This window comes from Mauremys reevesii, linkage group 5, assembly GCF_016161935.1.
Source record: "Mauremys reevesii isolate NIE-2019 linkage group 5, ASM1616193v1, whole genome shotgun sequence".
Taxonomy (NCBI): Eukaryota; Metazoa; Chordata; order Testudines; family Geoemydidae; genus Mauremys; species Mauremys reevesii.
The window spans coordinates 49,962,243-50,106,421 of NC_052627.1; the positions used below are offsets into that span (position 1 = coordinate 49,962,243).

The window sequence follows — 144,179 nt, forward strand, 5'->3', positions numbered from 1 at the left end:
TATTAAACTTAAGCCTTACTGAAAATTCTGTGAACCAACTGAAGAAAAATAGGGACTATTATTTATTGTTTGTATTACAGTAGTGCTTAGAGGGCTTGATCAAATTGAGGTCCCATTGTGTTAGACACTGTAAAAAAATAGCAAGGGGCAGTCTCTTTAAACAAAGGAGTCAGGATAAGGAGCTACATAGACAAAGCACTCGTTTGGTGGTTACCTGTGTGAGTCCCAGTGAATAGAAGCCATGTGGGTAAAATCCTTTGTAAAGCTCTGAAAATGTGTAGCCAGGTTTTAAAATGTGCAAAAGAAAAAAGGGGGAGGCTCAAACAACCCAGCAAGGCAATGTGCAACTAATATTTTATATATTTTTTTAAAATAAGAAACTTACACTATTTGCATTTCAGATGATTAACAATTTTTATTGATCCATTTCTGCCACCTTTGAGCATACCAACAATGCCTTTTTTTTGTGTGTGGGGGGGAGTCGGATAAGACCGTGCGCGCGCGCGCGCACACACACACACACACACACACACACACACACACACAAAAGTTTTGGGTTTTTTTAAAGCTACTTATCACACAAAAAGTCAGTTTGAAGGAGTGCTAAGCTGGTCAAGAACACATTCTTGCTTCCTGTGCCTTACAAATAATTAATCCAAATGATAAAAACAAGATGTTTCAAGTGAAGGCATTTCAAGTTGATGCTATTTTGTAAATATTTGCAGACTATGACTAGGGGAATGATGAGAAACGAACACTAGTTGAAATACTGTTAATTATGTTTGCCTGCATTTGAAGAATTATAGAATTTGTATTGCAACTACATACTGACATATTAAAAAAAAATGAAGCTCCTCTGACAAAATGTGATTGACATGCACATATTGAACATTTTCAGCCAAATAAATTTTGAAACACATACCATCTGTTTTCAGTTATTCTTTTAAGGTTTAAAAAAACCTAGTAATTTAGTGATTTTACATGGAGGTACAGTAACTTCTCTATGCTATTTTGTGTAGCAAGGATATGAGTTTGACACTTCACCATTATGTTGTTTATGGATTATTTTCTAGCAATATAAAAACTCATAGCAGTTCAGGAAGAGTAAATAAAAGTGATTAAACACACACAGCTGTATCTTCAGCTGGTGTAAAGTGATGTAGCTCCACTGAGTTCAACTGAGCTGAGCAAATTCATACCAGATGAGGAACTACACCTCTACCTCGATATAATGCTGTCCATGGAAGTCAGAAAAATTTTACTGCATTATAGGTGAAACCGGGTTATATCGAACTTGCTTTGATCCACCAGAGTGTGCACCCCCTGCCCCCGGAGCGCTGCTTTACCGCGTTATATCTGAATTCATGTTATATTGGGTAATGTTATATTGGGGTAGCGGTGTATATGCTATATGCAATTTAGGTTTAATAATGTTCCTCTAAATTTGTGGAAGTCAACGAATGGCTACGCAGGTGGTGTCGGAGAGAAGGCTTTGGATTCTTTGACCATGGGGTGGCGTTCCAAGAAGGAGTGCTAGGCAGAGACGGGCTCGACATAATGAAATGAGGGAAGAGCATCTTCACAAGCAGGCTGGCTAACCTAGTGAGGAGGGCTTTAAACTAGGTTCACCAGGGGAAGGAGACCAAAGCCCTGAGGTAAGTGGGGAAATGGGATACCAGGAGGAAGCACGAGCAGGAGAGTGCAAGAGGGGAGGACTCCTGTCTCAGACTGAGAAAGCAGGACAATCAGCGAGTTATCTTAAATGCCTATACAGAAATGCAAGAAGCCTGGGAAACAAGGAGGGAGAAGTATCAGAGGGGTAGCCGTGTTAGTCTGGTTCTGTAGAAGCAGCAAAGAATCCTGTGGCACCTTATAGACTAACAGATGTTTTGTAGCATGAGCTTTCGTGGGTGAACACCCACTTCTTCGGATGCAAGCAGTGGAAATTTCCAGGGGCAGGTGTGTATATATAAGCAAGCAAGAAGCAAGCTAGAGATAACGAGGTTAGATCAATCAGGGAGGATGGGGCCCTGTTCCAGCAGCTGAGGTGTGAGGAGGGAGAACTGGAAGTCCTGACACAGTCAAGGAACTATGATGTGATTGGAATAACAGACTTGGTGGGATAACTCACATGACTGGAGTACTGTCATAGATGGATATAAACTGTTCAGGAAGGATAGGCAGGGCAGAAAATGTGGGGGAGTTGCATTGTAAGTAAGAGGAGTATGACACACCAGAGCTCTGGTATGAAACTGCAGAAAAACCTGAGAGTCTCTGGATTAAGTTTAGAAGCGTGAGCAACAATGGTGATGTTGTGATGGGAGTCTTATATAGACCATCAGACCAGGGGGATGAGGTGGAGGAGGCTTTCTTCTGGCAAGAAGCAGAAGTTACTAGATCACAGACCCTGGTTCTCATGGGAGATTTTAATCACCCTGATATCTCCTTAGAGAGCAATATAACGGTGCACAGACAATCCAGGAAGTTTTTGGAAAGTGTAGGGGACAATTTCCTGGTGCAAGTGCTGGAGAAACCAACTAGGGGCAGAGCTCTTCTAGACCTGCTGCTCACAAAATGGAAAGAATTAGTAGGGGATGCAAAAGTGGATGGGAACCTGGGAGGCAGTGACTATGAGATGGTTGAGTTCAGGATCCTGACACAAGGAAGAAAGGAGAGCAGCAGAATATGGACTTCAGAAAAGCAGACTTTGACTCCCTCAGGGAACTTATGGGCAGGATCCCCTGAGAGAACAACATGAGGGGGAAAATGAGTCCAGGAGACCTGGCTGTATTTTAAAGAATCTTTATTGAGGTTGCAGGAAAAAAACATCCCGATGTGTAGAAATAGTAAATATGGCAGGCAACCAGCTTGGCTTAACAGTGAAATCCTTGCTGGTCTTAAATGCAAAAAAGAAGGTTACAAGAAGTGGAAGCTTAGACAAATGACCAGGGACAACTATAAAAATATTGCTCAGGCATGCTGGAGTGAAATCAGGAAGGCTAAATCACACTTGGAGTTGCAGCTAGCAAGAGATGTTAAGAGTAACAAGAAAGGTTTCTACGGGTATGTTAGCAACAAGAAGAAAGTCAAGAAAAATGTGGACCCCTTACTGATTGAGGGAGGCAACCTAGTGACAGAGGATGTGGAAAAAGCTAATGTACTCAATGCTTTTTTTGAATCTGGGAGCTGACCTTGTTTCTGAAGGCAGACTGCTGCACTGGGCAGCACAGTATGGGGAGGAGGTGACCAGCCCTCTGTGGAGAAAGAAGTAGTTCAGGACTATTTAGAAAAACTGGACGAGCACAAGTCCATGGGGCCCAGATGCACTGCATCCAAGGGTGCTAAAGGAGTTGGCGGATGTGATGGCGATCGGGGGAGGTCCCAAATGACTGGAAAAAGGCTAATGTAGTGCCCATCTTTAAAAAAAAGGAAAGGAGGATGATCTGGGGAACTACAGGCCAGTCAGTGTCACCTCAGTCCCTGGAAAAATCATGGAGCAGGTCCTCAAGGAATCAATTCTGAAGTGCTTAGAGGAGAGGAAAGTGATCAGGAACAGTCAGCATGGATTCACCAAGGGCAAGTCATGCCTGACTAACCTAATTGCCTTCTATGAGGAGATAACTGGCTCTGTGGATGAGGGGAAAGCAGTGGATGTGTTATTCCTTGACTTTAGCAAACCTTTTGATAAAGTCTCCCACAGTATTCTTGCCAGCAAGTTAAAGAAGTATGGGCTGGATGAATGGACAGTAAGGTGGATAGAAAACCGGCTAGATGGTCGGGTCAATGGGTAGTGATCAATGGCTCCATGTCTAGTTGCCAGCCGGTTTCAAGCGGAGTGCCTCAAGGGTTGGTTCTGGGGCCGTTTTTGTTCAATATCTTAATTAATGATCTGGAGGATGGCGTGGACTGCACTCTCAGCAAGTTTGCAGATGACAGTAAACTGGGAGGAGTGGTAGCTATGCTGGAGGGTAGGGATAGGATACAGAGAGACCTAGACAAGTTAGAGGATTGGGCCAAAAGAAACCTGATGAGGTTCAACAAGGACAAGTGCAGAGTCCAGCATTTAGGACGGAAGAATCCTATTCACTGTTACAGACTAGGGACCGAATGGCTAGGAAGCAGTTTTGCAGAAAATGACCTAGGGGTTACAGTGGATGAGAAGCTGGATATCAGTCAACAGTGTGCCCTTGTTGCCAAGAAGTCTAATGGCATTTTGGGCTGTATAAGTAGGGGTATTGCCAGCAGGTCAACGGATGTGATCATTCCCCTCTATTCGACATTGGTGAGGCCTCATCTGGAGTACTGTGTCCAGTTTTGGGCCCCACACTACAAGAAGGATGTGGAAAAATTGGAAAGAGTCCAGCAGAGGGCAACAAAAATGATTAGGTGGCTAGAGCACATCACTTATGAGGAGAGGCTGAGGGAACTGGGATTGTTTAGTCTGCAGAAGAGAAGAATGAGGGGGGATTTGATAGCTGCTTTCAACTACCTGAAAGGGGGTTCCAAAGAGGATGGATCTAGACTGTTCTCAGTGGTAGAAGATGACAGAACAAGGAGTAATGGTCTCAAGTTGCCGTGGGGGAGGTTTAGGTTGGATATTAGGAAAAACTTTCACTATGAGGGTGGTGAAGCACCGGAATGGGTTACCTAGGGAGGTGGTGGAATCTCCTTCCGTAGAGGTTTTTATGGTCAGGCTTGAAAAAAGCCCTGGCTGGGATGATTTATTTGGTCCTACTTTGAGCAGGGGCTTGGATTAGATGACCTCCTGAGGTCCCTTCCAATCCTGATATTCTATGATATGAAATTTAGATTTAATAATGTTAATACAAACTCTTTGGAAGAAGTGTCATAAAATAAGTCCTGACATTTAGAGTTTGTAATGCTATTTATAAGTTCTTGAATTACATTAATTTATATTCTGGAAAGGACAAAACAGTGACATCATACAGCCAAGCTGTTTCTTCTTCTAGAGACCTCTAATCAGGAAGATGACTGTAATACAAATAGTTATATTAGCCCAGCCACTTGAGAGGAAACAAAGGGACGTTCAGAATTCTCAACTACTCCAACCCTGAGAAAGTTTGGACAAAGTGAAGACAAAGCCTGAACTAAGCCCACATATTTGTGTCTACATTCACAGTGAAGATCCTCCTTTTGGAATGGGATCAGCACTCCTCTAGGTCCATCTGCATGAGTCATTATGGGGGCTGAGGTTTGGGCAAAATTCATGACATTCAAATTTGTGGTTCCACATAACTGAAATTCAGACCCCAGCTACAGATATTCAAATCTGAAAAATCCCTTCCTATAAACAAGCCAGCTGCCCACTCTGTTTCCCTTTATATTCCTGGCAGGAGACTTGATAGTTATCTTAGCTGACCCAAAGTGTTCAAAAAGGATGAGTTGGGCTTCAAAAACCCAGAAGTTTGCTTAAAGAGAGGGAGAGTTTTTGTTTTAAGAGAAAGTGTATCTTTAGCCTTTCAGGGCTGAAGTTTTCTCCACAACCATGGAAGATTTTTTTGTAAATGAAAAATGAGATTCTCTCATAATTACAGCATGTAAACATGCAGGGGCTAGATGAGGACTGGCAGTAGCCCAGACTGAGGCAAGGTGGGGATAGTGTGGGGGGACACCCTGAGACTGAGGGGTGTATGGCTAGGGGGCTGCACCCTAGATAACGGGGCACCGGGTCCGGGAGGGACATGAGGGGGCCAAGCGGCAACAGGACACCAGCCTGCAGAGAGCGCTCCAAGGCTGGGAACTAGCTAATTCCTGGAGACGACCAGCAAGAGGCGCCACAGGGGTGAGGCCCGTACCATAACAAGTGGTGGAGAATGTGGGCACGAGCGGTCCATCCCCGATACAAGGGGCAGAACAAGGGACTAATCAGACTGTGCTGCATCGAGAGAGACTGATGGTGTAGAAGAGGACCTGTTATTGGAGGGCCTGGGTGGTCCAGCTTGCCAAGCAGCAGAGGGGGTTGCTCTGGCTGCTGCAGGAGTGGGCACCCAGACCCTATAAGGGGCTAGGCACCAAGGGCTGGAGACTGGTGCCGAAGCCTAAAAACTGTTTCACCTGTGGGCAAGTGGGACAGTTGAAAAAGGAGTGCCCCTACCGGACTGGAGCAGGGAGGCTCTACCCAGGACACTATGGAACTGCAAGCACGCCCCCTGTGAAGTTAACAGGGGGGCTCCAAACTTGTTGGGCCTTTGGGGAACTGGGGCACTGGAAGAGGGAGTGCCCTTGGGGGACTCACAGGGCCCAGGTTAGCCCTGAGGTGGTCAGGGGTCAGCACTGGCTGTGCCTCCTCTGCCACAAGGGGCACCAGGGAAAGCGGCCTAGTCCCCAGAGAAAGAGGGGGAAGCTGGAGGACCAGGCCAGGTCTGAGACTGCCTTGAAGGAGGGGGTGGTGACGACGAGGGCCCAAAGAGGGGATTGTGCGGGGCACAGAGGCCCCAGACAACCTGGGAACCCACATGAGAGCCAATGTGGGAACCAAAACTGAAGGGGGAACCCACGTAGGACCAGAGCGGTCTATGTTGGGAACTCAGATCCTAGAGATGGGAAGCGGGTGGCTCCAGAAGATGGAGAGCCTGTGAGAAGAGAGGAATTCCCTGTGGGTCCAGCTGAGGGGAAAGCTAGGCTGGTAGGGCGACACCCCCCCCCCGGTGGAGGGGATCTTGAGGGGGGGTGTAGTAGGGTGGTCCCCCGCTCCTGCCCAGAAGGGCTTAAAACAGCCCTGGCAGAGGGCTGGGGCAGGGTAAAAGCTAGGCTGATTGGGGAAGTAAGCACAGCTGGGAGCCACGCCCCAAACAGACCACAGCCGGCCCCTATAAAAAGGCTTTGAACAAGGAGCACAGAGACTCCCTCTAGCTTCTGAGAAGGAGGGACCTGAGCAGAGTACCTGAGTGGAGCAGGGCTGGGGAAAGGCAGAGGAGCTGGAGTGGCTCCAGCCTGGAAAGCTCCAGGCTGCATCCTAGCATGAGGCCAACAGGTACAGGGGGGTGGTTGCAGAGGGCAGCCCAGGAGTAGGCAAAGGCAGCAGGTTCAAACCCAAACTTGCCTATGATGAGTGGCTTTTACACTGCAGTCTGCCCCAGGGAGCAGGGGCTAGATGAGGATGGGCAGTAGCCCAGACTGAGACAAGGTGGGAATAGTGGGTGGGGGTTCGCCAGGAAGGGGACACCCTGAGACTGAGGGGTGTATGGCTAGGGGGCCGCACCCCAGATAACGGGCCATTGGGTCTGGGAGGGACATGGGGGCCAAGCAGCAGCGGGACACCAGCCTGCAGAGGGTGCTCCAAGGCTGGAAATGAGCTAATTCCTGGAGATGACCAGCAGGAGGTGCCACAGGGGTGAGTCCCACACTGTAACAGAACTCTAGGAGTTAGGGCTTTAAGAAAAATGTTATTGCAAGACTTGAAATAAAAAGCTTTTTTGATAACTTCTTCCTGCCCCAATCTTCGTAAGATCTTAAGTGGCAACCCCTAATGAGGTCAGGGGCAGAGAGCTGGCCAAATGGCCACACCCAAAGACAGAGGAAACTAAAGTGCTAGTAGGCTTCCTCATAGAAAAAAGACAAAGTGCAGGAGCTTTGGGCCCATTTGAAAGAAGGGGAGGGAACCCTCTACTGAGGAAAAAGAAACCTAGTCTACACTCCTCTTCCTTCAGAGAAGGAAAGCCACTGTATATTCACCTCTCCCTCCCTCCAGTAATAGCTCAACATCTGCCTGCTAGCTGGACCAGAAAGGAAAGATCTCGGAACATTGATCAACACTTTTGTAGATGTATGGCTGAGTGTGCAAATACTATCCAAGAGCACTTGTGGTATTAATAAATTAATTTGATTTACCAGTTCCTATTACAGACTATATGAAACATGGGAAATTTATCCTCTTGGTCATTATAATCTGTCCTCCAACTCCTGCAATACTCAGCTCCACAGATCTATAATATAACAATTTATGAATGCAAAACTACAGCTTCAAAGATATTTCTTCCAATCTGTTGTATATGCTTAGAGCATACCTCAAAAGACAGACCTAAGGAAAACAAATCTGATTTAAGATATTTTTATATTTCAGTATATAGTTTCCTAGATAGGTTAATTATAAAACTTAATGCAATAAAATTTAGTTTGAGTTAGTAAGTAGGTTATAAAAAAGTACATAAAATGCATTTTAAGCTGACAGTAAATTACTAATTATTATAACAAAATGGAGGAACAAAAAATTAAATCCCTCCATAAGTTAAGCATTTTTTTCAGCTATGTTCTGTTCAGTATAAAAAACTGCTTAAGTAAACAAGGGCAATTCAAGCAGACATTGACCTTGACAACAGTGGGTAGGCTTTTCACAAGGATGACCTATTCTTAAACAATGTTTATACTCTATAGTCTCACTTGCAATTTCATTTACTCTTTGCAGTTGTTTCTCTAGCCAAGCATGACGCTTATGACTCATTTAGAAGGTAGATGTTTTAGTTCAAAGACTGATCTATCTTAATATAGGGGTTTAGCTTAAATATAATGGCTCAGATTAGCCCTAGCACCATGAAGTAATTGCACTTCCCTGTGCCAGGAGTTCTGCTTCGCTCTATGGTAAATTCACCTCCATTAAAAAAGGGCAAGTCATGGACTGTGGCAGAAAGGCTTGCATTATGACCCCAGGAATTAGTCTAGCAGGAGCATAATTCTTGCTAGGGTCACCCATGCCAACAGATTGCAGGGAAGAAGCCAGACTAAAAGCAGTCCACCAGTCATCCTTTAGCAGATTGAGGTGGGCTAACAACCTGCTCCTTTTTTTTTTCTTCCTTAAAAAGTTGTTGCAGAAACCTGCAGTATTGTTCAGTTCAACAAACTCAACTCAAGTATACCTAGAAGAAAGAGGACGCAAAGTGGTCAAACCTGCATGGAAACTACTCCATTAATTTGCTCTCTTAATTCCTAACTAGAATTGGTACGTGGAATGTGTGAACACTGAGTCCAGTAAAAATGGGCCTCAACAGGAAGAGGCAGGGCCTTTAAATCCCCAGGCCTGGCCCGGGACTCCGGCTGCTGGGAGCCCCGGGGCTAGGGGGTGACTTAAAGGGCCCGAGGCTCCAGCTGCCAGTACCAAAGCCGAGCCCACGGCACTTTAAACTGCTGACGGAGCCCCAGGGGCTCCCGGCTGCTGCCGCTACCCTGGGCTACAGACTCTGGTGGAGATTTAAAGGGCCCGGGGCTCCACTGCAGTAGCCGGGAACCCCTAGCCCTTTAAATTACCCCAGGGCTCGGGCAGCGATTTAAAGGGCCCGGGGCTCTGGCTGATGCCAGGAGCCCCAGTCCCTTTAAATCGTCAGCCTGGGGAAGCAGGTCCGATCTGGCATGGCGTACTGGCTCTTGGCGGTATGCCGGACCGTATGGGCTTACTTTCACCTCTGGTCACTGGATCACAAAACAGGGAACCAAACTGATCACATTACAATTCAGCACAAAAGAAGAACTTCAGAAAGTTTCAACAGCAGGAATGGGGCAGATGTGGGAGCACACCATGACCTAGCAGTAGCTAACTAGCTGTTTTGGGGGCAAAAAATGGAAAGAGGATAGGTGATAGGGAGAAGAAAAGTGTGAAAAAAGAGGAAAAGCTTAAAATCTGGAAAACATCTGATGTTTCAGACAAATGAAATGGTGTTTCTTTTTGAATCTCATGAAATGAAAATAATTTAAATTGCCATTATGTAGTTAACAATTGTCACACCTCACAGGAAGACCTATTCAGGCATGCAAGGCTACATCTACACTACACACCACTTTTGGCTGCATGTAGTGTGTATGTGGCTACATGCCACAGTGAAAAGCATGCTGTCCACACTGTGCTGCATAGTACATGTCAGTGAAAGGTTCTAGCAGTGGCCTCCTCTGCCAGAGACTTTCCCTCCTGTGGGGGTTGGGAGGGAGAAAAAGGTCTCCAGCAGCAGGAAGCCAGCAGAGTCTTTCCCTGATGCCTCCCCCTGCCAGAGCCTTTTCCCCTTGCCAGAATTTTTTCCTAAGGAAAGGCTCCAGCGGCAGGACACCACGCTGCTAAAAACAACAATGGAGATCGGGATGCACAGCTGTATTGAATAAAGCAGTGTAGGGTAGGTACACGAAACATACCCATGCCCTTCAGGTGTGTTTTTACTTTACTTGCCTAAGCCATGTCTCACCATCTACACTGCTGTGAATACCCATGCTAAGGGTGGGGGCAGGGGAAGGGCTACATGGGTATGCACACTATATGCACTCTAATGGAAGATTTGCAAAGACAGAAATGGCAGTTAAGTGGCTAGATGAGACTGGCTGGAGGAAAAAAAGAAATAGATTTCACAAAAAAAATTTTTTTTAAAGTGTTTGCTTTGCATTGGTAGGAAACAGACTTATCTAAATTTTTCATAGAACACCACACAAGATTTCACTCCTGAATAGCTAATTGGTGAGTGGTTAGGGTACTCAGCTGGGAGAGAGGCTCGAATTCCTGCTCTGCTTGATTCAGAGTAGGAACTTGAACCTACATTGCCCACAACCCAGATGAGTGCTATTCTGAGATCTCTCTTGATTAAGAACAATGTTTCCATCCTGCACCCGAGAAGCCTACACAGTGAAATTGTGTCACAATGGACAAATTTCCATGAAAAATAAATCAGTTTTGATGAGTCAACATTTTCTAGCAAGAAAAGTTTAGAGAAGTTTGCAACCAGCTCTACACCTAACTGCCATTTCTGCCTTTTGCAGGGAAGACCCCACCATCCACTTACCCTATGGTAATACAGGCTTGTTTCCTACAAAGGATGGATTTTCTTTCCAGTTTTAAATTATTCAGGTGATAGGGCTTCTACTCATCAAGCTATGCGCACATAAGAACTTTGAGAGACTATTCCACAAGCTAATTGATGTCACCGTTAAAAATTTCCCTTGTATTTATTCAATTTTTTTTTATTTTGCTACATTTTAATCCAGTTAATTGTAGTTTTACCCCTTGGCTCATATGAACAACTTCTGTGGTTGGAGAGGTAAAAGGAGACGACAGTATATTTCTCACCAACTTTGATGGAGAGGAAGCAAGTCCATTTCCAGCCCCCAACGTGCTACTGTGTATGGAATTCACAGTCCTGTCCTCTACTACCTCTTTGGGTCCATTTCGCAGTGGACCAGTGAAGGCTGAGCTCAACAGCTGAAAGTCAGACACAAGTGTCAGCCAGCAGGGGGATGTAGAAATCTCACTCAGAAGAAGGGAACAGTCCCCTCCCCAATAGCTCTCTGGTGCTCATAGAATCTCAGGGTTGGAAGGGACCTCAGGAGGTCATCTAGTCCAAGCCCCTGCTCAAAGCAGGACCAAACCCAACTAAATCATCCCAGCCAGGGCTTTGTCAAGCCTGACCTTAAAAACCTCTAAGGAAGGAGATTCCACTACCTCCCTACGTAACCCATTCCAGTTCTTCACCACCCTACTAGTGAAAAAGTTTTTCCTAATGTCCAACCTAAACCTCCCCTTCTGCAACTTGAGACCATTATTCCTTGTTCTGTCATCTTCTACCACTGAGAACAGTCTAGATCCATCCTCTTTGGAACCCCCTTTCAGGTAGTTGAAAGCAGCTATCAAATCCCCCCTCATTCTTCTCTTCTGCAGACTAAGGAATCCCAGTTCCCTCAGCCTCTCCTCATAAGTCATATGCTCCAGCCCCCTAATCATTTTTGTTGCCCTCCGCTGGACTCTCTCCAATTTGTCCACATCCTTCTTGTAGTGTGGGGCCCAAAACTGGAAACAGTACTCCAAATGAGGCCTCACCAGTGCTAAATAGAGGGGAATGATCACGTCCCTCGATCTGCTGGAAATGCCCCTACTTATACAACCCAAAATGCCATTAGACTTCTTGGCAACAAGGGCACACTTGACTCATATTCAGCTTTTCGTCCACCGTAACCCCTAGGTCCTTTTCGGCAGAACTGCTGCCCAGCCATTCGGTCCCTAGTCTGTAGCAGTGCATGGGATTCTTCCGTCCTAAGTGCAGGACTCTGCACTTGTCCTTGTTGAACCTCATCAGGTTTCTTTTGGCCCAATCCTCTAATTTGTCTAGGTCCCTCTGTATCCTATCCCTACCCTCCAGCGTATCAACCACTCCTCCCAGTTTAGTGTCATCTGCAAACTTGCTAAGGGTGCAGTCCACACCATCCTCTAGATCGTTAATGAAGATATTGAATAAAACCGGCCCCAGAACCGACCCTTGGGGCACTCCACTTGATACCGGCTGCCAACTAGACATGGAACCATTGATCACTACCCATTGAGCCCGACCATCTAGCCAGTTTTCTATCCACCTTACCGTCCATTCATCCAGCCCAGACTTCTTTAACTTGCTGGCAAGAATACTGTGGGAGACTGTATCAAAAGCTTTGCTAAAGTCCAGAAATAGCACATCCACTGCTTTCCCCTCATCCACAGAGCCGGTTATCTCATCATAGAAGGCAATTAGGTTAGTCAGGCATGACTTGCCCTTGGTGAATCCATGCTGACTGTTCCTGATCACTTTCCCCTCCTTTAAGTGGTTCAGGATTGATTCCTTGAGGACCTGTTCCATGACTTTTCCAGGGACTGAGGTGAGACTGGCCTGTAGTTCCCTGGATCTTCCTTCTTCCCTTTTTAAAGATGGGCACTACATTAGCCTTTTTCCAGTCATCCAGGACCTCCCCCGATCGCCATGATTTTTCAAAGATAATGGCCAATGGCTCTGCAATCTCATCGGCCAACTCCTTTAGCACCCTCGGATGCAGCGCATTCGGCCCCATGGACTTGTGCTCGTCCAGCTTTCCTAAATAGCCCCGAACTACTTCTTTCTCCACAGAGAGCTGGTCACCTCCTCCCCATACTGTGCTGCAGAGTGCAGCTGTCTGGGAGCTGACCTTGTCTGTGAAGACAGAGGCAAAAAAAGCATTGAGTACACTAGCTTTCTCCACATCCTCTGTCACTAGGTTCCCTCCCTCATTCAGCAAGGGACCCACACTTTCCTTGACTTTCTTCCTGTTGCTAACATACCTAAAGAAACCCTTCTTGTTACTCCTAACATCTCCGGCTAGCTGCAACTCCAAGTGTGATTTGGCCTTCCTAATTTCACACCTGCATGCCTGAGCAATACTTTTATACTCCTCCCTGGTTATTTGTCCAATCTTCCACTTCTTGTAAGCTGTTTTTTTGTGTTTAAGATGAGCAAGGATTTCACTGTTAAGCCAAGCTGGTCGCCTGCCATATTTACTTTTCTTCCTACACATCAGGATGGTTTGTTCCTGCAACCTCAATAAGGTTTCTTTAAAATACAGCCAGTTCTCCTGGACTCCTTTCCCCGTCATGTTATTCTCCCAGGGGACCTTGCCCATCAGTTCCCTGAGGGAGTCAAAGTCTGCTTTTCTGAAGTCCAGGGTCTCTGTTCTACTGCTTTCCTTTTTTCCTTGTGTCAGGATCCTGAACTCGACCATCTCATGGTCACTGCCTCCCAGGTTCCCATCCACTATTGCTTCCTCTACTATTTCTTCCCTGTTTGTGAGCAGCAGGTCAAGAAGAGCTTTTCCCCTAGTTGGTTCCTCCAGCACTTGCACCAGGAAATTGTCCCCTACACTTTCCAGAAACTTCCTAGATTGTCTTTGCACTGCTGTATTGCTCTCCCAGGAATAGGAAGTGGCCAAATGCACCCGAGATACTTGCTTTCTGATGCAGGGAAGGAAGTTCCTGAGGGGAGACAGAGCACACATCCCCAGAGGGAAAACTGGACCCAAAGGTGCAGGCAAAACACAGAAAATGGAGGATACAAGAATACAGAATACAGGGTTACTGGGGAATGACATAGTACCAGCACACGCTCACATGGCATAAACGTAGGACATGATATAAGGGAGTAGGGCTGGTTGAAAAATGTTCTTTCAAAACTATTTGGATGGAAAAATTAGGTTTTCAACTTACATTTTTAGCAAAAAGTATCTGCTTTCTACAGAAAATTTCAATTTTTCTATCAAACAAAGCAAATGTTTGGAAACATTTTGATTTGGATATGCTACCATGGTAATTGCAGTTCAGTCAAGCATGACTTGCATTATGGGAGTCCCTCACCATGGTACACATCTCTGGGCCAGGCAACCCAGGATGTGTGTAGTAATGCAACTACCTGTCCTCACTGTGAGGTGAGATTGTTGTGCATCATTAGATACATAGCCTGACAGTCTCTTCTATAGATTGGACTCTAAGTACCACAATTAAAACCTCTATGCGGCATCACATCATCATTTGATTTTGATATTTTGCCCAAAAACTTTTTTTCTGGGATTGAGAGGAGTCCACTCTTGCCTATCAACATGATGAACTAATAACTTAATCATAAGAGCCCTGTTTGCAACTTACAGCTTTCAAGCACTAGGAATGGCTATTCAATTACCCTCTTGCTATTAATGCAAGCTATATGTACTTAGTGATGTGGTTTTCCAATAATTCACGGCTATTTAAGTTATATATAGAAACATCTTAAAATGGTAGGAGCTCTTTAAACTTAAGTTCTTTAAAGAATACTTTTCATCATGTTGGAGCACAGAAAAAAATAAATGGCTTTTAATTATGATTAAATGTCTAAGTTAAGCAAAAGTTTTTCATAATTTTGAAAGCCTTCTATTGTAAGTACACTCATCACCAGGAACTATTATGCACAGATGTCAATGACATTGTTTCCTTCCTCTTTTGATTTTAAGGTCTGACTGACTGAAATACTCTGCTATTTAGGGATGGGACATGAGAGTTCACCAAGAGTTCCCTCTGCAGTGGGAGTATATATCAGCCCTGATTTGGAGGTACTACTTCTTTTATGGGACTTTATGCACTGACAGCAAATATTTTAAGGAAGTAGTTTGTATGTAAAATGAATCATAGAAAATCAGGGTTGGAAGGGACCTCAGGAGGTCATCTAGTCCAACCCCCTGCTCAAAGCGGGACCAATTCCCAACTAAATCATCCCAGCCAGGGCTTTGTCAAGCCTGACCTTAAAAACCTCTAAGGAAGGAGATACCACCTCCCTAGGTAACCCATTCCAGTGCTTCACCCCCTCCTAGTGAAAAAGTTTTTCCTAATATCCAGCCTAGACCTCCCCCATTGCAACTTGAGACCACTACTCCTTGTTCTATCATCTGCTACCACTGAACAGTCTAGAGCAATCCTCTTTGGCACCCCCTTTCAGGTAGTTGAAAGCAGCTATCAAGTCCCCCCCTCATTCTTCCTTCTGCAGACTAAGGAATCCCAGTTCCCTCAGCCTCTCCTCATAAGTCATGTGCTCCAGCCCCCTAATCATTTTTGTTGCCCTCTGCTGGACTCTTTCCACATCTGGTGGGAAACAGCCGCTCAGCCTCCTAACATACACCATATCTAGCTTCTTCTGATCCTTCCTTGGCCTGTCCTGCCAATTCCTCTCCCTGTATTGTTCCAAAGGGATTTTAAAGAAATCAGGTAGGGTCTGGTCACACAGGGAAAAGCCTGAGGAATGGACAGCCCTCAGTTGGAAAGGCCAGGATGGAGGGGAAGGCATATCCACTCCTAATCTTGCAGAAGTTACTGAGAAAAAAATTTAATGCAGCCCCAGGCTGCAGTCATTCCCGATGCTGAAGAACTCCCTCCCCATTGACATAGGGTTTTGGGAGCAGACACAGACAGGTTGTGGAACTTCAATAAAAACACATTAGCATTATCAGCAAGAATGGAGAAGAATATCTACATAGGTAGAGGTGAGGCATATAGACTCCAGGAAGATGGCACTTGCCTCTCTTATTTCCTCTGTTCTCAGTGTAGAATGTGACTTATTGTTCCAATAGAAAACCCCCCATCCACCTCACCAGAAATGCTGCAAAATGATTATTCACCACTGGGGTTGTGAGGGAGATTCCCAAAGGTGACAAATCTGAGGAACTGTCCCAGATTGAGGTGTCATTAGTGGTAGTTTTGGAACAAATTGATCAACTAAACAGTAATAAGTCACCAGGACCAGATGGTATTTACCCAACAGTTCTGAAGGAACTCAAATGTGAAACACCAGAACTACTAACTGTGGTATGTAACCACATTTAAATCAGCTTCTGTACCAGATGACTGGAAGCTAGCTAATGTGACACCAATTTTTTAAAAAAGGCTCCAGAAGTGATCCTAGCAGTTACAGGTCAGTAAACCTAACTTCAGTACCGGGCAAACTGGTTAAAACTATAGTAAAAACAGAATTATCAGGCACATAGATGAACATAATTTGTTGGGGGGGGGGGGAAAGAAGAGAGTCAATGTGGTTTTTATAAAGGGAAACCATGCCTCACCTATCTACTAGAATTCTTTGAGGGAGTCAACAAGCATGGGTGATCCAGGATTTTCAGAACGCCTAGATTTTCAGAACTCCTTTGACAAGGTCCCTCACCAAAGGCTCTTAAGCAAAGCGAGCTGTCATGGGATAAGAGGGGAAGTCTTATGGATCAGTAACTGATTAAAAGATAGAAAACAAAGGATAGGAATAAATGGTAAGTTTTCAGAATGGAGAGGAGTAAATACTCATGTCCTGCAGGGATCTGTAGTGGGACCAGTACTGTTCAATATATTCATAAATGATTGGGAAAACGGGTAAACAATGAGGTGGCAAAGTTTGCAGAAGATACAAAGCTATCAAGATAGTTAAGTCCAAAGCAGACTACAAAAAGTTACAAAGGGATCTCACAAAACTGAGTGACTAGGCAAGAAAATGGCAGATGAAATTCAAGGTTGATAAATGCAAAGTACTGCACATTGGAGAACATAATCCCAATGATACATATAAAATGATCTAAACTAGCTGTTACCACTCAAGAAAGATCTTGGATTCATTGTGGATCATTTTCTGAAAACATCTACTCAATGTGTAGCAGCAGTCAAAAAAGCTATCAGAATGTTGGGAATTATTAGGAAAGGGATAGATAATCAGACAGAATACATCATATTGCCTCTACATAAATCCATGGTACACCCACATCTTGAATACTGCATGCAGATGTGGTCGCCCCATCTCAAATATATAAGAATTGGAAAAGTAAAGAAAAGGGCAACAAAAATTAGGGGTATGGAAAAGCTTCCATATGAGGAGAGATGAATCAGACTGGGACTTTTCAGCTTGGAAAAGAGACAACAACGGGGGGGAATATCATAGAGGTCTATAAAATCATGACTGGTGTGGAGAAAGTAAATAAGGAAGTATTATTTACTCCTTCTAGGGAACACCAAATGAAAATAGGCAGCAGGTTTAAAACAAACCAAAGGAACTATTTCTTCACACAACACAATCAACATGAGGAACTCTTTTCCAGAGGATGTTGTGAAGCCAAGACTACAACTGAGTTAAAAAAAACAACAAAAAACTAGATAATTCATGGAGGATAGGTCATAAATGGCTATTAGCCAGGATGGACAAGGATGGTATCCCTAGCCACTCTTCCCCAGAAGCTGGGAATGGGTGGTGGGGATGATTACCTGTTCTATTCATTCCTTGTGGAGCACCTGGCATTGGCCAGTGTTAGAAGACAGGGCACTGGGCTAGATGGACCTTTGGTCTGACCCGCTATGGCCATTCTTATGTTCTAATGGGACCCTTATCCCAATATTTCTGTAGATGCTCTGGGCCTCCATTAGCATGGTTTTTATTGCGGGAGTCTCATCAAAAACTATTTGTATAAGAGAGTTCATAGATTCTAACAAGATTAAATGCTGAAGACGATGACATGAAGAAGTCTGTGTGAACTCAAACGCTTGCCTCTCACCAACAGAAATTGGTCCAAGAAGAGATATTGTACCCATCTTGGCTCTCTAATATCTTGGGACCAACATGGCTACAAAAGACACTGAATAGATTAAAATATTTTTTCCTCACGAAAACTATTTTTTTATTTCTCTCTGCATAAAAGAAAAAAATTGCAACTTTAAGTTGATTGTAAAAAGTAAGGGGGGGTGGAGGGGAAGACTCATGAAAGAAGGAATTCCAAAAGCTCAAATGCTATATTTGTGGTAACTTGAATTATATCTACTGATTGAATTTCATGAGTGGTCTTGTTAAGTATGAGGTCCAAATTTGCCAGTAATATTTTGTTGAGATTCTAATTCACTGCATCCTTTGGGGCCACCAGCCCCCAGATCAATGCTGAACAAGATCTATCACATGTGTTATAAAAACATATCTAGCAGACAATATATCAGTCTAATTAAAAAAAGCAAGGACTTGTATACACTTCACTTCTGCATGTTTCACAGTTTTTGGCTTATCAGGGATCACAAGCTTCTATATATAAATGGTATTAAATATTAACTTTTTGCCAAGAAAGATTGCTTTTGTTAAGATTAAAAAGAGAGCAGTATGGGTTTATTCATGCTCCATCTGTTGTTCTATTTTCTCCAATGGCAACTTCAAAGCACTTTAGCATTATTGAGTGTTTGCTAAGGAATGCCAACACAATAGTCCTCCCTCAGAGAAGAAATCAGAAGAGTTCAAGAGTGAAAGGAATTCTCAGTCGGCTGTTTAATCCAATATTTAATTGTATGTGTATTTATTTCTATTGATTTTTTTTTAAAGCTGATGGAGAGAAAATAACTTGCAGCCTTCTTAACACATGAAGAATTACAGCAGGAGCTGGTATCCTTTACTGAATGAACAATGCTATTCATAAATGAAGAAAATTTCAAAGGTTTGTTTCCTGCTGCTAATTTTGCTAGTGTATTGAATTATTGTGGGACTGCTGGGAACAGCAGGAGATCTTTATGATACATGTGCAGGAAGGAACAGATCTGATGAGTAGTGTTAATCATTGAAGCCTCAGTTACTGTAGGTGTCAAAAAAGATCTGAAGTACAATCCTCCCCCTTTAATGTTTTAGCTCAAGGTAACTTTTAAAAAAATATTGGTTTAAAATGTGGCCTTGCACGTTGATGAGATGGTCCTTCTAGAATCGTGTTACTCAGGGATCTCAGACAGAAGTACATATGGAAAATGGATTTTTGCCTTCCCCCGCCCTGCCATCATCACCCTTGCAGTTAAGTCATCGCAGCCATCTCTTTTTCAGTTTCTTGAGCCTGTCTGATTATAAGAATTAATAAATAAATCTGCAGATTTCAGTCTACAGTAGGAGAATGTTTAATCTTGCTTGGCAGTTTAAACATGCTCTCATCCAGAAGCTGTTAAGGCGCTTAACTCAGAACTCTGTTTCATAGCTCTTCTGAATGATTTTTAAGTGATGCCATTTTCCACCTTATAATATTGCTGTCTTCCTTGATGTACAGATTACTTTCTTTGGCATGTGTGTTTTATCTCTATGAATGGTATTTCTAAGGCACCTATCACCAGGGAATCTTACTTGAATTTCTCTATCAGACTATGATTTTACTTCTGTTCACTACAGACTAATCATTTGCCATGGTAATGGGGACATAGGAATTATTTTAAGCAGAACTGTTAATTATTTCCATGCAACAGAAGTTAAATTTTAGCAGATGTGGGTTTCTCTATCCTTCCCCATACCCGACCTCCCCCCAGGCAGGAAAGAAAGGAAAACTAAGAGGTTTACAATGTCATTCTTAAGACAGGTGAACTTCCCATCAGTAGTGAGAATACTTGCCAAAGGCAATTGAGTTAGCAGACATCACTGTTGAGCTCAAGAGGAAACAGGGTTCTGGCTTGACCAGCACATGAACTCACACCAAAGCAGTCACAAGCAGAGGTGTAAACAGACTGTTCAGTTATTAAGCCATCTGAGGTCTCCATTATCATAGTTTCATTGCAATCCTAACCGGAGTATTGCAATGCAAGGTGTCTTTTCCCCTTGCATGGGGAAAATGTCAATATAAAAATGACTAGTTCTTTCAATCATCAGTAACCATACTGGACATATCATGTCTACAAATCCATTCTTCACAATGGCCATGTAACCTGGAATTAACAATTGTCTTAACGGAAATTGTGGCCAAGATTGCTTCAGTAACAGATGTTTTCAGCTGTGAAAAGTCTGCCTAGTCTTCCTTCAAACTGAGTTAGCCTAAAGGATGCAGACATCACTTATTGTATTTCAGCTGGTTAGGGACTGACAAGCAAGTCTGACTGCTGACCTGCTCCTATATTCTTCTAATTACTTCTGACAAGAAAATCATGATGCAATCACATTATTTTGTAACCCATTTTTTCCTCCAAGCTGTAAAACCTTATAATCTACTCAATATATTGCCACAAACAGCTGTGGATTCTGTGTGTTATCAGTTTTAGGCTGTGGCATTTTAATGCACTACACTGAGAGCAGTTAGAATCCTTGTGTGTGGAGCAGGAGATGTCATGCTACTTATAACTCAAGTCTTAATAGACCTTTTCAGGAACTGGATGATACAACCTGAATACTCCCATCATGCTTATAGCATCCCTGATGAGCTCCCTTCCTCCAGCCCCAATACAAGTAGAATTAAACTGAGATAATGGCAACAGCAGAGGACTATTCAGTAATCTATTAATTATTTTATTGTAACAAACAAGGGGAGTACTTTAAGATCAGATTGTTCCACTAAGGCACAGGCCTGTAAACAGAGAGTGACATTGAGATGCATTTATTATTTCTAGTGCAGTTAAGTCCCTAGAAATCCAACGGATGATCAAATCCCATCATGCCAGGCACACGATAATAGCAGGTACTATGCACATATAATGAAGAAATGGTCACCACCCCCATGTACCAACCCAGGGAAGAACTTTTGAATCCCCCTGGTGAGGAGATGGATCATGTCTCCTCTACAACCACTTAGAGGAATTCAGGTGGTTGACAGCCTTTGTGGCTCTCAAGTTCTGCGGACATAGGATTTTGCAGTGGTGAGGTAGACTAGATGGATCAGTATTCAAGTAACATTATTAAATGCAGAGAACCTGTGTATAATGTATTTTTTACAAAAGGCACTGCATTGCACAATTTAATGTTGGTCTTACAATTATATTTATTGTTGCCTTAGTTGAATCTTGAGTCAAAGAAACCCTACCCTTTTCTTACTTCTTTGTGAAAAAAAAACAGGAGTACTTGTGGCACCTTAAAGACTAACAAATTTATTTAAGCATGAGCTTTCGTGAGCTACAGCTCACTTCTTCAGATGCAGCTCACGAAAGCTCATGCTTAAATAAATTTGTTAGTCTTTAAGGTGCCACAAGTACTCCTGTTTTTTTTTTTTGCGGATACAGACTAACACGGCTGCTACTCTGAAACCTGTCATTACTTCTTTGTGGTCACTACTGGTCCTTATGTGGAATGATGCCTGAAGTTCAGGCATCTGTTTTTTTTCTGGGTATTAGTGACTCCTTCTGCCACTCTGTAAAATGAGTAGTGAAGGTCAGATGTCCTATTAAGTCATTTCAGAGGCACATAAATAGACTTTCTAGGTCTCTGCAAATCTCACAGGTTTCTGTTCTCATGCCCCTTGGGAGAAGAGGACATTTTCTCCCACCAGTCTCTGCCTATAAAAGATGAACCCTCTCTACTAGAAGAGTGCACCAGTTTAACTGTTAAATTTAAAGTTTAGCTGAAGCCAAATTGGTACAACTAATGTTTAAACTGATTTAAGTGTGCACATTGGGGTTCAGCTAAAGAGAGTTTAAAATTGATTTAAACTGGTGCAATTTTCAGTATAGACAAGGTTTTTAATGAAGTTGGTGTTTCAGTTGCCTTCCAGGCATCCATGGCAAGAACTCCCATCCATTACAGAAGGACAAAGATTTCACAAAGGCCACCTATCTGCAGCACACTCACTACAGGATTGGTTTGCATTTGATTAACATTTGGAGCTCTTTTCTTTTCAACCATGAGTGCTAGAAAGCTTTTTAAAATAGTTTCTGCAGATGTTGATTAACCTAATGGAAAGAGGAGGATTGCCCCTCCACCCAGACATGACATTGTGTGCAAAAGGGTATAGGGCTGTGAACTCACATCCTTCACCCCAGGGCACTCATAGGAAGTGAATTTGTGCCTTGTCCTGTGTTGGTGGCACCAGGCATGGCCCAGTGTTAACAGAGGGGTGGAAAATGACAGTGCCAATGAAGGCTCCCTGTATCAGGCCTCTGCTTGTCCGAACTGCTTCCATGTTTAGACTTTAATTAACCCCGCAGGCCAGATGGAAAGAATGGAATGTGTGGCAACTAGTTATCAGTACCAGGAGGCAATTATACAGCCTGCTTGCACCTGGCTGAAGGGAGTGAAACAGAATGACCGGTCAAGAAAAGTTACTAACGAGATGATGTATTTTCTGCCAAGTATGATCTAACCTGTTTAGAGTAATTGCTACTTTATAGTGTATTTGCTGCATGGGAATGAAAGGTGGGGGGAGAGGAGGAGTGTGGGGGTGATGGGAATGCTTAGCTGAAGTTATGTATAAAGAGAGGGAAACCGCTTGTATCGGTGTGCAGGATTTGAGATTGCTGTCTCCCTTGCACCTTATCTGGGCTCAAATAAACCTGGTTTTTGCTTCTCCACCTTGGTGTGTTTATTGGAAGCGAAGCACACCGGGCAACGAACCACTGTTGCTGTCGCCTCGGGCCTCTGTGCCGGCAACACCTGCATAAGGAAAAGGTGAATCAAGAGTTAATAAGACTCCTTGTACCTTCCCCTGTACCCACACAGGAGCCAGGAACAATTTGGTTCTTTATTATGGAAACCTGTGGTTCCTGAATAGAGCTTTTAAATAAAGTGATCAGCAATAAACAATACATCCTTTCAGTTATTTTTAGCTTCATATTAATGTGCACATTGCCCCATTTTTATACTTAAAATAATTACTGCCTTGCTTTCAGAATTGTTTATTCTTCCTGTCTCAGGTTTTGATGTATTTTTCCCCCCATTAATGCTTTTTATAAGCATATTACAAAGTACTCTGAAGGAAAATATATAAAATCAAAATGATATAATTGCATTATAAGATTAGATCACAATCAATTTAGGGATTCTCGTATTACTGCAGAACACCAGTGAGGTTACAGTTTAGTAGCTTTAGATACATTTGCATATTGCTGGCTTTTCATCTAACAATATTATTTATCAATGCTTACAAAATCCCATTAATTTTAGGGGATCTAATAAAGTAAATGTGTAGTATGGGGATAAACTAATCTTCTGAAATATTAGGGACTGTAAAAATGTGTATTCCACTATTTGTGCATTTTTGTATGATTATTTGTTCATATAGTATTCCATCTATCATGATAAAACTGTTACAATTTATAGTTACAGTATTTTATAGGTCAACATCTAAATCAATAAATATTTATTTTCTTTTGAATTGAATCTACATGGTAAGTCTTTGTTTCTAAGCTACTGATATTAGAATTTTCCTATTTTCTTTTTAAAGTATCATTGCGAGTTTTGCCTAAGGACTTCAAAATTTGGCAAAATAAAGAGAATAGTGTTGTATATATAAACAAAATCTTGCAGCTCTATGGCAACATCAGTGAATCCTTTTTCTGTGGGCGTTAACAATGGATAAATAGAGATCAGGGAGAACAAAGGCTAGAGGGCAGAACAATAGTCAAGGATAACAGGAAAGTAGTTTTTTATTTTTATGCTAACTGTTCGCAAAAATCTTAATCTGTTTTTAAGGTGCTGTTCTTGAAAACTACATGTTAAGGTTAAAGCTTGAGACCTTATGAGCTGCAAAAGAGGAAAGCTTGTGGTAATAAGTATAAGAAAGAATTACCTACTAGTATGTGGTGTGGGTATTAGTTCAATGAATAAATTAGAACTCAAATAATCTTGGCACAAAGGTTTTGGAGCTACAGGCCAGAAAGTTACTGGACAAAACACTTTGGCCTTTCACATTCAAGTAAGGGTTGAAGCTATCACTTGACACAGGAACAAGAAGGCAACAAATCTCTTATTCTATAACAAATAGCTTAAGGAGGGATTATAGCAATGGTTAATATCTAAGGTGTTATAGAAGGGGCACCCCTTGGTACTGAACATGGCTGTGCTATGGCCTGCCTCACTTCTCCCCCCCTCCCCCCATGAGGTAACAACAAGGCCACTATAACAGCCCAGTCAAACAGCTACTTTGCAGTAGTCTGTTCCCTTAATAAAGCCTTCTCAAAGGAGCATTTTTACAACAGTTTAAAGTGTCTTACCTCATAGAGCAGATAAAAGTCTCCAGATTTAGCCCCAGCTTCTTCTGCTATAAGGCCCCAGGTTTCTTCCCCACCACATGGGAAAGTCTGCAGTCCTTCTTCCATGGGGGGCTTTTACCTAATTCAGACTCCCCTCCTCTAGAGCTTCCTAAATAGAGCTCTTCTAAGCCTTTTCTTAGGCCCAGTGCCCTTAATTAACTGCCTTCCTGCTACTTAGGCAGTTAAATATCCCCAGGTGGACCTGAGTTGGCTCATTCCCTTCAGCTGAGCCTGGGCATTTGACTCCCCTTAAAAGACCAGCCCTGTGACAGGCTGCCTTTCTATTTCAGTACTGATGTTGGGTTTAACTAGTTATAAGAAACAAGAGATGTTGTTGGAGTAGATCTAGTTTAATTTAAATTCAGTAATTTAAAGAGAGCATTTTGACCTAATATACCTAGAATCCTAAAGATGCTATATGAAACCAAATTCTAATTTAATTCCAGCTATGTATTTTATTCTCTCATTAAATACTTTTTATTAAGGAATACAGAGGAATCTTTTTAGTGAAGGATTTATTTATTTAATTTTGGAGAATAACTTCCGTCTGGACTCAGTCCTGTAAAATCTGAGGAATGTGTTGGTTCCTGCTGACAGGCTATTCTGTATTGTGTAGTTATGCTGCTGCTTTCTTTTTATTGGCATAAAGTGTATTTTGTATGGGTGGCAGGGTGCTTAGAACCTGGGACAAGTTCTTTTTCTTAATATGAAATCAAAGTAAATACACATTAGTCTTACTGGTATTGCTGTTAATTGTGTGGACTGACAAAACTTAAGGCCCTAATCCAGCAAGATGCTACACACAGGCAGACCCCAGGGTAGCTATACATTGCTGCCTGGGTCTGCTCACAAAGAGCAATTTGCAAGACCGGGGCTATATCATCAAAATAAACCTACAGGAAATGACACTAATGCTAAAAATATAAATCCCAGAAAACTGAGCTCCTGATCTTTCCCCCTAAGAGCTCCCTGCTTCCTTCTTTCTTTATCACATGGCCAACACAACTATTTTCCTGTCACTCTAGACCATAATCCTGGCTTTATCTTTGAATCAGCACTCTCTTTTGACCCACAGACCCAGGACATCTCTAAATATTGCTGCTTCTACCTTTAAAAGTTCTCTAATAGACAAGTTTTCCTCTCTGCCACACTTTCAAAACCCTTGTCCAAGTCTCGATCATCTCACCCCATGATGACTGCAGTCTCCCCCTCACTGGCCTTGATGTTTCAACCTCACATCAACAGTTAAATAAAATAATAATTTAAGCTGTGTGTACACTCCTTATTCTGGTTATATTTCACATACTGTGTCACACACTTAAACTTTTGCAGATATTGTAGGAGCCTAACTTTGATTACACTATTAAAGTTAAGGCCCCATTGAGACATTACCTGGGGACAATCTAGACTGCTGAACAGCTGAGTCCCCTCAATTCTCCAATGTGGAGTGCCTTTTACACTGCTCAGTTGTGAGAGCAACCATTTCTGGTCTGCTCACACAGCTTCCAGCATGTAAATTACTCCCAAATTACTATGCAGTGTGAGTTCTGTGGCCAGACACCTTTGAATTACACTGCAAAGCAACACCAGCAAATTCCCAGTCTCAGACTTTTCCCAGAAATGTATGTCCCAGCCCTCTCCTGGAAAACACAAGCTCATAATAAAGTCAGTCATTTTATTCATAGAAAATGATATGCACAAATCCTGATAGAGTATCCCCAAACACTTCAATCCAAGCACACTGGTTTTAATTAAAACATGAAATTGGTTTATTAACTACATAAATATAGATTTTTAAGTGATTACAAGTAATAAGGCATAAAAGTCACAATTGGTTACAAAGAAATAAAAGGTAAAACACAACTAATGCCTAACTTAACAAACTAAGTGAATTCAAAGCAAAAAGTCTCCCTCACCATATACTTCAGCAGTCTTACTTGCTGAATTCTTTACTGGATCTCTTCCTCAGTCCAAAGCTGTTTCTTTGTTCCTGGTGTTGCGGCTGCTGTGGATAGACAGAAAGTGAGGAATGAACCGGGTCCTTTGTTTTTCCTTCTTATATTTTTCCTCTTCTTTGAGAATCATCTCCCTGAGGTTCAGGAGACAGAGGTATGGGTGGGAACCCTCAGCTGTTTCGTCATGAAAATGTAAATCTTCGCCAATATCCTTTTTCTGACAAAGAATGAATGGCCACTTAGTCAGGTGATAGTCCATTTGATTGTGTAGACACCTGGATGAAGCATCAGTATACCTTTTGTTTTTGAGGAACTGGTTTGTGGCTGCTTCCCCAGATTTGAAATGTGTCTTAGTAACATCTTACATTAGAATCTTATAACTTTACATACAATGTTGCCACACATACTTTACCAGGACAATGATGATCAGCAAATCATGAGTTTCCAGAAACCACCTTACAAGGCTTAGTTTGTACAAAATTTATCATAGGCCATATCTACATGTACAGTGCTGAAGTGGCACAGCTGTATTGATGCAGAGTATCTGGTAAAGATGATCTATGCTGACAGGAGAGAGCTCTCTCGTCAGCAAAATAAAACCACCTCTGAGAACCACAGAAGCTATGATGGTGGGAGAGCTTCTCCCACCGACATGGCTGTGCACAGGGATGCTTATGTCAGTGTAACTTATATCTCTAGGGGAGAGGATGGGTATTCACACCCCTCAGTGACATAAGTTTTGCCGACATAAGCTGTAGTGCAGACATAGCCATAGTCTTCAAAAAGGCATGGACATAGGGATACAGACTGTCACACCTATCATTAAATGTCACTCAATTACCCATGTGGCCTTAAAGTGGATAGTATTGCAGACTATTGTTCTCCTTGAAAAATAACACCTCATCAACAAGCATGTGTCATATTTTCTGCCTCTCATCATGAATGACCCATTAAAAGACACACTTAATTCTTATCAATCTGACACGTAAAAGCAAACAAATGTATTTACAAGTGATGATGGGTTATTTAGAATGATAGACATTAAATGTAAAAAAACTGAATACATGAGGAAGTAGCCATCTATTAATTGTTCAGCTTTATAGCCTTTTTCCTTGAAATTTTAGTAAAAGCTAATGCTCTTTCTGTATGTATTGCATAAAAGAAGATTTTTAAAAAAAATAGTGATTCTCCTTCCGAAGTATTATTCTTCTGAAAAAATAATTTTAAACAGTAAGGCTTCTCTAAAGATCCTTTGAGATCTCCTTAATGATTTTACCTAGAACCAGCCACTTTAACAAAGCATCATTATTTCCAGGCAGAGAGTAATCTCCATGCATAACAGTAAAGAAACTAGTGCCTAGCAGGATTTTGTTTTTTTTGCTTGTTTTTAATACATGCACATAAATATATATGTTTGTAGTATGTGGAAAACAAACAAGTCCCCTGACGCTCATACACTAAGAAGAAACTCAACAAGTGAAAAAGGTATCTGTCAGGTATTAATCTTCTGTATTTTGCCATCTGGCAGTCATGAACCTTAAAAACAATATATAAATAAGATCCTTTTCACTGGAAGGGCTTTTTTGTTTGTTTTTGTTTACATTTTTTAATTTTGTGCACAAAGATTTTACCTTTTTCTCCATCCTATCTTATCTCTCTTTCCTCTATACATGTCTTCTTGCATCAAAATTGGAAGAACTGGTGCTTCATGCTCTTTGGTTGCATTAGAATTTGAAATATAGAAAGTTCCCACTTTACATATGATGACTGTTCTTAATATAGAATAATGTAAAGAAATATGACGTATTCAGAATACTTGAAAATATTCATGTCATGTTTGTTTCTTTCTTTTAAGCCTTCCTAACCACTGACTAATTATTATTCAACTCAGTATACACTAATTTTGACCACAGTTCACTGGTTTATTACTGATTACAAAAGGTAATGCAGCTAGATTTCTTAAAAATTGGTATTTTCTTTTATTAGCAATGTATCATAACCTCTCTCTTCACCAACGAACACTATTGGGGTCATAAGCCAAAGGGGTTTTTACTTCTGCAAAACCATGACTCACTATGGATCTCCAGTCCAAATACCAGTAAGCTTTGTGGTGCTTACATTCACTAGCTAGTGTAAAAAGCCTAAATACTCATCAGTCCTGCTTTGTGAGAAGAATTTGGAAACACAGTACCTATCAACACAAATGTTATCAAAGGTTTTCCCCAAAGTCTTTAAGAGTCAGAAATTGGGATAATGAGGAGCTTCAGTTCTGCAGTGGTATTTGACAAATAGGGCAATCTCCTGGATAAACCTTACTGAATTGAATTAATACCTTTGGTGTCCATTGTATTGAAATTGCAATGGTTTGTGTGTTATTGTAGGATTGTATGTATCTTCTCCAGGAGATATGAGTAATGTAAACCTTGAGATATTAGGAACTTCAAGGGACTTTTTGAAATAATGTGAACTTTTAAAATACTTATATGGGTTTCCCAGGAAATCTCTAGAAGGAGGAGATATGCTACTGTAGCTCTTCTGGTTACGTAAAAAAAACAACTAACCTGTTCAAACCTTTGCCTTAGGGAGGGGGCTTATTGTCTGGCTATTTGTTCACTGTCTCTCCAAGGACCTCAAACTGGTTAAAGAACTCCCTGAATTCATGGTAGTTCTTGCTCTGAGCAAAGGGTGTTATGAACTTGAAAGCACAGGAAATTTCTGTCCGGGGTTTGAAGGACCACTCACCTGCCAGACTCCATGCTGGAGTTGGGGTGATTTCTGGTAAGCTTATTAGCACGCATGAAGTTTCTTTTATTGTTTTAATATGTTTTTCTGTAATGCTGTTACCTTAAGAATAAAGTGTGCTTGTTTAGGAAGAGCTGTGTGGTAACTGAACTGTGGCAATTACACTTTGATTGTCTCTGAAGTGAAGGCAAAACAGGTTCTCTTAGGCAGCCTGTCTTTTGCTGGGGATATCACAGTGTAGGCAAGTAGCTGTGCAGGCTGGAATTTCTCCAGTCAGGAAGGAGAGAGACACAGGTCTCCACCCAAGAGAGATGATGTCCGAGGAGCCTGCAGCTTAGCATGGGTACCCATGCTGGATCAAAGAGGGAGAATATAAGTGCAGTTGCCCAGAACTGTGACACAAATTTTGAAGTTGAGCTCCTGCAGAGTTTAGGAGTTTCACGGGACTAAAGCTTGGAATCTGAGAGTACCACATGAACTGAGTGTCAGTGCAATCTCAGGGGACATAATCTAGCTGTGTAAAAATATAGGGATAAATATGAACTGTAATGAGCAGGGTATACAGAAGGGTAGCAGCCAAAGAAGATTTATAAATGCCATAATAGCCAATGTCACAAGGAAAGGAATGGCCCTGCAGTATTGACTGCACCACAACTAATGGTGGGGCAGGATTTGTGTGGGCTTACCCAAAGAAGGACAGCTCTGCTTTGTGGGTGGCGGGTGGGGGCGTAGGGAGAGCGGAAGAAGGTCAGAAACTGCTGCAAAAGGTGCTCGGTGGTCAACTTTGCAGCAAAGACTCAGCCGCCCTCCCCAGGAACGTGCATAAAGGTACGAAACCTGGGTGGGGCAAGTTTCTATGTGAAAGCAGCAAGGAAGCAAGCAGAACAGGAACAGGCTGGGGCTCTAAGGCTTGCTGCAGGACCACGTAGAAGCAGCATGGCCCCAAGAAAGCATGGCTCCAGAAAAGCAGCAAACAGCATTGGAAACAACATGGTTCCAGGGGCATGGAGAAGGGTAAGCTTGGGAAAACAAGGGGGGTGTTACCCCCCTCCCCTGGCCCCAGAGACAGGGAAGGTCAGGCACAGGCAAATTACACAGAAGGGGACAATGCAAAGAAGGGGAACTAGCATCCCCTGCCCCAGGTTCTTTCACCTGCCAGGCAGACTGCAACCAGGGAGAGTGAATTTGCAAGTGAGGTGAAGCAAGCAGCATTTGCCAAGCAAGGAATTCAACCTGAATCATAGAATATCACAGTTGGAAGAGACCTCAGGAGGTCATCTAGTCCAACCCGCTGCTCAAAGCAGGACCAATTCCCAGACAGATTTTTGCCCTAGATCCCTAAATAGCCCCCTCAAGGATTGAGCTCACAACCCCAGGTTTAGGAGGCTAATGCTCAAACCACTGAGCTCTCCTTATTCTTTGGTAAGCAGGCTGAAAGCTGCAATCAGGGAAGGGGACTTGGCAAGGACACAAAATATGCAAGTACAACATAACAAGGAAAGCTCATAGTCACCAACCGTTTTCTGGCTGGCCGGGAAAAAAGCAGTCAGCGTGGTGGATGACTCACCACCTAGGAATGAGAAGTTATAAACATCAGCATGGGTTTGGCTAAGATGTGCAGCAAACGGTCAGTAACATTGTTTCTGAGGTTTTCTCCACAGCATTACAACACTTCCAAAGAAGTGCAGCTTTTCAGAAATTTAGTACAATGTTGCGCTGGGCAGCGGTGTAGTCAGTGGGACTAAACCAAATAGTGCATTATTTGCACAATTTTTGTTTGCAGGGCAAGCTGTGTCAAATGAGTGTTTTCACCTGTTGGACACATTTCAGGCCCTGGTTAAATAGTTGGGGAAACCCCTAGCAAAAGACAAAACAGAAGCCCGCTTTCACAACATTAACCCACCTGAGCTTTGAGCTGAACTTTGCTTTCAGGGTTGTTGCCCCCAGGTGGGCTTTTTGTGCCTGGCTGGCAGTGGCATCGGCTGACATAGCCAGACCACACAATTACATACAGTCACTACACAGATGTAGTAAGACTTGTGGGTGTGGAAAAGTTTTCTAAGTCAATTTAAGGGGGTATCATTGTGGAGGTAAAAATTTTTATTAATTTGGGTCTAACATACAGGTGTGCCGTTGGTGCGACAATATGACAGCAGTACAGGTTATCAATCGCCAAACTTCCAGATTGCACAGGATTGGAAAGTTGGCAAGGGCATTTGTTCTCCAATGCTTAACCTTCAACATCTGTTTTTTCTTCTAAGCACGTGCCGGACATGGATAATGGCATAGCAGATGCCTTGTCTCATTTCCAGTTTGCTGCGGGCTCTCTGGAACCTCAGAATGTCATGTGGTTGGTGAAATGCAAATTTTTTGGCTCCAGCTTATAATTTGTTTATTTTGTTTTCTTTTAAGGGGTTTTGTCAATAGAAGGATCCAGAGAATGGGTCGCCTATGTGTCCCTCCGTTAAGGGCGGCTGCTGCAGTACCAGGTCAAGGACAATGCAGCTGCTGGTGTCCCTTGACAATCACACAAGGAACAATGGTTTTTTTCTCCCCAGTAGGGTTGCTAGCCAAGAGGCCATTTGCAGATGTCTGGGAACCTGATGGGGTTGTGGGGGAGGCAGCCAAACAAATGGCTAGCGCCTCCTTGTGGTGGATGTCCAGTGCAGGTGCTCCATAGGGAGGGCAGCCAATGACCAGATAAATGGCCTGGTAAAGGACTTAAAAGGAGGTACTAGATAAAGAAACAGAACGAGGGAGGGGGTTCGGAGACTCCCATGACTGGTATGGCAGGGAGCCAACCCCCCCCCACATTCTCATAGCCCTCCTTAAGCCTCTTGCGAGGCTGGTGAATAGTAAGGTCCAAGCCATGGGTCGGCTTGGCAACCTGGATGGAAATAAAGTGGGGCTGATGGAAGTCCCAGAGAACTGATGTGAATAAGCATGGATTAAACAAAGGGGGGCGGGCTGGTGAAATCACCGGATAATTTATTAGAATAAGCATGGATTTGCCTGTACTGTACACTTTATCTGCTGGGTAATCCTAGACATCTATATAATAAAGTTGCGGCCTGATTAAAACCCATAACAAGTCTCCTGTCTTTCTTGCGATGTACCCAGACAATCCACTACTGTCATAACCACAGGTGAACATTCCTTTCCCTACTGAAGGTAAATGCACATTCTGCAGAAAGTAGGGGAACTGCAGCACATTACCTCAGTGAAGCTCCAATTCTGCAAAGATTTAAACACCTGCTTATCTTTTAAATATGCAAGTTTATTCACATGTTTAAAGTTGTGTGTGCTCAAATACTTTACTGAATCCTGACCTAGCTATTATCATTCAGCCTAGTTATCCAGGTAATGTATATACTTTGACTTCCATAGACCATTTGGGGAATCAGGAAAAGATGCATCTGCTCATCTGAATCACCAGCTATATAACACAATATTTGTTTAAATAATACAGTAAATTGGAATGAGAATTCTGCTCTACTCATTGGCTTACCCTGGCCAAATCAGATAATGTAACGTCTCTCTGCTTCACTTTCCATATCTGTGAAATAGGGATAATGATACTTTTCATATTTGCAAATCCCTTTCTGACTTCAGACAAAATAACTATATAGAGTAGAAAGCATTATTATTAATCTGGTACAGCATGCTAGTCTTTCAATCTATCAGGATTAAATATACAGAAATTATGAGCATGTGCTAATGGCTAGAAGATGTCTCTTTGATCAGTCACAACTCACTATTCCAATATAGAATATCTGTCAGAGTGTGCTCTTCCTCTCTCTCTCCAATTTTTACTAGTCTTGTGCTGATTCTTAAAGTCAAATTTCTGTGTGCAGAACCACGTGCACAGAAATCAGTCAGTCAAGACACTGATTTCAAAAAGCCAAATAAAAACTACAAAATGAAACGAACAGCCATTTCTCAATTCCCTTTGACTATACACTGTAGTCTCCAAAAATACTGTTAGGATACAAGAGTTGTATTGACTTACAGTATAATACTTAACCAGAAAGTGGGGAGCTTTTAAATCTGCCCACTTATCTCTCTAGTTTTGCTTCTGAAGCATTATGTAGCATTATTTTGAAGCCTCGGTCCCAAGATGATCTTTGTCATTAAATACAATCTAATCCAAACCATTTGTGGCTTCTTTACACATACTCTATTATTATTTCCTCTGTCTGATAATCCATGCGAACTGAAGTTTTTGTTGCTTTTGACGTATTTGTTAACTCTGCTTTAAAGAAGAAAGGGAGCATGGGCAATGAAGGCTTATGGAGAAATTACCTACTCTTGCCAATAAACTACTAAGAAAAAGCTGGTTTACAAGTTAAGAAGATCATGATGCCAGCACACAATTTAAAACTAATGGTTTTATAGGCCAAAGCCACTAGTGGGCCATCCTTATCCAGCAGCGTGAATAGGATTATCCTTGCAAACATTCTTGTAACATAGAATTAAACTGTCAAGTTTGCTTGCCTGCTGCATGGACATATGCTCAAGATGAACGCAAGTTCAGGTCAAGTGCAATATTGCTCCATCTGTTACAATATTGCACATTATTCATATAAACATAAAAACTAAAAGAAAATAGTCGTCACAAATTGAATCACTGCTTATTTCCGGATATTACCTGCATCAGCCCTAATCAGAATTATTAATTCAAACTGAAGACACACTGACAATTATTACATAGAAGGTGCTTTTTTATTTAAATTTTTGAAAAGAACTGTATATTTTGGATTTTTAAGCTTCTGAAAAGTTCCCTAATTTCAAGTAACATTTACCTACCCTCCAAACCAATTTGGTGTCTCCTCCATTTTATTGCTGAAAGTTATTAATATTAGAAATAAAGAAACATGAAACTGAGGTATAGGATGAGTTATTTATGCTGAAGTAATGAATATAACATGGCAGTGTAAGTTTTTCACATGAATAATTTTGTGTCCCTCACTTTGGGTCTTTGTCCCATTCTTAGCCCCAAAAGCAGGAACACAAGTGTTTCTATTCCATTCTGTGAGGGTAAATTAGTACCATTTGTATGTTTGAGATGGAAGATCTCTTTGTAGCTGCAAGACTGGGAGCTTCCAGTGAAATCCAGCTCCTTAAAAAGATATCAGCGGAGGGTGTCACCTGGTCCCAGAAGACCAGGATGAGTCAGGCACCTTTGATGTTTTGGCAGAGGGGTGAAAAGAGAGAGGAAGGATGATTTCAGAGTTGCTAAAACTCAAAACACAGCCTAAGTCTGATAATCAGAGTAGAGCATTTGGTTTCTAATGAGAACTGTGACAAACCAAGTGTATTCCACATGAAAGGATTCCTGCAGCATTCATCCAGCCTTCCTAAAGACATGCTACTGGCTCCATAGTGAAGATTATCACTGGATTTTCCATTTGACAGGCATTTTTCACTTCTCTAGTCCAACGCATTTACTTGCTTAGGAAACAAAATAGAAATCATTCCTCACAGAGTCCATGGAATATGAGGCTATTTTCGGCTGGTGGCATCTGACTCAGATGATGAAAATGAACATGCATCAGTCTGCTCTGCTTTGGATCATTATCGAGCAGAACACATCATCAGCATGGACGCATGTCTTCTGGAATGGTGGTTGAAGCATGAAGGGACATATTAATCTTTAGCGCATCTGGCACATATATATCTTGCAATGCCGGCAACAACAATGTCATTCGAATGCCTGTTCTCACTTTCAGGTGACATTGTAAACAAGATGCAGGCAGCATTATCTCCTGCAAATTGTAACCAAACCTCTCTGTCTGAGAATTGGATGAAATAGGACTGAGTGGACTTGTAGGTTCTAAAGTTTTACATTGTTTTATTTTTGAATGCAGTCATTTTTTGTACATAATTCTACATTTGTAAATTCAACTTTCATGATAAAGAGATTGCACTACAGTACTTGTATTAGAAGAATTGAAATATACTATTTATTTTGTTTTTTACAGTGCAAATATTTGTAATCAAAATAAATATAAAGTGAGCACTGTATACTTTGTATTTGGTGTTGTAATTGAAATCAATATATTTTTGAAGTGTAGAAAACATCCATGCCACTCATTAACTACCACTCTAGTGTTGGCCTGGTATACTATTGCCCTGGGACTTCAACCTCCCTGGCCACACAATAGCAGATCTTAAGGTGGCCATCCTGCTGCAAAAAAACTTCAGGACCAGACTTCAAAGAGAAACTGCTGAGCTTCAGTTCATCTGCAAATTTGACACCATCATCTTAGGATTAAACAAAGACTGTGAATGGCTTGCCAACTGCAAAACCAGTTACTCCTCCCTTAGTTTTCACACCTCAGCTGCTTGAAGAGGGCCTCATCCTCCCTGATTGAACTAACTTCGTTATCTCTAGCCTGCTTCTTGCTTCCATATATATACCTGCCCCTGGAAATTTCCACTACATGCATCCGACGAAGTGGGTATTCAGCCACAAAAGCTCATGCTTCAAAACGTCTGTTAGTCTATAAGGTGCCACAGGACTCTGCTGCTTTTACAGATCCAAACTAACATGGCTACCCCTCTGATACTTGACAACACATAATGCCACTTGATGTAATTATGCAGCACCACAATGCCAACAAATCACTTTGAACAACATACATCTTTGATAAGTCCATTCACTTAGATAGTCTTACATGTGGAGTGTATTGGCCCAGTGATACATGGCTAGTAAAGCCCCATGGGATGCCTGGTTTGTAACTTCTACTTATAGCAGATCCTTTTGTATACTCTGGTCAATTTCTCCTCCCTATGTAGCCCAAATATAAACTCTCCAAGCCTGAACTGGAAGATCTGGTAGAAAATAAAATAATTCTTGTTGTGTCTCCATGTGGTTAACCATAAGTGCTTTGTATTCAACAAACAAGAATCTGAATATCTTAATAAAATAATTTGCTAATGATATGTAAATAGATCCAGGCATCTGTAATTTGTAATTCCTTTCCCATTCTTGCATATTAAATCATCAACTTCTTTTTCATTCAAATCCCTCCAAAAAGCATACTTGTTCCAAACTTTTCAGTGTTAATTGCAACAAAAAAACATATTTTAAAAATAAAATCTGTAATGCTCAACACATTATGGAAGACACTTAAACTCTACGGTGATGAGTGCAGTAGAGGAACCTATATAGCACAGAATATTTTGTTGATCTTGACTTACATTATGAGTTACCCAGTTGTTTTTGTGTGTCCAGTTTAGGCCTTGTTCCTACAAACATTTGAATATATACATAACTTTTCTTGCATGAGTTGTACCATTTATGCCAATGGAACTATTCAAAGTTACATAAGTGTTACATTTGTTTGTGGGTCAATGCCTTAAATTATTCACTGATAGACAATCATCATAAAAAGTAATACTATTTTAAATGTTTGTTATACTTGCAAAAAATTTAGAGTTACATCTTTTACCGAATATGATACCAGTTATTCACTGTTCTCAATGTGTCTTGTACAGTTAAATTTATACAAAACCATTTTCTCCCATTTGAAGAATTCTTTAGTTTCTTCTTTACAGATTACCAGTGTGTTCCAGTACATTTTATCTCTTCAAAGGAAAATAAGGAACAGTGAATTTACATAATCATCATCAAAGCCATTTTAAGCATTACTGAATGCCATTAAGAACAGTTTGGTAGCTTAGAAGTTAAGTTGCAATACATCATATTTCACAAATATGTTCACAATGAAAACCTTCCAAAGAGCAGAAGTGCATGAATGTGACCTATAATATGACCTCTTAGCAAAACAATAATGCAAAGAAAAGAAAATGGGGAAGATTAGGTTCCTTAGATAGCATATAAAGGAACAGAGTAAAGAAAAAAAGACACCTCCCACGGTTTAATTCCATAGCAATTTGATTGACTATGGAATTAGTCTACAATCTCAGAAACGGAAATTATACCAAGGATGAATTTGGCTTATGTTGCTTCATTAGTTTGCGTTATAAGAGTGTGCTGTGAAATCACATATGTTCATCTCATTGGTCACAATGCACTGGTAACCTTACAGGTAGAGCTCTGCGCGGATACAAAATTTGTATCTGCATCTGAACCGCAAAAATGGTATAAAGTGGATTTCCATAGACTTGCAGGGTTCTACTTACAGGCCACATTTAATGAAACAACATATAAACATACAATTTTACAAAAAAACAGTATACTTTCTAAACAGGATGAAAAGTAGACAGTTTGTATGAACATAATTGTTTTAGTAATGAGATTACTAAAATGCAAATTGATCAGCAGCAGATGTGTGAAAATGGCTAACTATTATCCATGTGAGCTTAAAGGTGTAGCAGTTTGGAAATTAATCTTCACTATATATAATGGTTCTAATTCTTTTCCAGTCAAAAATCAATGGTGCTTTTGTCATTGACATCAGCATGACCTAGTAACAGATATCCCTTTTTTTCCATCAATATACGGCATATTTTTAGTTATGACTTTCAGACACATATGATTATGACTATGTCAGGTTGTAATAGTCATGCCATAACCATGATGTTTCTATATTACATTCATATATGTTGGCACCCTAAAGCACATCCCCCAGTATCTTTTACACTTTATTGTGAACAATCCCTTGCATATTAGCTGGTTACAGTAGTGTAAGCAATGATGTAAAGGCTGGGTGACTGGCCTTAAACTTGTACAGCATGTTAATGAATGCTGTTAGGAAGATTTTCCAGCTTGGACGTTGTCCAAGGACAAATGAGCCAAAAACAAACAAGCCAGCCATTAGTTTCAATGTATGCTTCTGGTCAGTTTGCATTTAGTACCGCTTATAAGATAGTTAAAAGGTCACTGTCTTCTTAATTTTTTAAAAATTGACTATTAAAAATAATCGAATGCACCAACCTTTAAAATAGTGTGGCATGGAATTGGAAAAAATTCTTTGAAATTTGTTATATGTTTTTTCTGCCCCCTTGCTGATATTCAATAAATAATAATATGTACTGCAGTAGAGCTAGAAGCCCCATTCAAAGATCAGAACTAGAATTAGACATTCAATACACAAAATAAAAGCTTTTGATCAAGGCACAAATGGGCTGGGAGAATTAGTGGTTCTCACTATAACACAAAGTGCTGTCAAATGCACTAAGAAAGAAAAAAAATGGAGAAAAAATGTTTTCCACTAACTTATTTCAGATATACTCATCTTCAGTGTTATTTGTAAATACAGTAGATATAACATACTCAGACAGAAGTGTCATTTTCAAGTTGACCCTTTATTAAAAGATGGGTTACTTTTTCTTTTTAGATATAATGCTGTTTGTTGAGATAAAAGAAGTGCTGTCTCTAAAATGAAAGGCTCAAAAATGAAAGGATTTATAGATCCAAAATAATAAGCATAATTAATCCCTTATTTAACTGGAGCTCCACCAGGGATAAATTTGCCCAATTAACTTCAGGCCAAATGTTTGTTCATGTTTATTACAAAACATAATGACTAATTGATTTATTAAAAGGTTATATACTGTGCCCAGTGCATCCTGAATCTCCTTTTTAGACGAGTTGAACGTCATTTTGATCCTTTAGCACAAAGGCTTCTTTTGGTGATGGGTAAAATGTAAGTGGCACCTGGTAACATTATTTGCTAAAAGTTCTACGCTATGAGCCTTCAGTTTAAATCAGATTTCACAGCACAAAAGGGATTCACAATAGTATTAAGAAATCCATTTTTAAAACCGCCAGTGATTCAGAAAAGGCAGTCAATAACATGGTGCCTGAGAACAGATGCATTATTTTATTTTAATGGAATGTAAAGCCAAAATTGAGGAATTTATAAAACAAAAACCTCCTAAAAAGATGTCTTTGAGGCATGTTATTAGAACCCTTCTGAGCAACAACTTTAAATTGATAAGATCAATAATATGCTTAAAATATTACTTTAATTTTCAGAAGAAATAAGCTGGTATTTTCAAAAAGCTCAATTTCTGGCTGCAGAATAAGTTAAGCAAAACATTTTTTTTAAGATGAGACAAAATGAACAAGAAAATAGTGCATATAATAGAACAGGAAGGAGAAAGAAGAGGGAGGAAATAAGGAAAGAAAATGTGGAGAAAGCCAGAGAAAAGAAGCAAAGAACTATTGTTGTGAAAGGAAAAATGAAAGGGAAAGGGAAGAAAGCAGAACAGAGAAATATGAACATAAACAACCATAAATGGATAGTATGCGAAGAGAAGGGGGGGGAAGCAAGAAGTAATTGAAAAAAAAACACTTTCAGATATACTCAAAACATATCACTTTGATGGGGATATTCTTTGTAATAAAAGTCTTAACCAGTATTTAATAAGTCTAATTGATTATAAATAATTTTGTATGCAATACCTCCTATAACTCACCTTACAACAATTCCAAATATATACTCCAGATATGACTCTTAGTAGTAAAGCTACCTCTTTTCTAAATGTTGTAATTAAAACACAAATTGGCAAGAGCATTTAATTTGTGCCATTTTTGTTGTTGGCATTTCTAACATGCTCTAATTTGGCATTTCTAATGTGCTCGCGCATCAGCCCCAATAGTGACAGGCTGTACCTTGCAGTTACAGCACCTAGCACCCAAAGTATTTATTTATTCATTTTCATAACTGAAGACTTCATAATGTATACAGTGGTAATATGTAACTTCTGTATTAACTTTGTGATATTGTGACATGTCACATTATATTTTATTCAGTGGACTTACTGCATAACTGTTTATGATAGGTTGCAACATGAGATAACTCGTATCATAAATTTGGTACTGGAGTAACGCTGAAACCCCCTAAATTCATGAGTGAGACTGATATTTCACATGAGATTTTTAGGAACAACACTTTCGTGTTTCAGTGTATAAAATGCACCTAACTGCAAAATTTCAGGGACAAAGTACAGAAATGAAAACAACAAATGACTTTTAAAAACAACCCAACTTGGAAACAAGTTCTCTCACCTAACCTTCTAGCAAAAACCTTTCACCATGTACCAAACCTCATGAAGTTCACTCTTTGCTGGATCAGATGGGGAGGTGAAATCCAGAGGTCCTCCACTGACAATGCCCTGCCTTCATCCCCTCAACACTGTGAACTTCAGCATGTCAGCTGATCCTCTAACTGCTATGGTAGGAAGCTAACTAACAGACTGACAGGACTAGCAGTACAGGGCTTTATAGATCTAAATCAACACCTTCAGCCGCACCCAGAAATGACCAGGAGATTAACAGTTGTAGAAAATTGGTGAAAGAAGATTCCAATCAAATAGGCAACCAGCTGATGCACTAGCCGAAGCTTTAGAGTAGTCTTCAAGGGTAGCATAGCTAATACCATGGAGTGTACATTGTAATAATACAAGGTGTGGATAAGCATGGCAAGAGCAAGCTCAGAAGGAAATGGTCTTATATAGTATTTTTATTTTTCCTTGTAAAAATAAAAAAGCAGTGGCTCTGTAATTTCTGTGATGTGAAAATAAACCTCAGAGAAATTTCTCAACAATCATTTAAAAAAACAAAAGAATGCAGATAATACTCAAAGTAACTTCTCTTTCTAATACACGTGAGCAGCACGTATGAAGCTATTCTTACTTGCATTGGGAGGATATGTTGCCATTTGAACTTGACATTTTTAACAATTCCCCTCCCCCTCCATATCTTGTGCAAAATCAGTTCAAGCATTATGCAACTGCAAGGACTTTATCATTTCAAACATTTTTTCATATTATGAAATTTCTAACAAACCATATTTTCTCAAGGGCCGTCATTACCCATCCCTATCGGTATGTTCCGGGCCTCATATCACTATGTTCTCTGATTTAATACTGTTTTCTCCTGTAGCAGCAACCAAAGGTATGCAGGATAACTACATGAGGAAAGAACTTTCTAAGTGTGTGTGCAGACATAAATCAGAGTTGTGTGATGAAATGACTGCCTCAATTAAGCAGAGCCTAATGTAACATAAATGCAGTTTAGAGGAGTTCATCAAAATTGTCTGAAAATTGAGCAGGCTATAACTCATATTCCCTTTTTGCAAGTGCAGAAGTATTAAAAACATCATTTATAAGGGTCAATGTTACAATCCTATCCCTCTCTCTTTTCTTCTGGGACAATTAGTCACTATATGGAGGTTCAGAGCAGAAATATAATTTTTGAACTATACTGTAATTTTACGATTACTTTCATTTAAGATCCTCACAGAGCCTTGGGATGTTGCTGATTTTTCACTGTGCCTGGTCACTTAGACTGCAATCGTTGCTAGGAGAACTTTCTACCCTCTTCACCTAACCAGGAAACAGTGCTGTTTCTTCTCAGACAAGGATCTTGTCATTCTGATCTTTGCTCATCTTCTGTTTAGACCACTGCAACTCATTCTATGTGGAGATGAACATGACTATCACCATAAAGTTAAAGTCCACATATCACATTACTATCTAAAAATCACACCGTACCTACACTTCTCTAGCTACACTTGCTACCAAGACTGAATTTAAGAACCTAGTACTGGTCTCAAAGGCATTTCTGGGTCCAAGTTACTTCTCATTTATGATCCTCCAAGACAATTATCCTCTGCCGAGATGCTTCAACAAATGCTCAAGGGCCTGGGCACTTTCTGAAGCCCAAGTAAAGAACTCAGTGAAAACCCATCTCTTTTAATAAAGCCTCAACCCAATAATAGCACATTCTCAAGACCAACCCATGTTTGTGGAGATGGGTGGGGAGGACATAGAAGGCAAAATAGAAAAAAGAAAAGTGAAAGGCAATTAAAACCTATCCGAACAAAAGGAGCAAGAATGGCTGTAAATATTAACATTTACAGCACAATGACATGTGCTTTACATTAAATATAAAGAACTAATTCATGCAGATATGTACCTTGAGAGGTCATCTAGTCCAGTCCCCTGCACTCATGGCAGGACTAATATTATCTAGACCATTCCTGACAGGTGTTTATCCAACTTGCTCTTAAAAATCTCCAATGATGGAGATTTCAAAACCTCTGTATCCAATTTATTCCAGTGCTTAAACACCCTGACAGTTAGGAAGTTTTTCCTAAAGTCTGACCTAACTCTCCCTTGCTGCAATTTAAGCCCATTGCTTCTTTTCCTATGCTCAGAGGTTAAGAAAAACATTTTTCTTCCTCCTCCTTGTAACAACTTTTACATACCTGAAAACTGTTATGTCTCCTCTCAGTCTTCTCTTCTCCAGACTAAACAAACCCAATTTTTTCAATCTTCCCTCATAGATCATGTTTTCTAGACCTTTAATCATTTGTGTCACCTTTCTCTGGACTCTCTCCAATTTGTCCATATCCTTCCTGAAATGTAGCACCCAGAACTGGACACAATACTCCAGTTGAGGCCTAATTAGCATGGAGTAGAGTGAAGAACTACTTCTCATGTCTTGCTTACAACACTCCTGCTAATACATCCCAGAAGGATGTTCACTTTTTTTGCAACAACATTACACTGTTGACTCATATTTAGCTTGTGGTCCACTATGACCCCCAGGGTCTTCCAACCCTGATGTAAAAGGCAACCCTAATTTGACGACAAATTTACTTTTACTTGGGATGATTTGTATTCTGCTCCAATTACTGAGTGGTAGGATAGTACTTCTTGTATGGAAAGAGAGCAGTTTTGCATTTGCACAGTTGTTTGCACACTCACAGTCAGCTCCACTGGCATGGCAGTATCACACCAAATATTCCCTATTCCGTTTTGCAGCTCATTTAGAACCAGATTCTGCCACTGTCTTACATGTTGAGTGGCACCTAACTCTGCAAGTAGGCCAAAAGTATCAATAACAGTGACAAAATCTGGTACTAAATAAAAGATGGGCTACCTAGGCTCACAGAATTTTCTACATCCTGACCACTGATTCTCCTTAAAGCACAGTTTGAGAATCACAGGTATAAATAATCAGGACTCTAAATCATCTACCACCACCATCACAGCATTTAAGCAACAGATTTTGTTTCCCACCATGGCATGGTGACCAGTTTATAAGACATTCACACAAGATAGGATGTTTTTTAGTTAAAAGTAATCCAAATACACTGTCTATAATCCAGAAAGTGGTTGAAATTATTGCTCTTCATCTAGAGCTTTAATGAATATTTCATTTTTTAGATATTGGCTTCAAATGGCTCTGAGACATACTCATGCATGCAGACTTTAAAACTCACACGCACACACACATTGCTATGCCTTAGATAATACAAGCAGAGGGAAAGGTTTTATCAATGTACCAAAAATCCAGAATAAGCATTTGGAAAATTGTGTGTTAGTTTTTCTCTAACACCAAGTTGCAAGACAGGGAACAGAAAGTTACTTCTAGCCCTGACATCATTACTTACATTATCATCTCTGTCCTCACTAGGAGTAAGCAGAGGTACTGTCTGCAATGAGTTAAAAAGGAAAAAAATGATTTGCCCCAAGTATGAGAAACACAGCTGAGCACATTCAAACAAGCTCAAGTGCCTGGTTCATGTTTGGATTGCCTCTCAGAGTTTCTCATGGACAATAGTAGCAATTTAGCAAAAGCACTCAGGGATCCCAGTGTTGCTTCCATCTAGTGCTTTGCTCAATTTCTAATTTGATCTGCTTGGCTTTCTTAACAATGACTGAAGTGATCACCATTGTAGGTATAGTACACAATAATAACCACTGATGAATGGTCAGACTCTGCCAGAATTAAAAACAATAAAAAAATCTTCCACTTCAACAGTAATCAAGAGATATAATTATATAATAATAGAATTCTAATGCATTGTTCATCATTCTGAAGCAATCACTGAATACACTGAACCCAGCAACACTGAAGAGCACACTATAAATGACAAGGAGGGAGAATAATTGTTTAGAGTGGCCTAGAGGTGTAGCTAGAATTAATGGGATGAGACCAAGCATAGGCAAATTTAGACTGAATATCACCAAACATTTTTTGTAATGAAGAGTTCTATTACATGGTGGAACAGCCGCTGAAAGGAAACAATTCTTTTATTTGTGTGTCAGCACACAAGAATATATAGTAGGAAACAATTCTGTACCAGTCAGATAGAAAAGGTGACCTGAGGATGGTCTTGTAGTTATGGCCCTGGATTGGGAATCAGGGGTAATGCTGGCTGGAAAACAAAAATTCCATTTCAGGAACAATTTTTGAGGTTCAAAGCTTATTTTCAATCTGCATTAGAATGAATATGAGACCCTTCTGGTTTTTTTGGCTGACATGAGAGAGAGATATCCCCACCCCTGTGGTGAGGGCACTTGCCTGGGGTATGGGAGACCTAAGTTCAAGTGGTTGCTCTGTCTGATTCAAAGCTTGGGCATAACCACTGGGCTATAGAGTCTGTCTCTTTCTTTCTCTCACACATACACACACAGGAAATTCCATCAGGGGATGTGAGAAACCTTCCCAGTGACAGTTTAATCAAAACCAATAAATTTCTGAGAAATGTTTCCATTTTGACAAATCAGCATTTTCCAGTGAAAAAACGTCAAAAAATTACCAACCAACTCAGCTCAGAAGATCTGGCTTTAAATTTTCAATTCTGCCACAAACTTCTTGTGTGACTCTAGACAAGTCATTTAGCTCCCTGTATGCAAAGTTCTACATCTGCAAAATTGGGATAAAATCAGGGCCGGTGCAAGGATGTTTCGCGCCGTAGGTGAAACTTCCACCTTGGGCCTTCCCCCGTCCTCGAACTGCTGCCCTGAGGCGCCCCCACCCATGGCAGCTCCCCCCTCCGCCCTGAGGCGCCCCCTGCAGCAGTTCCCCACCCCCCACCCTCCGCCCTAAGGCACCTCCCCTGCCCCAGTTCACCCCTGCTCTGCCTCCACCCTGAGCACGCCATCGCTGCTTCACTTCTCCCACCTCCCCTTACTTGCTGCAGGCGGCCCTCTCCAGCTCCCTCCACCTAAATGCCGGCGGCGACCGGGGCAGCCCAAGATCCGGCCGCCACGGTTGCTGCTGAAGCAAATGCTGCCCCCCAAATCCTAGTGCCCTCGGCGACCACCTAGGTCACCTAAATGGTTGCACCAGCCCTGGATAAAATACTTACTACTTGTCTGTTTCCTCTGTTTAGACTGTAAACTCTTCAGGGTGGGGTCTTCTACTATATGATTATACAGCAACTAGTACAAGGGTCATAGTCTTGGTTGGGGTTGTAGGTGCTATTGTAAGAGAAAATAAATAGAGATTATCTACTAGACTGAAATGAACCACACAACAGGCTGTGCTTTTGTTTATATGAGAAGTGCACCATTGGTCTACTAAACATTTTTCTATAGCTTATTGTTCTTGGAGTATGATACAATTTTAAAAGTTTATAAAAGAAAACATACTTATTAATTCTAGTTTTGTATGATGGTTTTCTTTTTTGGGAGGTGTGAGGTAAGGTATACAAACTATCCTTCTGCTATGAAAAATACTTCTTAGGGATAGGATAAGAAGGTGCACAAATGCCACAGTGTTTGGTGGGTAAATAGATCAGACATATTTAAAAATGCAGAAAATATTACAGACAAATATTTTAATACTATTTGTATGTATTTATCATTGATTTAGGTTCCCCTTCCTCCTTCATCCATTCTCACATGTGCTAGGCTGCCCTTTCCATACCAGGTTACGGTCCAATAGCTACCCTTAATTCATTCTTTATTATAAAGCCTGAGTGGGCATGCCACCTGGAGGAGAAGTAACCACATTGCTTCATAGGAAAATTCCACTACCAAAGAACTAACACCATTTGGCAATACTGAAAAAAACTGCTGGGCTTTATTTAAATTAACTTTTACTGGTGAAACTGAAAGCCCAGTTGATACCCATTGATCTGTGCCCAGAGGGGAATTTTCTAATTCTGATTTCTGACTGCAGCTCAGACAGATGGTGAGACTACCATAATATACAGAATCATGGTCTGTCTTAAACATGCAGCATTAAAAGAAAACAGCTACAATTACAGACACAAGCAAATATGCTTCCATGCAACTCATATTTAATTTCTGACTCCTTTGTTTATCGGGTATCACACCTTATTCACTACAGAGAGATGTAGTGGTTGAAAAATACACTGCAAGTCAACCTCACTGCAGAAGGGGAAGGACTACCAACATTATAGCAGTGTTTTGCCTGGACTCAATGGTAAAGATGTGCAAATAATGGATTTTTAGTTTACTGAAAGTTTGGGGGTTGAGGGTAGGAATCCAGAAAAAAAAATCCTAATAAACTGAAAATAGAATTTGTCTAAAATTTAATTTCAGGATTATTATTTTTTTACCTGAAATCATAGATGATGGAACTAGGGATACTGGGGGTGCTGCCGCATCCCCTGGTTTGAAAAAACCCAGATACATGGTTTACATCTTCAGCACCCCCACTACAAAAATTGTTCCAGCACCACTGCCTGAAACAAAATTTTATTTTTACTTTTATATTTTAATAAAAATGTTTAGAAATTTCCTTCAAATTCAAAGTTATTTTGAACCAAAAAATTAAACTTTTCATTAATACCCTCTGCCCCAGAACATACTACCACTCACACAATTTGGAGAGACTGACATGTATTCACAAAATGTTTTGGTATTGCCAAGTCTGCATTTTTCCCTGAAATGCTGGGCTATTTGTGGTTCCAGTGAACCTTATGAGCAGTGGGCAGTCAGGGAAGGAGTGGGTAGATAAGGGTAGATAAGGACCAGGGGACATTAAAATATTACATTGGAAAATATAATTCAGGCTGGTCTGAATTACATTTCCATGCTCTCTCTCCTGCACTCTTTATAAAGGGATTCTTGGAGACAGACACTAGAAGGAGAAAGTCTCAGAGCCCAGCTTCATTGACGTCATGCTGTGAGGGAGTAGTAAACAGGCCTGGAGAGGAGGCCCTCAGACCCCAGGGGAAGCTTAACAATACCTGTGAATTCCCTAGGTGGGTAGGTGAAGAGGACAACTCTGCCTCCCTCACAAGGAGAACTGTACTGAGATCCCCTCCACAGCAGCTATTTGCATGGGGTTTCCTGCAAGAGGGGATGATTGAGTCCTGATTTAAGAATTGCTACAGGCATCCCAATTTTGTTTTAAAAGGATGGGAAAAGAGAGATGGATGATGGCAAATTGGATGAAAAAAAAAGAAGATAGAAATTAGATCTGGAAATGGGTCAAAAAAGAACAAGAGTGGAAATTAGCAAAGAGAAAAGTGGTCATCTTTAATTTGAAGGGGGAGAAACTAATGGAGTAGAGAGGATGAATACTGGTATTTTGTGGGGGTGGGTTGTTTTGGGGAGGGTTTTGAAGAAGCAGTCCCAGATGTGCATGGCTGGCAGTTGGCACATAGCTGTGGCTTCACTTTCAAAAAGGAGAAATGAATATTCACACACTGAACTTTGGACAATTAGGATGTGATTTTCAAAACTAGCCATATAGATGTTGGCATGGATGAGTGACACCTACAATTACCGCAACTGCACTAGGTGGGTTATTTTGTTTGCAGATTCACCAGGTCTTGGCTATTGATCAATTACTGTCTATCAGTTCATGCAGTTTACCCAAATTGTGCAAGCAGATGTGATTATATTTTATAAATAAATGCATCACTTAATTTTCAAAAGGTGCTAAGCATCCACAATTCCCATTTGGTATTTCCAAGAATCAGGCCACATAGATCTTGTCACAAATTGTTTATAAATTTAAATAAGACAAGACAAATGACAATATATGACATTTAGTAATTACATGTCAAAACTCTGACAATCAGGCTAAAGGAACGTGAGCTTTCACCAAAATTTAAAAATATTTAATATTAGGTGCTATTTGTATAAGTTACTTTTAGACTTATATCATCCTTCATTTCAAAGCACTTAAATTTTATAGTGGAATTTGTTTTCCTTTACCCACTGTTGAAATACAACCACATCTACAGTAGAGTGGAGCAGCTGCCTAACAGCCCACAGTGCTTAGAGAAGGTAATGAAGAAAATACTCTACCCTACATAGATAGGCAGGATGCAACTACTCAAATTGACATTTGGTCAGAAAAACTGGGCTAATGCCCTTAACTCCTGCAAAAAGTGTCCAAGACCAAGTGTCATGACCTCAACTACAGTCATCATCGGAAATGTAGAACATCTAACTGCACAACATCCCCTTAACATATTGCTGCAATAGGCACTGCCAGTGTCCGTGAACCAGCACTTCCTCCTCCAGCTCCTCCTTCTCAGGTGCTGCTGAATGGAGGATCTAAACCCCTCCCCCAGTGACAGATGGGAGGCTGCAGGACTGCAGGCACAACACTTAGCACTGGCACCTGAAACCCCTCCTAGGGGGAGCCCTGAAGCTGTGCACCGGAGGAACAGTGAGCCCCAGACTCAGACAGCATGTGTCCTGCCCTCAAACCCCACTCAGGAGATGTCCATGTTTGTGCCCCCCCACCATTTTCTGTAGCTGCCCCCCTTTTCTGGGGGAAGAGGAGATCATAGTCAAGGAGCCAGGTTGTAAACATTACAGTTTTAATGTTCTTTGGGGTGTCTGATCCAGTCTGCTTTCTTTCACATTTCCTTTTTAAAAAGAACATGTTCAGAGTTCTTCTACATTTACTAGTTTCAGTAAGCATCCTTTTTGTTTACTTGTGAGTGACCCCTTCATTTTTACTGTGATGAAACAGTAAAAAAAGGTGTCCTCCCCCCCTTCAGTCAGTACCTTGAGTTGCATAACTCTTTGGGGCAGAAAATGGCAAGGTCCTCTCTATCGCTCCTAATCCACCCACCCCTCTATCCAAGCCTCCCTGTCCAGGTATATGTGAATATACCATAGTAAGCTGGAGACATGTGGAAAGTGCAATGTGCATGGAAATAAGGTAACTTTAACTGGGGAAGAGAAAGAAAAGGACTGGTAAAATTCCCTATAGGTCTGACAATACAAAACAAGAAAAGCACAGTAACTGTGACACCACATACTGAACAGCACTAAAACATTCCTTCCTCAATCCCCCAGCCCCTAAAACCGCAACTCCTTTGAATGATGGGTTACTCACAGACTGTAAATTTCCTTATCCACATACACAATCACAGCCTCCAGAAACCAGTTGTAAAAGGCCCTTCCTCCCCATTCAAATACAGGCTCAATCTTATTAGCACCCTGGCATCATTATTTTTTCATTTTTTCCCCTGACATTAGTGTTCATAAACCTGCCTTTGTGATCAAAAAAGCTTTGAAGAAAAATGAATAGTAGCCTTTTTAATTGATATACTCACGTGCTCTTTTCAGTGGGCAAAATATAGGGATGTGGGTACCATCAAGGGCTTCCACACAGTCCCGAAACCACATTCTCTGGAACCCATTGTCAGGATCCTGGGTGAAGATAGGCAGGACTAGTGGCAGAAGTTTGGGAGCAAGGAACCAAAGAGCTCCTTTCAGAGTCAAGCTGAGGGTCAAAGCCAGAGTTCAAATCAGGAGTCAAGCTGAGGATCTCAGCTGGAGACAGCTTCAGGAATCAGGCTGATGGTCAATACCAGGTATCAAGTCAATGACTGGGTGTTGGGGGTAAATCAGGAGTCAGTATGTAAGTCAGAACTGCGGTTAATACCAAAAAGGAGAAGGCAACAAAGCAGGACAGTACTCACAGCTAACTAGGGATCCACACTGCTGCTTGGACATTTCCTGGTGTGCCCTATTGGCTTATATAGGATCAAGGTTCCAATCAGGGATCTCTAAGACAATTGTCAGTTGGTTCACTTGAGGCGGAACGTCCCATGGTGAGCAGCCTCTGTGAACTATGGGTTGCAGGAATCAGCCAGCTTACAGATATTGCCAGATAGCAGTGTGAGAATGTTTATTGCCTAGTAGCCCTGCAGGCCCTGGGTTTAAGTCCTGTTGATTCTTATACACAGCTATGATTTTTCAAAACTTTGGTGATGGCAACCACCCATGGGTAGATTAGAGCGTTGATCACTTTGCAAACTTGCACCACCATGAGACTGACTGTGGATTTCTGCACCCCAAAATGGTTTGTGACTGAACAGTAGCTTTCTACCATTGACAGCTTCCAGAGGGAAATAGCCACATCCTTCAGCACTGGTATGGTTCTTTGCACCTCAGTGGGAGAGGGCATACGTCTATACTGTCTTATTGAGATTCTGAATGAGGTGTTAAGCTCCAGGAAGTCCTTGTACTCCAGCGCCTCTCTCCCTTGACACTGTAAGATTGTCTGGTTTTGGGCACTCTACCCAAATACAGTGATGTTTTAAGAAGACTAAGACTTATTAAAACTAGAGAGAAAATGGTACAAAATAAACGGTTTCTGTAACTTACCTACGCTAAATACTTTGTAAAATCCAGTGAGATAGGCCTCCCTGAGCTTACAGAGAGAAGAAAATGTTACATTTCCAGAAGTCCCTCTGATCATCCCCTAATCATTGCTAACACAATTTCCCACCGTTATGCCCAGTGGGAAAGAAAATGTCTCTTTTTCGTTTCACTTGGTCTGCTTAGCAAGTCCTGCGTGTTAGAGTCCATTAGCATCTGAGTTTACATTAATATTTCCCCAAATAAATGTTTAATCAGGAGTACCAACTGAAGGAAATGTACAAGTCTTTGTCCCCCAATAAAATGACTATTGTCTACTCCTCACATTTAAGAAGCTCCCTTACCTCTATGTCAGCAAGTGCAGCGTTTCAAAGGTGGTTGAGCTCCACAAGCAAGTAGCCATTCCGGCAAACAGCATGATAGACAGGGATAGCGAAGCCTTGTTTGTGCCCTCAGTGATGTCTGTCAGTGCAGGAAGGATTCAGGCCCAGAAACAATACCCCTGGTTCTGAATATATAGAGTTTTAAATAGTCCTGGATTCTACTGTGGAAATCTTCAAGTACGGAAAACAGCCACTATGCAACTTGTACATAGTGTGAAACATTTTATTGCAACTGTACACTCAGAAACACACACACATTCTTTCTAATCTTAACCTAAACTCCTGCAGGACTATTTTTACTGTTGAACTTTGTGGATTCAATCCATTTCTGTATTGTATTCATGGTTTTAGCACTGAACCAAGAGTAAACATCCTATAGATAGGTTAACAGATTTATTTGGGCATAAACTTTCATGGGTAAAAAACCTACTTCTTCAGTTGCATGGAGTGAAAATTACAGATGCAGGCATAAATATACTGATACATGTGTCAGTATATTTATATCTGCATCTGTAATTTTCACTCCATGCATCTGAAGAAGTGGGTTTTTTACCCATGAAAGCTTATGCCCAAATAAATCTGTTAGTCTTTAAGGTGCCACCGAACTCCTCGTTGTTTTTGTGCATACAGACTAACACGGCTACCCCTCTGATACTATAGATAGGTTGATACTGAAAAAAAATCTGTTCAATAATTTTAAAAGACCAGCTCATTTTTAAATATGGTGAAGTTCGTGAAGGTTCTGTTTATACTAATTTTTGTAGCACCATATTATTATAACAAACACCAGGGAAGCTGTTATTCTTCCACGTGTGAATGTGGTATGATAAAGAAATGTAAGTAGCACACAGAGTAGATTAGACATTAATCAGTGATGTAGTCTTCATGGTACTAAAGTACAAGGACTTGTCATTAAAACAACCAAAGAGCTATGCTGCCACCTACTGGAGAAACTAAAAAACATCTACACTTCTTTGTGAAGTAATAAAATGTGAAATTACACATGAAGAGCAAAAAGAAATATAGATCGTACATTAAAAAGACAGCTGGACTATTGAAAAACATATTCTGGATGTGCAGTATTTAATGGGACAAATAATTATTTTGATATGCCAATGTCATTTTACAGTGAGTACAGAGAGTTCTATATTTGCCAGTGATGTCAGTTATTTTGTACACAGTCATCTGGGAATCTAGAAAGAGATTCTTTAGGATTCTGAGACCACAAGCTTCCTGATTTGAGAGTTCAAGTGATTCATAATATCACCAAAATGAAGGTCTAACACATCAACATCTATAGCAATGTACTTTTTTTTAAAAATGAACATTACTTTACACAGTGACTAGATACATAGTTAGTCAGTTGTTCATTCATGTACATACTGATCATTCTGTCCTTTTACAGACATATATCCTAAAAGCAGGCCAATACAAAGTAGTTAAATAAATAAGCATCAGCACCTAAATATCCTACAGAGATGCCAAGAAGTTAACTGTTCTTGCCTCTTATTATACTTGCCTTTTATAGTCCTTAAAGAAGAAAAACAGCAGCTGAAAGAGGGAGTTTGTATACATACTATCTTGGCCATGAATGCTATTGAGACATTTGTGTATTGTAATCATTTTTCTCCTCTATTTGTGATAATACAATTCTGACAGTGTACTTGTTCTGCTGAAATCTGCCAAAGGCAAGACAAATACTTCAGGCTTAACAAATAGGAACATTTATTTTCAATCAGCCAGTTGAAAAGAACAAACCAAGATGAGAATAGTGCAACATGCATTTACAATTCTTTAAGCTACAGTGAACTTTTGTTCTCTTTGCTTTACAAAGAGCATATACTTTTCTTCCAGTTATGTGATACAAATAGCTTGACATATAGTAACATGGCAGCTATGTGTGCCTATTTGATTCCATCTGGGGACAACATTTCTCTATTTTCTAGTAAAATAACAGTGTCTTGGCCCTGATTTTTTGAAGTTTCTTATAAACACAAAGAAATTGTGTGATAAAATTGGTCCAAGACTCTCACTGGCATCAGTGGGAGTTATTCATACATATTAATGGGAAAGTAGAACCATCAATGTGTAGATAGATAGGCTGAGTTGAAATATTCATATCCAAATTTCTAACACCTCAATTTGTCCAGTTCTGCCCATTACAGAATTTGAGGTCTTTGTTCAGATTCTGAATGCCGTCCAAAATTTTGAGGGTGTTTTTATTCACAAACACATAAAAGTATTTAGCTCAGGATGTGTTACAACCGAATGGTTTATTGGCCTTCAGGAATAAAACTGCCAAAAGCAATTTGTGGAATGTTATGCTGAGATTGCAGACATACACTTTGTCTCAATTTTTTTTAAAGATATCCATGTCTTAGAGGAAAACAACTCAGAAAGCTGGTTAAATAAGTTGATGGTGCTATCTTTGCCACATGCTTACCTTTCTCCTATGTCCATATTGGGGGGAAAAAGACAAATTAGAACATCAAAGATATATTTAGTTAATATAATTGATACATTGCATCGTAGAGGACTTCCCCTAGAAAACAGTCTTATAAGTAGGAAAATGAATTGAAATATATTTGTTTTAATATTATGTCTTTTAGCATTTGTATTATTTATTAAATAATATATCTTTCTAGTTTTCTATATCTTTATCCATATTACTCTTTCTCCTTTCAGTTTTTTTTTCATTTACATTCCATTTCCTTTTTCCTTTTTCTATCTTCTATCTTTGTCTCCCTTCCATTACTTTCTGTTCTTTTCTTCTATTTCTCTCATTTTCCCTGAGACACCTATTTTCTGTTCACCACCTTGAATCTTATCTTCTCTATTTATTTCCCTCAGTCTGAGTTTTCTTCCTTATCCCTAACCCACTCCTTCCCTGGATCTCTCTCTCCTTTCCCCATCTCAACCACACTCTCTTTCATTCTCAAATGTACCAAGGCCTATTGGCTTCAACCCTGAATCTCCAGTTATGGACTCCCAGAAGGACATTATCACATTCTGGGCTAGGCAGGCCCACTCTTCAGCACTGCACCCATGGGAATAGGCCCCTAGGAGGAAACCAGAAACTCTAGGGCCAACAGACCCCTGCTACTGTTTGACACATCACATAATCTAAGGACACACATTTAAGTATTACATTCTAGAGAGATCCAGATTGAATGAGAATCTGTCTGGAGAAGAATTATATTCAGGTGCACAGGAGGCAAAAATGTGCAGTAGGTATTTACCAGGACAAGACAAGTTGCTGCTTAATACTTAAAGTACAAGCAAACCAACGTAGTAATGCAGCTGCAGAGTACTTCCAAGGGACTTTATAAAAGCCTCTGAAATATGGCACCCTAGGCAATTACCTATCAAGCTTATAATCAAAGTGCTGTGAAATTCAGTGAAACGAGTGGGCATGAGTGGGAGGAGGGGTGGCTCTTACCTAAAGGTTTTTAAATTCTAAAGTAAGGTTTAGGTTTGGTTCAAAGTGTGAACAATGATTCAAACTCATTTTATCCAAACTCTTCCAACTAGACAATGGCTTTATGCATTTAACTAAGGTTAAATAGGGAAAACTGCATTTGGCATGCTAACTCCTTTGATCTGGACTGGGGGAAACAGGGTTATAAGATCTCATTGGAACCTCAGCACTTTCTCTGAACAAAGCTAGAATTTGTTTTTATTTATTTCATATTTAGTCTCATTCAGATAAAGAGAACCCCAAAGTAATACCAATCATTTTTTGGCTCCTGTTACTTACCATATATAAGACAAAAAGAAGTCCCCAGGCATATGATTTACTCCATTTCACAATTACCCTGGATGGCCATTTAAGTGAAAATGATGCTTGGACTATCTCTCACTTGAGTTAACAGGCAATGGGTATGTTTTCAAGGGCTGAACAGAGCTACTTGCCTAAGATTGCTAAGACACTAGGTGGCACAGTGGGTGGATACATTAGTCCTTCACATCTGCAAGATTTGTTTTAAACATTTTGTTTAGAAAAAAAATTGCAAAAGTTTGAATAACCCAACACTTATCTGAAATAGCTGGATATGTGGGTGCCTTCCCCCAACACTTTAGTTCCACCACAAGCTTAGCTCACTCCCTCTCCCCAGTAATCCCTAGTTCCAAAGTATGTGCTCAGTGGTCCCTTTGTCAGTTGGGGGAGAAAGATGGCCACACTGCCTTCCATATCTGACAGCAGGTCTTATTTTCATTCACAAATTGGTCATCCATTTGACTTTGTTTCCACTAAACTAGTAAAATACTGGGTTATACTACAGAATCCATAACCCATTACACTGAACTAGAAATGAAATGAAGCTTTAGCCCCTCGATACCTACTTTAAAACTGTTGGTAGGGCAGTTGATCATTCCCAGATTTGAATATAAAATCTTAGTAATTTAGGGAGTGGAGGAGAGGAGGGAAGAGTGAGGAGGGGAATTAATAGAGAAATTATTGGTAGTTACGGCTCACTGGGTATGAAGGCATAGGTATATGGAACAGTAAAGATACCCATGTTGAGGCATATCCTAAGGCTACCAGACTGCATAAGGAAATTGTCTGAGGTAGGGGGCAATCTAGATTGGCTATGAATGTGTTTAACCACCAGTGTTTAGAGATGGACTTCAGCCACAATTCAAAGTTGGGAGCTGGTCCCTAGGATATCAAGGTCCTATGAATATGAACAGTTCCAGGGACACTGAACTGGCATTCTCTTCCACAGCAACCCAGAATTCTTCCAGAGTGGAGCAACTATTGAATAAGCAAGTGGAGTTGGAGTCCCTTAAAGCACATTCTCCTTCCATCCTGTCTGTTAAGGAAATTTAGCACTAGAACACAATTCCAGAGGAGATCAGACTAATTCAGAGTCTAAACACTTTCAGGGCACAATGCAAAACCTTCCTACCTGACAAAATTTTCCACCAGAACTGGAATGATGATAATTATATGTCTGTTAAATAATCCCCAAGGAGAAGTAGAGTGTCTTTATCCCAGTGTTTCTCAAACTGGGGTCGCCGCTTGTGTAGGGAAACCCCGTGGCAGGCCAGGCCAATTTGTTTACCTGCCACGTCCGCGGGTCCGGCCGATCACGGCTCCCACTGGCCGTGGTTCGCTGCTCCAGGCCAATGGAAGCTGCTGGAAGCGGTGCAGGCTGAGGGACTTACTGGCTGCCGATTCCAGCAGCGCCCATTGGCCTGCAGCGGCAAACCGCAGCCAGTAGGAGCCACGATTGGCTGCACCTGTGGATGGGGCAGGTAAACAAACCAGCCCGGCCCAGCCCGCCAGGGGCTTTCCCTACACAAGCGGTGACCCCAGTTTGAGAAACACTGCTTGATCCATAGATAGAAGAGAAAATAACTTCTTGAAGTACACCAGAGACTTCACCTCCCAAATTTCATTTATCTGGAGAGCACTTAAGATTCCCATGTAATTGATAGAAAGTCCTGTAAAACACTGTAGATAAAAATTCTGAAAGATGAGCAGACCCAGCAAAGAACAATATCAAGAGGGAGCATGTCTGAGTGGAGGAGGAAATCCTCCTAGTTTAATTGATTCCTAGGCTAGCAGGAACCATTATGATCATCCAGTCTGATGTCCTATATAACAGAAGCCATAGAACATCTCCAAAATAACTTCTAGAGGATATCTTTTAGAAAAACATTCAACCTTGATTTTAAAATTTCCACTGATAGAGAATCCACCACAATCCTTGTTAAGTTGTTCCAATGATCAATTATCCTCATTGTTAAAAATGTGCCCCTTATTTGAGTCTGAATTTCCCTTGCTTTAAATTTCCAGTCTTTGGATTATGTTATACCTTTATCTGCTTGACTGAAGACCCCGTTGTTAAATATTTGTTCCCCATGTAAACACTTACAGGGTAATCAAATTCCCCTATTTTTCTCTCTTTTTAAGTTAAATAGACTGAGATCCTTAAGTCTATCACTATGCCTTAGTGGATTTTCTATTTCTTTAATCATTCTTGTGGCTCTTCTCTGAACTCTCTCCAATTTATCAACATCCTTCTTGAATTGTGGGCTGCAGAACTGGACAAAGTATTTGAGCAGTGGTCATATGAATGCGAAATATACAGGTAAAATAAGCTCTCTACAAGATTCCCCTGTTTATGCATCCAAGGATTCCATTAGCCCTTTTGACCATAGCATTGCATTGAGAGGTTGTGTTCAGCTAATTGTCCACCCCCAGATCTTTAGCGGAGTCATTGCTTCCCAGGATAGAGTTTCCCAACCCTGTAAATAAGGCCTCAGTTCTTTGTTCCTAGATGTATACATTTACATTTAGCCATATTAATTGGTGTACTGTTTTCTTGCATCCAAAAACGATTGCTGCAGAACCCCACTACTATAAGCACTCCCATTCAATGATCATTACCTACTTACAATTGCATTTTGAGACCTATCAGTTAGCTAGCTTTTAATCCATTTAATGTGTGGCTGTTAATTTTATATCTTTCTAATTCTCTAATCAAAATGTCATGTGGTACAAAGTCAAATACCATGCAGATGTCTAAGTATGCTATACCAACTCTATTATTTTTGTCAACCAAATTTGTAATCTCAAAAAAAAAAGTTAGTTTGACAGGGTCTATCCTAGAAGTTACACATCAAGCATTAGATAAAAATATTGCTCATTCATGGAAAATAATTCATGTATATAGGAGTAGCAAAGCAAGAAGCTCTGCTAGTTATTATTGTTATTATTTATTACTTTTATTACAGTAGTGCCTACAGGTTCCAACCCAGACCAAGGCCTTATGGTGCTAGGCATTGCACATGCATATAGTAAGAGAGTCTCTGCCCCAAAGATCTTACAGTCTCATCAGACAAAGTATTATCCTCATTTCACAGAGCCAGGAAAGAACCTAGGTCACAGTGTCTTAATAATAAAATCATCATTCTGATTTGAATTCTTTTTTTAAAAAAAGGCAATTCCCAGATGGTAGGAAGATATCTTAAAAGAAAAAGAAATCAAACCCCAATTGTAGAAAACAGGCACATTCCCTGAGATCTAAGTATAAGAGAATTATGCCACCACAATTTCTGCATGTATAGCATGGTATACATAATTGTGATTATTACACAGATTACTGTACATTGTTCAGTACACTTTTTTCATACAAGATACCATTAATGACTCTTAAACAGCTGCTCCTTAATGTAGCATGTATTGCGGCTCCACAGTTTTCTTTCACATAATATTCTAGGTAAGCCAAAAACATGTGTCAGAGCAGAAAGGGCAGAGATAAACCTTGGGGAATCTGAAGAGTGACATCTGGCTGGAATTCAATTTGCCAAAGAGATGTAAAATTGCTATGTAATACAGCTTGAACCTTGGTTTAGAGCCCAGTGATTTAGTGGCCTGAGTTTCAAATTAACTCTAAGTAACTTTAGTGTCAGTGTTCAGATCCAGACAAATCTAATTCTGAAATATTTAAACTCAGTGCAAATCATATTTTGAATCAAGACAATGAATATGTTTAATTAAACTGGCACTGAAAATGTAAATATTTCAGCCAATAACACATTTACACTAAAACCATGGGAATTAAATTGTACATTTCTAATCTTTCATAATGATGAAATTCAAAATGTAATTGTGTTTTTAAAGGATTTCCTTTGGTAGGCAGCATATTCATTATGAGACAATGACTGCACATCTAATTCCACAGCAGGGAATGTGTTCAAAGATACAATATTGCATGCAGTAATAATAATAGGTTTACAGAAAAAAATCCAATAAAATGAAATAGAATGCTGACTCCAAAAACATGAAAAAAATCACTACACATTGGTATTTATAATTATGACTATATTGCATTTCAACTTATATTACATACTAATTGTTTTGATAATTAAAGTAATTTTTGGTGCACTAATTCACCATGCTGCTAGCATCATGAAGGAACCCTTGCAAGAGTAATTTACTTTGGACTTGATCCACTGACGTGCCGATTGCCCAAACTCTCATTGTCTTAAGGCTTTAAACGTTACTGTGCAAATAATTCCAAAATATATCTTCAGCTGACATATTTAATTAGAGCCTTTTTAATTTCCATTTCTTCATGGGCTCTTCACAGACCAAACTGAGGGGAAAATAGGCTAAATACATTTTCTAGAACGCCTACGTTATTATTTGTATTATCATAGCACCTAGGAGTCCCGGTCACGGACCAGGACCGCATTGTGCTAGATGCTATACAAACACAGAACAAGACAACAGTCCCTGCCCCAAAGAGCTTCCAATCTAAGGAAAAGACAAGAAAAAAGAGACAACCGATGAATACAGACTGACAGGGAAGTGCAAGGAAACAATGAGACAACATAGGTGAATAAACTGTTCCTTCTTTTTAAAAAATACACCTACCAATGGGAAAAATTATTCATTTTACTGCTGAATTACAAACTAAGGACTCAATTGTGTTTTATCCACTGGCCCCAAGTAAGAGGCAGTATGTAGCATGATCCCCCAGCAGCAGAGCAGAAGCCTATGTGGAATCCTGACTTTACTGACATCAGTGGGAGTTTTGCAATTGACTTCAGTGGAGCTAGGATGTTACCCATGATTGTGAAACTTGAGTAACAGTCTGGTTCGTAATCTCCTCTATCTTGAGGGACAGGGACTAGTCTCATGTCATCCTTATAAGCAGGTGCAGATTACTCCCTGCTCTCCATGGCTCAGAACTGCTGGTTGAACTGCTAGAGGAACGTGGGGAAACAAAATTCACCCACTTCCCATCCTGCCTGCATGTTCCTCTTCCATATTATTTGAGTAGTAGTGACCCTTCAGATGTTTCTGTCCATGTAATGTGCATAGCCTACCCAAGAGAGTAAGGGGGTCCTTAGGCCTCCTTGCTCTCTTGTGCATATGTGGAAGATGGCTCACATTTGAACCATAAGGACGCAAGCCCGCAAATTATTGAGTGCTCGGAAACCCCATTGAAGCAAGTGTAAAAGAGCTGAGATTTTGAATAATATTACACACTTGTATAGCATTCAAAAAAATTCAAAATTCAAAAAATCTTAATGCTCAAGTTTGTGTATTAATCCTCCTACCCCCTTCCACTCAAGTGAGGCAGCTATATAACTATTACGGCCATTTTACATGTGAGGAAATGGAGACACAAAGGATATAGTATAGACTTGCTCAAGGCCAGGCAGTGAATCTGTAGCACTTGTGGGATCTCAGCTGCTTCTCCACTTGATTTGTATCTGATTGACAAAAGGCCCAGGAACTAAAAGTCAACATTTCTGAAATATGTTGGTATATTTGTCATTTCCAATTTTGTGATGGCTTCTCTTTCTATTGTAAGGTTCTGTACAGTTCCCACCATTGTAGTACCAGTGCACGTAGAGGACCAGCCCGCTAACCTTCCATGAGCAGCCACAGTCTCAGCAGGGAGGTGGAAGCAGGGGATGTGACATAACTTTGCCCCCACCCCCTGCAGAATTTTTCTGAAATGATGTTCCTGTACCAGGGATGCATCCAGCTAGCAAGCAAGATCAGTCTCTGGGCTGCTTCTCTGCCATCACAAGAAACAGGGCTCTGTGCTCCTCCCTGGCCAACCCTGAACTGAGCTAAGGCTTCCCATTTTACCTCTCATCTCCATGTCTGACACTTGCTGCATATGTAACTGGGTTGGACCAATTGGGTCCTTTACCTTCTCATTGCCAGTGTGGGGCCTACCTCAAAAGGCCTTTTATATTTCCGAGGCAGCAATGTTTTTCTCCATGAGTTCCTCCTAACACAGTTAAAACAAACATGACTTCTTTTTCGTTTGTGCACCAGTTATGCACTAGTATCATCTCTCTGCAATGTTTTTACATCAGCCTAACTCCATTGACTTTAGTACTGTTACTCCTCATTTACATGAGAGTAAATGAGAAAAATCAGATCCAATATCTAGAGGAGAGAACACTGAGAAAAGACGACTGCTAGTGAGATGAGTGCTGCTACTGAACCAGTGGAAGGTTTTTACTGGGATACAGGAAAAATAAAATAAGATGATGCAGTGATATTTTTTCTTACTAGTAAGATTACTGGCATTTGGTGCAATATTATTATACTAAAAAAATCATGTATTTGGTAAAGTGTTGGTAGAACTCGATGACTCCACAAGTACCTGATGTAAAGTGTGATATAACACACATTGATGCACAAAGGTATTTGGCCAGCATTATACTCTGTTGGGTATGTAGGAGTCACTTATTCAGTATATTAGAGATTTTGATACTTCTAGATATAACACAGTGTAATTTTAATTATAGACCTTATTGTTTGTCTGCTTTGTGAGTAGTATAAGTAGCTCTTCGACTAAAGACCAGTGCTGCTTAAATTGATCTTGGAATGGCCTAATTAAGGCTGTGATCTTTCCGTAACTTGTACTTTGTTTAATCACATTGTAATTTTAGGATTTTCCCTTATAGTAGTGATGCATATCCTAGATGTTACCATTTTCCCTTTGTTGTTTTGTAGATTTGGAGGAGTGTCTCTAGAACATAACAGGCTTTTTTAATCAAAGGGTTGAAAACAAATTTGCAAAGACTCAGAAAAGTAGACTACAGGACAAATTAGACAAACTACCATTTTCTATTCAGCTTTTAACAACGTTGAACTAGATAAACCACATTAAACAATTCAATGTAAAACAGAATTTCTTTATGCCATAAAATGATTCAAAATATATGCGTCACCCTCAACATGGACAGTGTTGCAATGGAAAGTAACCTGCATATTTCTATACCTAAATAATCCCCAAAACAATTAATTCAAACAGTCCCAAACTTTAATGACGATCATTTAGGAAAATAGGACAGTGAACACATTTTCAGGGAATGTCCCTGAATCCAAAAATTTTGTTTATACATAAGAGTTTACTAAAACCTTTAAACACATTAACTGAAAAAAAACAACATATTTTTGTATATGTTCCCTGAAAATAATCACTATTCTTTAATTTTGCCCTGTACACTTCATGACACAGGGCATGGCATATAAAATAGATATTGCTGACTTAAAGGGCATTTCCCAATAGATTACAATAATTCTAAATTAGGTTAAATATATTTTTCTATTTTCCCCACATTCAGATTGTTTATACTAAATGCACATTGTGCATAATGGATACATTTAATGGACTACAGGTACTTTTGAAGCTACAAATCCTTTTTTCCTGAGCATAGTTAAGAAACTTTCAAAACCAGAAACATCAGTGTTAGGACATAGACAAGTATGTCGAGCTGAGATCTCTACTTTCCAGATGGTTTCAACACTCTGTCTTGTGGCTAGTGACCTAGCCAAAATGTTATATTTTTTCCAGGATGATACATGCTGTTTTATTTTAGTCCCCAATTCATAGCACTGAAGCACTTTACTTTAAGCATGAGATTAGTTCCATTAAAGTAAATGGGATATTCAGTCTTTTAATGTTGAGCATGTACTTCAGTGGAATATTGAACCCAGACATTAATGATTACACTGAAAGGAACAATTAAATATTTTAGGTCCTGATCCCACTCCATTTAGGGTGCCATCCTGATTTAAGTTAGTAGCTCAACTCAATGGGAGTTTTGCCTTTGACATCAGTGGAGTAAGGATTTCAACCCAGGCCTTTACACTAAAATTTTCAAAGCTGCCTAATGTGTTCAAATCTCTTAAGCAGCTTTGAAAAACTCAGCATTACTGTGTGAAAAAGACTACACAGAATTACAATAAAAAATTACAAGGTGCAGATATCCTATAAAAGTTCATAAAAATTCATCTACTCATTAGCCTTTAAACAAAAAACAGGTAATTTAATATAGTTATTTCTAAAAAAATTATAATTATATTGACATTTGGAGGTATTAAAGCACAACAGAATTTTGAATGTTGAATTAGGGATTTCTGTTGAATCATATCATGCTTTTAGGCACAGTAGTAGATTACATCATGTTATATCTCACAACAGAAGAATAGCAGATTCACCATATAAGCAAAGCTGGACATCAACAGGATACTAAACAACTGGGAGGCATATCCTTCTCATGATTGGTATTCTTGCATAGATGGTCCTACTGACTTCAGTAAAGTTTAAGTATCTGAAAATTCCAGAATGTGTGGAGAAAGAACGTTTTGGCCTATATGCAAATGAGTGCTTGATTTCATGCTGATGGACTAAAAGAGGCAATCTGAAATTAAGCTGTTGCCTATCATAGCAAGGGAACAGACCTTCTTCCCATATGCTATGTATATCACCCTAACCATATAAACTCTGAATTAAATGTTAATTCGGTTGTTTTTATTTTATTGGTGCAAACCACCCAATATTAAAAGAATAGCGATACAGGTAAAACTGAACATCTTCTGAAGAGACGGACGTCCCAGAGATGGTGCAGTATCAGCCAGACCAGCAATTAGTTCAAGCACTTGTGGGGTACCATAGGGAAGAAGGGTGCACCTATCTGTAGCGAAGACTGACACACACAGTTGGGAGAAAAGAGAAAGTCAACACTTCTGAAATAAATATATAATCCATTAATGCCTTTTGTCCTCTCTAAATAATGTTGACACATATAGGTTTTGCCAAAATTTGGACTTGAACTGGATTTCTTGAAGTAAATGTAAAGGCTTCTTTTGCCTGACATCTTATCTTGAAGGGTTGTTGTGGCCTTGTTGGTCCCAGTATATCAGAGAGACAAAGTGGGTGCAGTAGTATCTTTTATTGGACCAACTTCTGTTGCTGAAAGAGACAAGCTTTCAAACTACGCAGAACTCTTCTTCTTCAGATCAGAAGGTCTCAAAAGCTTCTCTCTTTCACCAGCAGAAGTTGGTCCACTAGAACATATTGCATCACCTACTCATCTTGTCTTGAACATCATTTTAAAGATGATTTTAACATGGTTTGGGCTGGATCCACACTGACCAACTGAACAATCTTAAAGCTGTTCTACCCAGAAGCATTTTTGGTCATATTGAAAACCACTTCCACAAACACATTTATTTTAAAAGTGTAATTGTGGCCTTCAGTCTACTCCTTCTCACTCCACAGGAGATCAACCTGGAAATTGTAATAACATTAATCATATGTCCATATATACATTTTATTGAAGAATACACTACTCAGTTTGTTTTTACGAGAACTTATGTAACCCACACACCTTCTGGGTGTGGTGTTCTGTCCCATCTAGTGGCACCAAGACCACTTAGAGACAGAGATTAATGAGTCTGCGCTACAGCCTTAGCTAATGGCCATATGGCTTTTAGCTCATGCAGTAGAGGCTCTTGTATTTAGCTCCAGAGGTCCCAGATTCAATCCCACCCACCGAAACCAGAGGTATGTCGGTGTTACACTTAAATTGAAGTGGATTCTTTTCTTTCCTAGTTTTTCATGTAAAATTTTGGGAAAATATATAGTTGCAAAAGCAAACAAACACTTAGAACATAGTATTTTAACTATAAATTTTAATGGTCGATTGTTTCATAGGGTTTTCTCTTAGCGACTACAAATAAAATGAAGTTCATTCAATTAAGAATCAGATTGAAAAAAGTTATTTGCAGGTCTTGCTTGTAGACTTATTCAAATAAGATTAATAAATCTCTATTTTGAAAAAAAAAGTCCCTACATATATTCATGTTTTCTTTACACCGACAAGTACAACACTGAGAATTATTATGTGGGGACAAGAAAATAAATGATATGACAAGCCACTGGATTGTTAAGTATCCAAAGACCAAAATTTAACTGATGTGTCCCTCTCTCCATTCTTCTCATTTACATTAGGTTAAATCGTAGTAGTTTTATGTTTTCTCAGTACTAATTCTCTTCCAGCTGGCTCAGAACCAGAGTCCCAGGCAATCACCTAAATCAGAATTCATATATTGTCTTGTCTTAATACATAAAACATTTTGTCTGACAAAGTTGCATCGATTGAGCAAGAATATTTGAAAAATAGGTGAGAAGAAATAGATCTCAGAAAAGCATGATGTATTTAAAAATATATAATGGCAAGGCTGGAAATGGTCCATTCAACCATAATTAAATTGCATCAGTGGATTGGGAGTACAGGATTAAAAGGGAAAACAAAAAGCCTAAAAAAAAAAAAAGCTAACTCCTTGCAACTAGTCATGCAGCTAAGATGACAGAATATTTGTTCCAGTCTTCACATTTATAAAAATGCATTCACACTAGACACAGAGTAACTTAATAAGTCTGTAACATGCAAATATTTCAGAACAAATAGTAAAATTACTGACAGCTGGGCCAGCAAAGTTTAATGGTTGGATGACAATCTGACTGGCTTAGACCATCCGCATATTTATATCTATTGATGAGGAAGTCCAGCTGCAAGTGTTGCCATATTTGCTAATGCCTTCAATGAGCTATAAGTCCTTTATGCATCTTATTTTTCACAACCACACTCAATGTGTTATGTTCAATGAAGGTAATAGCAATAAAATTATAGATCATATCAGGTAATTTCTGTAATTTTGTCTCATTTACTATGTTGTTTAGGAAGTGTATCTTCTTAGAATATTCTTCAGTATGTTTGGGGACGTTCCTCATCACGTCTCTCAATTGCCATTCATGTCCAAATCCATATAAGATGTTTTGGAGGCCTATGCATCTAATTTAAAATACCTAAAGCCAGATTCTCCAGCTGTTTTGCACCTTATATAATCATTTATACACATGCAAAATAAATACAGAATGGATGTCAAATGCCGCCCTCCAGCTACCTCTTTCTCTCACGCACACGCATGCACACATATACACACCCCCATGGAGCTGGAGAATAGGTAACAAATTCTATATCCCACCTAAGCAGGGGCGGCTCTACGGTTTTGGCCGCCCCAAGCAGTCATGCGCGGGAGGCGCCCCGGAGCCGTGGGAGCAGCGGACCTCCCGCGGGCATGACTGCAGAGGGACCGCTGGTCCCGTGCGGCTCGGCTGGACCTCCCACGGCTGCGGACGGTTCGCGGGTCCCGCGGCTCCGCTTGAGCTGCCGCAGTCATGCCTGCGGGAGGTCCAGCCGAGCCGCGGGACGAGCGCCCCCTCCGCAGTCATGCCTGCGGCAGGTCCAGTTGTCCCGGGGCTCCGGCGGACCTCCCGCAGGCATGACTGTGGCAGGTCCGCCGGCCCAGCCCGCTGCCCCCTCCGGCCGCAGAGGACGCCCCCTAGATTTTGCCGCCCTAGGCACCAGCTTGTTTTGCTGGTGCCTAGAGCCGCCCCTGCACCTAAGAATATTTATGCACCAGAGCAAGAGGGTATAAATTCCAGCTTGAGGAGACATACCATACTAGCTGTGATCTAGCTAATGCACTACAAATAGAAGTGTAGCCATGGCAGCATGAATGGCAGGACCGGTGGTCTTGGATAGGAATCTACTTGGGGCAGCTAAGCACTTCTGCTGCTCACACGGTCCTGTCAAAAACTGTAGCTATGAACTCAGGCTGGCTAGTGGCCCCTTTCACCATTTGGGTTGCTGTGGCAACACTTTTATTTTTAGTGCTGTTCATCTTCTTTCACAAATTCATAGCAATATTAGTGACAAGTAAGCAGTTGTATTCTAATCCATCACAACCATAGATGGTTTGTCTAGAAAAACATGCTGCAATCTTATGGATAAATAATGTTGCTACTGTAGCTTCCTGAAGCTCACTATAAACAGTATAAGCTAGGAGTTGATATTCCTAGGAAACAGACATCTAAAATCCAGCTCATTACTGAATAGCAATAGTGCTCTTTGGAAATAAAGATGCAAAAACATTTTGTATGTAAATAAAAGGATTAAAAGGCAGAAGTTGAAAAAAGTGGTTAGTTGTCAGCAAAGTTTTAATTACTATGCACATAAGAAAAGTAATATGGCTCAGGGCAGATGGAGATTAATTGTAGAAATATATATGGCATACATATTGCCATTTTATTTGGTCAGTTGGCGGTTGAGGATTTGAATATCCAGCAACATGGAATGATGACTATTGCTAATGGTTGTAGTTTTGATACTGAGCTCATCCAGGCAGGGTCTATGTCTTATGGCTTGTGAAGCAACTAATACACCATTGCATGCTAAAATAATAATAAACGATAACTACAAAATTTAGTGAGCATGGCTACTTCTGAAGATTTATTTTCTTACTAATGTGCCAAATTTAAAATTAAGATGATTAGAGTTCTAATTGCTCATTTAATTCCAGGTGTAGATGAAATTGAATTAATTTTCATTTATTTTAGGTACTAGACATTTTACATTCAGTTGGCAGACTTCACAATTTTTTGTTGTGAGTATATTGTGTTATATTCCTACATATTCATATAGTGCTTCTTTTTTAAAAAAAAGCAGGACGGGGGGAAGAGAAGATACAGAGCACTCTTGACAGCATACAGACCTTCCATCTCCTACTTGCCCCAATATACATAGACTCAGGCTGGCTAGTGGCCCCTTTCACCATTTGGGTTGCTGTGGCAACACTTTTATTTTTAGTGCTGTTCATCTTCTTTCACAAATTCATAGCAATATTAGTGACAAGTAAGCAGTTGTATTCTAATCCATCACAACCATAGATGGTTTCTCTAGAAAAACATGCTGCAATCTTATGGATAAATAATGTTGCTACTGTAGCTTCCTGAAGCTCACTATAAACAGTATAAGCTAGGAGTTGATATTCCTAGGAAACAGACATCTAAAATCCAGCTCATTACTGAATAGCAATAGTGCTCTTTGGAAATAAAGATGCAAAAACATTTTGTATGTAAATAAAAGGATTAAAAGGCAGAAGTTGAAAAAAGTGGTTAGTTGTCAGCAAAGTTTTAATTACTATGCACATAAGAAAAGTAATATGGCTCAGGGCAGATGGAGATTAATTGTAGAAATATATATGGCATACATATTGCCATTTTATTTGGTCAGTTGGCGGTTGAGGATTTGAATATCCAGCAACAGGGAATGATGACTATTGCTAATGGTTGTAGTTTTGATACTGAGCTCATCCAGGCAGGGTCTATGTCTTATGGCTTGTGAAGCAACTAATACACCATTGCATGCTAAAATAATAATAAACAATAACTACAAAATTTAGTGAGCATGGCTACTTCTGAAGATTTATTTTCTTACTAATGTGCCAAATTTAAAATTAAGATGATTAGAGTTCTAATTGCTCATTTAATTCCAGGTGTAGATGAAATTGAATTAATTTTCATTTATTTTAGGTACTAGACATTTTACATTCAGTTGGCAGACTTCACAATTTTTTGTTGTGAGTATATTGTGTTATATTCCTACATATTCATATAGTGCTTCTTTTTAAAAAAAAAAGCAGGACGGGGGGAAGAGAAGATACAGAGCACTCTTGACAGCATACAGACCTTCCATCTCCTACTTGCCCCCAATATACATATATGTGGAAAATTTAATAAAAATTACAAAATTACAATTTGATTACAATTCATAATATACCCAAATTAAAACCTGGTTTCTTGACACACTCAAGTTAGTTAAAGGACCTAAATTTATGGCAGAAGTTCTTTCTCTGAATGACAGGATCCAGTGAAATGATCAGATGACCTGTAAAATACAACCAGGTAGATAGATACATACATATGGTACATACTTATGCCTAAAGCAAGTTATAATTGTTGAATGTCCTTAGATTTCTTTGTATTTAAAGCATATTATACATATGTTATAGAGACAGCTGCAGTGGCACAGGAGCCAGCAAACAGAGCTGTAAACAGGAGAGTTTACAAGGGGAGTTTGCAGGGGAGACTAAGAGAGGCAGGCAGAGGAACAGACAGGCTAGTGAAGGGAGTGGGTGGTGTTCTGCTGGTGTTCTGGTGCTCGTTGGGGGTTTGTTTTGCTGTAGATGGTGATGGTTTACTTTGTTTTGTGTTTCCTGGGCTAACAGGTTTTAGGTGGGAAGGCTATGACCGATACAGAGGCAGCAGTGGAAGACACAATGAGGATGACTGGATGTGGAAGCTGCGGCATGTACATGATCCTGGAGGGGGTACCTGAAAAGAGTTTTGTCTGCATGAAGTTACGCCTGATAGAGCTGATGGAGGAAAAGATCCGAGGATTGGAGATGAAGGTGGAAACTGTGGTTTAGAAGGGGGTTTGAGCAGATGACGGAGAAAAGATATGAGGAGGCTGAAGGGAAAAGCTCAGACTTGCAGATGGAAGCAGAACCAATGAATTCTGAGGGGAGACTGCTGGGTGAGGAAAGTGGACAGTGAAAGCATGTGACTAAGAGAACCAGGCAGAAGAAAAGACGGGCCAGTGAAGGAGAAATAGAGTTCAGGAACAGGTTTGCGGAGTTGGAAAATGAAGAAGGGGCACAGCAGGTGGTAGCTGAAGGTGAGAGGGCAAGGAAGAAGAGAAGAGCAGAGCAGCTAGTCCTATAGGAAGAGGGGAAGAGTCAATGGAGACAACACCAAATATGAGCCCCAGGGGCATACGGGATGGGTTGCGGAGGATTGCAAGGGACAACAGAAATCGAGAGGACTTGCAGCCAGAGGGAACAGGGGATAGACCAGAGAATCGCACCATCACCAGGAAAAGGCAGGTCTACATGATTGGGGACTCCTTACTGAGAAGAATAGACAGGCCTGTAACTAGAGCTGATCCGGAGAACAGAAGGGTGTGCTGTCTGCCGGGTGCTAAGATACGGGATGTGGACCTGAGGCTGAAAAGGATCTTAATGGTAGTGGGAAAGAATCTGCTGATTGTCCTTCGTGTGGGAACAAATGATACAGCTAGATTCTTGCTGGAACATATCAAGGCTATGCCAGGCTGGGGAAGACACTTAAGGAAACTGAAGCTCAGGTGATCTTCAGTGGGATTCTGCCTATTCCTAGAGAAGGGCAACAAAGGTGTGACAAGATTATGGCGATCAACAGATGGCTTAGGCAGTGGTGCTATAAGGAGGGCTTTGGGATGTATGGCCACTGGGAAGCATTCATGGACAGAGGACTGTTCTCTTGGAATGGACTTCACCTGAGTAAGGAGGGAAATAGACTTCTAGGATGGAGGCTGGCACAACTGATTAAGAGAGCTTTAAACTAGGAATTTGGGGGAGATGGTTGGAAGCTATCCAGGTAATCACCACGCCGGAATTTAACATTGAGAGGGAAGAAAACAAAGTAAGAAAAGATACAGCTGTAGGTATGATAATGGACATAGGGAGAAAGAGTAGTGTAGATACCAGTCTAATAGGTGATACTGGTGGTAGAATGTCTGTGCCTAACTGGGTAAAGAATGTCAGTGAAGCCAAACGGCAAAAATTAAGATGTTTGTATGCTAAACCGAGGAGCCTAGGCAACAAAATGGAGGAACTAGAGCTACTGGTGCAGGAAGTAAAACCAAATATTATGGGGATAACAGAAACATGGTGGAGTAGTAGTCATGACTGGAGTACAGGTATTGAAAACTATGTGCTGTTTAGGAAAGACAGAAATAAAGGCAAAGGTAGTGGAGTTGCATTGTACATCAATGATGAGGTAGACTGTAAAGAAATAAGAAGGGATGGAATGGATAAGACAGAGTCTGTCTGGCAAAAATCACATTGGGAAAGAAAGCTACTAAAGCCTCCCCGAGCTTGGGGTGTGCTACAGACCGCCAGGATCCGATTTGGATATGGATAGAGACCTCTTTAATGTTTTTAATGAAGTAAACACTAATGGGAATTGTGTGATCATGGGAGACTTTAACTTCCCAGATATAGACTGGAGGACAAGTGCTAGTAATAATAATAGGGCTCAGATTTTCCTGGATGTGATAGCTGATGGATTCCTTCACCAAGTAGTTGAAGAACCAACAAGAGGGGATGCTATTTTAGATTTGGTTTTGGTGAGTAGTGAGGACCTCATGGAAGAAATGGTTGTAGGGGACAACCTTGGTTCTAGTGATCATGAGCTAATTCAGTTCAAAGTAGATGGAAGGGATAAACAAAAATAGATCTGGGACTAGGGTTTTTTTTTCAAAAGGGCTAACTTTAAAGGATTAAGGAAATTAGTTAGGGAAATCGATTGGACTGAAGAACTTGTGGATCTAAAGGTGGAGGAGACCTGGAATTACTTCAAGTCAAAATTGCAGAAACTGTCAGAAGCCTGCATCCCAAGAAAGGGGGAAAAAATCATAGACAGGAGTTGTAGACCAAGCTGGATGAGCAACCATCTCAGAGAGGTGATTAAGAAAAAGCAGAAAGCCTACAAGGAGTGGAAGATGGGCGGGATTAGCAAGGAAAGCTACCTAATTGAGGTCAGAACATGTAGGAATAAAGTGTGAAAGGCCAAAAGTCATGTAGAGTTGGACCTTGCAAAGGGAATTAAAACCAATAGTAAAAGGTTCTATAGCCATATAAATAAGAAGAAAACAAAGGAAGAAGAAGTCGGACCGCTAAACACTGAGGATGGAGTGGAGGTTAAGTATAATCTAGGCGTGGCTCAATATCTAAACAAATACTTTGCCTTAGTCTTTAATGAGGCTAATGAGGAGCTATGGGATAATGGTAGGATGACAAAGAGAATATGGAGGTAGATATTACCACATCCGAGGTAGAAGCCAAACCTAAACAGGTTAATGGGACTAAATCGGGGGGCCCAGATAATCTTCATCCAAGAATATTAAATGAACTGGCACATGAAATTGCAAGCCCATTAGCAAGAATTTTTAATGAATCAGTAAACTCAGGGATGTACCGTACGACTGGAGAATTGCTAACATAGTTCTTATTTTTAAGAAAGGGAAAAAAATAGTGTTCTGAGTAACTATAGGCCTGTTAGTTTGATATCTGTAGTATGTAAGGTCTTGGAAAATTTTTGGAAGGAGAAAGTAGTTAAGGACATTGAGGTCAATGGTAATTGGGACAAAATACAACATGGTTTTACAAAAGGTAGATCGTGACAAACCAACCTGATCTCCTTCTTTGAGAAGGTAACGCAGTGGATCTAATTTATCTCAATTTCAGTAAGGCATTTGATACGGTTCCACATGGGGAATTATTAGCTAAATTGGAAAAGATGGGGATCAATATAAAAATTGAAAGGTGGACAAGGAACTGGTTGAAGGGGAGACTATAATGGGTCATACTGAAAGGTGAACTGTCAGGCTGGAAGGAGGTTACTAATGGAGTTCCTCAGGGATTGGTTTTGTGACCAATCTTATTTAATCTTTTTATTACTGACCTTGGCACAAAAAGTGGGAATGTGCTAATAAAGTTTGCGGATGACACAAAGCTGGGAGGTATTGCTAATACAGAGAAGGACCAGGATCTCATACAGGAAGATCTGGATGACCTTGTAAACTGAAGTAATAGTAATAGGATGAAATTTAATAGTGAAAAGTGCAAGGTCATGCATTTAGGGATTAATAACAAGAATTTTGGTTATAAATTGGGGACACATCAGTTGGAAGTAACAGAGGAGGAGAAGGACCTCAGAGTATTGGTTGATCACAGGATGACTATGAGCCGCCAATGTGATTTGGCCGTTAAAAAAAGCTAATGCGGTCCTGGGATGCATCAGGCAAGGTATTTCCAGTAAAGATAAGGAGGTGTTAATACCGTTATACAAGGCACTGGTGAGATCTCATCTGGAATAGTGTGTGCATTTCTGGTCTCCCATGTTTAAGAAGGATGAATTCAAACTGGAACAGGTACAGAGTAGGGCTACTAGGATGATCCAAGGAATGAAAAATGTGTCTTATGAAAGGAGACTCAAAGAGTCTTGTTTAGCCTAACCAAAAGAAGGCAGAAGGGAGATATGATTGCTCTTTATAAATATATGAGAGGGATAAATATCAGGGAGGGAGAGGGATTATTTAAGCTTAGTACCAATGTGGACACAAGAACAAATGGATATAAACTGGACACTAGGAAGTTTAGACTTGAAATTAGATGAAGGTTTCTAACCATCAGAGTAGTGAAGTTCTGGAACAGCCTTCCAAGGGGAGTAGTGGGGGCAAAAGACATATCTGGCTTCAAGACTAAGCTTGATAAGTTTATGGAGGGGATGGTATGATGGGATAGCCTAATTTTGGAAATTAATTGATCTTTGATTAATTAATTGATTGATGGGATGTTAGATGGGGTGGGATCTGAGTTACTACTGAGAATTCGTTCCTGGGTGTCTGTCTGGTGAGTCTTGCCCACATGGTCAGGGTTTAACTGATTGCCATATTTGGGGTCAGGAAGGAATTTTCCTCCAGGGCAGATTGGCAGAGGCCCTGGAATTTTTTCACCTTCCTCTGCAGCGTGGGGCACGGGTCACTTGCTGGAGGATTTTCTGCACCTTGATGTCTTTAAACCACGATTTGAGGACTTCAATAACTCAGACATAGGTTAGGGGTTTGTTACAGGAGTGGATGGGTGAGATTCTGTGGCCTGTGTTGTGCAGGAAGTCAGACTAGAAGATCATAATGGTCCCTTCTGACCTTAAAGTCTATGAGTCTATATGCTTCAAGAAAATAATAACTTCTTGACAAAGTATAATATTGAACACAGATAGGAGCATGTGTTCAACTGGTGTAAATTGGATTTCCACTGACTTCTCTAAGGGCTCATTTACACTAGCTGACTATGGCCAATAGCCATATGCTTTCTACTTAATCTATGTATAAGTACTGGAATACTCTCATGTGGATCTTTAGGCCAGCGCAGAGTTCTGTTGAAGTTAGTGGCACTCTGCATGAAGTTAAGGGTCCATGAGAGTGCATCTGATAGCAAGATTGGGATCTATGACCATAAAATCTCAAAAATTGAACAATTTTTTGTTCTCAAACATAATTATACATTAAAATAAGAAATTTCTCAATTCTTTTTTCATTCTTGTATTTATTGAAATTCAGTTAAGGCTTAATATTGAGAAAATACAATATGCACCTGTAGATCCTCAGTTCAGGCAAGCTGCAGAGCTTCTGTTAACATTCACTGTCCCAAAGACTTAGGTATTTCTAAGAACAGCTGTCTACAAAACTGACTGTAAGCACATGCTCTTTGCTTTACAAATGTATATTTCATATTTGTACTTTAAATTAATCATAAATATGAAATGCACTCAGGGTTATGTGACTTCCTTAGCCCAAATTCATCCCTCTGCAATATGCGAACTTCAACAGACAACCTTTGTATGACATCAGAGGTCTGATACTTTCTTATGATTTACGTCTCGATGATATCATAGATGAATAATAGTTGAATGCTAGACCTCTGACAACAGTCTGCACTAAGACAATATTGGAGGCAGTGGCACAGAATCTAAATAGAAAAAAAAAGGTCTGTAGGGCTGGGAGATGTTTTTTGTTTTGTTTTGTTTTTGTTTCAAATCAGCACAATAGAGCTGCATTTTAAATTAGGAGAAATTAAAAAAATAGTCTTCTGTGGTGACTGGAACTAAGCCAAAGTATCCACATATCAACCCTTTTAAGACCTGACTATAAGATGCAGGATCCAACCATTACTTAACAGGAGATTCATCTTAATTGACCATTGGACCTCTGCCATCATAATTATGTCAAAAGCTAAATTAGACACTAGGCTTATGAAGGAATAATATAAGACAAATGAAAAATGTGCCTCACTAGGAGTAATTAATTCAGGTAGTGGGGAACACAAGGTAATGCACTTGGTGACTAACAAGCAATGTGTGGATATTTTGCAACTTGTGGCGCCATGGGCTAAATCTAATTTTATAAGACAATACTCTGTGGACGTTTTTTGCATATCAGAAAACCACCATGGAGTTTGTCTCAGTCCAGCACCATAGGCAGTCTCCAGGTACAGAAGATCCAAGACTGGACTAGCAGGGGTGTTGCAGGTCAGGATTTAAATGTTTTGGCAGAGCAGTCTGGAAAATCTTGCTACTAATTTCTCACTTTAAACTCCAATTTTGCACAAAAAACAAAAATAAAGTGAAACTTCTTAGGCTGGCTTTTTTTTAATCAGATAATGTTCCAGTTTTGAAGCATGTGCATAAAAACTAATAATGAATATTGAAAAAAACAAATACGTTATGGTATTATTAGTAATAAGATATTGAATTCTGTTTCCAAACCAAATATCAGAGGCATTCAAATTTCAAAAGTCCATCTTTTGCTTCTTCTTTTATCCACCATTCCGGCCTATGGCTCCTTCCTTGGCAATCTCCAGTACCTCTTTTACCTTCCATTGCTCTAATATATGTTCCAGTTCCTTTTCACCCTGTGATTCATTCAGGACAACCTACTTTTAATGATCACATGGTGTGTATGTGTGCGTGTGGTGGGGGAATCTCACCGCTACCTGAGAAAGTGAAATTCCGGGGGTGCACTGTTGAAATATCAGACACTCCCTGAAGGCTTTGTCTTATGAAGACTGACACAAATGTAGAACTGTGCAAATAACTGATATTTCAGTTCACTGGAAGTATCCAAAAAAACCCATTGTTTTGGGTCAAACAAAACATTTTATTTTGATTTTGAGCTTTCTTTTTCACTTATTTATTTAAATAAAATGTGAATGACATTTCTAGCTGGAAAGTTGTTTTGAATAAAAAAATCAAAATGGTTCATTCTAACAATGGGGTCACTTAAATGGTAATGGATAAGGCTCAAACTCAGTAAAGTAAATAAAATGTGAATGACATTTCTAGCTGGAAAGTTGTTTTGAATAAAAAAATCAAAATGGTTCATTCTAACAATGGGGTCACTTAAATGGTAATGGATAAGGCTCAAACTCAGTAAAGTGATGATGGTACCACAGAATTTGAGCCTGACATTGACCCTAGATACTTTCAGAACCTTTCACACTTTTATGTAGAAAGTTCTGACCACCATAAGATACCTTTGGCGAAGAAGCAGATTTTACTAGGCTTTTGCCAGTATAGAATCTGTATTCAAATGAAAACTTCAGCCCACTGATCATGTTAAGCATGCATACTGGATAATTGTTCTTCTGCATTATCAAGTGCTTCAGAATGTTTCTTTAGTACTATAAAGGCTGACTAAAAAAACCTTGATAAACATTTTCATAAATCATTTTGTGTGTTTTTATTTAACAGTAATTTAAATGGAGTATGTGTGTCTGATTTGCACCCATAGTTGAATGGTTACACAAGACATTATTTTATTAATCTGTTGCTAGATGATGGTTTTATAATGACAATCACTGTACTTTTGATTTAACATCCTCGCTTCCTGTATGGAATAATGGTGAGCACCACAAAGAAAGGAATGAGAAAGGTCAATGCCAGAGAAGTGCCATTCAAGGCATTTTAATCAAAGAAATAAAGGCATCAGAAAGTATTAGCCACCCTGGAAGCCTCCCTGCCAACTCAAGAAAGAGTGAGCTGTTTCCAAGACAAGGATTTACTGAGAACATGATGGTGCTCTTCAATGAACTCTCTCTCTCCCTCTCAAAAAAAATTGTGGAATAAATATTATCTAATATTATAATATATCTATATATATTGTCTAATTTTTTATGGAATTGTAAAGACCATACCAGTGAAAGGGGATATTTATATGGAAAACCCAGAAGTCTTAGAGTAATAAACCGCACCTATCCAGAATATGCACACGTAAACAGGGCCAAATTAAAAAAAATAAAAAATAATCTTAAAATTATTTAAGAATTGTGAGAAAGTGAGAAAGGTTATGATTACAGTCTGCCAAGTATCTATGAAATGCAGTGAATGGGGGTCATAGATTCATGAAGTGAGTCTGCTGCACCACAAAAAAAACCCTAGAAGAAGAAAAAGGGGAGCAGACAGGAGGACAACTCACCCTGAGATCTCCTGGTAAGGGCACAGCAAAAGTACTTATACTAAGTAGACTTTCTTTGCAATATGTGCAATGTACCCCAGGCAGTACGTGACCAGGATTCATCACTGAATTTGGTCCGCTATTGGATCATTAGTTTCCCCGGCTCAGGCTGGGTACTGTACTGAGGGGGAGTGTGACATGACTGTTGAGCCATGCCCCCTGCAAAGGATGTGTCTGTAAATGACAGCTACCTAGGTTGTAGAGCAAGGTCAGGGAGGAGACCCAGATTACAGGTAACTGGGAGCTTTCTCTCTTGGGCTGAGAACTTAGAGCACAACTACACTAGAGGGTTTACAGCAGTGCAGCTGAACTGGTACCGCTGAGCCACCGTAAGCTCTCTAATGTAGCCACTCTAAGCCAGTGGGAGGGAGCTCTCCTGTCAGCTTAACTACTCCAGCCCCCACAAACTGTGGTAGCTATGTTGTTGGGAGTTCTCCTGATGACATGGAATTGTCCACACCAGTGCTTGTGTGGCTGTAATTTATGTTATGATTTATTCACCTCATGAGCGATATAAGTTATGCTGATATAAACTGTAGAATATTGTAAACATAACCTCAGGGTATGTCTACATTACCAGATTAGTTCGATTTAACTTAATTCGAATTTGTGGAATCGACCTTACAAAGTCGAATTTGTGTGTCCACACTAAGGACACTAATTCGACTTTATGAGTCCACACTAATGGGGCAAGCGTCGACATTGGAAGCGGTGCACTGTGGGAAGCTATCCCACAGTTCCTGCAGTCCCCGCTGCCCATTTGAATTCTGGGATTTCCCCACAATGCATGCTGGGGGAAAAATGTGTCGAGGGTGGTCTTGGGTAACTGTCATCATTCAACCGTCACTCCCGCCGGCGGGAAATCAGTTTGCGTACTTTTCCTGTTAGTGACAGCACGGATGCCACAGCACTCCACTGCGATCATGGACCCCGCTGCGATCATCGCTGCACTTATGGCCGTTGTCAACTCCTCGCACCTTATCGTCCACCTCTTCCACAGTCAGATGCTGAGAAATCGGGCGAGGAGGCAACGGCAGCGCGGTGAGGACATGAAGTCAGAGAGTGGCTCAGACCTCTCACAAAGCACGGTACGCCACGCCGTGGACATCATGGTGGCAATGGGTCATGTTCATGCTGTGGAATGGCGATTCTGGGCCCGGGAAACATGCACAGACTGGTGGGACCGCATAGTGCTGCAGGTCTGGGATGAATCACAGTGGCTGCGAAACTTCAGGATGCGTAAGGGTACTTTCCTTGAACTCTGTGACTTGCTGTCCCCTGCCCTGAAGCGCAAGGACACCTGGATGCGAGCAGTCCTGAGTGTGCAGAAGCGAGTGGCCATAGCCCTCTGGAAACTTGCAACGCCAGACAGCTACTGGTCAGTAGCGAACCACTTTGGCGTGGGCAAATCTACCGTGGGGGTTGCTGTGATGCAAGTAGCCCACGCAATTGTTAAGCTCCTGCTCTCGAAGGTAGTGACCCTGGGAAACGTCCAGGTCATCATAGATGGCTTCGCCGCGTTGGATTCCCAAACTGCGGTGGGGCTATAGATGGGACTCACATTCCTATCCTGGGACCGGCCCACCAGGCCAGCCAGTATATCAACCGAAAGGGCTACTTTTCAATGCTGCTGCAAGCACTGGTGGACCATAGGGGATGCTTTACCAACATCAACGTCGGGTGGCTGGGCAAGGTTCATGACGCACGTGTGTTCAGGAACTCTGGTCTGTTTAGATGCCTGCAGGAAGGTAGTTTCTTCCCAAACCACAAAATAACTGTTGGGGATGTGCAGATGCCTACAGTGATCCTCGGGGACCCAGCCTACCCGCTGATGCCCTGGCTCATGAAGCTCTATACAGGCGCCTTGGACAGTGACAAGGAACTCTTCAACTACCGGCTGAGCAAGTGCAGAATGGTGGTGGAGTGTGCTTTCGGACATCTCAAGGGGAGATGGAGGAGCTTACTGACTCGCTCGGATCTCAGCGAAAACAATATCCCCATTGTTATTGCAGCTTGCTGTGTGCTCCACAATCTCTGTGAGAGCAAGGGGGAGACCTTTATGGCGGGATGGGAGGTTGAGGCAAATCGCCTGGCTGCTGATTATGCTCAGCCAGAAAAGCCGTGCAATTAGAAGAGCCCAGCGGGAAGCGCTGTGCATCCAGGAGGCTTTGAAAGCTAGGTTCCTCAGGGAGCAGGGTAACCTGTAACTGTTCATTTTCTTTACAGAGAAGCTGAACCTGCCCCTGTTTCAGTTACTGTTCACTTTCTTCTGCGGTTACATACCCCATTCACCACGTTTCCCCCCTTCCAACACACGTTTAAAACTAAATTTAATGGAACATTGTTAATTAACAACGTTTTCTTTATTAATGAATTCACGTTAAAGGGTTGAAACAAGGACGCAGACTGTGGTGGGTAGAGTGTGCAGTGATGTTAACACCGCTTCTACACTTGAGGAATGATAGGCTCCTGCTCCTAGAGCGGTCTGCAGTGCCGGACTGGTTGTTTCAACGGAGCCTGCCATCCCTCCTTTTCGGGACTCTGTGTGTGGGGGCTATGTGACCTTGTGGTGAGGGAGGACGGTTACAGATTCCCCTGCTGTGTGGCTCTGTGGTCCGGGACAAGGACCACTGCATAAGTTCTGTAACCGCCCTCCCATGCTACAAAGTTACGTACCCCCCACCCACACAGAACATGGAAAACACCTCCCAGACCGACCAGGGTGCCTACTGACTGCACTGTGTGTGTGACCTGCTGTTGATCCTGCCCCTGTGTCTGTACCCTGGTAAAGGTGACTGTCCTATGCAATTAACAACCCCCTTCCCCCGCCCCTTCACAGACAGTCTTCTGTAGAAAAACTTGACGGAAATAGTAATTAACAGCAAACTACTTTTAATAATCAACTACACAGTTAGGGGATGTAACTGGGATTGGGGCTTGGGTGAGCCAGGAAGGGAAGGACTTCTCAACATTTAGGGAATGAGAGCCTTCTTGTATTTGTGCACTCTGCAGGGGTGCAGTGACAGTTTTCAAGGCCCCTGTCGCCCCTCCTTCTTGTTACTTTGGGTGAGGGGGGTTTGGGACTTTGTGGCGGGGGAGGGCGGTTGCAGATACAGTGCAGGGGGGCTCTGTCCTCCTGCCTGCGGTCCTGCAGAACATCCACAAGGCGCCGGAGCGTGTCCGTTTGCTCCCTCATTAGTCCAAGCAGCGTTTGAGTCGCCTGCTGGTCCTCCTGATGCCACGTGTCCTCCCGTTCGCTGTGTGAGCGCTGGTACTGAGAGAGGTTCTCCCTCCACTGGGTCTGCTGGGCCGCCTCGGCTCGGAAGCAGCCCATAAGTTCAGCGAACATCTCGTCCCTTGTCCTTGTCTTGCGCCTTCTAATCTGCACCAGCCTCTGTGAGGGGGATGGTGGAACAGGTCTGGATACAGTGGCAGCTGTGTGATGGGAAAAAGGGAGTGAATTCCTTACAAAGATACATTTTTGCAAACTATGAACATAGTCTAGTCAGTCTCTGTGAACAAGACCATGCACAGCACCTATCTCATGAGCACTGACTCAGGACAAGTTCTAATTTTTGGCTTTCGCTTTCATTGCCTGGGGTCTTGCACTGGAGATCAGACAAGCAGGGCAGGACAGCAGAATCCGTGCAGCAGGCAGGCATGGTAAGCCATAGACTTTAGGCTGCTTAAAACTGAATGTATGGCACTGTCCTCTTGCTGCAGGCAATCCGGAAAGCATAAACTCTGCCCCTGTTCCACCTCTTTGCGGCTGTTCCCTGGGAAAGATCCCTGTATGCTGCCCCTCTGCAGCCTCCACCACGTGGCTCTAAACGGATGCTTATTGTCATGCAAAGTAACAGTCAAGCATTCCCAATACTAACAGTACACAAATTACTCTAATTAAATGCAGGAGTCTCCGAGCGAGATCACCCTGAGGAGGATCACAGAGCGAGATAGAGAGTGCATGCTGCATGAAAGCCAGCACAAACCAGGGGCCTATGCTGTCATGCTCGTGGAGGCAATGCTCCCAGAATACCTCATGAAAGCCTGGCATGGAAAAGTGTGCTACCACGGAGCACCCAATAAGGCAGCTCTCCCCAGGAACCTCATGCGGAGGCTTTTCGATTACCTCCAGGAGAGCTTCGTGGAGATCTCCCAGGAGGATTTCTGTTCTATCCCCATATATATAGACCTCCTTTTCACATAGTTCAGATTCCTGTTACATTAATAATAAAAGTTTACATGTTTAAAGCACTTACCGACTGATCCTTCCCCTGATTCAGGATCCGGGGTAACTGCTGGGGAGGGTTGGTAGGGGATCTCCGTGAGGGTGATGAAGAGATCCTGGCTGTCGGGGAAATCAGCGTTGTAAGCGCTGTCGACTGCCTCCTCCTCCTCATCTCCTTCCTCATCTTCCCCATCCGCAAACATCGCCGAGGAACTGGCCGTCGACACTATCCCATCGTCGGAGTCCACGGACACTGGTGGGGCAGTTGTGGCAGACCCACCGAGAATGGCATGCAGTGCCTCATAGAAGCGGCATGTCTGGGGCTGGGCTCCGGAGGATCCGTTTGCCGCTTTGATTTTTTGGTAGCCTTGTCTCAGGTCCTTGATTTTCATGCGGCACTGCGTTGCATCCCAGCTGTATCCTCTGTCTGTCATGGCTTTGGAGACCTTATCGTAGGTCTTTGCATTCCGTTTTTTGGAGCGCAGCTCCAAAAGCACAGACTCATCGCCCCACACACCGATCAGATCCAAGACTTCCCGGTCAGTCCATGCTGGGGCCCTCTTTCTGCTCTGAGATTGCATGGACTCCTCTACTGGAGAGCTCTGCATCGTTGCTATTGCTGCTGAGCTCGCCACGATGTCCAACCAGGAAATGAGATTCAAACTGGCCAGACAGGAAAAGAAATTCAAATTTTCCCTGGGCATTTCCTGTGTGGCTGGTCAGAACATCCAAGCTCGGTCTGCTGTCCAGAGGGTCAACAGAGTGGTGCACTGTGGGATAGCTCCCGGAGCTACTAAGGTCGATTTCCATCCACACATAGCCTAATTCGACATAGCCATGTCGAATTTAGCGCTACTCCCCTCGTCGGGGAGGAGTACAGAATTCGAACTAAAGAGCCCTCTAGGTCGAACTAATTAGCTTCCTGGTGTGGACGGGTGCACAGTTAAGTCGAATTAACGCTGCTAAATTCGACATAAACTCCTAGTGTAGACCAGGCCTTAGAGAAGCTTGGGAGGCTGAGCCCTGGCCGGGGAGCCTGACTGTAGATGGGTTTTGATCTGGGACTGCAGCCTGTCTGAAACCCTGTGTAAAGAGAGAGTGCAACACCCCCCGGGTGGTGGGAGTGAAACCAAGGAACTTGGATCAGCTTGAAGCTGGGTCTAGCCTGCAAGGTTAAAGGTTACTAGCTGGGCTGAAGATTCAGTTGCTTTTGCTATCTTCTGTTGGACTTTGAGGTCTTGTGATAGGAATTGAGTGATAGGAGGCCATGTTGAAGCGCTCTAGGGTGTTTGGTATCACTGCCTCTCATAGAGCAATGGTCTGGAGCCCAGTGGAGGGGAAGGTCCTCAATAACCCTACCAATCTCTCTCTTGTTATGAAGGAGCATAAACCCCCTTGCTCCCCAAAGTGATAAAGACAGAATAGTGATATTGTAAGCCCCAGTCAAAGGTGTGCCACCCACAAGGGCCCAGAGATGAGCTCAAGTTATTTTTTGTTGTGTAGATGCTGGACTCCATATATTTTGTTGGCTTCTGTTACCCCAGAAAGAGGCAAACTCAATTGGTGACATGGCCAGAGGGCTGAGTCACCACCTACCAAAAGATGGACTGCTACCCTATTGGTGTGAAAGCCATCCAGAGACAGGAGAGGGAAGGGAACAAGTGACCTAACCACTGGTGACCACTGCTCAGTCAAACCCCTGTCACACTGAGTTAAGGAGATATCCCATTTCTCTTAACTAGTCAATTAATTTTAAAATATTCCTATAAGCAAAGAGGACAGTTTTAGCAAGTAGGACTCATGTGGAATGAAGGAATAGACAATAATAGAGAGAGGCATTAGAAAGGAGAATAACATGATAGGGAAAGGAGTCCAGGAGACCTGGCTGTATTATTGAGGTTGCAGGAACAAACCATCCCGATCTATGGAAAGAATAGTAAATATGGCAGCCGACCAGCTTGGCTTAACAGTGAAATCCTTGCTGATCTTAAACACAAAAAAGAAGCTTACAAGAAGTGGAAGATTGGACAAATGGCCAGAGAGGAGTATAAATTATTGCTCAGGCATGCAGGAGTGAAATCAGGAAGGCCAAATCACACTTAGAGTTGCAGCTAGTAAGGCACATTAAGAGTAACAGGAAGGGTTTCTTCAGCTATGTTAGCAGCAAGAAGAAAGTCAAGGGAAGTGTGGGCCCCTTACTGAATGAGGGAGGCAACTTAGTGACAGAGGATGTGGAAAAAGCTAATGTACTCAATGCTTTTTTTGCCTCTGTCTTCACAAACAAGGTCAGCTCCCAGACTACTAGTATGGGGAGAAGGTGACCAGCTCTCTGTGGAGAAAGAAATGGTTCAGGACTATTTAGAAAAGCTGGACAAGCACAAGTCCATGGGCCGGATGTGCTGCATCCGAGGATGCTAAAGGAGTTGGCAGATGTGACTGCACAGCCATTGGCCATTATCTTTGAAAACTCATGGCGATCCAAGGAGGTCCTAGATGACTGGAAAAAGGCTAATGTAGTGCTCATCTTTAAAAAAAGAGAAGAAGGAGGATCCAGGGAACTACAAGCCAGTCAGCGTCACCTCAGTCCCTGGAAAAATCATGGAGCAGGTCCTCAAGGAATCAATTCTGATGCACTTAGAGGAGAGGAAAGTGATCAGGAACAGTCAGCATGGATTCACCAAGGGCAAGTCATGCCTGACTAACCTAATTGCCTTCTATGAGGAGATAACTGACTCTGTGGATGAGAGGAAAGCAGTGGATGTGTTATTCCTTGACTTTAGCAAAGCTTTTGATAGTTTCCCATAGTATTCTTGCCAGCAAGTTAAAGAAATATGGGCTGGATGAATGGACTATAAGGTGGATAGAAAGCTGGCTAGATCATCGGGCTCAACGTAGTGATGAATGGCTCCATTGTATCAAGCGAAGTGCCCGGTCCTGGGGCCGGTATTGTTCAATATCTTAATTAATGATCTGGAGGATGGCGTGGACTGCACCCTCAGCAAGTTTGCAGATGATACTAAACTGGAAGGAGTGGTAGATATGCTGGAGAGTAGGGATAGCTAACAAAAGGACCTAGACAAATTAGAGGATTGGGCCAAAAGAAATCTGATGATGTTCAACAAGGGTAAGTCCAGAATCCTGCACTTAGGATGGAAGAATCCCATGCACTGATACAGACTAGGGACCAAATGGCTAGGAAGCAGTTCTGCAGAAAAGGACCTAGGGGTTACAGTGGACGAGAAGCTGGATATGAGTCAACAGTGTGCCCTTGTTGCCAAGAAGGCTAATAGCATTTTGGGCTGTACAAGTACAGCCATTGCCAGCAGATCAAGGGATGTGATCATTCCCCTCTATTTGACATTGGTGAGGCCTCATCTGGAGTACTGTGTCCAGTTTTGGGCCCCACACTACAAGAAGGATGTGGAAAAATTGGAAGGAGTCCAGTGGAGGGCAACAAAAATGATTAGGGGGTTGGAGCACATGACTTATGAGGAGAGGCTGAGGGAACTGGGATTGTTTAGTCTACAGAAGAGAAGAATGAGGGGAGATTTGATGGCTGCTTTCAACTACCTGAAAGGGGGTTCCAAAGAGGATAGATCTAGACTCTTCTCAGTGGTAGCAAATGACAGAACAAGGAGTAATGGTCTCAAGTTGCAGTGTGGGAGGTTTAGGTTTGATATTAGGAAAAACATTTTCACTAGGAGGGTGGTAAAGCACTGGAATGGGTTACCTAGGGAGGTGGTGGAATCTCCTTCCTTAGAGGTTTTTAAGCTCAGGCTTGACAAAGCCCTGGCTGGGATGATTTAGTTGGGGATTGGTCCTGCTTTGAGCAGGGAGTTGGACTAGATGACCTCCTGAGGTCCCTTCTATTCCATGATTCCCTGATTCTATTCCCTGATATTCCATGATTCTAAGAAAGACTTCATCCCTGTTTGCCTCTTCGAAAGAGGACCATGTAGGGTGGTTTTACACAAGCAGAACTCAATTTAAAACATTAATTGCCTTTATGTAAATACAAAAAGACTGTTAAAATGAAGGAAAGGTTGTAATTTAAACTGAAGACAGAGATAATATTTAGATTGAAGCCTGAACATCTGTCCTTAACTAACCATGTTGTGCCTAATGTAGGGGTCTCTGAACACAACGTTTTCTTACAAACTGTATATGCTATGCAGTAACTGCTTTACAGAACACTTCAGACAAATATACTTGCCTTCCTCAAAGTGTAGAGCAGTGCAGTTTGTCCATAATTTACACACATGCACCAGTGAAGTCAGACCCTATCTTTCCTTCCCAGCTGCTTAAACCAACCTGAAATCTTTAAGAGCTCTGACCCTCCTTCAGAATTGATGAACTCACAGCCTAAGAAGTCCCCTAATATTCTTCCCACCACTAGTGCTTGACCCCAACTCTAATTCCAGTCATCACATCTTCCTTAATACACTCCCAACTCCCACTCTATAGCTATAAACTTTCATGTCCTCTCTTTCCCACAAATAGCCCAATTCCTCTGACTGCCCCCTGAGACTGAAACTTCCTGCTCCAATTCATATAATTTCCCAGCAGTAGCACATTCTCAGGATCCAAGCAGTCATCACTTGGAAATTAACCAAGTTTCTAAGGAAAAACTTCTTTATTTGTATCATTTGAATTTACAGCCTGAAGAGGCAATTTCAGGAAGCTGCATGGCTTGGTAGATTCATACTGTTTTCAGTCCATTGCATCATAAAACATAAAACCCGCAACTGGCTCTAATAGGCACTTTGGTTGGTAGTCTGAATGGGCATGGAAGCCTCTAACTTCCAGAGGTGTCTCTCGGGCCGGGATAAGGCAGTGAGGAGGAATTGCATTGCTTCAGCATACTGAAACTGTTTTCAAGAAAAATATAGGACTTCATTATCCATAAAACTTAGATCCCTCTTGCCGCAAGTATTACATTCACATAATTTTGTAGAAGTTTATTAAACAGAAAAAGGTGTCCAGCAACTTCCTAGTGTTACTCTCATGTCTTGTTTCTAGAACTCTTTGAAATGTGAGAATAAAATGCCCACTTTCCATCCATAATTTAGTCCTTCCCTGTGCAGTTTCAATTAACCTGTTTCAGTGGGCCCCACCCTAACAGATGTAGAGACATTCCATATGCAACACTGAGTGGACTGCACTGTATGAGGCACCTGAGACCTAGCCTTACTGCTATAACACCACTCATCATCAGCTTCTCAAAGAACTAGGTGTTGTATCTTGTTGCCTTTTAAGGAATGAAATAGTCATCTTCACAAAAATATAAGAAGTGGAGGGGAAGGAGGGCTTGTCTGCCCAGTTGAGCCTTATCCGTTCTCCATTTAGGGCCAAATCTATAAATCTGGTGGACCAAGATTTAACTGCAAGTCTATAGTCAAAAGCAGCACAAAAACAGTGACACAGCTTGTGTGTGCTGTGGACTGGAAGGGAAGCAAAAATAAAACTAAAATCAGCTGTTTTAAAATTCCTGGCATCATGCTCAAGAAGAGTCAAAATTATTTGGCTTTAGAAAGGCACATTGAAATCACAAGAAACCATTTAAATAGATCTTGCTAGTACCATGTACTTTGAACATTCATATTGAATGACTGAAATAGGAGATCTGGTGGCAGAAGGGCTGTGATCAAAACAGATAGCAAAGTGGATTATTTTCCTGAACATTAGAGTACATTATAGTTGTCAGGTACAGTGGAGCATTATCACATCTGCAAAAGTTATTTTCATGTATATATAGTCAGTTCTGAAGAAGGATTATACCTATAGCCATTTTTAATTATGAATATTAACACTTGTATATAGGTGTGCATGTTAATATTAATATTGCAATTATCTGAGTTTATAAATAGAAATAGAAATATTAAAATACAAAGCATATTATATCACAAATTCTAAAAAGCTTGTGAAGCTGAGGCTACAAGGAACTTTTAGTATTGTTAGCTGATCCTACTGAATACAGTCTTGGCCTTCTTTATATATATATATATATTCTCCAAATATTGCATTCATAAATTTCTTGGTTTAAAATTCTCAGGTTCCTCATTAAGAATAGACTGTTCATAGTGTAATGAACTGTCTGTGAGCATTTCACATGTGAGTTGTATGTAGCTGACCTTGCAACCCTACCACAGGGGCGATTATGGAGGATACATAGCAGGGTGCAGCAGTGCAAACCCTTGGTATTCCAGTCAGATCTGAACCTTACCACACAGCCTGTTAGAGAGCCATTTTATTCCGGTATAATCACCTTGACTACCCTTCTGATTACCTATGTAACAGCTTAATGTAAAACCTTCATCTCTCTGATTTTCTACAGGTAGAGTTGCCAAAAATAAAGTTAAAAACTACTATTTAAATAATCATCCCTCTGTATTAACTTTGGGTGAAGTTTGCTTTGCTGCAGAGAGGCTGCACAAGACTCTATGCACAAGTAAAACACAGTGGCAAGTGGTGTAGGGAGTATAGTGCACACAGACTAATGGTTCATATAGCCTCTGCACTAAGGTTAATTTCGCCCTATGAGAAGTTCAGAACTGGGTATGAGAGACAATTCCACAATTTTAAAATTTAAACTGGTTCATGTAGTGGGCTCCTGGACCCTTGCTCCACTCTGTGAGCAACCACGTATACTCTTGTCTTGATAGACTCTGGTGTGTCTGCGGCTGTTTGCACACTGCTATTCTGATGGCCGCAGAAGTTGTTCAACAAGCTCAAACTTAAGTTACAAGGACATTCATTTAAGCAGAAATCTTGCTGTACATTTTCACTCATCCCTTGTCATAGGAAGAAGTGGGAACTGTGACACTATTTGTTTTGTCTGCTGTGGGTCAAATACTACTCACCTTACTTATGTGAGTAGTGCCACCAAAGTAAATGGGACTCTCATGGGTAAGGCAGAGAGGCTTTGACCCTATCATATGGAAAATGCAAAATAGTCATTCTAGTAGAAACCTGGAGAGATAATTTTGGAAACTCTGACCGCATCAAGGGGGTTCTTTTCACTCTCACTCACATGAACTACATTTTTAAAGTTTCTATGCTATGCAAAAACTATGACTGATGTATTGGTGTGTCAACATCATAAAATTGGGGTAATGCACTGGTGACTGAGACCTTGCATTTTTATATCTATATTAATAAAAACCCGAAACACTATCACCTGAGAACCTCTTAGATAAACATATTCTTAACTGGTTGGACTCCTAAAAATGCATCACATTTGTTCCTTTTAGTCCATTTAATGAACTACTTATTCACTTGTTATTCATTAGACAGCAGGGCAGTTTGGATTATGGGATTTTGGTCTTCTTCAAAGAGTGTAATTATATATAGTGTAATTATATATCTAACAAGTTCTAAATCTAATATGATGGGAAGCAAGCATTGTATATAATAATATAATACATTATATAATTCTGGTTTGGCATCAAAGTATTAGATTTAGAGCTTGTTAGATAATACAAAACAGATTTACAAACTTTCACAGATGAATATAGAAAGTTCATTCTCCTGTTTGGTTTTGTGTCATTGTTCATTATGTTTGATGGATTACCAGTTTATTCATTTAAATATTTACAAATTGCAAAAGTTGAATACAGTTTAGTGAAAGGAATCAATCTTACCAAAACTTGTACTGAAAATCCCTGTTCGTGATTGTTCTATCATAATATATAGAAGTACAGTCCACCTTAAATAAGAATATTTACTAAGGAAAGCAAGATAGAACTACAGAAAAACAGGCTTCCACACAGCTTGGATTCTAGTTTTATCATCCTTGTTTACCAAGGATCACTTCCTGCCCAGAACTCCATAAAGCACAGAGACATCTACTGACAGAATGATCCTGCGAGTAAACATATCACAACAAACATATTTCTGTTTATAAAGTTTCAGTCATCTAAGTGAAACTGAAAAAATACCAAGCAAACTGAGACAAGTCACAAACTATGAGTAATAAATACCAAATAATCTACTTGCATTGTTCACAAACAACCCATAGTCAAACTTTGTTTATGTATATTTGATAAGTGCTTACCAATACCAAATAAGATCACAGAAAACAGGATTGGTTCCCAAATGATTCACAAACCTAAACAAAGTCTACATTTGTCAGATGACACTTACTCACAATGGTTGTAATCATAATAATAAGTTAATGAAAGCAATATGGATATCTTAGTCAAAATCATCCCGGTTGTTGGTTAGCATTGTGACTGCAAGGGAACCCTGGCGACTAGTGCACCATGGAGACAGCCTTTATTGCAGAATGAGTTACTGGCAAAGTTTTCTTCCATTCACCCTCTGTTTCCTGTGATGTTTAGCTAAATTGATTTTAATCAATATTTTCTTCAAGAGGAAATAAACAGTATTGTGAGAAGAAAATGAGAAAACTGAAGTAAATGAAAATGTCCTTGATTGAAGAGTCATTTAGTTCTTCTATTTGTATGTTAGAGCTCCTCCAAAACATTAGGAACACAATGAAAGGGATAGATGGTGGGGGAAAGCAGAACATTCATGGACAGAAGCAAATGGGAATTATTTACTAGGGTTAGAAATATCAAAGTCTAGGACCAAAATTGAACGGAAAGGGAAAAAAATCAAGCCCCCACATGGCACATATAATGTAAGTGCTCTATAATGCTCTATATAATGTAAGTGACCAAAAGCATATTGAGAAGATGAATAACAATTTCCTTTTTGCAGTATTTTCCTATGATGATAGATTAAAGTGGAGAATTGACACACTGTTGTTCAATAAATCAATGAATGTTTTTACCTCCTCAATGCATTTAAATTATAAAAATTTAATACAACTGCTGCCAAAAAAGAAAAAAAGAGGGGTAAAATCAATTATCTTCTCTCATGTACTGAAATCCATTTTCAAGAAAATTATATAACTAATGTTAATCATCAACAATTAAAACTAGATTCAGTAGTTTTCATGTTTATATTTTTATACATGCAAACTGAATTTGGGTATCTAATCAGGAATTTGGGCATTATAATTATGATGGTCTCTCATATTTGAGTATCACTATGACTGGAAATCAGTTTCCACCTGTAGGGTTCAGGAGACATGTCAAGGCAAACTGGTGTTTACGTTCCCTCCTACTGTCAGCCAAGGTGGCACGATGATATTCTATTCCTCATTCTCCTTTCTTCATAGTGAAGTGCCAGCCTCGCCTGTCTTGGGCCATATCCTCCCAGGTCATTAAGTCCAGCCCAGAAGACTGTAGATGTCACTTGATGCAATCTTTGTAGTGGAGTATAGGACAGCCAACATTTCTACAGCCTTTTTCAACGTCACTGTACAGAACTGTCTTAGGCAGTCGATTATTATCCATACATAGAATGTGGCCATCCCAGGTCATTTACATCTGCTCTAGTATAGCTTCCACTCTTAGCATGGCTGCCAGCCATCATACTTCATTGTTGGGTCAGACCATTTGATTCCCATTATGCTGTGCAGGTGGCATTGTTGCAGACAGTTAAGTTTTTGGATATGGCAATGATAAAGGAGGCTGGCGTCTATTGAGTATAGAAGACGGAAACACAACAGCTCGGTAAACTTGGCATTTTGTGGACACTTGACCCCCCATCTTATCCATAGTCTTCTTTATAGATGACCAAAAGCTGAGGCAGCTGACTTTAAGCATGCTGAAAGTTCTTTGTACCTAGGTCGCAGAAGGACTTGACGTTGTTTAATTGGCAGGCGTTCAGTTTTATTTCTAGTGGTGATGGAAATGATGGGTTTCTACCAGGATATGGTTGGTACAGGATTTCTGTTTTCTTCACATTAATACACAGACCGAAAAGGGACACAGCATGGACAAAGGAATTCAGCAAATGTTTCAGGTCATTCTCGGAAAAGGCGACAAATGCTGAGTCATTGGCATAGAGTAGATCCTTTACTTCACTTTGCTGGGATTTGCTTTTGGCCTTGAATAGGCAGAGGTTTAGAAGTTTGCTTAGGTCTTCAACTGGGCTAAACGTCCAATATTTGGACCTGGGACTCGTGAATCTAGGTGTACATCTGTTGGCAGCAGGGCAAATGGTTAGGGATCATATGGCTGAAAGAATCCTAATATGGATCAATGACAATCAAGCCTCAGGAGCCTGCCGGAGGACTCTCTTTGGGCATTCCACTGTCCAATTTTCTTATAGAAATTCTAGATACACAAATTAGAGGGTTTTTTGCATGTATAAAGTATGGACCTGAATTTTACACTGTGTAGCATTTGGATGGACTGCTGCACCCATATGGAGTCCAACTGCAGCCAGTGGGATTCCACATAGCTTCAGCAATCCACGCACATACCATACCATATAGGATTAGGATCTCTGTGCTGAAAAAAATTGACTGTGTTTTAGACACCGATTGGGGCTCCTTTTAATGCATGGTTCTTTCGGTGTTAGGTGTATGACTCAATTGCCACGTGGGCTCCTCCGTCAAGTAATATTTTTTTTAAAACTTGTTCTTTAATTTTTCTTCAAAGAAGTCACAATCAATCTAACATTAATTGAAAGACTAATGAGACAGCAGCACAGCATTCACAGATGTTCATGAGGAAAGACCAGCATTCTCTCTCTATAGCTTTATGGTCTGTTGTGTCTTAAAACTGAAAGGGTGTTCACGATGCAGGAGTATACTCAGAGTAAACTGCTTGTGTAGTAATCCGATTATCAGATTCATTTCAACACATTAAACCTAATCCTGCAAGAGACTCAGAGCCTCCCACAAGGTGCTGAATGACTCCAATGTCATTTAGCTTCAGTGAGGGTTGAAATGTAGAAAATTTATTTCAATAGAAATTGAGGGCTTTCAACATTTCACAGGAGATGCCCAGCATCTGGCAGTTAGATCTTCACCTCATGAAAATATTTTTATAGCATCACATATTCCTCCACCATGAACATCACTCCTTAATCAAACTGACACAGAAATTAAAAGAAAATAAATCAGGGTTTTCACGTACCTTAAGACAAGAAGAACAGAATCGAGACATACCGACTTGCATATTTGTAAAGGCCAAGGGCTGCCTCATCAACTTCTCTGAGAACCAGGAATTGAACATTAATAATTTCAGGCAGGGCTTGACTCTGATGAGCCCGTCTATGAAAAGTAAGGTCTAAAACCTTTTGTTGTTGTTTTTTGTCCTTCCTGTAATACAGTTTCATAGATTACACCTGCAATAGTTGAAGTTTGCAAAATTACAGCATTTCTCACAGAGCATAAATAGCTCTGTTTAAAGATACTATTCTAGATGTAGAAAAGTGCAGACTATAATGGGCAATCATGCTTAGGGGAGAGAGAAGAGCTTTTGTGAGCTTATCAAACAAGAAGTGTTGCTGCTACTGAAATTTGCAGAAACATTTTGTCAAATTTTCAACTTGTGTATTATTCCTATAATAATAATCATCCTAAAATACTGCATATTTTCTACCAAGATGGGAAACAAAATTTTCCTTGGAAGCCAAGTGTGCTAAAATTAAAAACAAACAAACAAACAACAACAAAACATTTTGTCAGAGAAAGCAATTATTATGAAAAGAAAAACTGTCGTAAAATCAACTTCTTTGAAAATCTAAACACTTAAAGAAGTCAAGGACTTATAGGTGAATGTTGATATGCTCTATTTGAAGGTATGATCTTATACAAATGTTAGCAATCATCTAGCGACACCACCCTATCCTTTTATACATGGTGTTTTTAGATGAATAGAGTAGATATTAGGGCTCAGTAGAGGCCTGAATATCTCATTACCCATGTAAATCTGATTATTTCCATATTTGTATTTTTTGTGGGTTTTTTTATTACATCAGGTAAAGATGGACCCAAACAATATATGATCTAGTCTTAATAATTGTCATAACTGTCATGCCCTCTAGGAGGTGGAGTATCATTAAAAGGCTGGATCACCCTTATTTTGGCCATATACATACAACAGAAGTGGCTGCAAAAAATCCCAAACAATGTTTTGGCACAGTCCTAATAGACATTATAGATTTTCAGCAGCTAAGCAGACCCACATTGAAATGAGAGGAGCCAAAAAGACAAGGTTTCTTCCATGATCATATCTTCCCATCTTACAATTAGATGTACAGAGTCAAATTCTGAACACTCAGGTGCCTCACTTGCATCAATGGGACTTTTGAGTGTAACAGGAATGCAGGACTGGGGAAGATGGGACAGTATCAGATTATAATTTTCACCTCTGTTAACCATGTGTTGATTGTATTGTTTTTTTCTGCATCACAAAAGGATTACTTGGGTGAATAAGGCCCTGTCTACACAAGAAAGTTATGTGACTTTAGGAGTGATTTTTAAACTGAGTTACTTAAATTGGTGCACACCTCTATGTGGACACTCATTTTCATTTAAGACACTTATTTTAGATAATTTTAAGCCAATTAGGAATCTTTTTTAAATGAAAAATAGCATCCTTAAACCAAAATAAGTGTCCACAGAGGGGTTTAAAACCAGATGTAAATACAACTGGTCCAACTTGCTCATAAAGACAAGCCTAAGATTTTGAAGGATCAGCTGCCCAGAGTCAGAATCGCTGTGCTAATTCTTTCAACATTAAAAAAAGAAAAAGAAGTAATTCCGCACTGTGAAAAAAAGGGTCTTCTGAGCTAGTATATATTGCTTCTCTTTTTCACGGATTATGTATCATATTAATCATCTATTGGAACAGCAACCACTTTCTAGAGCAGGGATTCCCAAACTTGGTTTGTGGCTTGTTCAGGGTAAGCCCCTGGCAGGCCGCAAGATGTTTTTTTTATCTGAGCGTCTGCAGGTACAACCGCTTGCAGCTCCCAGTGGCCACGGCTCGCCGTTCCTGGCCAATGGGAGCTGCAGGAAGCAGTGGCCCAGCCCATGCTGCTTTTTATAGTGAGTGTACTAAAAGCGATTGAACAAAATTGTAAACCCTGTATATGATGGAAACTACTTCAATCCAATGGGTGCTGCTGCACCCCCAGCACCGCTGCAGTTACCATATCTATTACAGAGGAGAAATCCTTGGCTATTGTATAGTACATACATTTCTGTGTTTTATTAGGTGTATTATATTGTAAAATGAAATCACAGAAAATAACAAGTGTGTTCAACTCCAACCTTCATTCACAAATCCTATTTACAGCAATAACAATAAAAAAAATTCCTTTGCAGTGACTTCAGAGCAAGAGAAAGAACAGGCAGAAAACACACAAATCCTATGAGCAAACAGAATAACCTAGAAGTGTGCAAAATCATCAGTCTTCGCTTTGAAAATTTATTTAATTGGCAAGCAATATTCTTTCTTTATTACTGTGGTGTGTGTAGCAGTGCATAAGATTATGTCAACATTTGCAGTATAACTAGTGCTCAAAGAGAGCAGGGATGTGATCTGGCACTAGATAAATACCAACATATCTCTGAAATTGAAATTCAAGTTGAGGTTTTTTTTAAAACAAGAAAGAAAAGGATTTGAAAGCAGGAGAAAGAATGGTTAATTTAAAGCTAGACCATACCTGGTCTGCAATGCTTAAGCTTTCTTTTTAATGTCCTTGAGATGTAGCACTGTGTATCAGCATTACCAAAGTTCCCTGCATTTCTCTTCCTATGCTAAACATTCAATTTATAATCCTCATCCCTTTTTTCTAAAGGCATAAAAATACTAACATCACTAGTGTACTTTTTTTAGATGTACTGAAATTATAAGGCCATATTCTGATCACAGGTATACCAGTTTAAAACATGAAAATCTCCAATTAAATCAAGTTACTCCAGATTGACAGTGGTGTAAATGAAATCAGAATCTGGCCAACAGTGACTAGAAAAAAATATTGAGTAGATAAATTTGAAAATTGTCACTAGCAGATACTTATTTTCTCCCATCCTTAAGGTCTGGATAAGGAAGCAAGTTTTCTGGTGCTTAACCAAATTATTCAGGTGTGACAGGGCGCCTGCCCTGCACTGGCCCTGAGAGCATTAAAACCAGCCTAGAGAAGCTGAGCAGCAGGCAGCCAAAGGAGTTGCTGCAGGGGAAACAGCCAATTAGAGTGGCGACTGCAGATAATTAGGATGGCAGCTGTTTCCCTATTTTTCAGGCCTGCTCTGCAGTCAAGCCTGTGCTCTGGGAAACCTCTCTTCTCCTGCTCCCATGGTCATTCTCAAAACTGTTTCTCTTGCTCTTTGCTGGCCTTTTCCTCACTTTTTGCCTCTCGCACACACAACTGCAACCACTGTACCATATACTCCCAGTGTTTGCAATGAGCCCCAGGGTAACCTTTTAGCCCATGTGGTTTAGCTCTGCTTAGCATGAGGCCCAGTTCCCTTGGATGGTAGCCTCCTATTGTTTCATCAATCACTACATGAATAGGCAATTAATTGCTCCTTCAATTTAGTCTGAAGTAAGGGTGGTTAGCACACTTATCAGCTTTAACTAGTTCTGTGATTGATGGCAGCCATTAACACCTTCCAGCATAACATATATATATAAAGTCCAAAGTGAGGTGAAGGATATTAAAAATAAGACTTTTTGAATATGAGAGTTTCCCACACTACCGTACAGCAACATCAGTAGCTGTTTCAAAATAATGAAATAGTTTCCTTTAATATTTTCAGAGATATGCACATTGATTTTGAAGTTAACTTGTTTTTTCTCACAGCCAGTGACTTAGAAACAAAATGTTAACTGGAAAAGCAAGAGTTTTCAAAATAGGCTTAAAATTATACCATCTTCAAAATTTGTGCTTTGTGTGTAGTTGGATTTGGGAAACAAAGGTGGAAGAGGCAGTTAATGAGAGAAATTTAGGATGGATTGCTTGTTTGGGGGGCGGGTGGGGAAGAGAGACTATTGAAGATAGTGGAAGAACCTTGTCTAGTTTTCCACATATCAGGGTTCAAGAGAATTCAAGATCCATGGGTCTTCCCCAGAAACCATTGGAAGCGCATATTTTCTCCTGAAAAAAAAAAAGAGTAGGGACATAGCACACAATCTGTAGACCCCCTTAGATCCATTTGAATGTTGAGGGATCTTCTAGAGATACACTGACTATGATTGTATTTAATACATACATTATAGTGTGATATAAAACTTCTATTAGCATGATTTTGAGGTGGCTTTACTTCTCATGAGTAATGGGGCTGTCATCAGTAATGGGGCTGCAGGTCATTCTGAACTAGTGCCAATAAAATATTTGAATCATGTTATGCCATCATCTATTCAGAAATTAAGTAGAAATGTTTTATTAGAGTTCTAAAAAACATTGCTACTATTTTCATGTTCCTTCAACTGGTTCCCTTAGTACCCTAATCCAAACTGCAGAGAGGTTTTGAGGAAGGGGAAAATGGTAGTAAATTTCCTCATATAGCTTTTACACACAAATATATTGCAATGTTACAGTCTCATATCTCAGAACCCACCAGGGTTATGTCAATGAGAAGTCAATGGTATTATTTATATGTCAAAAGACAAACTATTGCATGCCTGTTACATCCATAGATCAGTATTGGAGTGTCAGTATAGTCAGAGTAACCCAAGCGTAGGTATTTTAAATTAAATCCAGTGGGTCAAATTTATCTGTGGCACAAAACTGTTAACTTCAATTGGATTTGACCCATTGTGTTTCTGTCAAGTTCTCTTTTGACTCAAAGACATGAGAATATGATCAAACAAAGGAGATAATAAACAAAACCCATTTTCATGCTTACAACTACTGCACTTGGGTTTACCAAAACAAATAAATAAATAAATAAAAAACCTGAAGATGCAGTCCCAATTAATTTTCCAGTGAGCCCTACAGCCTCTCCTAAAGTTTTACTAAAGACATATTTGTAGTAGTTTGTGCAAGTGAGCATAGCAATTGTTTTGCTTTATTTTCACCAAAACCGAAGAGCAAAACAAAAGTGATAGGTCTTGTAGGAGAATCATCAAACAATAGAACTTGGATCTTCCAGGTAGGAGTGTTTTCAGCTGCTCTTTAAAAGGTTTTGTTTACTTGGTCTTATCTATTTTACTCTGTATCCAACTGTGCAATCACTAACTTGGTCATCCACACACAAAGGTATATGAAATATTGAGGACTATTAAAATATTCAAAATGGATCAGTTACAGTATCCTTATGTAAAATCCCTTAAATCTGGGTACTGGAGCCCCCCAGTCTTATGTAATGTAACATAACACTGGCAAAATATTGAAGTAATAAACACAAGTTAAATTTGCAGTTAGATATACAATACATACATTATAGTGTGATATAAAACTTCTATTAGCATGATTTTTTGGTGGCTTTACTTCTCATGAGTAATGGGGCTGTCATCAGTAATGGGGCTGCAGGTCATTCTGAACTAGTGCCAATAAAATATTTGGATCATGTTATGCCATCGTCTATTCAGAAATTAAGTAGAAATGTTTTATTAGAGTTCTAAAAAACATTGCTACTATTTTCATGTTCCTTCAACTGGTTCCCTTAGTACCCTAATCCAAACTGCAGAGAGGTTTTGAGGAAGGGGAAAATGGTAGTAAATTTCCTCATATAGCTTTTACACACAAATATATTGCAATGTTACAGTCTCATATCTCAGAACCCACCAGGGTTATGTCAATGAGAAGTCAATGGTATTATTTATATGTCAAAAGACAAACTATTGCATGCCTGTTACATCCATAGATCAGTATTGGAGTGTCAGTATAGTCAGAGTAACCCAAGCGTAGGTATTTTAAATTAAATCCAGTGGGTCAAATTTATCTGTGGCACAAAACTGTTAACTTCAATTGGATTTGACCCATTGTGTTTCTGTCAAGTTCTCTTTTGACTCAAAGACATGAGAATATGATCAAACAAAGGAGATAATAAACAAAACCCATTTTCATGCTTACAACTACTGCACTTGGGTTTACCAAAATAAATAAATAAATAAATAAAAAACCTGAAGATGCAGTCCCAATTAATTTTCCAGTGAGCCCTACAGCCTCTCCTAAAGTTTTACTAAAGACATATTTGTAGTAGTTTGTGCAAGTGAGCATAGCAATTGTTTTGCTTTATTTTCACCAAAACCGAAGAGCAAAACAAAAGTGATAAGTCTTGTAGGAGAATCATCAAACAATAGAACTTGGATCTTCCAGGCAGGAGTGTTTTCAGCTGCTCTTTAAAAGGTTTTGTTTACTTGGTCTTATCTATTTTACTCTGCATCCAACTGTGCAATCACTAACTTGGTCATCCACACACAAAGGTATATGAAATATTGAGGACTATTAAAATATTCAAAATGGATCAGTTACAGTATCCTTATGTAAAATCCCTTAAATCTGGGTACTGGAGCCCCCCAGTCTTATGTAATGTAACATAACACTGGCAAAATATTGAAGTAATAAACACAAGTTAAATTTGCAGTTAGATATGCACATTTTATGTACTCAGTCCTACATTATAGAAATTTATGGTAATAGTCTCATTAATATGGCTTCTGTTGGCAAATCTACAATATGTGAGTCAAGGCTGATTCCCCACTCTGGCACTTCGAATGCAGAAGGTGGGGGCCCACAAGGATTTTAAAAATGAATACTGGCCACTCCAGGCTTGTATTAAACTCCCAAGGTTACAGCTTCTCTCTGGCCTTGGATGGGTAGATGCTGCCACCACCGAAATGCAAACCCCTTGGAACCCAGGAAGGCGCACTTCAGAATTCCTTCCTGGGGGTACCCCTCAAGCCCTTTCTCTCTCTCTCTCTCTCTCTCTCTCTCTCTCACACACACACACACACACACACACACACACACACACACACACACGGAAGAGCTGAGAAAGAAAACAAAGGAAATTAATTAGCTGGAGCAACAGCTAAACAACATATGCACAAACCTCTCAGGACACCAAAAATCCAATCCTGTTCTTAAAAGAGGTAAATTTTATTAAAAACAAAAAGAAAGAAAATATATCTGGGAACTTAGGCTTTTTGCTAGATTTTAAAAGAGCAATTCCAAAAATTAAGCACCCAAAATAGTTTTCTTGGGGGTTCAGCTTAAAGGTTACAGGCAAACAAAAGCATCTGGGGTTAGCACAGAGGAGTTCACTAGCCATAAGAAATAAACAGAAATAAACATAATCGTGTCTTTCTAAACATTCCTGATCTACTTACACATTTCAGGGTTTCAAATAAGTAGTCTTAGGTATGATCTGAGGATCTATGATCATACCTGGCTTAAAGTTACTCATAGCATAACTGCTCCTTGTTCCCCTCTTTCCTAGAGAAAACAACAGAGACAAAGGGGAAGTTTTTTTCCCCCCATTTTCAAAAGTTCTAGCCTTCCCATTGGTTCTTTTGGTCATGTGCCCACTCCCTTTCCTTTATCTGGGGGACTTTATTAACTCTTTACAGGTAAAACAAGCAGAGAACAGCTACCAAGAGGGACTTTATAGCTAATTGGCTGGCTTGGTGTCCAAAAAAGGGAGCTACCCATCCCCTTCATTGATCACAATGTGCTTGCACTTCGTTGTGTAGGTACGAGAGGCTTAAAAAATAGGCACTATACCACCTTTAACATATTGCCTATACAGTAATGAAGTGCAACAAAATTATTATTTTAGTCTTTGAAGTTTTGATGCAGGCAGTCTTGGAGATCACAGTGAAGTTCTACTCTGAAAAGTATGTGTAAAAATGGGACCTTCTTATTTAACATAAGATTGCTAAATGCAAAAGCAGTAGGTATTTTACCACTTTTTATTCCTATTAGTCTTGCAGAGCCAACACAGCAAAGAGGGAGTAAGCTGGATTCTATTCTTTTTTGTGCATTATAAACAGCATTGTTTACTAAATTATAATCAGTTCTACCTGTATATGGTCATCTGAAGGAAAAAGTAGTGTCACTTATGTAAAACATGCTCAACCAATTCTGCAAGGCCTTTTAACTATCAACTGAAAATGTTTTAACATGCTAAGATCTAAGTTCTAGTATTTAATGTTTCTCAACATCTGTTCCTTTTTTGTTTGTTTGTTTGTTTTTCAATTCCAGTGTAAATCGAACACAGCGTTTGTTTTCAGGCAATAATGAAACTGCCTCTGTATAACTGAGTATCTTTCTTGGCCTATAGATCTTTTTAACCTGTGGGGATGCAGGAGAAGGAATGATCCAATACTAGTCTTAAATCTCAGACTGAGTTTGCAGCTATACCAGGAGGACAGGAGATACTGGATATAGTTTAATTAGGCCACAACTTCATTATTAGATTTTGAGAGTACCTGACAGATAAAAGTGTGCAGTGCAGGTAACTCCATGATCACTTTAATATCTACCCGAGGGCTTCCATCAGCCCTAGCCAACCCACTGCTGATATGTTACCATCTCCCCCCTGCACTGAGGGTTACAGTGGGCTATAAAGGAGGAGGGTATTGGCTCTCTGCCATGCTAGTCATAGGCTCCCCAAGCCCCGCCCCCCTTCACTCCTTCAACAAACACCTCCTTTAAATACTTTACCAAACCATTTATCTGATCACTGTAACTCCTCCCTATGGAGTACCTGCACTGGATATTCACCACAAGGAAGTGCCACCAATTAGCTTGGCTGCCAACCCTCACAATACCCAGGCAAATTAGAACATCTCCTAGTCCCCCCTTTAATATCAGCCAAGAAGCTGTCTCGCCAAAGTCCAATAGGTGAACCCCATCATCCCTGAATAATTCTGGAGACCCATATGCTATGTCAGGATGCAAAATTACCAATACCCCAATAATGCCCACCTGCTTACGGTGCAGTGCAGTCGTTAGGAAAAAAATGTTTGTACATGTAAAATTAGTACATTTGGTTCTCTGAGAATCAATAAGCAATGAAAGCTACAATACCACTTTATACACACTTAATTTTCAGGGTAGAATCACACTTTAAACTGAAAGAATGAACAGTCAGATAATAAAAACCAAACAGGGTACAATTACAGATTTACTCTCCATACCTCATATGTCAGCCATCAAAAAAAGACATGTTGAGAATTTCAACTAGTCTGAGAAAAAGGTCTTGTACAAAACGCACTAAGTAATAACTTACTGGTCCTAACATATTTGTCATTCTGAACTGTCTGCAAACTTAGTAGCTTTGTGATTTTTTTAACCCTCAATATTTAAAGCTTGCTATACAGGATAGGAAACGTAGCTGTATATCAAGCTGTATCTTGTTATATGTGATAAGATACGGTCTGACTCAGTATGACTCCACAGGGTGTGATGACAACTCAGAGGTAAGGGCTTAATGTAGACTCTCCAAGAATGAGCTACATGGAAGACACATTGAATTTGATCCATAGATTTGCTCATGTGGAACATATAATTCAAAGACCTGAGCATTCACAGAGGAAAAAATAATGCAGAGAAAACAGACCTGATGTAGCCTGCTGAAGAGAAGACTGCTTTTTCTGGGGATAAGCAAATTAGCTTGGAGTAAGTGGTTTTTGCAATAAGTGTTTAGGCTTCACATGGCTACAGCTGTTTACAATGAATTACCCAAATGTACAAAATTGTGTAAAATGTTAATGATCAAACTCTAAAATGTTAAGTATTACTTGAAGAACAATGGCTGTTCTTGTGTAAAACTATAATGAAACAACCTTTAAGGCTCTTGCTTCACCAACAGGAAATCCTTGAATTTTCATATTATTTTACCAAATTTTGGAGCTGTATTATGTTGAAAGCTCTGAATATAGTTTCTTAAAAATAATGTGTGATATAGGTGCACTCTGTTCAACTTTTGCTGCAAGAGATTTGAAAATCATTGCAAAATGCTACCATTTTTTTTCTGACCTTATCATTATCCTTTCACCCAGGCAGAGCTGGGTTCCATTTCTACTTAGTTCACAAATTAAAATGTACCTTTCTCCTATGGTTCTAATTATCTCCTGCTCTTCCACCAGCAGAGGGGAAACTACCATAGGGTGGATCACATATGGCTCTGGAGGGAGGGCTGAATACTGTTCAGTGATGAATACTGTTCAGTGACACTGTTCCCTTCAATTCCTAGGAAAGCTCTTCCATGGAGATCAGCTCCCATTGCCCCACCCCCAATGTGATTTGGATAACAGGAGTGGGAGGAATTTTTCATACCATACTCACCTCTAGAGCTGTCAAATAATGGATTTTCCATTCACTTGTAATTTTTAAACAAAACATTTTGATTTCGGGGGAAATTCTTCCCCCCGCCAAGTGAACAATTCAGAGAAATTTACATGAATTTGCTAAAGATTTCTGTGCTGCCAAATCTGCATTTGTTGCTGAAAAATGTTTTGATGAAAACATTCACCCAGATCTATTCACCTCCTTGAAGCATAATCCTTCCCTGACTTGTCCATGGAATGTGTAGCTCTCCATCACTTTCAATTGGGCCCAATAGCTAACTGCCACTATTTGGCCTGTTTCTCATAAACTTTGGGAATGGGAAGAGTGCTGTAAATGGTAAGGTTTGAGGGTTTACTTAATTTTATTACTACTCTTGGTTTTAGTGTGATTGAAAATAAAAAAAAATCTGGAGACTTATCTTTCTATTATCAGCTGAAAATACCCATTTGTGAGGCATATACAAATGAGAAAGGAAAACTAAATACATTTTTTTAGAACCTCAAAATTGTTCAGTTCCAATCTTGTAGAAGTTTGGATAATTTTTTTGTAAATTCTGGTTTTATCTGAATCTGTTTGTCCATCCCTACCTGTAGCCCTTATGTTACAGACTTTTATCTAATTTACGTACTATCTGTGGGTCATGAGAAAAAGTCCTCATAAGTACTATCATAAGATGATGGGCGACACCATAGGGAGCCTATTAAAGAAACTAAAATTATACCTATCCAATGCATAAACTAATACAAATGTAGATGGGAGGTAGTCTTAAATGTATACTAATTTACATACAATTCTATAGCCATCTACTGAGGTATATGAGAATAGGTGTAAAAGGTATATGTTTTGGTGGCACAAAGCTGTAGAGTAAAGAGCTCTCTGTCACCACCTCCCAGTACATAGGACATTATGGAAGTGTGGCCAGTCCATCCCCCTGTGTAGAGGCAGGGCCAAGTAAACCTAGACCATCCCTGACAGGTGTTTGTCTAACCTCTTTTTTAAAAAACCTACAGTGACAGGGATTCCACAAGCTCCCTTAGTAACTTATTCCAGTGCTTAACTATCCTTATAGTTCCTAATATCTGACCTAAATCTCTTTTGCTGCAGATTAAGATGATTACTTATTGTTCTATATTTAGTGGACATGGAGAACAATTGATTGTGGTCATCTTTAAAACAACCCTTAATATTTGAAGATGTTATGAGGTCGCGCTTCAGTCTTCCTTTCTCAAGACTAAATGTGCCCAGTTTTTATAACTTCTCCACATAGGTCATATTTTCCAAATCTTTTATCTTTTTTTGTTGCTCTCCTCTGGTCTCTCTCTCCAATTTGTACACATCTTTGTTAAAATGTGGTGCCCAGAACTGAACACAGTGACCCAGCTGAGGCCCCACCAGTGTCATATAGAGAAGGACAATTACCTCCCATGTCTTAGATACTGCACTCCTGTTAATATACTTAGAATGATATTAGCCTTTTTTGCAACTGCATCACATTGTTGGTTCATAGTGAATTTGTGACCCACTATAACCGCTAGATCCTTTTCAGCAGTATTACTGACTAGCCAGTTATTCCTTATTTTATATTTGTACAATTGATTTTTCCTTCTTAAGTGTAATACTTTGCACTTGTCTTTATTGAATTTCATCTTGTGTTTCATCTTTTCACATCAGTTCTCCAATTTATCAGATTTATTAAATGTCAACAATCTATGATTATCTTGCCATAGGATATCTTGATTTTAAGTGCCTAAAATGTTTTTATTTATATTTTATTTATATTAACAATTTATTTTTTTCTAAAGTGTTTAGTATTAACTATGTGGCAACCACTTACTACTTCTCTACTTACATTAGGTTCCATCAGACAAAATACAAATATTTAGCATTCATGGTATTTAAATTTACTCCAATATTTGTAGTATTTCCACTCTATAAGGAACACCACAGATGCATGGTATAGGTAAATACCAATATCAATAAATTGACTTCTATTTATTCTTACTTTTTGCTCTTATTGCAAAAAAGAAGCTGTAGGGGTTTCTTTGTGTCATTTTTAAAAATTGGTTCAATAACTTCCTCTTCCTAACCTCCTCTCTCTAGCATCATTTGCCATGGAGGGCAGATAGGGAAGGTAAAAATAAAGAAAGGATTCACTAGGTCTCCTAGGCACTCATAAATACTGTTGCTCCCTAGTTTGCATAGAGAGAAACATGGTCTGTGTTGTACAGCATCATCACACATCTCACCTCAATCCTGGCCTGGGAAGAACAAGACTGAAATTGATTGCTGAATACACTACAAATTATTTTGCCTGTTTCTTTATTTGATTGGATTTCTTTAGGATTATATGATATGTTCCCCAAACACTTCTTTTGACATGCTACAATCACCCACACTCTCCCATAATCCTCGCCTTCCTGACAAAAAATTAAGCAACTAAAATTCTGAAAAAGGTGATATTTTCTTCCTTCACAATGCCAGCCAAAAGGCAAATATTTTTATTGAGAATAGTGGGTTTTTTGCACCAGTCTGCTCTGTAATATCTTCAGTTGGTAGCAATATAACCTTTTGGTAACCTTACTTTTTCAGTAAACCGTTCAAAGATAGTTGTGCACAAATATTGTAACTTTTTGTATTTATGACTGAAATTCTACCTGAAAATAAAACTCTGAATCAAGTCAAAGGACACCTTGTATTTTGCTGTCCTTGAAGGGTTTTTATAGCACTCTTGTAGCTATTTCAGATGTTAGCAATGAAAGAACCCTTGAAAGCTCTCTCTCTTTTATGAATCTTATACATTTTTTTTTAGCAGAGAATGAGAACAGAAATGTCCTTAGAGGGCAAATCCAGCAGTACTGAAGGGAGGTGAGGGCACCAATTTTTTAAAGCTGCGATAGAGGTGCTGAATGTTAAAATAAGTTTTCTTCATGAACCAGTCACACACTGTTTCTCTAATTCTTAGTGTCAACCAAAAAATAAACACCACTACAAATGTGTAGTCTATGTCCAGCACACCCTGTAATACATTCCTGTCATTTCCTTTCACAAAGGCAGAAGACATTCAGAATAGGCTTAATTACTCAGAGAAAGTTCAAGTACCCCTGAAATGAATGGTGGGAGGCTCATTTAGTATGTACCATACTCACCTCTTGCCTACTACAGGTCCATGAAAGAGTTTGGATAAAATAAGAACAATCCAAGTCTCTGCAAAGCTCTTGAACTTGTTTGTTTGCCCTCCAAAACACCCCTCACTCTCTCCAGACCCTCCCCCATCATTACTGAGAAAGTTTGCAGGCACTTCCATGGCCTGGTTCTGCTCAGGATAAGAAATACCAAAATACTTCAAAAAAAGGAAGTGGTATTACTAGCTCAGCTTGAAGCAAGTAGTGCCAGAAATCTCCCCAATAAAGCCTATTCTCCCAAGTCCCACTCCTCTGAGTTTTGGAAAAGGATGGATAAACTTCTACACATATCTGAACCAATCCAGGGCTCAGGCAGGTCTGTCAGGCACAGGCCCATATTGGCAAACCTTAGCTCTTCTGAAGATTTTCATTAATTATTGTACCCCGGTTATAAAATAATTCTGGTTATTTTTAGAACACTTTTGATATAGTGCAAGAGCAGTATTTTAAAGCTCTACTTAGATAAGGGCATTAGTTATATGCTTCTAATCATTATTATTTTTTTCATTTACACCAAAATTTGGAAGCTATCTGTATATCTTTTGACGATTTTGCACAGGTTGAGATACTTTGGGATTTTCAATTAATTGGTCTAAATGGCATTTAATATAATGTAGATGTTCTGGCATGGAAAATTATAATCAATTATAAGAGACAAAACCTTTTTTTTTTAAAAAAACAAGAAACATAATTAGTTTCCCCCCCAAATATAGCATGCTAACAAGGCAGGGCCTAATTGCTAAAGGTATTCCATAGCCTCTGCAGAACTGTAGCTCATCCACCTTTAACATCTGTTCTTTGCCCTTGCCTGTTTCCCTGCGGAAGCAGAAGAGTAATGTCCATAGCCTAATTCCTAGGGAAATCTTAGCCACACTTATGACAACAAAAGTCATAAAACACCAGATTCCAACACTCCATTCCTTAATACAATTATAAATCTTTCTAATGGGACAGACCAATCAATGGCTGTCCTTGTTATGCAAGCAGGGTGCTCTTTTTTAAAAGGTGTTACCAAGATGAAGAATATATAAAATCAATGGGAACACTGGCATCTATTAGATAACTAGCAGTCTTCTTCAATCTGTGGAAATACAAACATTTAGCTTCACTTTATGCTTCTTCGCCTACCCTAAAAATGCTTGAGGCTAGTTTCTTCAATGTGCATCTTTTTTTTCCCTCTTGAGTTCCTCTCGATTGTGCCTTAAATGCTCTCAGGCTGCAACTCAGAGTTACTTTAACAGAAAAGGCAATACTGCATGAAACATTAAAGATTACCACTAGGAAAGATTTTTATGCAACTCTACACTGTAGTAATAGCCTCTCTGCACCTCAGAGATTTCCTGGCTTATTTCTGTCAGTAACAAGCAGGTGGCTGTGTCATTGAAACCCAGTTGGGCGAGTTCTAGGGGCAGGCAAGCAGCGTGGTCACTCTGGCCACCGAATTCCATGGGTTTTCCCTTGTTGTCTTTTTTTCTTCTCTAATGGGCCTGTTATGTTGCTGTTTTTATTTGTTTTGGAGCTCAGCACCGCAGGCTGCTGACATTTTTTTTTTGCCCTGACTGACGGAATAGTAAGGGCTGCTCTTGAAACCCTGTTACCCATCCTAGCACCACTGAATCCTGTGGAAAATCTTTAAAGTTCTAAGGACTCTGCTGTTTTCAGAGGCAAGCAGCCATTTTGTGTTGCGATGAACTGTGCTACATAGGAGATACACAAACTCTGTGCTACCTCAGAAACCTTTTGTTCTTTATTTTGTTGTTCTATTAATGGCTATTAAAATAAAGGCCATAGACTAAAAATATCAGGTTAATCTTTGTATATAATAAAATAAGTGTTCTGGATTAAAAAGATACAATGGTAAAAGAACAAAAAGATTAAAAAAAGAGAATAGGTAGTGGAATGTCTTCTTGAATTAAAAGAAAATAATGGCTGCATAGCTAAAATATACTAAACATATGGAACAGGGACAGTGTCTTCTCATCGAAGAGCACCTCTAGGTTCAAAAGAAGAGTTAAAATATAATAGGTAAAAGATACAGAGGTACACTAGGAGCATATTATCCTAACGTAGTGATGGTACATGCTTTAAAACCCTAATGATTTTATTGGACTAACAAAATATTACTTCTTGAAATATTTCACAAATATTTGTCTTGTGTAAATCTCTTATACTAGCCTCTCTACTAAAAAAATTTTTAGAGTACTAGAAATTCACTACTTGAATATTTTGGTGTTATGTATTTGATATGCTTGTTCAAAATGCCTGTGCTTCCCATAATTCCACAGAATTGGGCACTAGTTAAATTTCTACTAATCTTTTTGGCACATTTTAAATAAATAGTTACTGGTAAATTAAAAAAAGAAATCAGTCTTTTATTGCAGATAATTGCATTCTCATGTGAGCCTTAAAGTTGGAACGCCTTAAATCTTTATTTATTAGCGATGATAAAAAATATCATGCAACAAAATATCATTTTATAGCATGACAGAAGAAGATGTCACACCTACTGAGAGTTGCCTTATTTTGGCAACAGCATGTTGCATTATTTGACAATAAAGTGCTGTTTGGCTTCAGCAAAATCTTTGTTCAGTTTCATCCTATTACTTACAGTAAACAGAATTTGTACTCACCTAGGCAATTTCTCACCCTCTTTGCCACTTAGGTCAATGAGAATTAGAAGATATATGGGGCATTATTTTGCATAATTGTTTGTCATTTCCTGGCTGCTAGAGATTCCCAGGTAGCCCATCATCCAGGCAGAAACTAAGAGGATCTACCAATGGATGCAACAGAACCAGCGCTAGCTCAAGAAAAAGGTACCCAAGTTGCTTCCTGGCTCTAGGATCAATATGGCCCACACAGCCACAGACAGCATTTTACAAGTTATGGGCAAAATTGTGATACTTCTTGGACCTGCAGATGTGTAACTTGACTAAACCAGCAGGGCCGGCTCTAGGTTTTTTGCCGCCCAAAGCAAAAAAAAAAAAACAAAAAAAAATAACCTCTGAGAGAGCAACTGCCAAAGCAAAAAAAACCCAACCCAGAATGCCGCCCCTGGAATTGTGCTGCCCCAACCACCCGGAATGCTATCCTTGGAATTCTGCCTCCTCAAGCACGTGCTTGGTTTGCTGGTGACGAGAGCTGGCCCTGTAACTCAGATCCAAGGAATGGGATGAGAACACACTTCTCATTGTAGGTCCAGCCCTATTGCTTCTTTTTGCCTGGCAGTGTAAACTCCAGGAGTAACTCTTCTCTCTGTATTGAAGAGTCAGGCTCCCTAGTGGTTCATCTTCTCTCTCTGTGGCCAAATTATGTACTACATAAAAAAGGACTGAATTGGGTAAATGGACTGGTTCTTAAATGGGGATTCAAATATTTCCCAAACATTTGTACCTAAAAATCAAAATGAAATTTGAAGCCAAATATCAGCCTATTAGCCCACCCCAATATTTGCTTTATTGTAGGTATAGTTTGTGTTCCACAATAACAGATTCAGAATAATAATACATAAAATCCAAGGTCGCAACTATTGACATGAGAAGTGGAAAGTAAGTCAGATGTTCCCCAGTATAGATGAGTTTTTAGTCAAGTATTTTATGGCCTCAGATTATAGGAATGCTGATCATCAGGAGCATTTTTACTTGAACTTTCTAACTGTGTTTGTTTCATTATTTTTATTCTCCACTTAACGACAAAAATCAATATATTAAAATGATGCCAGCTCTTGTAATTGAGGGCTACTGAAAAAGCAAAGACTCCAGAGACAAAGCTGGAAATCAATATTTAAGAGGATTTAAGCCAAGAGCAATGTGGGCTACCATTGTCAACAGCAACAAGGTGCCTTGTATTTCTTCAGCATGGTTGGGTGTGCTACCTCTTTTACCCTTGAGCCTGGCAATGTCACTTTGTTAGAATGAAATTGGATTTAATCTAATGTATTACTCCATTTTCTAGGTACATGATCCCTTGCTTGTAAATGTTCTTTTAATCTTTATTCTAGCAGGTTAGAACAGTGACATTTTCTTTCCTGCTTAAGCGGTTATCTGCATGTGTGTATGTATGTATATGTGTGCACACACACACTTTTATATTTAATATCTCTGTATCCTACAAGTATTAATTGATGTGTAATGAACCACCAGGAAAGGCTTCATATACTACAGTAGAACCTTAGCATTACAAACTGATCAGTCAACCACACACCTCATTTGGAACCAGAAGTACACAGTCAGGCAGCAGTAAAAACAAAAACCAACCAAACAAAAAGCAAATACAGTAGATTACTGTCTTAAACTACTAAAAATAAAGGGAAAGTTTTACAAAATTGGCAAGGAAACTGTTTCTGTGCTTGTTTTGTTTAAATTAAGATGATTCAGAGTAGCATTTTAATTCTGCATAGTAAAGTTTCAAAGCTGCATTCAGTTGTAAACTTCTGAAAGAACAATTATAATATTTTATTCAGAGTTACAAACAACCTCCATTCCCAAAGTGTTTGTAAACTCTGAGGTTCTACTGTATGGGTTTTATAGGGTTTAGGAAACATGCATCAGCCAGGTGTACATTCTTAAACAGACACTTGGAGTTGAACTAGCTCTGCATAACAACAGCTGCACCATGCAAAGTTCCCAAGGTGTAGATAATGTAGTACTTATGCAAGTTCAGGAAGTCTGCATCCTGCTACTATGGATATCCTAAACCCCATAAAATCTGGTATAAATATTTAAGAACTACGTGGTGTTGATTATGTACATAAAAATCCTCTTTTTTTTATAACAAAATCTCTCTTCTCAGTCTTCCCCAAGGCAGCAGTCCCCTGCAAAATCAGTGGACACATTTGGAGCTTTATGATAATTATGCAGATGTCATCCAGGGGGAAAAAGTAGGAATTTATTAAGAATGGGGGGAATCAATTCTGGTGAACCTTTAAGTCTCCTGAAACCTTTTTGTTCTCTTTACATCAAATTTCTAGAAAGAAATTTCAGGTTATGTAAAGAGTCAGGCAAAGTTGTTTAGGCTTGACAAAGTTGATCTAGGGCTCCGACAAATAGTCAGGCTCATCAAAGAAGGTTTACTTCATCCTTAACTCTGGGGAGATTAGCTTCTCATTACAATAAAAACATTCACTCTTTAGCAAAAGACCTGTTCTACATAAGAGATTATCAATTAACCAAATTAAACTCAATGCACAAAATTTATGTTTGCAAATTGATTAATTAGAGTTAATATTTTCAATAAGGCACATTAAAAAAAGTGTTATATAGTCATCAAGAGTAGTAATAGTTTTTTTTCAAACTGATTTTGACACAAAACTATACTTTTGTAGTGGTGGTGCCTAGATAGTTTTTGCAACTGTTCATACCACATTTTGCATCCATTTTTCTGTGTCACTAATAAACTATTAAGTGTTAAATATGTGCAAGATGAGCGTCAAGAGCAACATATAAAGTTCTCATTTTCTGTTATGCCCATATGTCAATGCTGCCTTTTTTTTGCAGCCACCGCCCTGCCTGGCTCAATATTAACAAGTATTTATATGAAGAATGGTGCATTTTCAATGCTTAAAAAATAGCAATATTTGTTCACTTACTGCTAATGAATACATTACTGTTAAGACTTAATTTAAGTACACCTAGCCAGACCATTTGAACAGAGCTGTTAAATGACAAGTCTTGGTGTCATCTTCCTTCTTCCTAACACAAGCTTGTATCACAGCTTTGAGTTACATGGATGAACGTATTGGAGATTTGCAATTTTTATGGCCAGTAAAAGCTAATTGACAGCTCTTTCTGAAGTTATTTTGTAAGGCTTCTTGATATTTGTTGACTAACCATCTCCCATCCACATACACAAAACTTCTCTTCATACTAGATGGAGATGGTGGCAGAGATTTTTCCTCCCACCCATGGGCGTGGAGAGGAAAGATGGGGATGGGCTTGTTTTTTAACTAGAGAGAGAAGGTAACTTGCTGTTGTAACATTACTGAAATGCTCCAGATAGCACTATTACAGATACCACTATATTTCTAACTACTGGTCTATCATTGTTTGATGTGGCACCTTTCCTTTGGAGGCTTAGTGTATCACCAGTAAAGTTGCTGCTTGAATCTTAGTCTTCACTAGACAGTTGGGGGGCGGGGGTGTGCATGTGGGCTTGTTAGAGTAAGAGAGAAGGGGGGCAAACCCTAGTTGTACATGGAATATTGGGAAGGAAAATGAATAATTTCCATCTTCTGGAGTTTCCACTCCCCTATATGGGATTACCAATTAATCTGTTTTTTGAACAAGTCAAAGTAATTAACATTTATGTGACCATTTGTACCACTGAAATATACATTGTGAATATGTAGCTCCTGTGGAGTAGGTATCCAGAGTGCACAGGGGATGTACACTCCCTCCATGTGCCACAGTTCATCTCCTCAGGAAGTGGAATCACATGGATTCCAGTGAGATAAAGTGGGCGAAGTAATGTCTGTTATTGGACCAACTTCTGTCGGTCAGAGACACAAGCTTTTGATCCTTGAACTATGAGTTAACTACTTATGCTAAACAATCTGTTCCATCTGACATTCTGAGAAAGTTTCCCAGACCTAAAGTAGAGCTCTGTGTAAGCTCAAAAGCTTGTCTCTCTGACCAACAGAAGTTGGTCCAATAAAAGATATTACCTCACCCACTTTGTCTTTCTACTATCCTGGGACCAACATGGCTACAACACCACTACATACAACAATGGATTCCAGAATCTGTTGCAGAGGTCCATTGCAGAAAAAGGGTCAAGTATTTGCCCTGATAGTCAATAGAGCCATATGAACCTATTCTAATAAACCAGCTGTAGTAAGACAAGTTAGCTAAACAGACGACCCAGTTCTTATCTTTCAAGGAGGTTGCCTATTATCTCTTTTCTACAGTTCTTTTAATGTTAGTCTGCCTTGTTTATAACATTTTCTGTAACCATGCTGCTATAAGTAGAGAAAATAATTTTTTTAATGGATCTCCTGTATGTATTGCCCAGAGTGATGATAAAATAAAATAGCAGAGCTGAAAACTTTGTTTTCTCTGTCAGTGTAGCTATATTGCAAGTCTCTCACACAAAAATAACATTTAAAACTCTTTAAAAACAGATTACCTGTGCAATACCAGGATGCATAACACCAAACATCTAGATCAGTAATGTGGAACCATTTTTCTTTTTCTTCCCAATCATATTATAGTACCTGTTCTCCTATATTATAAATCTCACATGAACAGAAACTGTTATTTATCAACTACTGCTTTCAAAACTGCCGAGATTACAAAATATTTTCAATGCAGCTGGAGGGACCAAAAAGTTTCTTTTCAGTGGTTAATATTTCAAATGCTGTCACATCAGCCCTGCTTCTGAAACTTGTTATCCTCATTGCTATCACCTAGCTGTGAACTATGAGAAAGTAACTACGAAATAAATAAATAAATAAATAAATCAAACAAAATATTTTAGTCTAGAGAGTGCATTTCCCAAGTCAGTACTTTTATGAGTTTTAAAACACATTTATTTCCTGAAAAGAAACCAAGAGGACCCCTTTTTTACATTTGTTGTTTTTTATTTGTCCTATGACAGTACTTAGGAGGCCCCAAACCAGATCAGGGATGCATTGTGCAAGGTGCTGTATATATACATAGTAAAAGAGACTCGCTAATACAAAGAGCTTTAGTCTAAACAGAAAAGACAGGCAAAGGGTGAGGGAAAGTTTGCAGAGGGGAACTGTTGCATAGAGAGGTTTGCCCAAGATCACAAGGGAAGTCTGTTGCAAAGCCTGGAACTGAACCAAGAGCACCCAAATCTCCATTCACTACATTAATAAGCACTTTGTAGTTACTCTTGACAGTTTATGGAATTAATCCATGTTGATTTCAGCGGTGAATTTACATCGAAAAATGGAACACTCTAAGAAAACTGCATATGAACCATTCATGAATAAATAAATAATGTATTTGTGAATGATGCCAAGCTGCCAGCTGCGGAGAATTAAGTCCTCTATTTATCTAAAGAAACAGGCTCAGCATGGGCCACAGCAGTGTAGGCTTTCTAGCACTTTTATGTCAGTGTTCTTCAAGTGTGACCAGCCACAACAGTAAGAGGGTAGTTAGTTTCCGTGATTCAGTGCTGGCATATGACACCTATTGATGGTAGTCTTAACAATTAATGCTAACTGTGACAATTACTCTTTGGACACAATTTATTTCCCATATGCCAAAGTACACATTCGATTTTAGGTATTTTGGGTCTGTATTAATATGGCATGAATTTGAACTGGTAACATACATATAAAAGGCTTGATATCCCATTAGCAAGTCCACAAACCATCTAGGCCTTCCTCCTTTGATTGGTATTTCTGAAAAAAATGAATACAAAATTTAAAAAAGAAAATACCGTCACCAAATCCTGGGATTGCATAGTTGATTTCTTTGAACAGCCACAGTGGCAAGGGGAACAGATTAAATGAATTTCATTGCTACATAACTGCAGAGTACATTTAAAAGGGAAAAATACAAAACAGGTATAGACTGTTCATTTGTATTTTAAAAGCCACCACCTACTGTCCTCACTGCTGGTCAATTAAAATAAAGAACCTTCCCACCATCCAAAACAAATGTGTTCCTATCTACCCATACTATGACCCTAAATTGTCCCCTTACTACCCTCAAACACCATCAAAACCCTTGGAAAAATAAGTAAGTATTGCCAAGAGGCTTGTAGATTATGAAACCTGGGCTGTGGCAAAACAATGCCTATTGGCAAGTCCATGTGTGGAGAGACTGAAGGAATGAGAATACGGCAGGATTATCTTTCACAACAAGGACCAACCATTGGCTTTGTCTGCACTGAGGTTCTTCCTCACATTTTCTCGTTGTTGCTCCAACACCAATTAAACTCCATTGGGGCCTTCTCATATTTGTACACTTTTGCCTCTTTCATGTGTCCTTCATCCTCCTTCCCCGGTTCCTTCTGATATGTGTTACAACTGCTTGTTGCCTCTTGTCTTAATTAGCTTATAAGCTCTTTAGGGCAGCGTGAAAGGAATTGTCTGTGTTTGTAACTCTGACAGTGGCCTTCGCATGCTACCATAGGACAAATGATAATAAATAATAAAATATGCCTGTGATGGACCATCTGCCCCAAACTGACTTGTAAGGGGCTAATGGAGCACTAGAAAGGCCTCACAGAAAGCAGCCAATAGGAGAGGGGGTGCAAGAAGCAGTCAGTCAGGGCTGGGCAGGCCCATATAAGAAGAGCTGCAGAGCAGAACAGGTTCAGTTGCTCCCTGGAGCTTGAAGATGGAGAACTGGCTCTCTTGCAGGTGGAAGAAAGCTAGCACCCTGGATAACACAGAGCTGGGCAGGATCAGGGGAGTGAGAATGAGCTCTTGGCTGGCTGCTAAGACTGACATGCTAAGGCCCTGAAATAAAGATGAAGAAGATGCTAGGGCCATGGGGAAGTGGCCCAGGGAAATAGACAGAGCGGTTGGAGGGGACGCAGCATATGGCTGCCATCTACAGAGTCCCTGGGCTTGGACCTGGAGTAGTGAGTGGGCCTGGATCTCTCCCACCACACACACATCCCCTCCTTGACACTGAGTAAGTGGCTGGTCCACTGGACTGGAGTATATTCCCCCAGAAGGGGGGAGTGAGGCACAGCCAGAGGGCTGTGTCATGAAGATGACACCGCAGTCCTGGGAGTGACATAAGTACTGAAGTAGAAGTGATGGTGGTGAGACACACACCAAAAGAGGGTGCACTGGCTCGCAGAACTAATCACTAGGACAGACAGCAGGACGTGCTGCGGTGGTGAGTCCCATCCCATCACAATACCTTCAAGCAGTTTGGAGTTAAAAACAAAACGATGATATCAGTGAAACTGAAACTGCACCTATAAAGCCATTAACACCATCAGTAGTACAGAGCATTAAGTCATCAACTAAAAGCTGACTGTGGAGAAGGCTTTGTAATTTTGATGATGTAATTACAAACTGTAACTTTTTTCACATAACTATAAGACCATGATTTATAAATTAAACACTAACTCATACTATCGATCTGCACTCAGAACTCCTGAGGGAGTTCCACATAAAAAAGAATGGCAGAATTAGACCCAATGCTTTAATGTATCCAGTTAATGCTGCCAATTATTCTCGAATAAGATATAAAAATCATGTAATTTTGTGTCCCCCCCTAGTTACCTCCCAATCATCATATTTACCAAGCCTCTCCCAGATGCCTTTTCAAAAGAGCGGTCACTTTATATGGAAGAGAAATCATCTCTTCACAGAAGTTATGCCTGAAGCTTTGCGACACATATGAGTTTGCTGTTCTATTATCAACACAAATATAGAAATGAATGAGAAGTCAGTTATGGATATATGTTCATGACAGAAACTGAAACAAGTTACCAAATTTCTTCTAACACTATCGTGGATGGATAAACATACCCTACAGCAGCGGTTCTCAAACTGCAGGTCAGGACCCCAAAGTGGGTTGCAACTCCATTTTAATGGGTTTGCTAGGGCTGGCATTAGACTTTCTGGGGTCCGGAGCCAAAACCAAAGCCTGAGCCTCACTGCCCAGGGCCAAAACCTGAGCCCCACTGCCTGGGGCCAAAGCTGAAGCCCAAGCCCCACTGCCTGGTGTTGATACTGAAGCCTGTGGATTTCAGCTGTTGATGACAGGGCTCAGAGTTAAATGCCCCTGCCTGGGCTGAAGCCCTTGGGGCAGTGGGGCTCAGGCTTGGCCCCCCCACCTCAGGAGGCTGGGCTCAAGCAGGGTCAGGAATCAGTCCCCCAACCTGGGGTTATGTAGTAATTTTTGTTGTCAGAAGGGTGACACACTTCAGTGAAGTTTGAGAACCCCTGTCCTACAGGAAAGAGACAAAGTGGGTGAGGTAATATCTTTTAGTGGACCAATTCCTGTTGATGCAAGAAACAAACTTTCAAGCTACACAGAGTGTTTTTTTCAGCTATACAGTCAACACATTTGGTTTGTTTTTTTTTCTTAATTTTTTTGAATTAAAATTAATGTAGGTGTTAAACTTTATGGACCAGACCCTTTTCTGGTGTAAATTGATGTGCTTGCATGAAATTAATGATGATACACCAGTTTAGACTAGCTGAGTCTCTCTCTCTCTCTCTCTCTCTCTCTCTCTCTCTGTGACTTCATGCAATCAACATTTTTCCTCAAAGTAAAGATCTCAAGTTCATCTCATTATCCAGAGGATTTTCTCCATTGGGGCTTTAGCCCAAGTATCTTGTAGAGATGGACATAACGTGTGGAGGTTGAGGTTTTGCAAACATCCCTATCTGATAACATTTTTTCCCCTGTAATTTAAGCCAATGTCCTACCACCACCCACAACACTTCCCCCAGGGCAATTCCATTAAGACCCAATTCTGCAAGATACTGAAGCATATAATTAATCCCATTTACTTCAATAGGACTCTATCCACACTGTTGATGTTACATATTTACCTAATTTACAGAATCAGTATCTAAAAACCAAAACAGACTTTTTTTTCTAAGCACTATTCATTATGGCTAGAACACAATGCTGATTTTCTTCTTTCCACCAAAATAAATGAACTCCAATATTCACTAATATACTATTACCCTTAATCTACCAGTTGAACCTCTTGCCCCTAATCTCTATTCCCTTTACAAAAACAGATCCAAAGCCAGTCAGTTTTGCACTCTGAACCATCATTCATGCTATATTTCTCTTTCTACCTCCCTTCTTCTCTTTTCCTGTTCGCTTCCCCTGTCTCTCCTGAACTTTATTGTTTAAATTAGAAATAAAATTGAACATGTGATGTCTGAGATTATCCTCTTAATGAATCACTCATCCATTATGTCACCAACCTAATCAACCATTTTCCAAAAAGCAAGGAGGGTTAGACTCAGGATCTGCAGAAACCCAGAGAAGGCTACTGCTTACTGCAGATTGCCAAGCAGAAGTTCCCTAGGCTTCCTACAAATGATGTGTATGCTGAAATGGTAGCCACAAACTCAGGACTGGGGAGAAGCACGAAGGCCTGCAGAGTCATGCAGAGAATGTGAGAAAATATTTGTAGCCAGAAGCACCTTTGCCCTGCTAGTTATGGATGAGAAGATTCCCATTACAACTGCTATTTCCCATTGAAGGAGACAAAAGTACCTTTTGGTACTTGTTGGGATTAGCTACAGACAGATTGCAGGTATGAATAAGTTGATGACTAGAGTTTCAGCAAACAGTTAATACAATTAATTTAGCTGCCTCTTCTGCTTTTGAAATATCCATAAGATCACAATGTTCCAATTATTTGTTATTAAATTAATAGCTTTTCCTAAAGTGTTGGTTTTAAGAACAAAAATCATCACAGGTATTTGAAATGTAAGCCGTATAGCTTAATTGTGATTGGTCAAATAAGCCTCACTGTATTCTTTCTGTGCCCTAATTATATGAATGTGCAAGCATTTCCAGCGTCAATGTTCATGTGTGCAAATGTGAACCTCCATTACTCTGACTACTGGTACGTGCAAATTTCTGCAAACTCTTGGTCAGTAGAGCTTGATCATCCAGATGGTCACAGAGCAAACACAAAAAGAGTATGAGCACAGGCAAAGCAAATGAATTTGAGCAAATATTGCAGAATACTTTTTGCATTATTCTCCCAGTAGTAGAGATAATGATTCCAATGCTCATCTTTCTCATGCTTCCCTGTGTAATTGGCATTATCAGTACTTCATACTCTATAGTGAGAGGCAAGCTCTCCTGTCAGCAGCCGGCTATCTAGTAATTAGTAAGAGATTAAAAATGCAAAAAGAAAAACTACTCCAAAATCATGGATGTGTTACGCTTTTTTGATGATGTCAGTAGTCTCACAATTGTAATTCTCATGCATTAGCAAATCATTAGCCTCATCAGTGAAAAACATCTTTGCTTTATTCAGAAATGAACACCTGTTGAAAAATCCAGACCTTGAATGACAGAATATTGTATGGGCTATGGGTGAAAGGAAAATCACTTTTTCACTGTTCATCTTTGCAGAGCAAGCGCCTGTGTTGCTCAATAGACAGAGCAGCAGGTGAAGCAGAACCACCAGCAGCGTATAAACTGCTCTTGAGAAATGGCAGTGAGTGCATGACTCAGTTGACTCTTGGGAAGATTGTAGAACAAGAAAATAAGTGCTATCAGGTTCACCCCAAAAGCCCTTTTGCTTAATGCCATGACAGCTAAAATGGTGATTCTTGACTTATCACCCTTCTCGGATGCGGAGGGAGAAGCTTTCCAAAAACCTATTGTGGAGAAAGCACGATAGCAGATGCTTCATGCCCTTTCTCTCTAAGGCTGTCCCATATTTGTCAGAACAGTGCTGTCTTCATGACCAGCTGGGAGGGCAGTACGATTCACCTAAGTGCGTACATAGGACCTGGGGATAACCTCAAGAGTGGTCATGAGTTTTATTTGGCAGGAAAGGAGCAAGAGTCAGTATGGCACATTGTGAATTTGTTACTTTATGGAACCTGTCACATAGATAGCTCAGGGCATGTGTAACTGTTCTGATAACTGTATATTATATTATATTTAGATTTAATTAGCTCAAGAAACAACTTCTTATGACTCTAAAAAGTTCAAGTAAATTTTCAGTTGCTAAATATTCAGGAAAGTGAGTCTTGTAAATATTCATAGTAAGGTTCATATGAAATTTTGCACAACTCGTCTTGAAATTACTGAAGTTTTTTTTTAAACCATTTATAAAGATGTAGTCATTCAGTTAGGCAGCAAGCAAGGTATTACTTAAACTTAGGTGACCAAAGAGTTATCTATTCATGTGTTCTCTGAGCAAAGAGCCTATAAACGAGTCATGGGCTAGGATATATTCACAGATGGTTACGTCAATTTTGAATACCTAAAAAAAGTAATTGTAAAAATCAAAGCTTGTTTAAAGATAGTTTACAAACAAGAAAATTCATCAAAAACGTATTCACTATGAAAAGTTCACTTAATTCTAAACATAGGATATATATAACCATGATTAAATAGTTGAAGAAGAGCACTCAGAGGACAATATTCTAATCTAGACATCTGAGGGGTGAAGTAATGGAGAATTCAGTGGTAATGTGACTTCTAAATTCTGAAGCTTTATACTTCTATATGGAGTTGCCACTTTATCACCACAGTGGAGGATGAGGAAATGAGAATTTGCATTCCATAAATGCAGGGGCGGCTCTAGCAATTTTGCCGCCCCAAGCATGGCGGCACGCCGGGGGGGGCGCTCTGGCGGTCGCCAGTCCCGCGGCTCTGGTGGACCTCCTGCAGACGCGCCTGCGGGAGGTCCACGGGACCAGCGGTCCCTCCGCAGGCACGCCTGCGGGAGGTCCACCGGAGCCACCTGCCACCCTCCCGGCGACAGGTAGAGCGCCCCCGCGGCATGCAGCCCCAAGCACGTGCTTGGCGCGCTGGGGTCTGGAGCCGGCCCTGCATAAATGTAATCTGAATTGATCTTGAGTTTCAGATTGTACATGACCTTTTCTGTGTTAAATTACTACATTGTGAAAATTAGTTTATAATACACAGGAGATTTGCCACAAATAGCTATTCAATAATATCCAAAGCATCTTACAAACATTTTAGAAAGGCAACAACAACAAAAGTTTGGCTTCTTTCCCTCCATTTCCTGTGTGCCTAGATTGTTCCTGTTTCTTCTTTTACCCTATTATATATTGACCTTGCTTTTCTATTGAGATTTGAATCTTTATGCAATAAAGCTAAAATGAAGAAATGCATCTTGAAAGTGGACTCACCAGAGATTAGTATTGTTGATACACTTCTTCATTTGGTAAAATATTTCCCAGATACTTTATCTCGCGGTATAAATATATTTGTGTAATAGTGTCTTTTTTAAATTTCTTTTATTGGATTATGCTTATTCATTAACCACACGGTCATTTTATGTATGCAAGTCAATCTACATAATGCTTTACATTTCTTAACTCTGGATGTGTCTTATTTGTTGATTGGTCATAGCTAAGGCAAAAGCCACTGAAATTGAAAAAGAGGCTGCAGAAGTTACTCCTTAAATTATTGATAAAATTTATGACTGCAATTTAAGTAAAAAGAGAGGTGTACTCATTTCTTATAAAAGAATTAAAGGATTACATTTCCAATTCATGATAGAAAAAGTTCAACCCAGGAGAGCTGGAGCCATAAATCTCTGAACTGTCAATCATTTGGAAAGCATACTATTAGCTTTATAACAAAAAGTCAGTCACTTGAGTGTAAACTATTGATTTAGTGTCCCATTTCAGAGGCCCAGTCTACTTAAACAGCTGATAAATCATATTCCTGTACAATAACTTCAGCAGATGTGTTTTATAATACAGCAGAGAACCTTGTAAATGATCAGGTGGAGCAACCAGTCACTGTGCTGAGTGATTTCGAGATACATTAAACTTTCCTGTTTATATTGGCATTTACTTTCTGCCACCAGCTTTTAATTAATTGCATATTAAGCAATAAGACATGAAAGGTTCTGTCTTCTCTGTTATTGGCCAATGTCAACTGGCCTTAAAAATCCTGGATTATGCTCCTAATTACCTGTTTTAGATTTAAAGTGCCTGTAACTGTGGTAAGTAGATACTAAATAACTGCTAGGAGGGAGGACCCCAGCAGCCAAGGCTGCTCTGCTTTATGCCAGGGACTGGCCTGGTAGACAAACATCCCCAATATAGGGGGGAAAGAATTTATGGCTTAACTGAAGTTTTGCATCCCTCCTCCTAAGCTGTGTTGTTGCACAATTTCGAGAATCAGGACTTCTCTATCTGACCACTAGAATGCATCCACTTCTGGAAATGGAAACTTTTCAACCTACCAGTTGATTCTAATGCTACTCTTCTGATTTTAATTTGACTATAGATGCATTGAGACTAGCTGATTAAATTAATTCTTCTGTTTTGCATTATGCCAATTTGAATATGATTAAAGCCTCTTATTTAAATTGTGCATATCAGACTTTATTGACAAACTGACATCCACTGAAGTGAATGAGAATTTGGACATATTTTGAAAAATCTCAGATTAGTTGAATCAAGATCAATAGAACAAGACATAAATTGGAGATGTAAAGTAAAGTGTAATTCCTTGACAAATAGCTATTACAAATGTCTAGTACAGAGCACAGCCACATTCAACGTAGTCTGACATCATAAGCCTGATATTACTAAGTAGCCCAAATCTGGCCTCACATATATATCATCATAGCTGTTTTTTATACTGGAAAAGCTGTTGGCATAAATTATATTACTGACATCTAGCTGTCTTATGTGTGAGCACAATAATGCAAGCACTCCAAAAAGCTTAGAGAGTCTTAATCAGAGATGTGACATCATTTGTACATGCCATTCCTCCCCTGCCCCCAGGGTCCTGAATGTCAGGTTCAAAATTAGTGATGATTGAAATATTTTTTTGTTTAAACTGTTTTTCAATGGGAAAAAAAAAGGGTTCTTATGAGGAAAAAAATCCACAAAAAGATTTGCTTTCTGTGGAAAGTTTCCATTTTTCAACAAAACATTTATGCACCAGCTGGGCTCCATCTCCTATAATGCACCACAGTATTCTTTCTTGGTGAGGGCAAGCTGTTTATCATGAAGAGAGATCACGATGCATTATGGGGAATGTAGCCCAGCTGGGGATCCCAGCCCATACTTGAAAATAGGGATATGAGGAGCATTTACAATCATGACTCCCACTGTTAGCCAAAATATTTCAGTTTTGAATGAAAAATCAAAATTCTGTATATAATTTCAACAAAAAACAAAAAAGAAAATATTTCTTTGAAGATTTTCATGAAACAAAATACCCAAGTCTTTGAAGAAGCTCTATTGACAAAGTTCAGCGAATCATTATCATTGGGTGTAGTTTAAAGGAAATTCATATTTTTAGATTGTAGTAGATTAATTGTACCACCATTGTGATCACATGCTCCATGTGTTGGCTACTATTTGAACATATTGCAGGTAAATTTAAGACAAGTGAAGATATAAAATAACTTTTATTGGAATAGGAATAAATAAAAAAATACTTTTTGCAGGGAGAGAAGATTTCACAGATGTGTCTTTTCATGAGCTTTCACATTAGTTTTCATTGTCTCCAATTATATTTTACATCCTTATTAGAAATAAATGTATTAACTGGTAATGAAGAAAATTTTTCACAGGGGCAAGCCATCTTGCTACTGTTTAAAATCAGAGCCCGGATCATGATTGGTCCTTGAATATGTAAGTCCTCTGCCAGGAGCTGTGAGGAACAAGAAGGGCCAGGTTCAATATTTAAAGGACTCGTCTTAACATTACAAAACAGAACTGACTTAAGACCCCACCCAGAAATCTGGGAAAACTAATCAGCACTCCTGGACATTTCTAAAAGGCAATATTTCCTGTGATAGTTCTCAGGGTACCCAAGACGAATAGTAACCTTATTACCCCATGTCTCAAGCTAGTAGCTGGGTGTCAGTTCTCTGACACTGCCAGCCCTTCCTTCACCTTGCAGTTTAACAATAATTGCATCCTAGTCCACAAATCTTTTTGAATTGTTCACCTGTGATGTCCAGCCTGAAACTGGCTACTCACAGAAATTCCAGATTGTCTACACCCAAAGGTACAATGTACCCCATTTTACCAGTTTTCCCTTAAACCATCACTTCTGTAAAACACACAGCACTTGTGGGCACTTATAAAACAAAAGTAGAATTATTTAAGAAAGAATTAAGATTTAACTAGAAACAAAAGAGTGGTGGAAACAAGTGGTTACAATACAAAACAAAATAATAAAATGTGAACCTGAACCTACACTTATCAATAGTTACCTCTCCTATCTAATAAAGTTGATTTCCCCCCAAAGTTCAGTCTGTTGCAGAGCTGGCTGGTTTCTCAATAACCAGGAGCCAAATGTTCAGGAAAACACCACCTTCTGCATGGGTTTTCCGCAGTGAATGAATCCTGAGTGCCTTTTCTGATCATAGGCAGGACAGACCAAGGCCTTGTTGTAGAGTTTCTTTTCTACTTGTTTTATGGGCATAAGCTTTCGCGGATAAAAACCCACTTCTTCAGATGCATGGAATAAAAATTACAGATCACTCCATGCATCTGAAGAAGTGGGTTTTTAACCCACGAAAGCTTATGCCCAAATAAATCTATTAGTCTTTAAGATGCCACTGGACTCCTCTTTATTTTTGTGGATACAGAATAACACGGCTACCCCCTGATACTCTTCTACCTTTAAGTGGCTTTGATTGCTTGTCATTGACTCTGATTGTTCTCCACTGACAGTGGCAAGGGTAGACAATAGAACTTTACATTACATTGCCAGCTGAATAGGGATGGGTGACAGCTCCCTCCTACTCAAATGGATCATCATCGAGATACATTACCTCCTGATGGCTATTTTCTACCCCAAGTTCATAGAACACATTTTCAATATACATACTGTGATAGACCCAGGCCAGTTGGGTATAGCAGAAGGCAGATATACTGGCCACTTGATTAACAGTTTTCTGTTCCCTGACTGACCAGAGCAGGGGCTGCTCCAGGCTAATGAGAACACCTGACTCTAATTAAGCTGTAAAGAGTCAGGTGAGGCCATTCAGTTAATGTGACCACCTGACTCTAATTAAGGCCCTGCTGATACTATAAAAAGGGCTCACTCCAGTCCAGCAGGGGAGTCAGGGAGCCAGAGGAGAGGAAGTGCAGCTGAAGGGCTGGTTACTGAAGACACCCTAAAACATCGTTAAAGGAGCCCTAAGGTAAGGGTGAAGAAGGGAGAAGCAGGAGAGCTGCGGGCAAGTGGTGCAGGGAAATGTAGCAACTCTGGCAGCGAAAGGTTGGCTGCCAGCAACTGCTACCATTAGGGTCCCTGGGCTGGAACCGGGAGTAGAAGGCGGGCCCGTGTTTCCCCCAACCCACTACTACAGGAACATCTCCTGGAAGGGGAAGTCAGGTCCCTGTCAGGACAGGAGGCTGAACAGAAACTGTGGGAGTTCTCTCACCAACCTCCTTGCAGGCCTATGATGAAAAGGGCTCAGTAGACTGTAACCCTGGCCCTAGAGAAAGAAGGGTTACGTGGAGGGTCACAGTGAGCCACTAAGGCTAGCTTAAACTGCCTAGAAGTGCAGGACCCACAGGAGCAAGGTCAGAGCTCTGCCACAATACGTTATTCCTTAAATATTATCTGTACATACATCTTGCAATTATTATGCATCTTGAAAAGTTATGAGATTTCTGTAGATACCTTAGATGTTACTCTTTATGGATAAATATCCTGTAAGACATGTTTGGTGTAGTGAGTTTGTTAGGTCTGAAGTGAGAACTGTTTGCAAGGAACAGGGAATCCTTTGCAAAGAGAGCTATGTGTCACACTGCACCACTCATAAACACTGTGTCTGAATATGACAAAATAAAACTTTTATTAAAAGGGAGAGGGAACTCAGCATTAATTTGGAAAAACCCTACAATGATATAAAAGGATGTAAACCATAAGTAAAGACCCACCCCACAGTATCTTGGGCTGTTGTGCTTTGTCTCAGTTTCCAGCCCTGTGAGGTAAAAGTCCAATGGACAAATGTTCTTTTAACTTACCACTCCCCTTTCCTTTTGCTGCATCCCACTCACAATTGGTTATCTAAAGTCATCAAAGTCCCAGCATTTAGGGGTGTATTCTTGGGGCTACATCTGTCAACTCTGGAGGAGGGGGGTGGCAAGCAGTGCCTCTGCTGATGCCATGGTTGACCACTTCTGCTGCTGCTTCCTGTTGCTGCTGCTGACAGTTGTCTCTGCCGCTGCTTGCTGCCACCTTTGCCATGGCTTGTCACTCACTGCTGCCTTAGCATTACTGCTAGAGGTAATGTCCTGAGGTTCCACAATTTAGCTCTGTTCTTGGTGATTTCAGCTCTTAGTGATGTCAGCTGGTAGTGGAGAACCCCACTACTACTGCATTCTCTGCATTGTCTTTCACTGCAACACTGTCCTCACACCAGGTCTAAAGATCAGCACCCTGGACCCACTCATCAGTGATTTCAGCTCTAGTCATCACTGAACAGAAACAAGGACTCTAAATTGAGTCAGCTCAGTTCTCTCTCTTAACACCGGAAGGGAAGAGTCACATCATGTTTGGACTCTTTAGACAGAGTAACATCACCAGGTAGGAACATCTGTTCCCCCCCTCCTCTGACTTTCACTTTCACTTGGCATCACTAACCTCACTCATTTAGTAAGGGATAAAGTTAGGGTGACCCTTCAATTTCATAATTGTAGACATTGAGTTTCAAACTAAAAGGGACACTGGATCTTCTAATCTGACCTCTGTATGTCATACACTACCCAGCACCCACAAACTATATCCAACCAAAATTAGACAAGTGTTGCAGCCAACAGGAGACTAGACTATTAGTGTATATCTACACGGCAATTAAACACCCACAGCTGTCTTAGGTCAGGGCTCAGGCTGCGTGGCTGTAAAATTGCTGTGTAGACATTCAGACTTGGGCTGGAGCCCAAGCTCCAGGACCTCAAGTCAGCTGACCTGGGCCAGCCATGGCCATGTCACAGGTCTTTCATTCCAGTGTAGATGTACCCTTATATGCCACAAACAGAGAATAGAAGGGATAGAGATGCTTCAGGTGCCTGAGGTGCCACAATGGCAGGGGGAATGATTAAATGAGATTACCAGATAATCCCAGCAAATGACCCATACCCACAGGCTGAAGAGGAAAGCAACTCCCTTCCCCCGCCAAGGTCATAGCCAACCTGACCTGGGGGGAAATTCCTTATGGTCCCCACATATGGTGATCGCTTAGACCTGAGCATGTGAGTGGTTAGGACATGTTAAGTACTGTTCTGCTGCCCTTTAGTCATACAGTAAGATTAACAACATTTCATTACTCCTGCATTCAAGACTGAAGTGAATTGTAACCCAAAATAACCAATATTGGTCACTGGAAAAGCAGGTCTGTCTGCTGATCAGCTAGGCAAAATAGGTTTGTGTATGCAAATATAGTCTGCTCCTGAGGTCTTGCCCCCCAGTTCATCAGTAGGTGGGAGGGGAGAGGTCATTCAGAGCCTGTTTTACATAAAGATATGCAAGAAGCCTTTCCTCTAACCCCCAGCATATCCTTTTCAATGGGCAGGCAAAATTCCCATCACAGCAGGCTCTGTGAACAGGATCTACTCTCTGCCTTCCTCTCCCCACAATGAGAATAGAGGGCACAGAAGAAGAAAAGCAATGGTTCACTCTCCCACACACCAGCCTCTGAAGCAGGACTTACATTGGCAAGAAAGCAAACTGTGCCATCCTGAAGGACTCATGAAGAAGCAACATATATTTGTAATTGTATTAAATATAATTTTGCTAAGAAGTGCATACCAGATTATAGGCAGTGCAAAGTTGTTGCTATTTAGCCATGTTTCTTTTCTTTTTCCCCACTTCTTTGAGTTAGTGTTGTTTTTCTGCATAGCAGCATGTCATGGTAAGTGAATGTTTCTCTATCCATAATGTGAAATCACTGAGAAATCCAGATGTCAGGTTACTTTTGATATATCAGAGTAAATATTGGTTTTCCCTGGCACCAAGATGTGCAGGGCATTCACTTTTGTTCTAAATGCTCTGGGGAGTTTATAAAATCATTTTCTATGAAGATTGCTACACATATGTACCTGTCATAAGATAAATGCAGTGATAACCAATGGCAATCTAAGCATTAAAATACCCAATGATCTTGTTTATTTTTAATAGAAACCATTCTGAAAGTCATTGGTTTACTTCAAAGTAATCTCTCTATCAAACAGCAAGAAAGTCTAATAAAGGAAAAGATTTCCTCCTGAGGAAGCTGAAAAGAAAGTGGGCTTTTTATGCATTGTTAGATCATGTCAACACAGCACAGAATGTACTGTCAGAGCCCTTTGGGAATACTTAAGTCCTCCAGCTGTGAATAATGTAATGGCTTTAACCTTGAATTGAATGAAATATGATATTACGTCTATACACATTTTAAATAAAAAAGATAGACAAAAAATAAAGTGTCACAAAGTCAATATCACCTCATCACATTCTGGTATGTATTATGATTTAAAATTTTATTCTTTAGGAATGGCCTTTTGCAATTATTATTTTCATATGCTATAATTATTATAGTAATTCAAGTTTAGTTGCTTAGAACAAAAATTTTGAAAGAAAGTTGTTAAGTATATAGAGTTAGTGGTAATTGGGGTAAAATACAACGGAGTTTTACAAAAGGTAGACTATGCTAGACCAACCTGATCTCTTTCTTTGAGAAGATGACACATTTTTAGACAAAGGAAATGCAGTAAATCTAATCTACCAAAATTTCAGTAAAGCACTTGATACAGTTCCACATGGGAAATTTGTTAAATTGGAGAAGATGGGGATTAATATGAGAAATGAAAGATGGATAAGGAACTGGTTAAAGGGGAGGCTACAATGGGTCATACTGAAAGGTGAACTGTCAGGATGGAGAGAGGTTACTAGTGGAATTCCTCAGGGATCAGTCTTGGTACTAATCTTAATTAATATTTTTAATAATGATCTTGACACAAAAAGTGGGTGTGCGCTAATAAAATTTGCAGATAACACAAACTTAACGAGGTATTGCCAATATGAAGAACGACTGGACTATCATACAAGAAGATCTAGACGACCCTGAAAACTGGAGTAATAGAAATGGTATGAAATTTAATAGTGCAAAGTGCCAGGTCATGCCCTTAGGGACTAACAACAAGAATTTTTGTTATAAGCTGGCAATTTATCAGTTGGAAGAGACAGAGGAGAAAGACCTGAGTGTATTGGTTGATCACAGGGGACTATGAGCCACCAATGTGACACAGTCATGAAAAAGGCTAATTCTAGGATGCATCAGGCAAGGTATTTTCAGTAGAGATAGGGAAGTGTTAGTACCGTTATGCAACACACTGGTGCAACCTCATCTGGAATATTGTGTGTAATTCTGGTCTCCCATGTTTAAGAAAGATGAATTCAAACTGCAACAGGTGCAAAGAAGGGCTACTAGAATGATCAGAGTAATGGAAAATCTACTTTATGAGAGGAGAGTCAAATAACTTGTCTTGTTTATCTTAACCAAAAGGAGGCCTGGAGATGACATCTCCACACAGTTAATTGCAAACTCCCATGTACCAATGGATATAAATATCAGGCAGCAAGTCCACAAACAACATTCACATGCACTAAACTAGTGCCAGTTCTGCTCCTTACACAGTAGATGAAGTGGACAAGGGTCCCTCCAACACTAAGGCCAGAAAAGTGGCAGGAATGTACATAATATATCCAGAATTCCTGAAGAACCTTAGTCCAAAGGCAAGAAGATGGATGACAGACTTTTTCAGCAATATCCACTCTTTTGGTATTATGGAAGGTAGCCATGACCGTAGCCATTTTGAAGCCCAGAAAAGAGGCCACTGACCCAAAAAGCTACCAGCCTATCTCCCTCCTTAGCAGTTGCTATGAACTGTGGGAGTGGCTTCTACTTTAAAGGTTACAACCGATACTGTAACAAACGATCCCCAAAGAGCAGGCCAAATTTAGAACCAGTTGCAGCTTCTGTGACTAGGTGCTGGACTTAACCAAATACATGGAGTCCGGCTGTGCTGTGCTTCATGTTCTGTTTTGGCACTCATGTGATGGGGTATTCCTGTGTACCAAAAATGCTAAGAAAGGCTCTGAGCCACAGGAAGCAGCCTTGTATAACAGTCTCTTAGCTTTTTTCACAGATGATTCTGCCTTACCATTACTTTGACCATTGTGGTGGTCAAATTGCTATTTGCAAGTAAATTCCTTGAATTTTTCTGAGGTAAATTGGGGTCTGTTGTGGGTGAACACAGTGTCCAGAATGCCAGATCTCACAAACTGGGCCTTCAGTTTGCCAGTCACTGACTTTCTTCTTGTATCTGGCAAGGGCTTGACCTCCCAAAAATTTGAATAGTAATCTACTGTAATCAAGTACTGCTTTAAATTGAAGGTAAATAAGTCTGCCAGGTGGGCAGTTTATATGGTAACAGAGTCTCTTTCTGTAGTGTTATGACATGGCCAGAAGATGTCATTCCTGGTCAATAAACACACCCTTGAGTTTGCCAGAGACAGCTATCTGCGCCCATGTGTTAGGCATGTATTTTTTTGCATGACATCCCTATACAATAACTCAGGGACTACAGCTCTGTCCTTGAAACGTGATTCCATCCTGCACACTCAGCTGGTCTTTAATTTGAAAACACAGTTCTGCTTGTAACAGTTCTTGGCTTTTGTCTTCTGGCCACTCTGCTACTATTGCTCTCTTCACTGCCTGTAGTTGGATGTTCTTTGGTATCCATCAGCTTTGCTGTTCAAACTACGAGATTCAATCCATTAACATGTTGCACTATGTCCTGATTCCTTTCCACCAGCTCACTGATGCTTGGTATATATGCCCTGCTCAGGGTGTCAGCTAACAGCAGGAGTCATCTTGGACAGTATCTGATCTTTACTTTGTATGTTGGAAGTGTATCAATATGTGCTGCCACCTCTTTGAAGCACTAAGAAGGAGTTATTCCATGGTTGTCTCTAACGTTTGGTGCTTGGTCTGCAGTATTACTGGTGGCCACAGGTGTATTGATGGAATGGCTCAATTCCAAATATGACAGCCAGAAGCTCTTTCTCCTATTTGGGCATACCCCTGTTCAGTTTCCAACAGGGCTTTGGTGGTATAAGAGACAGGCTACTCCTGAAAGAGTTACAGTCAATCCTTTCTCCAATGCATCACATTGGAGCATCAGTAGCTCTCCTGGCTGGTACTACTTCAGGATGGGGCATCTGTTATTTGTTTGTGTGTCAAATGCGGTTGCTGTTGGGGACCTTCCCACTCAATATCTTTCTTGTGAGCTGACATACGTGTTCCAGTCTGAAGCCGGGTTTGGATAGAACTTGGGCAAAACAAAATAAATCATCATACCAATGAAGCACTGTGCCCTTTTTATATCCACTGGAGCTGGCATGTCTCTGGCAGACTTGATTTTGTTGGGATCTGCTTTTAGTCCCTCTGCTGTATGTCACCTTATGCTGGACAAGTCACCTTTTTTTCCTGGGTTGAGTTTTATGTTCTTGTCCATGCATTGCTGTAGAAAAGCTTGTCATTTTCTGTCATGGACTTATTCAGCTTTTGCATCATTTGTTCCCTTCACCTACAAGGGAGATATCATCTGCAATTATTTTTACCCCAGGCAGACTTTCCAGCTCTTGGGTGAGTCGTCTCTGCAACACCTCAGGTATTGGGCTTATGCTCAACAACATGCGTAGTCATCTGTAGCAACCAATGGTGTTAGGAAGGTTGTCAGCATACTGGACTATTTATCTAGACTCGTGCCAAAAAACATTCCTCATGTCACAGACCATAAAGATTCTGGCTTTGGACAGTTCTGCCATGATATCAGTTGTGAGTAGTGGATAGTGTATCTTCTCAGTGCCCAATTCAGTGGCTTTGGTTCTATGCAGATGCTAATTTGTTTGATGGCTTTTTTTAAAATCACCACTATGCTGCATACCCAGGCTGGGCTGGCCTCTACAAGCACTATAATACCCCTTCTGTGAAGACTTTTGAGTTCCTTCAGTATCTGATCACATAGTGCCACTGGAATTTTCCTTCACGGTAAGTGTACAGGTTCTATTGTAAGCATAGGCACCAAGTTTCTAATCTGCCTTGGGGTGCTCCCCCCCAGCTCTACCCCAAACACATTTCTGCCCCCTACCCCAAGCACACTGCACCCTTGCTCCTCCCACCTATCCCCAGCACCTCCTGATGCTGCAAAACAGCTGATCTGTGGCAGGCAGTAGGTGCTGGGAGGGAGGGGGAGGCGTTGATCGGCGGGGCCTGCCAGCAGGCAGGTGGTGCTAGGGGGAGGGGGAGGTTTTGTAGGGGGGCTGCCAGTGAGTGCTCAGCACCCACCATTTTGCCCCCGGGGGTGCTCCAGCCCCAAAGCACGCATGGAGTCAGCACCTATGATTGTGGGGAATATTTCCAGCCACAGATCTCCTTCAAGGCACTTGTCTTTAAAAACATCTTTATATGCTTTTAACATTTTTTCCGTTATCCAAGGGACTTCCCCTTTTGCTTCGTGTGTAAAATTCTGATGCTGTGTAAACTGATCCAATGGCTTATGTGGCTCTGTGGTGCTTATCTACCACCACAAACTTCAGTTGGTACCATCAGTTATTTTTCAGGATAGTTTCTATGATGTCACATTTTCCTACAGGCCTGTGCTCTCATCGTACATTATTAGATTGTTCCTGCTCTCTGTAATGGGTATTTCTGAATCCAATGCACCCTGAGGAATCACTTTGCAAGAAGCCTCACTGTCCAACTGAAGTGGCATAGGGTGTTTCCTTTGAACATTGGTATATGCCTGGAGGTTGATATTGTCTCGTGTTGCTTTCCTTTCCTGACAGTGTGACCCTCATGTGCTCTCAGACTCCAGGAAAGAGTGTGATATTATCACTGCTGTCTGATGTGCCATCTCCCTGTTTTACAAGTCTGACTAAACGCTTGTGGGACCCTCCTCTGCTCTTGCACACACTGGTAAAATGTCACATTCTTTGCACTGCTGTCCTAGTATGAGACACTTCTTTAACTTAAGTTGTCTCCCCAGTAAATACATCTCGTGATGAGTCTGGAATCTTGATCACCTGCTCTCGTTTGCTGTTGTCTCACTCAGGGGCGGCTCTACGTTTTTGGCCGCCCCAAGCAGTCATGCTCGGGAGGCGCCCCGGAGCCGCGGGAGCAGCGGACCTCCCACGGGCATGACTTCAGAGGGACCGCTGGTCCCGCGTGGCTCGGCTGGACCTCCCACGGCTGCGGACGGTTGGCGGGTCCGGCGGCTCCGCTTGAGCTGCCGCAGTCATGCCTGCGGGAGGTCCAGCCGAGCCGCGGGACTAGCGCCCTGTCCGCAGTCATGCCTGCGGCAGGTCCACTCGTCCCGGGGCTCCGGTGGACCTCCCGCAGGCATGACTGCGGCAGGTCCGCCGGCCCAGCCTGACGCCCCCCCCGGCGGCAGGGGACGCCCCCTAGATTTTGCCGCCCTAGGCACCAGCTTGTTTTGCTGGTGCCTAGAGCCGCCCCTGGTCTCACTACATGTACTTCTGGGGGTGCTGTGCCTTCTAAGGTTTTCATCTTCTCTCTTATGACTTCCCTCTGACTTTAGTCCCACTGATCATGATACAGTGCCATTATTATTTGTGGAAATCTGTAGCTTCCTGCAAAGAGAAAGGGAGATGGGGTTAATAATGCACACCCGATGAGTGAGCATCTGCCCAGTGAGAGATTGCCTTCCTGGAGTGGAGCAGCTGCTCTTGCATGTGGTGATCTCAAATGCTGCAGACTATCTTATTCCAAATCAGGGAGTCTGTCAAGTCCCTAGAATTGCATGTAGCGGCGTATAAGGCCGTAATATAGGGGTTAATCCCTTCCCCTTCAGATTGGTTTCTAGTGAAAAACCTGTGTCAGTCCACAGTTTCATTCTGATTTGGGGAGCAATGGATCTCCAGGGCTCCTTGGGCTTCTGTGAGGCTTGTGGCAGTGGTGAGTTTCCGGGTGCTACATGGCCCTCTGCCTTTTCCTCCAATAAGATAAACTAATAGTTTTACTTTCCTGCTTTTGTCAAACTCCTACATGGCCAGGTCTGTGTACACTTCAAACTCCTCCTTTCACTGGATCCATTACTGTGCTAGATTTGTGTCTGCAAAATCCAGGGCTCCAGGGGGCTTCGGAACGAGTTCCATGACTCTTGTCACCAGTTGATGCACTGCAGAAAACTCACAGTTCAAACAATGCTGCCATGTTTCATTCACAAAGAATGGTGCTGACTGCAGATTAAGTTGAACAAGTAAACCCTGTGCCCTGCACTGGACATGTGTCTGAGTTGATTCCAGCCCAATTCCACACATTTCCTGATATCCCATCAATAACAGCCCTGCCAGGGAACATGGGCCCTCTGACTCCAGGCCAATGATCATGATACAATGTCATCTTTGAGTCTTCATGGCAAGATAGAGAGGGTGATGAGGTTTATAATGCCAGCAGCAGATACTCTTACCAAGTTTGTTGAAAATGACAACAGTCAATAAAACCAAGTAGTTTAAAAAGAGGCTTTTCATCTTCTGAATTAGTTTTGTTTTCCCTTCAGTGTAAAGCTGTAAACAAGTATAACTCTTCTGCCAGGTTCCAATGGCAATAATAAGGGCTTGCTTCAGTGTGTCTAGGGTTTCTTTTCTAAAATGAAAGAAACAATTACTTGAGTCCCCACCCAGAGTCACGTTCTTATTTCCACATACAGAAAGTTAAAATAAATCCACTGTGATCATCTTGGCAGATGGTTACCCTACTCCCAACCCCCACTCCACACAAACACCGGAGTCTTTGGGCTTGGCCACACTTGCAAGTTAGAGTGCATTAAAGCATCCCCGTGTGCCCTAACTTCCGACCCGTCCACACTGGCAAGGCACTTAGAGTGCCTGGACTCTGCAGCTGGAGCGCTCCTGGTAATCCACCTCCACAAGAAGCATAACGCTTGCTGTGCCTTGGCTGAAATGCCCCAGCATCAGTGTGAACAAGGTGTTGCATTACTGCGCTTTGATTGTCCTCTGGAAACTCTCATAATCCCCTTAAGTCAAGTGTCCACGCTTATCATTATTTTGGAATCGGCTGTAGGAATAGGGATATCCCCTTTCAAAGCTCCATTTCTGACAGCCGGCATGCTTATCTGCTCCAGGACAAAGCAAGCCATTAGTGTGGAATGTTGCTGTGAGTGTGTGAGAGAGAGGCAGGGAGGAGTGGGGTCTGAACTTACAAGACAGCATGCTGACACACTTTCAGCACCTCAAATCGCACTCTCTCTCCCCCCACATACACACAACACACTCCCTGTCACACTACACCCCACCCCCCACATTTGAAAAGCACGTTGCAGCCACTTGAACGCTGGGATAGCTATCACAATACACTGCTCTTTGTGGCGTTGCAAGAGCTGCTAATGTGGCCACGCCAGTTCACTTCCAGCTGAGTGTAAACACTCGGCAGTGTTTTCCCTCTGCAGTCTCCAAAGGCTGGTTTAACTCCCAGTGCTCTACATCTGCAAGTGTAGCCATGCCCTTTGTGAACATGTGAATCTTTTTATTTGGGTAAAAAAAGAGGAAATAAATAGACAAAAGGAACATAAAAAACCATCAAAGGTTTAATCAACTTCTAGTCCCAAATAATTAATATCCAGAACTTTGTCCCACCATAAACCATACCCACTTAAAATCCCCCTCATTGGGGGCTTGGAGAAGGGCATTGATCTCAGCTGTAGTTACCAGGGGTTGCTCTCCTCCATTAGTCTGTTCCTGTCCTACTCCACCAGCTCCTGCTCTAATGAGCAGTTACCTGGCCACTTCTGCAATTTCCGTTCTGCTTCCATCAGCTGGATAGGGCAGGACCCTGTGAAGTCATTTTAGCAATGTCACCACCAACAGTCTAACTGGGACTCACCGAGGTCAGTTCTGCTCCATTGGTCCTCTCCAGCCAGCCCTTGATGTGGATACAATTCTACTTCTGCTGGTGTGCTTGATCCAATCCCAGAGATTCCTTTGTCCGGGGCACAGAGTCTCCAGGTGAGGAACCAAGAGTGAAACAATTTCCAGGATAGCATTCTTACTTCCAGGACAGAGTTCTCTCCTTTGCTGATCCTGAGCTTTGAGTCTATTACATATCAAGTCAGGGTGACCTCTGACCCAGGGCATATCCTGCACAATTCCTATGCCATTTCATGAGTATAGTAATGATAATCTACTATCACATTTACTCATCAAAACTAACAAACACCAACCGAAACAAAACATAATAGTTTTATGATTTTTTTACCCATAATTTCACCTAAACTGGCCAGAGCTGGCTTTTCCCCTAGTCCCAAGAGGGGGAGCAGAGAGCTCCATTCCTCTGGCCTTGGGGTTTATACAACAAAATCCATTATTTGGGGTTTCTCCAGGAGGATAAGCCCAGTTTTAGATTAAGGAGGGAACAGTGCTTCCATCTAAAGAAAGTAAATTTCTCCTGAAGTGAAGGCTTTATTTTTTTTGCAGGAAATTTTACACTGAAAACCAGGAGTAACCAGCTTACACTAGCAGGGGCAATGCTTACAATCTTACAGAAGTTGGACAATCTACCATGATGGGCTTTATATGAACTAATAAGAAGGTGGGTTAGGAAAACTGAAAATAATATAAAGAGGTAGATGAAAGTACTCTATTGGAAAATAGACATACTATAAAAATCCACAAATGCAGCCTGTGCTGGAAGACACAAAGAATTAACACTGTAGGCCTCTGTACACCCAGAAATAGTACTCTTCTGCATCACTTGTGTTATCTTGAATAAAACATTTACCTCTGTTGGCACAGCACACACCTCTCTATGCAAATCATTCCTGCCAGCACAACACAACATAGTGCCACAATTAGCTAGATGACCAAAGTAAAAATAAATAAAAGTGCTCGGTAATGGAAGTTCTACATGTGGTTCTCAACTGCAACTAGTGCCGTTCTGGCACTGCCTTGGACATTTTCAGATATGCTCATCTTTGTGGTAGCTGCTCCACAGCATAGCAGGTGACTGCATTTGCTTCTTTCTGTTTGCTTCTCTAGATTCCATGGAATTCACCTGAACAGCAAAAAGTAGACTGTTCTGAGCCAGAGAAATGGGTTGCTGTTAACTCAAGTGGACATTTGGTAAACAAAAAGTTCAGGGCATGGCCTAATGTCTAATGTCAGTAAAGTGAGCAGATGTCTTGGTACTGTAACAAGGGAGATTCACCAACCAATGTTCCAAAACAACAAAAAAAGAATGCATAGCTGCCCTAGGAGACGTTGATAATTCAGTGGAGGTTATGATCTCCCTTTTATGGACAGTGAAAATAATGCCCAGAATAATTGATTACGTTTAGAACTTAGGTTAAGCATTTAACAAGATAATAATTACAGCAGAATCATGGGCTAGATGAGGATAGCTTCAGACATGAATAAAATAAAGAAGTCATTTCCATAGATGCAACATTTACAGAGGCCAACAGGGAATGTTTTCTCATCCCCAAGAACACTGTGTACAGAAATCACTGAGAAGATTTGTTGTTACTGCTGCTTCTTTTTTTTAAAAAAAAGAACTTGAAATTAATTTTGAGATCATCAGTGAACCAGACTGACACATTTGAGACTGTTTAGACACAGAATATGTATAGTATGGTCAATAACAGTGCAAGCTTCCTGACACTTTAACATGCCAGCCTGCAACCTTTCCTTTCAGGGACCACCTCTAGGGGAAAAAAGACATTTAGTCTTTATACACGTTTGACACTTGACCTTTTCCCCTGAAAATGCAAGTCATGTTTCAGCTTGTGTCAAGTGAGATGGTAGTTGTTGTGATGTGAATACCAGCCCAATAGTAACAGGGCTGGAATCATCAGGTTTTTTTCAAGTAGGTTAGTAAGAGCCATCAGTTAATTAGTAAAAACAAGGTCACAGAGGAGTGACCTTTCTCTTCTTCACCTGCTGATATCAAGAAATCCAATTGGGATAAGTCCCTAATACATCTAGCAAACTAGGATCTTATAAAAAAATGTACAATTCTAACGAGAGATTTTGGAGATCCACGGATCATTCATTACTTATTTATTTTATCATGTCCAAAATTGTGCTAGACACTGTAAGAAGAAATCAAATGATGCAGTTCTTGATCAAAAGACCTTACTAACCAAGGGTCAGACCCTGCAACTCCTGCATACAATCCTGCCTGCAGAGATTGAATTGCACTATCTGGCCCTAAATATATGTCTAATATAATTAAATAGGATGAAAACATGGAGGTGGAATTGGGTACAGCTGGATAAAGTTAAAAGCAACCTGATTATGCAGTTATTCAGTTGTGCATCTCAATAGTTCAGGTATTTTATATAAAATAGTGAATTTATTTAGAAATGAAAACATATGAACACATTGAATTATATATTGTGGCAATGCATAAGTAGAGACTTTTCAGGAGGACCTTCATGAGAGCTTGGCACAGAAAGAAGCTTGTATACAAACAATGTCACAGAAAGACAAGAAGAGCTATTTGTACATTACAGAATCATTACTTGTAAAAAAAAACACATTCACACTCTGTCTCTTTCAGACAGACGAAGGATCAAGGCCTTCACAAACAACTGCATCCAGAGAGGCGTTTAGAATAGTTCATGTGAGCTACTGGCTGGCTGGATAAGTTGACTGGAGAAGAATAGTTACTGTTAAGGTGGGGAGTGTTTTTCAGTCATCCTAAGCCTCCATTCCAATGGCACATCTCCAAACATTTATATTCAGAGATTGAAAAGACTGGGACAGGTTTGATTTTGAAGGTCTCTAGTTCTTGTCACTCAAAATTCAGTGACTAATTCATAGTGAATTATTTACTCAACCGACTTCATCTGTCTTTCCGTTTTTGATTATCAGACAAGAAGCTGCAGATGTCCTTACATGTGCTATTCATTTAACTTACAAATAATTTCTAGAAATCTTTTCAAACAAAAAGGAAAGTCAAGTCATATTTATAGGGCTGAACTGCTCTAGAAAAATACATTTTCACACAAGAGTAATAAACAAGGAATAAATAGGAATTTACATAACTGTTTTTGTAAGAACACATAAACTGTATAAAATTATGATGAATTTTAATAGTCTCTTCACCCCCCCCATCATAAAGAATGAATGATGTGTTCTTTACATTCCTCATTTCCTCCAAAGTACCAAACACTGAAGTTTACTTTTAGTGTTTGCCCCTTATCCTGTTACTACAGGTAAATAATATTAACAAATTCCTGTTCCCATTAAATGGAAATCAGGTTGCTAACATTTTTGAGACATTGTATCACAATCCAAAAATTAATTACAAAATTAATTTTCTTTACATGCCTGACAATGATAATGGGTCATTTTCTGTTTTATAGTAATAATGGAAAAGATTCCCAATTAAGTGTACTTGATGTTGATAACCTATGCTAGCAGTTCTGGGTTTTTTGCTTACTTTGTTATTAGAATGACAGCAAACAATTCAGTTATTCATGAAAAGTACTTTCTCATTATTTGCAAAAGGATAAAAATAAATAAAACAAAAATCAAGCCATTGATAACCTTTAAAAGCCATTTTTAATGTTGTTGCCACTTATACCTTGTTACCAGGCTTATTTATGCCCACTTTCTCTTGAGAGAAGTTTTGGTTTGCACACAAATGGATCAATCCATATAGCGGTGAAACAAAGCAAAAGACAAAAAATAATGTTGCATTATAACAGAGACCCAGCTATACCAAGAACATGATCTATCAGAGCTTTAGTAGTGGAGCTGTGAGATTGAAAGCACTGACAATTTGTGTGAGTTCACCTAACAAGTCTGTTCAGACAATGGTGCCTGCCAAATCTGCAGCTCCAAGGGAGTCTCGGGTCACTGCTACTCCACTGAGGCTTGTATAAAATTTATGGCTGAAGATCCAGTACTGCCTGCTGAGCTGCTTCAGGTAAATAGAGCTCTTTTAAGATATTAACTTCAGCCCCTTAAGGACTCAACCTCACTCTATAGCAGCCCTGGCTAGGGTTCATCACAGATTTCTCCCAACCTGTTTAAAAGGAAACTTCAATCCACTGCAGTCCTAAGACCCTACAAAACTTAATACACTAGTTCTATGCACATTGCCCATTCTCCACCTGTTCTCCAAAGAACTGAATCCACCCAGCTGGCAAGGCATGGGAGCTTGGTGCAGGAACACAGATGTGGAAGAAATGATTACATGCATTGCAGCAAGGGCTTTAATTCAATATCTGGAAAGGAGTGTCCAGATGTATCAGAAATGGCTGTGTTTACACTATCCTCTACCTCTACAGTTTGAGTCTAAACAAGCCCAGAGTGAAGCTCAGCTGGAAACATAATTTTTTCCTCATTTCATATTAAGCCATGACCCTCTTCAAGAACTCATGGAGGACAGGTTGTTCCCTGAAACTAGACCCAGGTTCATTCATAAGATCTGAACCTCGGCCCAAATTTTGCCAGAAGGTTTGATTTTCAGATTTGTAACAAAACCAACAAAACATGGTTTCAAGTTTTGCAGCTGAAGGTTTGCACGTTCTCTGGAGATATTTCAGCTTTTTCTGTATGTATCACTATACTTACTGGTTTCTTGTCAATTGTTACATTAAGGCTTTGAAGCATTGGGATTCTGACAGTATATCTACACCGAAGTCAAACACCCATGATTGTCCCAGGTCAGCTGATTTAGGCTAACAGGCCTGGGGCTGCAGGGTTGTAAAATCGCTGGGTAGACATTTGGGCTCAGGCCTGAGTTCTGGTATCCCCTGAGCTTGAGTGAGCTGACCTGGGCCATCTGCAACCGTACCATGGGTTTCCTACTGCAGTGTAGACATACCTTCTTTAAGCACAGGTTCACTATAACCAAAATTGCTATCTTCCCATTGCACTATAGAAAGAAATTTTCATTCTATTTCACTATAAAAGGCTCCATTATATCCAACTTCACTCTACATCAGTTCATCAGTTTTCTTCCAATGTGCACAAGAACAAAAACATAATGTTGCTGAAAGTGTTTTTGTTCATCTACACAAGCAATTAAACCATTTTGAACACGAAAGGAATGTACTACTGACAACCTTCTTCTGCAAAGGATCAATTCCCTAGCATAGATATGGCTAAAGGGTAAACTCTTACATAGATAAATCAAGATTCTCCTGCTGATCTGCCCTTCAGAGCTCTATTGCACTTTATGCACTGTTTTATCCATTGACTTAAAGAAAGTTCTATATAACGAATGTGTGCAAAGAAAGGCATAGCTTGAATGAGAGAGGAGAATGTTGTTTCTAGTTTGCAAGACTTTTTCATTAATAATGCAGACACTTTGCATCAACTATATTTTTTCATATAATTCAGCGCAAACAGGAAAATATGTATTTATTTCATTGCCTTAATTTTTTTTCTTTTATGCTCAGCCCTGGATATTGGGCTTCTCATTGTTACAGTTAATGTACATCTTGATGGTTTCATATGGTGTCTGCAAGCCATCAATATGGGCACACTCATCTACAAATAATGTATGATGGTGGTACAGCAAATACGTGGAGGTTTCTTTCGGAATAAGGCTTCCAGGTTTGAAAAGCCATTAGTTGGCAAAAGGGATTTCTGAATGAGACCTGAAATCAGTGCAGGATTAGATAGATATTTGTGCCCCTATATTCTAATAAATTTGCATCAAAAACCAAATAACATACTTCAAAGCCATCATTCTTATATCTGCATTATTTATAATAATCCTTCCAAAAGATAGAGAAGAACAAGAATAGAAGTAAAAGATTTTTCATAGCTTAACACGGTGCCCTATATATAGACACCTAAATAAGCTTGATTTCATCTAATATTTTCAGGAAAAAACAGATTTAACTTATAAAGGAGATATGTTAAAGCTGAAACAGTGCAACATATCTCGATGCTTCTAATTTCTTGCGTTTGAATACTCTGCAATTTTCTTTGTAACTGACCACATTCTAACAAATAAAAAAAACCCCAAGCATCCTACTAATCAAGGTGCAGAATGATAAAAATAGCAAACCATTTTCTTATAATATGGACTATATAATAAGGCTACATTAAAGTATCTAGCCCATATCCTCATCCCTGCTTCACTTACTTTTTGTCAAAGTCAGGGAAAGAGATCCGAAATTAGCCTTATCTTTCCTGGTAGAGACATCATGGACAATTTCACATCAGGCATAAAGCTGCTGTACCCAACTCTTACAAAAACATACAACCTAACTTCCAATGCTAGGGGAGTTGCTTGGCCAGTAAGTTGTGCTGAGGCCATCCCCAGCTGGCAGAGTTTAGAGCAGTCCACAAGCTGCTCTATATTCCATCTGGGCTGAAGTAGAAACATCTAAAAAAACCAGAGAGCCATAACTTGTTCCTTTATAGTCCTCTTTCTGCTACACCAAGTAGATATCAGCCCTTGAGACTCAGGGACTGTCTTTTCAGCCATTATTTTAGTTAGAATACACTAATATCATACTGTAATTTTAAAAAATCAGCTAGAATAGATTGATAGATAGTGGTAGATTTAAATTTCACCAGAGTATCATGACCTTTTTCTGCTTTCATTTGGAAGCAGGTATAGCTTTCATTCTGGGAAATACATGTATTTGCAATAAACCAAAGGCAGGTTTCCTTGGACAGTTTTACTCTATTATTAGGTTTTGTCTATTAGAAGGGAGTTCCTGAAGAAAGTAGGCAGTCTCCTCTTTCCCTTCTCCCTGATTCTGGTAGTGGAATTCTCTTATTAATTGTATATTTAGGCAGAAGGGAAGATTTCCTTTGGAGGACAAGATCACAGTTAAGGGGTAAGCTGAGCTCAGACCATCTCATTAGTAGGTGATGAGAAGCACCTAGCTTCTCAACAAATGGCCTTTTAGTATTTGATTTCTCTTCTTTTACAAGGTTGGCTATATGCTCCCAACTACTCCTTATTTTCTTAGCAGTTGCTCCTTTCACTAAACAGTCTTCATCTTTATCTTGGTCAGGAGTTTAGGGGAGGAAATGTCTCTACTCCTCCATTCTGATTACACAGCTGTAAAATGCTAAAGTCTATAGTCAAGTTTGAAAATGAGAAGACCCTAGATAGCTACATGTTTAAGAGAAAACAACAATTGCAGCTCAAAAACATGCTCTGGGAGATCATTAGCACACAAAAGGAAAGTTCAGTAAAACAAACCCATCTCTACTGGCTCAGGTACATTTAAGGAGTTTTATTCTCTCTACATTTGAAACAATGACTGATGTGAGGAAGTGGTGGTGTAGAGGAAAGGTATGAATCAAGTACTATAAAAACATGATCCAACTCTGAGGAGGGTAAATAAGAGAGAAGTAATTCTCAGAACCAAGTGGTTTTTGTGTCTGAAACCTGTCCTGTTAATATCTGCTTGGTTCTACTACTTGTTTTTCTCTTTAATCATTTTTATTGTCTTGGAATTTTGTTTATGAAGCTGGAATTTAAGCTATTGAGGCTGGCTCCTGAAAGTGTTAATCCTAGACAGAAAAGGAGAAGCTTTACAGAGAGAGATATATCTATATCTCACTAGCTTACAGTAAATCAAAAGCAAGCTAGCTGCTGTTGTGCAAACATTCTAAAATAACTTGAGTTTGAGCTCAGACCAAGTTTTGGAAGGAGGAGCAGCAGTTTGGATACAGCACATATCAAAATTTTTTTTTTGCATAATACCCAAAATAGCTCTTAAAAAAAAGGAAATTAGAAATAGTCTCCCTCCTTGGGATGGTCTGCATCATGCAATTACTCTAGATATAATATATGTTGAGGTCTTGGCCTCTTTCCTGTATTAATTTACCATGTTTCTGAAAACCCAGCACTTTTATGTTTAATTTCTGTTAAAACCAAGAGTCCTTCCCTCCTTCAATCTCTCATTTCAGAAAGGGATCTGGGGGTCATAGTGGATCACAAGCTAAATATAAGTCAACAGTTCATGTCTGCCACACCAGTCACCTAGATACCCACAAACTCCATATCTTCTTGGTTCTGCAGGAGAATCCACTCTAGAGGGTTTTGAGAAGGAGAAGCTGCTCCACTAGCCTAGCTGAAGGGGAGGGGACTTGGGCCGAGATCTTCGAAGGTACTTAGGCTGTGATCCACAAAACTCCTACTCACCTGTCACCTAATTCTGTAGGCACCTAAACTTATTTGGTATCTAAATTTTCACTGTACAAGTTCCTTAGTTGCCCTATGTTTCTGCGCACAACACTGCAGTCTAGATGCCTGGGCACCTAACTCACTCATAAGCCTTAGCACTATTCCTAAACTAGGTGAATACAAGTATTCCCACCTATCTTGCCTGGGGAACTCAAGTAGGGTGTTCAGAGTGTCACAGTTCAGGGCAACTGCACCTGTATTCCTTCTCCATCGACCAGGAAGGGGGCCCATTCTAAGGCTTCCAGCTATCCAGCCATCACCTTTCTGGAGCAGAAACCCATGTCTCTCTCCCTCCTGAATGGGGTATTTCCAAGCATAACAGTTTCTTGCCTACACTGTGTTATTTCCAGCAACCCAGACTGAGCTTTGCTGTCTTCTCAGAGATTATAAACAGAGTAATTGCCCACAGTTATAAATTACTACACAGTTTTTTTTAAGAAAGCAATGTTTTCTTAAGGTGAAAGCATTACTAAGAAAACATATTAAACACTAAAAGAACTTCCACATATGCTAACAGGCTTTGATCAACTCCAGCTCCAATAGGAGCTCTGGCAGGTGATCAGTCCTTCCAACAATACCAACTGGTTTTTCTATGGTGAGAAGTTCATAACAGCTATTAGCTCAGAACAAGCACCCATACTGTGTAAATCAGCCTGTTTCTTTACACAGCGTAGGCCTTTGATCTTGTCCTCATATAACAGGTAATCAGAAGACAATAGCCGTGTCCTCAGGATGTTGCACAAGTGGAGGATTTAGATTTACCTCCCCCAAGAGATATTCTAGGAACCCCATTTAACTTTGTTTATCCCCCAAACTCTTCTTGTCTGGCACATTATTTCCGATAAAACTTCCCAGAGTTTACCTTGGTTATGTCTATCCCCTAGAGAAGTTACATACAATTCCACAATAATTCATAAACTTTACATTTTTAAAACAATGGACTCCAAAGCTATTTAACCTTAATTCAAGGAGGTTTTTCAAGGCTATTTATTGCAGGAAATTGCCACATCTGTCACACAGATCACACCTAACTCCACACAAAAAGGCCAAGTGAGGCTGCCTCACTTATAAGCTTTCTCCCAGTGGTTAGGATACTCACTGAGGATTTGAGAGACTCCTGTTCAAGTCCCTCCTCTGCCTGATGAGGAGAAGGGATTTAAACAGAGATTTGCCTACCTTTTAGATGAGTGCCCTAAACACTGGGCTATGGCATATTTTGATGCAGGGGAGGCTCTCTCAATCTCATCTGTTGAAGTTGCACTGTGTACTGACTGATTAAATCTGCATTGGATCAGAGAGAGAATGAGGATGATGCTTTAGTCTCTTAGGGTATTCACCAGAGAGCTAGGAAATCCCTTCTCCTCATCATGCAGAGGAGGGAACAGAACCAGGGTCTCTCTCAAC

General features: G+C 40.4%; 2 long non-coding RNA genes across 4 annotated transcripts in view; one reads left to right on the top strand and one right to left on the bottom strand.

The window, feature by feature from the left end:
• Positions 1-26,112: 26,112 nt before the first annotated feature.
• On the bottom strand, positions 26,113-88,760 carry LOC120405651. 3 transcript variants are annotated; one of them, XR_005598745.1, is made up of 3 exons: positions 88,676-88,760; positions 44,982-45,093; positions 26,113-26,210 (listed from the first exon to the last, which is right to left on the bottom strand). It is a non-coding gene; the product is annotated as an uncharacterized LOC120405651 (long non-coding RNA). The 3 variants fall into 3 exon arrangements; XR_005598744.1 differs by lacking the exon at positions 88,676-88,760 and adding an exon at positions 49,536-49,567; XR_005598746.1 differs by lacking the exon at positions 88,676-88,760 and adding an exon at positions 49,167-49,247.
• A 52,782-nt stretch (positions 88,761-141,542) lies between these two features.
• Positions 141,543-144,179, top strand: part of LOC120406922 — an 11,174-nt gene continuing 8,537 nt past the window's right edge. The window contains exon 1 of the long non-coding RNA XR_005599663.1: positions 141,543-141,803. This is a non-coding gene — a long non-coding RNA (uncharacterized LOC120406922). The remainder of the gene's footprint in view (positions 141,804-144,179) is intronic.